We start from the raw sequence: 124,055 nt of genomic DNA on the forward strand, positions 1-124,055 counted from the left end.
CCCAGGACTCAAGAGGCAGAGGCAGGAGAATCACTGTGAATTGGAGACCAACCTGGTCTGCTAAGCAAGTGCAGGACAGCTGGGACTACACAGAGAAACACTGTCTCAAAGAACAACAAAACAAAACATTTTTGTTTCTTAGATCTGATATAAATCGCAAAACGTGTTTTTCACGGTGTTTTTCACGGTACACTAAACGTTCCACCCCATTCACGTGATGTACTTCCTTACCTTTGTTTTCTCCCTTTCATTGTATCTTTCTAACAATGTAGAACAGCCAGCGCTCTCCCACCTGCGAACCCTTTCTCTCTCCTATAAAAAGAACTTCAAGCCAGGCGGTGGTGGCCCACGCCTTTAATCCCAGCACTTGGGAGGCAGAGGCAGGCGGGGATGAAACCCAGGCCTCACACACAGTAGGCAAATGCTCCAACACACAGCTCTTACCAGTACTGCCCAATTTTGCACTACCAACATGATGTTATTAAACAAAGTCGGGGAAAGATGTAAAATAGCACACTGCTATATCATATCGCCCTCAAACAGTACCGGAGACTATCGCCAACAGACTGATGCCCGTAATCCCAGCACTCAGGAGGCAGAGGCAGAGGCAGGCGGATTTCTAAGTTCAAGGCCAGCCTGGTTTACAGAGTGAGTTCCAGGACAGCCAGGGCTATACAGAGAAACCCTGTGTCGAAAAACCAAAAAAGAAAAATAAAAAATAAATAAAGAAAGAAAGAAAGAAAGAAGAGAAGAGAAGAGAAGAGAAGAGAAGAGAAGAGAAGAGAAGAGAAGAGAAGAGAAGAGAAGAGAAGAGAAGAGAAGAGAAGAGAAGAGAAGAGAAAATAAAATTTTAGCTGCATGATTTAACCACTGTTACCCTGTAGGACAGCACGGAGCTAAGCAGTTTGCATTGTCAAGCGGGGATTGACTCCATTTGCTGGGCATTTGCTGCCACCTGCTGGTTAATTCTTTTCATTGCAAGCTTGGGAAATTGAGTCAATAAGTTAACCAGGCAGCTGCCTAAAAAGTTGCCAGGTTTGCTCTGGTTGCTGTGTTGCTCTGGATGCTTGCTTGCTGGATGCTGTGTTCAGCCTCCCAAGCTTAGACAGCACGACGGGCATACATACTGCCCCTGGGAAAAAATTTGGAGTTGTGGGCTGTTATAAGCATCCACTGCCGATTTCCCAGGGGCTCATTTTTGTTTGTTTAAGGACATCTACCTTTCTTCCCTCTAGAGGTCAGAACATAATTCTAATTTCTGATTGTGAGAATGTTTTTGAGAATCTCCTCAAACATCAAGATGGGATTTGACACATTTAGGATGCTTTAAACTGGGGATATTTTAAATTAAAGGCTTGTTTTGCTTGCTTGCTAGCTTTTGCTTTTAAAGCAAGATCTTTCTCTGTCACCCAAGTTGGCCTCAAACTTAAACTTAACAAGCTTAAACTTCTACATTATCATCTGGTGATTCAACAACATTTTTTTAAAAAAATTATTTCATGTGCCTTGGTGTTTTGCCTGCATGTATGTGTGAGGGTGTCGGATCCCCTAGAACCAAAGTTATAGACATTTGTGAGCTGCCATTTGGATGCTTGGAATTGAACCAGAGTCTTCTGGAAGAGCAGCCAGTGCTCTTAACCACTGAGCCATCTCTCCAGGCTCTTGACCACATTTCTTCACAGCAGGCATCAGAACATAATTTTTTTTTAAATTATTTTTGTTTTGTGCATGCTTGTGTGTGTGTGTGTGTGAGAGAGAGAGAGACAGAGATAGAGACAGAGACAGAGACAGAGAGACAGAGAGACAGAGAGAGAGAGTGAGGAATGCCATGCAGGAGGAACTGTGCGATGGGCAAGTGAGCTTCCTGGGGATGGTCCACCATAATACACAGCTGCAGTGGATGTACCTCGGGGAGGCATGGTCCCCCTTGGGGTTTGTCCCTGCATTGCTTCTTGATGGTGCTGTGGCTTCTCATGTTTGTCATTGCTGTGTTCCTCCTGTATCCAGCTAGCATGATACGAATGGGCATGGGGAGACCCTCACTGCCTCTAGTCTGGTGTGATTTCTTCATGGGGGACAGTCCACTCTATTGGGCAATTTTCCTGCAGATCAGTATGAAGATGAACTTGCATAGAATAATGCTGTTTAAGTGGATTCATGATGTTACAGAAGTCCACCTTTAATGTAAATACTGTTAAGAAGTCAGGGTAGGAAAACTCAGGAGATGGTGTAGATTGCCTTGCCAGAAAGATGTAACCAAGATAGAAATAATAGTGGAACATGCTTGCTCTTTGTAGAGTAGTGAGGGCTGGACCGGCTAGCTATGGAGCACAGAGAGCTCGCACGCAGGTCAGGCGTCGATGTGGACTTGTGGAGAGAAAAATGGGGTTGAGCAGGTTAATGATCAAAGAAAACATTGTCTCTGGGCTGGCTCTGAGTTCCTTGATTTTGTGATGTAAGGGTGTGGCCACAGGTTCCAGTGAGCACCAGGAAAGGGCAGGGCTTTGCGCAAAGCATAAATGATCTTATTGTGAGAGTAAGAGTAGCGAGGGGATGGTTATTCAGATTAACTAGATTCAAAAAAATAAGACGTAAGATAAATGACTCATTTCCTGATAAATACAAACTGTCCTCAGCTAGCATAGGGGAAAATTAGCTACAATAGACTTGGTTTGCTTAAACTTTGTTTATCGACAACAAAAGAATTATTACCTTGGGGTTCAGACAAACTTGTGGAAGGAAAGATAGATGGGAAATGTTCATTTAGGTGTGAGTTTCCAAAGAAGAATATAGAATCAGTAATCATGATGTAGTCTCCCTTTGCATAATGATGTTAATCTAGTTTCCAAGAATATGTTTTTGTGGTGATTCTTTTTTTGAGACTATGAACTTGTGCCTGTGAGTTAACTTTTTTTTCTTATGAAGAGAATTTTTGTCTGAGATGGTATAAAAAGCTAAGAGAAAAAAATAAAGTTGTTGGAGCCTTGATTTATCCATCAGTTATGTATGTAAGTGTATATATATGTGTTTATGTGTATGTATAGGTGTGTGTATGTGTGTGTACATGTAAGTATGTGTATGTATGTGTGTATACGTGCATATGTATGTACATGTATGTATATGTATGTATATGTGTATGTATGTGTGTATGTATATGTGTATGTATATGTGTATGTATGTGTGTATGTATGTGTATATATGTGCATGTGTATGTATGTGTGTATGTGTGTATGTGTGTATACGTATGTATGTGTGTGTATGTTTATGCATGTGTGTGTTTCCCCCCTTTTTTGCTGGCCCCAGAGAATTAAGTTTTGGGTTCTCAGAGAAAAAGTCCGCTGAGTGATTAGCCACCGACCCCACCCATCCCTCAGTACCTGACCTATGGCAGCTGGCCTTTGTCAAGGGGATGACTTTACGGAGTTAGTTTTCTCCTTCCGCCTTTATATGCGTTTTACCGACCAAACTCAAGCTGTCAGCCTTGCATAGCAAGCAGCACTGAGCCGTCTTTCCAGCCTGAATTTTTAAAAAGAAGTCTTTACTACAAATATTAAATTGCAAGGTATGGGCTTAAGAAAGGAATCAGACAGCACAGAATTAGTAAAGATCTGGATCTCGCTGGAAATAGGGATTTTCTTTGAAGAAAACCATTTGTTGTGGATCGGGTGGATTCATTTTGTTTTGTTTTGTTTTTTGTTTTTGCCAACTTAACACAATCTAGAGTTATCCGAGAAAAGAAACCCCAGTTAAGAAAATGCCTCCAGGGGCTGGAGAGACGACTCAGAGACTGTTTTTCCAGAGGTCCTGAGTTCAGTTCCCAGCAACCACATGGTGGATCACAACCATCTGTAATGGGATCCAACGCCCTCTTCTGGTGTGTCTGAAGATAGCTACAGTGTACTCATGTACTTAAATAAATAAATAAATAAATAAACCTTTAGGGAAAAAAAAAGGAAATGTCTCCCTTGGATTGGCCTGATCTATGTGGGAAGGCCCGACTACTGTGGAAGGTGGCATCTCTGGGTAGGTGGTCCTAGGTGGTTGTCTAAGAAAAGTAGCAGACTGTGACCCTGAGGGACAAGCCAGGCAGCAGTGTCCCCCACAGCCTGGGCTTCAGTTCTAACTCCAGGTCCCTGCCTTGGGTTCCTACCCTGGCTTCCCTCTGTGATGGAATGTGAACTGTTAGCTGAGATAAACCTTTTCCTCCCCAAATGGCGTTTTATCTCAGCAGTAGAGAGCAAACTAGAACACCACTTAAGGCGGGCGGTGGTGGCCCACGCCTTTAATCCTAGCACTTGGGAGGCAGAGGCAGGCGGATTTCTGAGTTCGAGGCCAGCCTGGTCTACCGAGTGAGTTCCAGGACAGCCAAGGCTATACAGAGAAACCCTGTCTCGAAAAACAAACAAACAAACAAAAGAACACCACTTAAAGACCATTAGATAATGGTAATAACAGGTGCTTTGTAACTTCCTGGTTACAAAAACACCTGGTTATAAAAACATCCTGGTATTTTTGGTTTGTTTATTTTTTTTTTGTTTGTTTGTTTTGGGGTTGGTTTTTTTATTTATTTTATTTTAGTTAGCATGTAAAACAGTGTAATAACCTCCTAGCTTGGCTTCTTGGGTCCAGGAATAATTTGATTTATATTGCCCTTACTTTTTACCTTAAAATAGGCAAGGAAGCAAGATCACCCAAGGGCATTCAGAAAGTCACAACCATGCTGGAAAATTCCAGCTCAAAACTGTTAGTGATGGTTATTAAGGCTCCAGTCAGGCAGGGGTTAATCCCTAGTTCTGGGTCTTCTACCAGGTGTGGCACCATTGGGGCTGGGGTCTAGCCTTGTCTCTATACTTCCTAGCCATACCCCTCTGTACCTAGAACAATGCTAGACACACACAGTAGAGTCTTTCTGTTTGTTTGGTTGATTGGTTTGATTTTTCTTTTTCTTTTTCTTTTTTTTTAAAGAATTTATTTATTTATTTTATGTAAGTACGCTGTAGCTGTCTTCAGACACCCATATGAGGGCATCAGATCTCATTACAGATGGTTGTGAGCCACCATGTGGTTGCTGGGATTTGAACTCATGACTTCTGGAAGAGCAGTCAATGCTCTTAACCACTGAGCCATCTCACCAGCCCCGGTTTTTGGTTTTTCAAGACAGGGTTTCTCTATGAGGCTCTGGCTGTCCGGGAACTAGCTCTGTAGATCAGGCTAGCCTGGAACTCAGAGATCTACCTGCTTCTGCCTCCCAAGTGCTGGGATTAAAGGCATGTGCCACCACCATCCAGCACGGTAGAACCTTATTAAACACATCTCCATGAGGACATGCATTGGTGGTAGAACTTCAGGAATGTAGGGGTGTGAGGAGTGTCAGGAGGCCCCCAAGTGGGAAGGAAAAGATGTATTGTTTTAATTTTATATTTATTTACTTATCTTTTCAGTCCTGGCAATTGAATCCAAAACCTCAAATATGCTAGATAAGTCTTTACCTTCGGGGACAAGGTCTCATTAAATTACCCAAGATGGCGTTGAACTCACTTTGTAGCCCAGGATGGTTCGTCTCCTTTTAACGCACTCAGAACAATGTAAATTCTAGTAATGATTCTCCGTACCCAGGGAGGAGCAGGAAGGTTTCCAGGGGAGAGCGATTGGCAAGCACAGACCAAGGATGTCCATACTCCACTCCTGTGGGCCCACAAGGTCTAAACCTACTATGGGGGCTTTTCCTAAGCTTAAAGAACACCAAGAAGGGAGGGACTGACCGTGGAGAAGGGATGGGGACCAGGAAACATGGAGTGGGACCTGGGAGAGTGGACTCTGTACTCCATGGACTCCGTGTTACAAGAGAGTGGGAGAGTTTCATTCCTCTTTTTAAAATTTATTTATTTGAGTTAAGGTAGCTCTGGCTGGTCTGGAACTTGCTTGTAGACCGGGCAGGCTAGCCAAGTTTAAGCACAGAGATCTGCGTGCTTTTGCCTTTGCCTCCGCCTCCAAGTGCTGGGATTAAAGGTGTGCATGGCCACTTCAGTTTAATTGTACTTTTATATACTTATTTTTGATCTGTGCTGGGCCCCAGACCCAAGCCTCACTCATGGAAGCAATGGAAGATGGTAGGCAACTGCTCTACAACCATCTTACACCTCAGCCTCTCTCCTCACCTCTCCTCGAGCCTCCTCCATCTTTAATGACTCAAGTCATAAATGCTCACGGCAGGAGATTCATAAATTATAGAAAAGAACTAAGACCATCTCCCGTCCATGGAGATCCCTAGCTAACATCAGGGTGCATTCATGGGGAGTATTTTGGGTATTATTAATTTTTAATTATGCAGAATACATGAATATATTCTTGTGAAAAATTATAACAGTTCAATCGGTCTCTACTTCTTGTAAGGAGCTGGCTCTAACCCCGGCTGCTACTTCCAGTCCTTGCCAGATAAGCACTTAGCATTCCTGCAGATCGTTTCTGTGCACTCAGAATTGTAGACAACTTTTCTTTTGCTCATTTCTCATTCTTTTTTTTCTGCTGTGCTGAGATAAGACCCAGGACCTCTCGAATAGAATAACTTAAAAAAATTAGTTAGAATTATATATAAAAAAAATTGGCTTTGTGTCTGTAGTTTTCCATCTCATAGGTGAATTCCTTTCTGTCTGGTTCTGTGGGCACCTATGGAGAATATAGCATTTATGTGGCTTTCTTTTTTGAAACATTTATGTATGTACTTATTTATATGTATGCGTGTGGGTGCATGAATGCCAGGACACATGTGCGGGTGCTAGAGGACAAAGAGCAAGTTTGTTCTTCCTTCTACCATGTGGGTCCTGGGGATCCAACTTAGGTCATGAGGCTTGGCATCGAACACCTTTATCTGCTGAGCCATCTGCTGGCCCAGGTTTGGTTGTTGTTGGTTTTTTGTTTTTGTTTTGTTGAGAAAAGGTAGTCCAGGCTGGTAGCGAACTCAAAGCAATCCATTCATCACAGTCTCCAAAGGACTGGGGTTATGTGTGTGAATCACCATGTCTGGCTTAACTTTAAAAAAAAATTTTTTTATTAATTCTTTGAGAATCTGGCTTAAGTTTTTGTTAATTTGTCTTGTTTTGTTTGTTTTTTTTGTTTGTTTGTTTGTTTGCTCTTCCAAGACAAGTGTAGCCTTGGCTGTCCTGGAACTTGCTCTGTAGACCAGGCTGGCCTCAAACTCCAGAGATCCACTTGTCTCTGCCACCAGAGAGCTGGGATTAAAGGCATGTGCCACTCTGCCTGGGGCTGGCTCCATTTTTTAATTTGTATGTGTATGTGTGTATGTTCATGTATGTGGAGGCCAGAGACGGACATATGTGTCTTCCTCAGTCACCTGCCAACTAAGTGTTTTGAGACAGGGTCCCTTACTGAATCTGGAGCCTGATGACCAGGAGACTGGCCGCTGGTAAGTTCCGAGGAGCTGCCTGTCTGTCTCTCTCCTCAGAGCTGGGATTACAGCATCTGGCTTTTTATGGGAATGCTGGAGATCTAAACTCCAGATGTGGCAAGTACTTTGCCAGCTCAGTCATCTATGGAAAGCCAATTTCTTGGTATTTAATATTTATTTTTAAAAACATATATATATATATATATATTTAAAAATACATATATGTTTTATGTACCTGAGTTAGCAGTTTGAGCATGTTTTGTTTTATTTAATGACAAAGTACAATTTCTAAGTATCATTAAATACTCTGTAACATTTTCTTCATCCATTTTTTTTTTTTAATGGGGGGGAGGGGCTCTCTATGTTGCTCAGGCTAAGCCAGAATACTTGGGCTCAATTGATTCTCCTGCCTCACCTTCCCAAGTAGCTGAACCCTGGCTGTTTTATCCATCTTTTAATATGATATTATGCAAAATTTTAAACTAAATACACAGAACAGAGAGACTTGTCTAATAAACCCAATACATCGGACCCCAAGATTCCTCAAAGGTCAGCATTTTTCCACACTTTGTATGGCACTGTCGGTGACAATGTCATGTAATGTGTTTTTCAGTGATTGGACACACACCATTCCCAAATTAGCATCCCTCTTTGCCCTGTGGTTATTGTCCCAAAATAAGAGCTTTTAGCTGCTTCTGCAGCACCAAGCCTGCCAGCCTGCTTCTCACAGTGATGGTCAGGGACTCACCCTTAGAAACTATGAACAAGCTCTCAATTAGTCTCTTTCTGTTCTAAGTCGCCTTGGTCGTAGAGCAAGGGAGCAAAGAGCCCTTTTTGCTGTTGCCAGCAAGTTTAACTATCCACTGGGCCAGTCCAGTTAAAGCCTAGTGCTCCGAGGTAAGGCAGGAGGAACCGGAGTTCATTGTGATCTCTTTTTTGACAGGATCTCGTCAAGCAGCCCATGCTGGCCTTAAACTTACTATCTAGCTCCAGGTTGCTCTTGAACTCGTGGACTCCTACCTCAGTTTCCCGATATCACAGCCTTCCGAGAGTGTGAGCCACAGCTTGTATACGGGCCAACTCTGACTCCACGGGTTCGAATCTGCCTGTGGTCAGAGTTTATCACTCGCCTCTCACAACCAGCGAGGTGGCAAAAGGTTTTGATGCTAGCAATGCCACAGCCGAGCTGAACTGACTGACCACCAGGAAGGGAGCCTACAGAAGAGCTGTACCTTCTAACACGGGGTGCCACACAGGCTTGTTGGTCCTGTTTGGCTCAAATGCCAGTTCCCTGTTCTGTTTTAAAGTCGGCCTCTGCCTTCAGTGCTGGTTGTAGTGTGGCTGCCTGGCGTTCCAAGGTCATGTGGGACGTCCTCCGCTAGCAGTCCTTGAGCACCCCCTAACGGACACAAAGCTAAACTGCCGCACTGCGGCCTTCAAGGGCTAAGTCTACAGGCAGCTGTGGACAGCGGCTATGTCCAGGGAAGCTTGTGGGATGCATGGCAGTTTTGTCCTAGTGAGTGAGGTGGGGAAGCTTCTTTTCCTACTCAGTTCTAGAGGTATGCAGAAATAGGCCTCAGGAGAAATGTTAGTCGTTTTTGACTAACATTTTTGAGCGCCTACTGTACAAGACTGTGGTTTAAGCCAGCTTGCCTACCTGCCTTCTTGCCTTCCTTCCTTCTTTCCTTCCTTCCTTCCTTCCTTCCTTCCTTCCTTCCTTCCTTCCTTCCTTCCTTCACTGGAACTTGAACCCAGGGCCTTGCACATACAAGCACTCTCTCAGCAAGCTGCACCCTCAGCACCCTATGTTGTTAACAGTTAACATGTATCAGCTGACTCAGTCCTGATAAGGCCCCTTCCCTGTAGTTTATGGCTATTCTTATAAGAATACCTACTGTGTGAGGAGCTAACTTTCTACTGACTACGATGGTGCATGGCTGTGATTTCAGAACTCAAGACAAGGAAAGAGGATTGCATGCAGACCAGATGGGGACAGTAAGACTGTCTCAAAAGAAAAAAACAAAACAAAACAAAATCAACACACACACACACACGCACACGCACACACACACACACACACACACAATCATGTTAGAATGGTTCTGTGTGGTGAAGCCAGGAGGATATCAACATTAGAAGAAGGAGGGGGGTTGTAGAGACATCTTAGAGGTTAGGAGAGCTTACTGTGTTTTGAGGACTGGAGTTAAGATCCCAGCATTTACCCATGTAACAAGCCAGGTGTCCTTAGTCAGTGTTCTATTGCTGTGAAGAGACACCATGACCAAGGCAATTATTATAAGAGAAAGCATTTAATTGGGGCTGGCTTACAGTGTCAGAGGCTTGGTCTGCTATTATCACAATAGGAAGCATGGCAGTGTGCAGGCTACTGGAGCAGTAGAGAAGTACACCCTGAGATAGAGAGGCTCTTGGCTTGGCATTGGAAGAAGCTCTGCTCTTTGCCTGCTTGCCCTGGCCTTGCTAGAGCATCCATTCCTTCCCGGGTAATGAGGCCTACTTCTTTAGGACTCTAGCACATACAGAAGACCAGCTGAGACATCCAGCCTTGTGGAACTGAGCAACTACTAGAATTTTAGACTTTTCTGTTTACAGCTAGACACTGTTGAATTAGGGGAATGCAGCCTGTAAGTCACTCCAATAAATCACACACACACACACACACACACACACACACACACACGCACAGGCACACGGATATATTCATTCATTTCATAAGTACTGTTCCTCTAGAGAACCCCGGCTAATACAGTTTGTTTTGTTTTGTTTTTGAGACAGGGTCTCTGTGGCCCAAGCTGGCATGGAACTCCTTATGTAGACCAGGTTGGATCCTCTGCCTCTGTCTCTTGAATGCCAGGATTAAAGGTTTATAAAACTACACCTTGCAGAAGCTTTTTTTCCTTCCTCTTCCTCTTCTTCCTTTTGCTCTTCTTCCTCTTCCTCCTCTTCCTCTTCTTCTTCTTCCTCTTCCTCTTCCTCCTCCTCCTCCTCCACCTTCCCTTTCTTCTTCAAGGCAAGGTCTATTGCTGCAGGCCTGGAATTCACAGATAGTCCCAGGCTGGCCCTGAACTCCTGTCAGTCCTCCTGCCTCAGCCTCCTAAATGCTAGAGTTACAGAATTAAGTTCTTTGATTTCTGAGTACAGTGATGACTACAGTCTGCTTCTGTTTTTTTCCCTTTCCTTCTTGGAAATGCTTTTCCTTTGTTTTTTTTTGTTTTTGTTTTGTTTTGTTTTTGTCTTGAAACATCAGCTGCAAATATATTTAATAGCGAACCACATCATAGCCCTTGACAGACGGCCTTAAAACAGATGGCTCCGTGGAAAGACGGCAATTGAAAATAGAGGGTAATTTGAGCCAATGAAGAAGACAGAGTCTCCAGGAGACAAAAGTTTCCACAAAATCCCAAACCACATCTCCCAAGCTCCCTTGGCCCATGTTTCACCCACAGATGAGCCTTCCTGACAGAGGAAACCATGTTTTTCTTTTTTTCAAATAACATCTGGAATACTGAAAAGTAAGAGAGAGAAGCTCCAGGCCTTGTCAATCCAATTCATGTTTCTTTTTGGCAGATTCAGCATCAGTGACAAATTGCCCAATCTGACATAAACAAAGTTGACAGATGTCAGCAAAGTGTCTCTACACAGCAGCAACGGAGACATGTGTGGGATTGTCGGGTTTCTCCCCCTCACCCATTTTTTTTTCTTTTCCACCCAACCGTCAATATATTTAATAACAAATAAAACAAGTAGATATTTGAAAAAAAACCCTACCCCTCACAGCACTGTCTGACTGTCAGCTGCCGCTGTGGTTAATGAATTTGTGGGCCCCTCTCCTGTTTCAATCACCGTTACCTGCAGAGTTTAAGGACTTCTCTGGAAGTCACCAAGGGTTCTAGGCTCACCTGTGAGGCTTGGTTGGCATAGAGAGTGTTGACTTTCATTGCAGAAGAGTGCCTAAACTGGCTTGCCACCACAGCCTACGTAACTCTGGGCGAGACATCCCTGAAGAGCTCAGGATGAGTGCAAACCTTCTTTGCGGTGTCAGAGCATAGCCCCATGGCCTTGGGCATGCCGGGAAGGCACACAACCCCTGAGCTACGGCCTCAGCTCAATTCTAAGCTGAACCGGATACCGAATTTTTTTTTTTAAGACTTATTTATTTTATTTACATGGGTACACTGTAGCTGTCTTCAGACACACTAGAAGAGGGCATTGGATCCCGTTACAGATGGTCGTGAGCCACCGTGTGGTTGCTGGGAATTGAACTCAGGACCTCTGGAAGAGTAGTCAGTGCCCTTAACCGCTGAGTCATCTCTCCAGCCCGCTGAACGGGATTTTACTGAGAAACAATTTCATGCCGTAAAATGCACGAATCCTACCACGCAGTTCAATAAAGTTTTGCACATGTGTACTGCTGTGCGCACCCGTGTTCATCATAAGTCTACCTTTATCACATCAATAGTTCTAAGAAAGATTACCCCCAACCCTTCCACCGCAGACCAGCTTCGTGTATTCTTGAACTTGATATAACTTGGGTCTCATTCCATTGCTCTTATGTGTCTGGCTCTGGGCCGACAGCAGTTTAGGAGACTCACCTGCGCATGTGCAGCAGGCAGCAGTCTGTACTAGACCGTTGTCCAGCCATGCCACCGTCCACCCATTCAGTTCTTGTTGATAGACAATGGAAAACTAGCTGTTTCCAGTTTCAAGTTGTTATGAATAAAGCTGCTATGCATATTTTGGTAGACTCATGTCTGTGCAAACATGGTTCCGTGTCTTAGGTAAGTACGTAGTGGCAGAGAGGTTGGGTCTTGCATGGTGGCTTGTTTGTTTGTTTGTTTTGAGGTTTCTAGTTTCCTGGAGCAGCGGTATAATTTTCTGTTCCCTCTAGAAAAGCATGAGAATGGTGGTTCTCTGGCTCATCATCCTTGTTGTCTGTAAACTGTGGCGACCTCTTTTATGCCGGTGGTATTACCGTTCATATTAGGTAAGAGTCGGTGTGTTGGGATTAATACAGGACACATGGCCCTGGTCTTGTTTGACTCATTCTTCTGCTCTGAGCTCAACATAGGCCTTGAGGATTCGTAATCCTCCTGCTTGTCAGCTTTAATGGCACTAGTGAAATGAGACTGTTACTGACACCTCTCCCCAAAAAGCCACCGTGAGGAAAATTTTTGTAGAGGCCTCTCATCCCAGAACATTGCACACAGTTCACAGTTCAATTGTTGATTTCTATGGTATTTATTTACTTACAGATTTTTTTGGGTCTGCTCTTTAACAGATCCCAGTTGGAGAGAACAGCTTTAGGTACTTACACGCCCAACAGGAAACCTGACTGACTCCAAAGAAGACAAGACTTGCATTACAGGGTAGGGACTGTCAACTTTATTCAACCAGAAATAGTCTTACTTCTTTAAGCAAAGTCCACACTAAGAATGGCAAAGTGTAGATACAGAAAGACCTCAGTCAATCGTCCTTAAACGCACCTTACTGCTGGCCCACTAATAGGCGAGCAAGCAAGATTCCTCATTGTTTCAACCAATTATCTGCAGTTCAAATGTCCTGGGCCTGCTCCTAGCAGTCTCCCACAGAGCCGGAACTTGCTCTTGGCACCCTCCACACCAGCTTCCAGGCATGCCTGCTGCAATGGCAGGAGCGGCTGCTCCAGCAGAAGCCAATTTGCCATCCTTGATAATGTCAAATCACCTTTTATGCAAGTTGAAATTAAACCCATGCAGAGGGCGAAGTTAAAGCCTTCCCTTTTAAGCTTTTAATGTCTCTGTGAATAAGGCTGATCGCTCAGCCACAGATCACAAAGCTTTATGTAATTTGCTGCCACCCACTATGAAATCATTTCTGGCAGCAGCAGCTTGAGATAGGAGAGCAATCAGTGTGGTGGGGGAGGTGTCTGTCTGTCCTTTACAAAATATTTCTTGCTTTGTACTCCATAAGGGGCATATGGGGGATAGCAAATCGGTAAATCAGAATTCCAGATTCTTGGGCTGGGCATGCAATATGAGTTCTGGGTCACCAAAACGATTTCAAACTCCATAAACTATTTTATTGAAGTGCAATGAATAATATATCCGTGGCAAAATGCACAGATCTTAAATGTGCAGCTTAATACATTTTTTAAAAAGTGAATACCCCCATGCGCTCAGCAGCCAGATTAAGAAACAGAACATTTTCAGATCTGAGAAGATTCCTTCTTTCCCTTCCCAGCCAACACCCCCTTTCCACTCCAAAATAGACACCATCCTGACATCCATCACCACAGATTAGCAATTAGCTTTGCCTGGTTTGAACTCTATGCTAATGGAATCTTCCTTTTGTGTCTTCGTTCTTTTCCTTCACATTCTGTGAGACTCTTGCGTGAGGTCCAGTCCAGTCTGGTCTGCATAGGGAGTTCCAAGCCAGCCAGGGCTCTACAGTGAGGTCATGTCTAAAGTAATAAAGATATTCTACTCTTAGAGACATTTGTAAAAGCTGGCTTCCAAGGACAAAGCGTTTTTTTTTTTTTTTTAAATAAAAAATTATTTGTGTTTCTGCTTATTTTCTAAGTTTTTTTGGGGGGGAATTGGAAAACTGTTGGGAGCCGACTTTAGTAGAAAGCGGCTAGATCAACTTTGCAGCCATCTGGAACCATATACCCTGATGAAAGACTTGGTTGTCAAAAGCCTATAACAGCTGAAGCACACTCTGATAAATATATTGTTTATCCCACATAGCTTGTTTTGCTGTTTAGTGACCTCAGCTGTATGGTGCACGTGGTAAAGTGTTTTCACCTGTGTTCTCCTGTTTGTGTATATAAATACCTCAGAATTCCCTTCAATAGGAGAGACATGAGAAAATAGAAGAGACTGAATCACACCCGGTCTTGTCTCCATTCTTTGCGTCTCTTGCCCCAAGAGCCACACTCTCTCTTGACCAGAGCACTTAGCCCCAAAAGTGTTGAGGAAAAGTGTTGAGGCAGAGTGTGGGCCTCAACAGAAAACAGTCTTTTTTGGGGGGGAAACAGTCCTAACAGGAGTAAGGGTTCACTTAAGTATCTGTTTATGTTAGGGTTTTGTTGTTGTTGTTTCGTTGTTTGCTTTTTGAAACAGAGTTTCACTGTGTAGGTCAGGCTGGCATGGAACTCCAGGAGCTTCACCTGTCTCTGCCTCCCAAGTACTGGGATTAAAGGCCTGGGCCACTCCAAGCAGCTTTATGTGAAGGTAATTTTGGTACAGTTAACACCCTATGTATCTGTAACTAAAGACTTAGGTGTCAAGCTGTGTATTTGAAGTCTAAATATTATGCAAAACTTTACACAGTTAAACCTTTTGGCATTCAAGTTTAATCAATACAAAATACTCTCTTTTATACAACATGCATTGCATTACAACTTACAATATGTCAAATAGTGAATAAAAGTATGATGTTTCTGTCATTTGTGATCAGGGTCATTCAGATGAAAAGTGGCCATTTTCGTAGTCCTTTTAAAACCTGGTTGTGGTAGTTTGAATAAAAATGGCCCCCATAGGCTTCTGGAGACTGAACCACCATCCATGGGCTGGACCTAGGCGCCCTGGCACATATGTAGCAGAAGTGCAGCTTAGTCTTCATGTGGGTCCCCCAACAGCTGGAGCAGGGGGCTATCTCTGAGTCTGTTGCCTGCCCGTGGATCCTATTCTCCTAACTGGGCTGCCTTGTCTGGACTCGGTGGGAGAGAATGTGCCCAGTCCTTCAGTGACTTCATGTGCCAGGGTGGGTTGGTACCCAGGGGAGCCTCCTCCTTCTCAGAGGAGAAGGGGGTGTAAGGAAGGGCTGTGTAAGGTGGGGACTGGGAAAAGAGGGGAGGCTGCCATTGGGATATAAGGTGAATAAATTAATTAATGAAAAAAAATGGCCCCATAGACTCATAGGGAGTGGCATTACTGGAGGTGTGGTATTGCTGAAGTGGGTGTGGCTAGTTGCTGAAGTGGGTGTGGGTAGTTGCTGAAGTGGGTGTGGCTAGTTGGAAGAAGGGTGTCACTGTGAGTGGGCTTTGGAGTTTCAGACACTCAAGTCCACTCCATTATTATTTTTTCTTCCTGCTGTCTGCCAATCCAGATGTAGAACTCTCAGTAGGCTTTCCAGTACCATGTCTGCCTGCAGGCTGCCATGTTCCCTGCCATGACTATAATGGAAATATATATTTCTCAACCTGTGGGTTGAGACCCCTTTGGGGCCACATATCAGATATTTATATTATAACTCATCATAGTAGCAAAATTATAGTCATAAAGTAGCAACAACGTACTTTTATGGTTGGGGGTCTCCACAACATGAGGAACTGTTTGAAAAGGTCACAGCATTAGGAAGGTTGAGAACCACTACCATAGAGTTTACTGAGCCAGAGGTTCTAGATTTTACTGGGAAAAATAGAAGCTGAGTTAATTTATAAAGAACTTACTGATGGGGGCAACTGGAGAGTTGGCTTAGTGGTAAAGAGTGCTTGTTGTTTTTGGAGAGGACCCAGGTTCTACTTCTAGCCCGCAGCCATATGTAATTCCAGTTTCAGGGGATTTAATTCCCTGTTCTGGCCTCTGTGGGCATCTGGCACAAATATGGAAGACATACACACATGCATGCAAAGCACTCATACCCATGAAGTTAAAACAAAAGAGAATTTCTGGGGCAAGCAAGGTGGTTCAGCAGATAAAGACACTGTTGCTAAGGCTAAGGACCTGAGTGTACACACACACACACCACACACACAAAAATACTCACACACGTGGCACATTAATTAATGTCATAAAAATAAAAACTTTTGGGTTGGCAAGAAGTCTTAGTCGGTAAAGTACTGAGCAAGCATGAGAACCCGAGTTCTGATCCCCAGTGCCCAAGTAAAAGCCAGTGTGGTGGGAAGCTCCTGTAACCCTAGGGCTAAGGGGAAGGGGCAGAGACAGGCAGATCCCTGGAGCTCACTGGCCAGTTATTTATGCCCATTGGTGAGCCCTGGGTTCAGTGAGAGACGCTGTTTCAAAAAAACAAGGCAGAGAGTGATAGAGGAAGCCATCCAACAGCAACCTTTGACCTCCAAGCACATGTGCACAGAGCTGTCCACACACTTAGGCACATACAGGAATATATACTACCAACAGGCAGAAAGAAGTTCTCTACAGCTACAATGGTAATCATTGTGGGCTTCTTTGTATGTTAATTGTACGTATGTTCCCTAAGCACGTAAGGCAAAGCTTACTAGAACACTTTATCAAGCAGGCATCCACCAAACTAGAATTATTAGTGGTGACAACTTTGCCTAGGCCTGTGTTCACATGTTCCTCATTATGTCAGGATGGTGACCTTCGTTGAAACATTAGATATGTCCGAAACTGTGCAATCCAAAAAAATCCATTGTTTGCCTCTTTAACAATGAAAAGCTATGGGCTGGAGAGATGGCTCAGTGGTTAAGAGCACTGGCTGCTCTTCCAGAGGTCCTGAGTTCAGTTCCCAGCAACCACATGGTGGCTCACAGCCATCTTTACTGGGGTCTAATGCCCTCTTCTGGCATGCAGGTGTACATGCAGATAGAGCACTCATAAACAAATAAGTAAATCTTTTTAAAAAACCAATTAAAACCTACCACGGGAGCTAAAGCAATGTCTTAGCACACTGATCTTGCAAAGGACTTTTTAGGTTTGGTTCCTGGTACCTATGTCTCACAACCACTTGTAATCTTATTCTGGGGGATCTGATGACCTCTTTTGGCCCCCTTGAGCACCAGGAACACACACACACACACACACACACACACACACACACACACACACGAGAGGTCCTTCTGTTCATGAAGTTGTTTACAGATTCTCCCAGTTATGCCCACTCCTCTTTTAAATTTAACTCAAAACCTCCTCTTATCCTGGTCTCTCCTCCCAGCAGTTGCTGAGATCTACAGCTTGCCTGTCCTGTTATTTTTCTCTCAAACTCCCAACAAAACTGCTTTCCTTCAGCGTTCTGTTTTCAAATTTCTTTTACCTACTAGACTAAGAGCCTCCAGAAGGCTTGCATATCCCAGTGACACACTTTGTTCCACTTCCCAACGTGGCCACACTGAAGTAATCTCTTATTTTTCCCCACTGTTCTTTTCTGTAACTGGCCTACTGGGGCCAGCCTAGCTTGCTTGTTCAGGCTGCCAAAAGACAGGCTTTTCAAAAAAAAAAAAAAAAAAAAAAAAAAAAAACCCTCCAAAACATGCTTTTATCTTTCACCTTTTAGTCGGAATGTCACCTGAGAGAAGCCTTCCCTGGCCATCCAACCATTTTTCTTCAATTAGTTTGTTTTTCGGTTCTTAGCTCTTGTAATTACTCCTACATTTATTCACTGTATTTTGTTGCCCTGGTCAAGCTGAGAACTGCTTGAGGTTAGGGATCTTGTCTGCTGAGGAGGTCACCGTGTCCCCTGCACCTAGAACGGGCCCAGGCACTTGGATGGCTGAGCTCCCTGAATTTGTCCAGCTGGAGGAACTGCGGAAGTGCTTCTACTAGTACTGTCAACTCCAACCACGTGGGTGGGAGCAGGGCGGAGCTCCCTTGACTTCCTCATAGCGACAGCTCCGCCTCCGGCTCCGCCCCAGCCCCGCCCAAGTCTGTGTCCTCTTGCGGGTCTCCATAAAGTTCATTTGGCGGCGCAACGCGCGGGGGCTTCTGGGAGCTTACCGCCTCAGCCAATCAGTAAGCTCGGGCGAGCGGCGCGAGAAGCGGCGGCGGCGTAGTGAAGTAGCCAGGAGCGGGCGGCGGGCAGGCGGCGGAGCCAGGTAAGGCGTGTGAGGTGTGGGCACCCACGCGGCCCTGATCCTGGGCCCGAGTTCGGGGCCTGGCCTCGAAGCAGAACCGCGAGCCTAGCTCAAACCCCATCCCGCGTTCGTAGCCACGAGGCTCGCGCTTCCTTTCTTGCGGTAGCTGGGCACGCCTGCCGGCTACAGCTCACCGAACGCGGTGACTAGGCTCTTCTGAGCGTGGTCCTCCCCACGGGTGCGCTATCGCCACGCCCACCCACGGCTGCCACGCGTCCCCGGGCCTGGCTGCCCTCTATGGGTCGTGGGGGGCGTTCTTCTAGAGAATGGCTCTTCCGGGTGAAGGGGGACGAGCCAGCGAAACCCCGTCAACTCTTGTCTCCTTTTACGGATAATCTAATAGGATGCTAATGGTTGCCACTGTGGTTGTCTCACCTGTTTCTGGGTACCCTGTATCTTGTCTTCTGTCGGGGATGCCCAGGTATATTGGGTCCCTTCTGAAAGAAAACCACAGCATGCCGGGCATGGTGTCGCTGTCAAAGCGAGTTGAAGCCAGCCTGGTGTACACATTAAACCCTGCACCACTACCTCCCTAGATGACTTTCAGCGCAAGCAAAGGTCAGCGCCTTAGCAATAATAACAGTAATAATAACAACAACAATAATATAAGCTTCTCGCAGTGAGCTGCAAGACTTTTAAATAATGTGACCCATACTCTCAGTGTATACTATACCCTCCCTCCCACCTCCACCCCCGCTGGACATGCTTTGACTTCAGGGCTTTGTTCTTGCGGTTGGATGTCTGTTTTGCCTGCTCTCTTTCTTGGGAGTCTTTACTAGAGAGGCATCTAGAGTGTCAGCCTTTCCTCATTCCTTGCCTTTACTGCTTTAATTGTTGTTTTAGCATTTAGGTTTTACTTGTCCGTTGTATTGTCTTACCCCCTGTTGAACATGAATGCCTACCTAGCACTTAGGTCTGGCACACAATAAAGTAGGTGCTCAATAAATATCAAATAAACGAATGTTACTGATATCATTATAGGCTTGTGAATGTGGTAGTGAATGAGACAGGCTTGTTTCTTGGGAAGACATCACACACATAAACAATAAACACAAATATAGAAACCATGAGATATGAAGTGTTGGAGCTGTGGTGAGCTTGGGCACTCTCTCTCCTCCTCCCTCCCTCTTGTATGTGTGTTCTTGTGTGCCATTTATGTATGTGGATATTTCTATGGAGGCCAGAAGAGTGTGTCTGATTCCCTGGAGCTAGAGTTATAGAAATCACTGATATGGGTGCTGGGAACTGAACTGGGGTCCTCTAAAGAGCTGTAATATTTTTAACTGCTGAGCCATCTCTCTAACCCCACTGAGCCTATAAGGTAGATAAGGTAGATGCATTTAGAGGTAGGTAGGTGTGTGTGTGTGTGTGTGTGTGTGTGTGTATGTGAGAGAGAGAGAGAGAGAGAGAGAGAGAGAGAGAGAGTGTGTGTGTGTGTGTGTGTGTGTGTGTGTGTGTAAAGATCAGGAAGAGGACCCAAATCTGTTATGGTTACTAGTCATTTTAATTAGCAAACATGTTTTTAGTTCTATTATGTGCCAGGCTTAGCTAGATGCTCAGGATTCAGAGTTAAATATCTGTGACCCTTCCCCTACAGGAAGACATGTTTGAGAAGAGATGGTCACAATTGCTCCACTAGGGAAGACGGTATAGAAGGTTCAGAATAATTAGGGAGGGCCTTCTCTGTGTCTGGTGGGAATGTGTGTGTACTTGACATGTACACATGAAGGGAGCATGAAGGGAGGACACTGCAAGGCTTCCTGAGGAGGAGAGAAGTGTCAGTGTAGAGCTGGGGAAGACGGTAAGAGCTGAAAGTGGTGCATGGCACTGCCTATTCTACAGAGCTCTTATGCAGCCATGTGACAACCTGAGGTTGAAGGTGCCCCCATGGGTCTAAAGTGGGAGGTATTTTAGAACGGCTAGTTTGGCCACAGGGAGAGTGGGTTAGAAGAAATGGGAAGTTTTAGGCTGTTGAGATAATTGTGAAGAAGGCATGAGGGTCATAGCAGAGGGGAAAGGTGAGGGTGTGGCTTGTCATGAGGTATGAGAAATAAACTTGGAGACAGGTTGGGCTCAGGGGACAGGGGAGCCAGATTTCTGGTTAAAATGACTGTGATGGGGACCCAAGGTGAGGAACTGGAATTGTTGCTGGCACCCACAGATCAGTCAGGAGTAGCTGTCAGACAAACAACTGGAAATAATTGGTTTGGAGAAAGAATTAGACAGACTTTAGAGATGCAGGAGTCCTCCCCCCTTATATTATGGCCTTTCATAGTTATCTCTCCTCTGTTTCAGATAACTGGAGCTTGAAATGTTTTGTAGCTTTACACTTCATGTGTGTTTGATGTGTGCATGTGTGTGTGTTGGGGGTGGTAAGATGCATGCCCATATGTGTTTGGATGTCAGAGATCAGGAGGCTTGAAGTTGATGTTGAGTGTTTTTGTCGGTTTTTGAGACAGCATCTCTCATTAAACCTGGAGCCTACCGATTGGCTAGACTGGCTTACCAATGAGTCACCCAAGATCTACCAGTCTCTGTTCGTCCCACCCTCAGTGCTGGTATCATATCGATGCCACCACATTCAGCTTTATACATGGGTGCTAGGGATTCAAACTCACCTCCTCATGCCTGTGCCACACACACTTTTCCCAGTCAGCCGTCTCCTGTTTGTAAGGTCTAAAGGCCACTTTACACCTACTCCACCAATACACTCAAATAGTAGCTTACTCTAACTCCAGTACGTAGTTGCTGACTACCAGAAAACCTCAAACACTGGGAAATTTCTTTTCTAAATTCCTGTGCTGGTCTGTAAGGTCCATTAAAGGAATAACCCCATTCCCTCCCTCCAGTAATTTTCAAGTGTCTTTGGTGTATTAATTACTTTTTGTTCATTGCACTAGAAATTCATGCTGTGAAATAAAAACACCACAAGCTTGCCAGACTCAAGAACACTGTTAGAAGACAGATGATCAGTTAATAAACAAGTAGCCATATGACTGTTTTTGACATGCACTTAGGGGATAAACTGTAGAAATAGTGGTACTCCTTTAGGTGGAGTGTCTTAGCATCTTCACAACGGAGACCCATGAGCAGGGACCTGAATTGATTAAGGGGATAGGCCTCGTCCACATTTAGGGACAAATGCTCTGTAGATGCAGAGGAAGTGGTTACTGCAGAAGCCAGTGGCAGCTCTGAGTTTAGCATATTTGAAGAACCAACAGGAGGCCATATGGCTGAAGAACGTAGTCATGGGGAAGAGCAGGAGCAGAAGGGCAGGGGTTGATTCATGGACAGATGATGGAGATCTCAGCACACACAGATCTCATCCGTGCTACAAGACCGTCTGCCTCAGCTTTCTGGGTACTTGGGACTACAGACAGGCAATTGGGCTGGACTTGAGTTTACAGATAATGGGAATTATTGAAGGCTTAGCCTTTATTCTCCCCTCCATATATATGTGTGTATATCTCTCTCTCTCTCTCTGTGTGTGTGTATATATATATATATATATATATATATATATATATATATATATAAAATATAAAATATATAAATAAAATATAAAATATAATCATATATATATATATATATATGATTATATTTTAGTTCTGAAAACTAAAGCTAGGCCCTTGAGCATACTAGGCAAGCATTGTACCACTGAACTGCATTTCTAGTCCTGGTTTTCATGGGCTAATTCCCACTATTAGGTAGAGAACACATGGGTAGAGAGGGGTCAATATAGGATCAGAGAAACCAGCCTAGAGGCTACTGTGATCTTGAATGAGGCATGTATAAGAGGCTTGGAGTGGGGCTATAGTGGCAGAATAAACAAAAGTGGATTTATATAGATATTTATGTATTTTAAGAATAAATTAACTCATAGCAGATGAGTTAATTTATTAACTCATTAATTAATTAATTAAATTAATAAATTAAATTAACCATTAATTTATTGGTCAGGTGCAGATGAAGAGGAAAAGCATGAGTTAGTACCTGAGAGGCGGAAACCTGGCCACACAAGAGTGGACAGGGTAGCTGGCAGTGGTGCTTAGAAAACTACACTCTGTCACATAGTAGGTTGACAGTGATGAGGGGATGTACACTGGCAGAATCTGAAACCCAGTCCAGGCTGGAGCTTGAGTGCAAGGGGCAGGCTTGGATATGAGGATCTTTAAGTCAGGGGCAATGAACAGGTCTAGGACAGCCAGAGCTACACAGAAAAAAAAAAAGTTGTCTCAAAAAAAAAATGCTGAGGATTAAAACCTGGACACTCTGCTTGTTAGTTAGAGAGTTACATCCCCAACCTTTCTCTTAATTTTTTCTGGGGAGCAGACATACTTGTTTGCTTGTAAGTTATGGCTGCTGTCAAACTCCAGTGACTATACTGAGTTGTGACAGAGTCTGGCCTAAAGCTTAAAATAGCATTGCCGTCCCTTGCTCCTAGGAGACAGGCCTGAGAGGGCTGCCTCCAAGGCCTTTCCTGCTTCCCTTTGATTCTCAGACTTGAGGCTCTGGAGACTCTAGTCTCTGGAAAGTTCTGGGAGTAACAGATTTGAAATAAGAGAACCACGGAGTTGTAGCCATGTCTGGGATGGCCCAGCGGTCTTTTTTGCTGTTGAGAAAGTGGGCCGTGCAGTTCAGGTTGGCCTCAGACTGTAGCTCTGTTAGTTATTGTTCTGGCTGTTGTGACAAAATACTGTGACAAAAGTAATGTACAGGGAGAAGGGGTATTTTGGCTCAAAGCTTGGCTAGTCCCATGGTGGGACGTCATGATGGAAGGGACCTGAGGGCCAGCCATTGCATCTGCTGTCAGGGAGAGTAATGAACGCTTGCACTACGTTGGTTTTCTCCTTTTTATTTAGTACAAGGTCTTAGCCTGTGGAGATGTACCACCCATATTTAGGTTGGGTCTTCCTACTTAATTAACCCAGTGCAGGTAGTTCTTTACTGCCATGCCCAGACACTAACCTAATCTAGACGATTCCTCAAGCTGTATCCAGAAACTTACATCCTAGATGACTATACATCCTTTCAAGTTGATAATCAGTAGCCAAGGGTGCTTTTGAATTCCTTATCCAGCTGTCTCCAGATGCTTGGATTATAGTCATCTGCCAACCATGCTCTAGGCAGTAGTCTTTAAAGAACTTAGTGAACCTCCAATTTGAAAGTTGTCACAAGGACTGTTAGTAAAAAGAATTCTACTTGTGGGGCTGGAGAGATGGTTCATAGGTTAAGAGCACTGACTATTCTTCCAGAGGTCCTGAGTTCAATTCCCAGCAACTACATGGTGGCTCACAACCATCTGTAATGGCATCTGATGCCCTCTTCTGGTGTGTTTGAAGACAGCAACAGTGTACTCTTATAAAATAAATAAATAAATCTTAAGAAAAAAAAAAAAAATTGTACTTGTGGTTGGTGCTTAAAAGCAAAAGGAGAGAAACCAATGAACTAGTAATACCAGGAACAGGTGAATACATTTTGATATAACAAGCAGGAAAATCGTAAGAGGCCACTTAGAGTACCGAAGAGGTCATTTTACGAAGACAGTGACTTAGAAAGGTTTAGACGTGCTCAGTAGTTGGAGTTTTTAGATATCTGTTATTTTCTGGCTTGATTCACTATTTAACATGGTTACTTTAAGAATGTGGAAATGGCCGGGCTGTGGTGGTGCACACCTTTAATCTCAGCACTTGGGAGGCAGAGGCAGGTGGATTTCTGAGTTCGAGGCCAGCCTGGTCTACAGAGTGAGTTCCAGGACAGCCAGGGCTATACAGAGAAACTCTATTTCGAAACAAAACAAAACAAGAATGTGGAAATGACCATGTTTTTTCATAATTAAAACGCATGTTTTAGCTCAGTGGTGGTGGTTGTGGTTGTGGTTGTTGTCATTGTCCTTGGCTTGCTCTGCTGTAGCTGTTTGTTGTCATGGAGAACTCCCCTAGCAACTCCTCCTCATGCCAAACCTTATGGCAAGTATCTTCTTCCTCTGCCTTGTGGCTCTTCTTTTCCTGGACCCTCAACTTCCTCAAGACGAACTCTTTGTACCTTGATCTTTCTACCTTGGTCTTCTCTCCCTAACTCCTGGCTGGATCGAACATCTATTTCCTCTGCCCAGTCATTGGCTATTCAACCTTTTATTAACCATATATAATTGGGGAGCGTTCTTTACATCACACTGATCTAGGAGATTCTTAAATATTCATGTATCCTGACTGTACCTAGATCTTGGATCACAGAAATCATCTGAATGTACAGTTCACAAGATCAACTCCCAATACAAGCCTTTAGTCCCAGCAGAGGTAGGTGGATCACTGAGTTCAAAGCCAACTTGGTCTCCAGAGTGAGTTTCAGGACAGCCAATACACAGAGAAACCCTATCTCAAAAAACCAAGAACAAAACCCCAAAAAACCCTTCACATTTTAGTAGCAGCTGAACTGAAATTATCTGATGTATTTTCACTATCTTTATAGTGAGTTAATTTTACTATATATGCAATTGTAGGGATGTTTTTAGTTAATTTTCTGGTGTTTTTTTTTTTTTTTTTTTTTGTGACAAAATAACCTGGCAAGAAACAGTTTAAAGGAGAAAGAGTTCATTCTGTGTCCTGGCTAGTTTTGTGTTAGTTTGCCACAAGCTAGAATCATCAGAGGGGAAGGAAATGCCTCCATAAGATCAAGCTATAAGGTGTTTTCTTAATTAGTGATTGATAGGAGAGGACCCATTCCATTGTGGGTGGTGCCATCCCTGGGCTGGTTGTCCTAGGTTCTGTAAGAAAGCAGGCTGAGTAAACTATAGAGAGCAAGCCAGTAAGTAGCACCGCTCCATGACCTCTACATCAGCTTCTGCCTCCTGGTTCCTGCTCTGTTTGAGATCGTGTCCTGGCTTCAGTGATTTACCATGATCTGGAAATTAAGCCAAACAAACCCCTTCCTCCCCAAGTTGGTTTTGGTATGGTATATCATCACAGCAATAGAGACCCCAACTAAGATATTGGCTCCCTTTGAAAGGATTGCATTCCATACTAGGGAAGGCATGGTTGCAGGAGCATTGCATTCATAGCCAGGAAATGAGTGAATAGAAGTGAGGCTGGATTATAAAACCTCAAGGCTTTGTCCTCAGTGAAGGTCTTCACCTTGGTTGTGTTAGAATAAAGAGACTGGGCTTAGTTAGAAGACACTTAGCGATTCGCTGATCTCAGTTCAGCTAGATCACTGTAGGGCATATGCTGGGCACATAACTGAGTTCTGTGGTCTAGAGTTACTATGAAAATCCTGATGGAAGGCCTTAGGCTGCAGCAGTGCGTTCATCTTCTTTTCTTTGGGATATGGCATATTTCAAGACAGGGTATCACTGTGTAACCTCGGCTGTCCTGGAACTCACTGTATTGACCAGGCTTACCTCAAACTTAAAAGAGATCCTCCTGCCTTTGCCTTGGGAATGCTGGAATTCAAGGCATGTACCATCATGGCCCCACAGCAATCCCTTCTTAATTGGGGGCATTCTTCAGGTGGAGTGGTGATGATGCCCTTTCTCTCAAGATAAATGTGGAAAGATTGGAGGTATAGAGGGATTGTTCTTTAGGTTTCCTGGAGCTTGCCACAAGGGCTTTCATTTCCTTATCTGTGTTGGGTCTGCTGGAAAAGGAAGGAATTCTAGCTTGTGGCTTAATATGCTTGCATTTGTTCTGGTGGTGAAATCAATCTTGGGACTTTCAATATTCACAGAAATGATCTGTTCACAGTCTGACTCATTCTCACTGTCAGGCCTGTTCTTGGGCTATATTCAGGAACAAATCATGCTTGTTGATGAACTGTTCCCCTTTCAGTTTGCAAAAGTCCTGGAGTTTTATTATCTTGTAACAGAATGAAGCACAGATGAAGCCTCTCTCCCCATTGACTTGGGTCCTTTTTTCTTTCATAAAGCATCTGCATCTCCAATGGATACCGAGGGGTTTGGTGAGCTCCTTCAGCAAGCTGAACAGCTTGCTGCTGAAACTGAAGGCATCTCTGAGCTTCCACATGTAGAACGAAATTTACAGGAGATCCAGCAAGCTGGTGAGCGCCTGCGTTCCCGTACCCTCACACGCACATCCCAGGAGACGGCAGATGTCAAGGCGTGAGTACTGGTGGGGAATGCTGTTGGACTGGGTAGTTGGGGGCAGATCAGTTTCTTCTATGACAGTCACAAGCCAGATAGTCAGGACCTCAGAGTTATAAGCACATCAGCAAATCTTGCTTTGTTTCTGTGCCTCTCTAGGTTGTTAGAGTTCCTATTTGTCTGACCAAGCTGAGGACCCATATCATAGGGTGGGGGAGCTCTGTTCTGTAGTTCCTATTTGGGTTTGTGGGCTGTTGAGTCATAAGTGTATTAGTAGATATGGGTCGTGCACATAAGTGCTACCCAAAGCCAGAAAGCACTCAGCAGTGAACAGGCTTTTTAAGGGTAATTGGAGAAAATTGATGAATGGTCAATAAGGAGAAGCCATCCAAGTGAGGAGTGATTCTGTCTGCTTATTGTCAGTGACCCTAGAGGCCGCCTCTGAAAAGCCTTGAAATACAGTGCTCTCTGGCTGAATGTAGAAACAGGAAGGTAGGTGAGCCCCAAGAGAACAAGGCTTTGTAGAAAAATGCTGTTTAACAGGGTCATACAGCTTTAGCAGGATCCTTACAGGTAAAACACAAACCCAACAAAAAAATCAAAACCAAACTGCTTTCTGTGAAAAATATAATTGAATGTTATTTACTGTGTATCAGAAACTTCCTTATACATTAAGTCTTTGCTTAGTCATCACAACTAGAATTTAGACAGTGATCTGAATATTCTAATTGAAGAACAAAGGTTCAGAGAGAGGCTGGTACCTTTCTCAGATGAATACAGCAGGCGAGTGCCGAGCCAAGATTCAAACCCAGTAAGGCTGTAATTTCTGGAAGGGTCCTTGAGAAAGAGGGTTGAAGGAAGTTCTACTACTGAGATTTATTGGGTCCAGAAAGTCACTAGAAATCTGTGTAATTCAGGAAAATGTCTATCTAATCTTCATTCTGTGAACTTGAGAAAGACTGGTATTAATTTGAGGCATTGTCTGTTTTAGGTCCTTGGTAAATGTCAAAGTAGTGGGAAGGCTGCATTCTGTTTCTAAGAGATTGTGAAAACTGAATGCTTAGTTGCTCCATGCAGTGAATAGTATGTTATGGACAACCCTTGGTTGTCTTGGAACTTGCTCTGTGGACCACGGTAGCCTTGAACTCGTAGAGATCAGCCTGCCTCTGCCTTTCAAGTGCTGAGATAAAAGGTGTTTGCTACACTGCCTGGCCCTTGTTTTTGTCTTTTTAAACTATCCAGCCTTGTAGCAAAATGCTGCCAATAGCCAACCTACACTGGTCCCCAACACCCTGTAGATATTTCTGTTAACTTGCCTCCTTTTTAGGCCCCAAACTTCTGTTTCTGGCTGCCTACAGTTTCCTTGATTTTAAGCAGACAGCTTCTGCTTGTGCAAGGATGCTGAAGGAGCAAAAACCCATGGATACCCGCTGAGTTGCTATAGTTATAATTTAATTGCATCAGCTTTACAGCCCATTAAGAGCAAAAGGGGAAGATGTTTTCTTGGTAACAATTATCAGTCATATTCTATTTCTTGTAAATTTCCATTCTTCCTCATCCCTTCTACCTTAAGTTCATTATTTTAGGGAGGCTGGGAATTGGAACATTGTAAGAATGGATGTAGGGTGGGGCAGGTGCTTAAAAAGAAACCAGAGGGCTGATGACTGTATTTTTCCATTTTCTTGATAGGCAGAAACACAAAGTATGATGTGGATATTTTAGTACATGCTGGATGAGGGCAGAGAAGAGAACTGAATAGGATTTTGTGAAATCTTTTCTTTTAATTTTCAAAAAGTTATTTTATGCATATAGGTGTTTTGCCTGTACCACATGTGCTTTTTTTTTTTTTCCGAGACAGAGTTTCTCTGTGTAGCCCTGGCTGTCCTGGAACTCACTCTGTAGACCAGGCTGGCCTCGAACTCAGAAATCCACTTGCCTCTGCCTCCCAAGTGCTGGGATTAAAGGCATGCGCCACCACTGCCCGGCCACATGTACTTTTATTTTTAAGAAAATAGATTTTTTAAAATGGAATCTTACTGTTCCTAGTTGGCCTAAAACATGATACTCTCCTGCCTTGACCTACTGAGTAGGGTTACAGGTGTGTGCCAATACTTCTAGCTGTAGGGAACAAATTTGATAGCGATTTTGCATATGTGTACTTGATCTTTCAAAATTTTGGATTTTTTTTCCACCACATATAAAAAGTATGCCTGACATATATAAAGCTCCTTCTGTGAGTAATAGAGAAAATGAACACTCGTGTATATTTCCATTAAAATACAGATTATCAGTGTCCGTGATTGTCCATCATCACTTGTCTGTCCACATTTCTCAGCAAAAGTAGGTCAATTGATTTTTCCATTAAAACAGAAGCCAAACAACCTAGAGATGTACAAAGAAAAAAGATAGTGACCACTCTCTTGCCCTAACTTTATCCTCTAAGGAAACTATTATTGATTTATGTAAATCTTTTATAGTTTTCTCCATATCATGCAAAGCATGTCAAACATAGTTTAGCTAAAGCTGCATAATAAATAATCATTTGCTTTGATAATTTTATTAAGCTGTCTTTTTGACCACTTTGTGTTCGTCTGGTACAGTGTCATCATTTAATGTGAAGTCAGCCCTGTGAAAGCAGCGTCGTCTCTCATACTAAGTAAGGAAGGTCAGGTAGTAAGTGGACAACTAGAGTCAAATTAAGCTTGGTTAATAAAAAACCCTTTTGGTGAGGATTGGAGAGCGGCTCGGCAGTTAAGAGCACTGGCTGTTCTTCAAGAGGACCCGAGTTCAATTCCTAGCACCCACGTGACACATTCAACTGTCTGTAACTCCAGTTGTAAGAGATCCAATACTCTCAGACACACATGCAGGCAAAACAACCAGAGCATATAAAACAAAAATAAATTTGCCATAAGGTACTTTCTGTTCTCAGAATTGTTATAGTCACTCTCCTGACTTTCTGTCAAAGCTTGAGAAGTGGGAGAGAGAGGGATTGATGTTCATGTTTGAAAGGTTATTTAAGATTTTTTTCATGAGTAAATTATAGATGAAGTTTGAATTCTTTTCCTTTTCTTCTTTTTTTTTCCCCCTAAACCTTGTATGTACTGGGAACAACTTTTGTGTCATCTACTCTTTTGGGTTTCTGGAATGTGACTCTAGCTTCTGTAGCTTTCTGATCATGGCAATTGTCTGTCTGTCTAGACTGTTAGGATTTAGGCTGATAGAAGGTAAGGGCCTTAAGTGCTGAATGTTGGTTTAGAGGTATAGCTTCATGGTAGAACTCCTGCCCATCATATGCGAAGTTTCTGGTATAACCATCCCTACCTAGGTCCTCACTTCTGCTAGAGATCTTTCTCTCTCCTCCCTTTTCTTCACCAGCATTTCTGCATAGCCGACATGTAAGCTATGTGATTTAGTTCTTGTAGATGCCTCTTAGATGGAATTAGATGGTCATGCTCCTCTAATTCCAATAGTTAACACTATTTATGTTGCCCAGGTTAGCCTGGAACGAAATATGTAATCCAAGCTTGCCAGACTTCTTGCTCCCATATCTTAGCCTCCCCAGTGCTAGGATTGCAAGTGTGAGCTGCCACCCCTAGCTCAAGAGCTGATTTTTCAATTCTGGAGTTCTTTATTCTAGCATATGTCAAAGTCATTTGGAAGCTGGTTGTACTTTCCTGTGTTACTGGTGAAGGTGCAGTGCTGTGAGACTTCAGTAGGAAATAGCTATCAAAATGGATCTAGTAATTGTTTCTAGGGATCCATCCCAAAGGCCTAGTAACAAACATGAAATGTCTGTGCATAAAGATTCATTGTGGCATTATTTGACATAGCAAAAGTAGGAAATCACAAGTGTCTGTCGTGAGGATACTAGCTGAATAGATGTGCCAGGTTTGTATACTTGGATACTTTCCAGAAGTACCAAGGAATAATCATATATACTGCCATGGAGTGACTCCAGGACAGGTTATTAAGTAAACATTTCAAAGTAGGGAAAAGTGTCTTAAGTACTGTACTGAAATGTAGTTCAGTAGTAGAGTGTGTGGCTAGCATATGGAAGGTCTTGCATTGGTCCCTAGTACAACAACATCAACAACAAAAGGGTCGGTGGGCAGGTGCATAGTGCTTTTCCTTCTATTTAAGAAAGCAGATAAAAGACAGCCTATGTTAGTGGCTTGAGAGAGTTAATATTAAGTTATCACCCCATGTTGATCTGTACATTCAACAAAAACTGTTCAAATACCAGTGGCCAAGCCTGGAGAGATGGTTCAGTGGTTAAGAGTACTGGCTGCTCTTTTGAGGACCTGGGTTCAATTCCCAACAGCCACATGGTAACTCACAACCATCTGTTAATTGCATTTCTAGATCTGTTGTCCTCTTTTCCTCCAAGGGCACCACACATGCACAAGGTACACAAACATATATGTAAACAAAATACCCATACACATTGAAAAAATAGATATTAAAAAAAAGTTAGAGAAAAAATTTAAAATTCAGCTTTCCAACTGGCCCTTTTTGTTGAAATTGAGGGATTGATCTAAAATATAAGAGCTCTTGCATAGCCAAATAATCTTTTTTTAAATTGAGTATGGGTGTTTTGTCTGCATGTATGTCTGTGTACCACATACATGCCTGATGCTCTTGGAATTGAGCCCATGTCCTCTAGAAGAGCAGCCAGGGCTCTTACCCATGGGGCCATCTCTTCAGTCCCCCAAATAATCTTTAAAAGAGAAAAACAGAAGACTGACACTCATTTCAAAACTTACTGGAAAGCCACAGCAATTCCCAGGGGTAGTCATCCATATCTATAGTGTCAGCACACAGTGTGAGGCAGGAGGATGGTGAGCTCATGGTCATCCATATCTATAGTGTCAGCACACAGTGTGAGGCAGGAGGATGGTGAGCTCATGGTCATCCATATCTATAGTGTCAGCAGGAAGGGTAAGGCAGGAGGATGGTCAGCTCATGGTCTGTCTAGCTTACAGAGTGAGTTCTGGGCTACATAATGTGAGCTGATATTTATAAACAGAAAGCCACACTAATCAAGATTGTGTGGCATGAGGATGAATTGCTAGAATAGAATTACAAGTCTAGATGGGGCTCAGTGTTTAAGAGCACAGGCTGTTCTTCAAGAAGACTTGGATTCAGTTCCTAGCACCCACATGGTGACTCCTAATTGTCCGTTACTCTAGCTCCAGGGGATCTGCCATCCTCTTTTGACCTCTGTGGGCACCAGGTACTCATGTGATGCACTTACGTATATACAAGCAGGCAAAACCTTCATACACATTAAATAAATCTTTTAAAAAAAGCAATAGTATGTAGTATCTGTAGTCTTAAAACAACTCTAAAAATATTGAGCTTTCCCTTTCCTCCTATTAAAATATAACAGCTATAATTCTAGAATTATGAGTCTAGCAAGCTTATTAGGTTATGATTTTCCCCCAATAAAGATAATCAGATCATTGAACATGGAAAGAGTAGTCTTTAACAAATGAGTAACTGGATGTCTATACACAAAAGAATAAACTTGGTCCCTATCTTATTCTGTACACAAACACAAACTCCAGCTGGACTCTAGGTGTAAATATAAGAACTAAAATTATAAAACTCTTTGAAGAAAATTTTTCTGACCTCAAGAGATAGGAACGTAGCTCACTTGGTAGAGTGTTTGCTTAGCATGCACAAGGCCCTGGGTTCAGTCCCTACCATCACATAAACTTTGGTGGCTACGGTGATTTAAATGAGAATGGCCTCCATGGGCTCATACATATTTGAATGCTTGGTCCTCAGTTGGTAGAACCCATACCATACTCTCTCTGCCTGCTGCCTGCAGATCTGGATGTAAGCTCCAGCACCATGCTTGCCGGTCTGCTGCCACATTCTTCACCATGATGGTCATTAGAGTAACCTGAAACTATAAGTAAGCTCCCAATTAAATGTTTCCTTTTATAACTTGGTCTTGGTGCCTCTTCACAGCACTAGAACTTAGTTACAACTAAGACAATGGCACATGCCTGGAACAGTACTCTAAAAGTGGTGGCATTAGAGTCAGAAATTCAAGGTTATTCTTGTCTGTACAGCAAGTTTAAGGCTAGTACGGGCTACCTGCATTTCAAAACAAATCAACAAATATTTCTGATCTTAGATTTGGCAGAGCTGTCTAGAATATTAGGCCAAAAGGATATATATTAAAAATGGATCAGTCGAACTTCATCTGCGTTAAGTATTTGTGCTTCAAAGGCAACTGTCAAGAAAGAAATATGTTTTAGGGAAAAATAATTGCCATTTATTTAAATGATAATGAACTTATTTTAAATTTTAAAAAATTACTATGTGTGTGTATATGTGGGTGTATGTATGTATGTCCACTTGTGTGGAAGTCAGGGAACAACTTGCCAGGGATCGACCAAACTTGGGAAAGTACTTCTAGTGGTTACACTGAACCATCTCACTGGCTCATGTTTTGTTTTACTTCTCTTTAGCCTTTTACAATTTATTCATAAAAAGACAACTTACTTTTAAAATGGCATAAGGATCACTGCTCAGTAAGTGGGAAAATGTTCAGTGTCATTAGCTATCAGAGAAATACAGTCACAGCCACATTGTGAGACCATTTCATACTTTCCAGGATTGCTCTAACCAAAAAGACATGTAAGAGTGTTGATGAGAATGTGCAAAAAGTTGAAATGAACCTGGGTGAGTCTTCTTTCATCTACTGTTGGTGGGAATGTAAAGTGGTTCTGCCTTTTTGCTACATAGTCCAGAGTTCTTCAAAAGGGTAAATAAATACAGTTACCATATAACCTAGTGATTTTGTTTTTAGGTATATATCCAAGAGATGCAAACACATGTTGCACAAAACTTATCCATGAGTTCAATGGCAGGTGTCCACCAGCTGATGAACATGGGCAGTAAGTGTGGCATAGACATGTAATGGAATGTTTCTTTGGCAAGAAAGGGCATTAAACATGACTTAACATATGTTCTCCATGGATAACCCAAAATTATATATAGGTAAAAGAAACTGGTTACAAAAGATCACATATTGTATGGTTCTTTTTATGAGTGATGCCCTGAATAGGCAAATCTGTAGAAAAAAATGGGGAAATGGGAGCTGATTACTGAAGAGTAGAGGTTTTCTTTGGGATGAAAATGTTCTAAAGTTGATTGTGGTGATGGCTGGATAACTCTTAGTGTACCTAAAAATCACCACAGAATATTACTCTTTGAATGGATAGATTGTTCAGTAAGAGAATTGAATCACAAACTTTTCTTTTTTTTGTTTTTTTTTTTGTTTTTTTTTTGTTTTGTTTTGTTTTTCTGAGACAGGGTTTCTCTGTGTAGCCTTGGCTGTCCTGGAACTCACTCGGTAGACCAGGCTGGTCTCGAACTCAGAAATCCGCCTGCCTCTGCCTCCCAAGTGCTGGGATTAAAGGCGTGCGCCACCACTGCCCGACAAACTTTTCTTAAAGAGCAAGTGATACAAGTATTTACTTGCTGATTTAAAAAAAAAAGGAAATGCTTTAAAATACGTAAGATTTGTCTTAATTGAGTATGGTTAAGGCAGACAGGGAAATGGCTATCATCAAGGCAGTTTTTATTCACAGATTGCCTAGATACAGGCTGATAAACCATGTAACCCACCCAAGTGAGTACTGGAACTGTCTGCGAGCCACCTGGGTGGTAATGTTGAAGGGCCTGATGCAAAATGCCATAGTTTTACATGTTGAAACCTTGAAATCCAAAGCTCTGCAAACTGTAATTCTGGTGGTCAGAAAGGCTGCTGCATGGGAGGGGTACCAAGCTGGGTTCTGCAGAAAGGATTGGTCATGCAGTACAGTGGTGATGGAGACGCCACCTACAGTCACTGCTCATCAGCATGCACATTCCTGCCAGCTGATGAGATTCCAGAAGGTTTTAATAAATGAATGACACATTTGCCTGAAGATCCCAGCAGCTACTAATTGCCTCAAAAATAATCACATGCATGGTATGATGAGAGGTGCTTAGACAGTGGTGCTAGTTTGATTGCTAGTATTATTTCTGCCAACTTTGTGGTTTATACAACTGTGGCACAGTTGGATTTATATCTGTGTACCCAAATCAATGCAGAAGTGTAGAAGACATAATAGGAGTGCTTATGTTGATATATATCATTTAAGGATACATTTAAAAAGCAAGCAGAAAAAGGTTATCCATCATGCTATTTTATATGGCTGCAGTTATAAAGCTGCAGTACATGGCTTTAATCCAGAGGTTTAATCTCTGAGTAGAGGCCAGCCTGGTCTACTGCATGAGTTTCAAGACAGCCAGAGCTACATAGAGAAACCCTGTCTTAAACAAAACAGCAAGCATAACTGGATATGCCAACTGCCAATTGTAATGATACATGAATAAAAGGCTTTTATTGGATATTTGTGGATTGAACTCAGGGCTTTATATTCTTACACATTTTGCCTTTTTTACTTATTTATGAACATGGTTTTCTCTTATAACTTTTGTTCTTAAGTTTGTCCTAGTCACTGTTTTATTGCTGTGAAGAGATGCCATGACCAAGGTAACCTTCTCTTCTCCCATCCCCAGGAGTTTCTCTGTGTAGCCCTGGTCATCTTGAAACTTCCTCTGTAGAGCAGGCTGGCCTTGAACTCTACTTGCCTCTGTCACTCAAGTGCTGGAACTTAAGGTGTGCACCACCACATGCGACCTGACAAAGCAGCTCTTTTATAAAAGAGAACATTTAACTGGAGACTGGCTTATAGTTGTAGAGGCTAAGTCCTTGTCATCACCATGGGAGCAGCACAGCACCAGAGAGAGAGAGCTGAGAGCTTTACAAAGGCAGGCAGAGGGAAAGACTGGGCCACCCGGAATGAGCTTCTGAAACCTCAAAGCCACCCTCAGTGACACACTTCCTCCACCAAGACCATACCTCCTAATCACCTCCTAATCCTTCTCAAATAGAGCCATCCTATAATTCATTCAGTATGAGCCAATGGGGACCGTTCTTATTCAAACCACCCACATAGTTGTAGTATATTTGTTTACACTTGTAAAACATTTGAATATAGCCTATCCATAATATTTTGTAAAGCCACTCATGAAATGTTATGTGTTTCTCAAAGGACTCTTTAAAAGACAAACTAGCTGGGTTTGATAGTGCGCCTTTAGTCTCAGCAGAGGCAGGCACATATCCTTGTTCTACACGGTGAGTTCCAGGGCAGCCTAAGCTGCAGACCAAAATTGTTACACATGCACACATACTCATGCACACACTCACACATGCATGCATGTGCAGGTGGGGGGTTAAGATGGGATTTGAAATATAGCTTGTGGGCAAAACACTTGCTTAATGTCAGCCAGGGCTACATAACAGAAAGACAAAGAAACAAAACAACAGTAGCAAAATCTGCTGGGTTCAATACATATACACATACCCTATAGACAAATAAATGCCTTTTGTGCTTGTTTTGAGACAGGGTCTCATGTAGCCTAGGCTGGCTAACCTCAGGCTCTATGAAGGGGGATGGTCTTGAACTTCTGATCCTCCTGTCTACCTCCCAAATGCTGGGATTATGGGTGTATACCTCTTTGTCATTATGTCTGACTCCAGTAAATATTCTTTAAATTTTTAAAATTAGTTTTTTCAGGATTATATTTTTTGTGTTTTGATCTTTTGAGATTTTGCCATTCAAGGTTATGGTTATATAGAATTGTGCTTTTTGGGATTATAGCCCAAACCCAATCAAGAGTCAGATAGAACAAGGGCAGGGGCTTTCATTGTGGTTTCTGTAGAAGGACGGTAAACATGGTTAGAATTAGTTGGAGTTGGGAATTCTAGTAGGCTCTGAGGTACAGGGGCTGTCTCTGGTTATCTGGTACCTGGCTTTGGCATGGTTGGGAAAGAAATATTGTGGCTTAGTCTGATCACATGTGAAAATCTGATGAAGGAGGTGATTGGAATGTGGGATGAGGATTGATTGGTGTCATAGGGTTACTAGTGCAGTGAGATGATACCATGATGATGGCAAAGTGTAGAAGAAGGAACCATTGAATTAGGGCAGGCATGGCGCAGGAGCTATCACAGAATTTACATCCAGATCAGGCAGCAAGCAGAAGGAGACTGGGCTTGGTGTGGGTTTTTGAAACCTTAAAGCCCACCCTGCATCAAGGCCACACCTTCTAATCCTTCCCAAATAGTCTCTGGGGAGCAAGCAATAGTTCCTGTGGGAACTATTCTCATTCAAACCACCACAATTGGTGTAGGTAGGAAAGATTTGTTTGCAATGGAGCTTTGATACCTTTTGGAAATTGAATTTCTTGAGAGGGACAGTCCTACAGTGTCAGCAGATCCCCACGTGTCAAAGCATTAAGAGAGGGGAATATGGTGAAGATGACAGGGGCCCTTTAATGGACTTGACTTCAGAGTGGTATGTAAATATTTAGCATATTTATCAAATAAAGTTTAAGTTGAAAAAATTCCTAAAATGGAAAATAAACAAAATGCTTATTGGTTGATGATAATATCTTTATTTTATATTTTAATATGTTATTTAATATTTAATATGTTGTTACTGGTAGAAGGCTATTACTGTTTTCTGGAGACTTATATACTGTGTAGGTTAAAATACATTATTAGTTGTGGTGGTGAGACTTTCGTAACGTGAAAAAGAGATACAATTAGAACATCTGAAGTAACCCCCGAAGTTCAATGTTCTTAAATTTGAATTGAAAGCAGTAATGTTAACTTCATGTTGTATTTGTCACAAGAAACCTAAGACAAAACGAAAAACTCCATTTCTAGCTCTGCTTTTGAAGAGGCCTAGGAACAGTACAGCAATCCTGGTTGCTCAGAGAATTATCTATAAGGATTTTTAAAGATATCTAGGGCTCTTTGGAAAGTTGGCTGATCCCTGATCTCTGTTTAAGACTGAAACTTGCCATGTCAGATAGCAGTTATAAATATGACTTCCTGGAGTCATTCAGAAAGAACTTGGAAGGCAATACTGATACATGTTGAATAGTGGTTTAATGTGTGTAAGGTCCCAGGTTTTATCTTTAACACCATAAGCCAAAGGCCAACACACACACACACACACACACCCTACATCAACACAAAAATGAAATGAACTTAAACTTTAAAACTTAGAAACAAACACAAAGAGGCTTCTACTGGCCAAAGATGAGATCATTTGAGCATCAGAAGGGTAAGAAATGTATAGGAGATTGGAGAGCTGGCTCAGCACTTTGGAGCACTGACTGCTCTTCCAGAGAACCTAACACCCACATGGCAGCAGCTCATTACCATCTGTAACTCTAGTTTCAGGGGATCCAGCACCTTGTGGCCTCCACAGCATCATGTACACATGTGGTACATAGACATACATGTAGGCAGACACCCATACACATAAACTAGAAATAAGTCTTAAAGGAATCCAGTAGGTTAAAATATCAAACATTTCAGTTTTTAATGTTTTTAATTGTTTTAAAATAACAATCAGTCACGTTGAAGAATACTGGAGAGCCAACTTACTGTTCAGGGTAATCACATGTTTGATCATAGGCTTTATAAAGATAGACATATAGTCCAGTGTGTAAGCCCACAAGGAACAGCCAAGTCTAAGCAGTGGACATCAGTGTCTGCAGACATTCCATACCTCTTGATAGAAGTGTGACTAGAACATAGCAACACAACAATGGCACCTACACCTAATCAGGCCTTAGCATTTGCTTTGAGTTTATCTCTGTTGCTTTGAGTGAACTCTTGGAAGGTATCAGTAACCCAAGTGTCAACCACAAGACTTTTTGAAGTGAAGAGTATCAGGTTCTATTGCAGAGCTGTTGAATCAAAACCAGCATTTTCCTAGGTCAGGTGACCCACATGATTAAATCTGAGTTACATTGTTTTACAGGCACGCCTAAACTAGAAGGGAATAAAATGAGATGGAGGGGAAAACCTATAAAGAAAAGATATTTAGAAAACGTTCCAGTCGCCCACAAGATCTTATCTGGCACTCATTCAGACAAACACAGATTTTCAAATTATGAAACAATTGGGAAATATCTTGATTTTACTATAATATACCTCAAAGTAATTGGGAGTGGTGGAGGAAAATAGGGTAGATTGGACAGGAGTGATCATGTCCTGGGAATTGTTGAAGCTGGGTGATAGGTGCGAAGAAATATAGTATTTTGATCTTGCATTTTAATCATTTTTTTATAACAATCAGAAAAAGGGAGACTGACAAGATAGTATAGTCATAAAGGTGAGGATGTGGGAATTGTATATTATTGATGGGATGTAAAATGGTGGGACTGCTTTGGAAAAAGGTCTGAGTTCCTCAAAAGACTTAACAGAATTCCGATTTAACCCAGCAGCTCTGCTCTGAGGTATATGCCCAAGAGAAATGTAAACATTCATGCGAAACTTGTGTGTAGATGTTTTTGCAACATTTTTTGTAACAGTGAAAACCTTGGAAGCAGCCCAAAAGCCCACTGATTGATTAATGGATACCTAAAATGAGGTATGGTATAAATGATAATGAAGCCCTAAATCTAACCCAGATAGATGAGCCTCAAAAGCATTGCACTAAGAGAAAGGAGCCAGTCACAAAAGACCATTGTCTTACTCCATTTGTATGCATTGTCAGGGTCTCATGAGGGAAATAGGGAAGTATTTCTCAAGATAGGGCTTACTTTGGGGGATGATGAAAATATTCTAAAATTGCTTGTGGTGATGGTTGTATACTTTTATATGTGAATATACTAAAATTACTGAATTGTGTGTATACTGTAACTGATGAATTTTGTGGAATGCAAATACGTATCAGTAGAGCCTCCCTGAAAGGAGGGAGAACATTACACTAATACTTGACTCCCCATTTTGTCCAGGAGAAGTCAGAATAGGTCTTTGTGTAGGGGATCCTGATATGGAGCCAGGGTTGAGAAGAAACACTATGGAAGGATAACTATTAAGGGTTGTTAGGAGAAAGGTAGGCTGTCTATCAGATATGTTAGCTTAGAAGGGAAACCCAGAGATGCTGACATAAGGAATTAAAAATTTACTGGGAGGAACTGTCAATATTTACCAGAATACACCTAGGTATAGGGGACCACTTTTTCTTCTCTGAGAGAGCTGTTAGATTGGGAGTGAAAATGTTGAATTATGCTCACAGGTGTTATGTGTGGTCCCAAATGTTGCTGCAGTAGCAGCAGCCCCCTTCTTCTTCCTCCTCCATCTCCATCGCCATCTGGGATCTCATTAGGCCTGACTTTCTAGCTTCTTACTCAAGGTAAAAGCATACTTTGTTAGTCACATTTTGGGAATACCAAATTATAATACAAAAATTTTATTCTAAAAAATAAAAAATAATGACTAGTTAGACATGGAGACACATTTTCTATATTTGGAGTTGAAAGCAAGACTTCTTATAACAAAACAAAACAAAACAAAACAAAACAAAACAAAACAAAACAAAACAAAAGGAGCTGCAGAGATGGCTTCGAGGTGGAAAGCCCTGGCTGTTCCTCTAGAAGACCTGCAGTTACTTCCCAAGCACTCATGTCAAGTGATCTATGAGTCTAGCCCCAAGGGATCTGGCGACTTTCATGGGCACTGGTGCACACTGTGTATATACACATACACACATCAGTACATAGAAATAAAAGCAAATCTTAACAAGAAAGCTGACCTAACTTACCCAGATTTCTTTCTTTCAAAGAACTTTAAGTATCAGTGGAGATCTGTTGTTTTTTTGTTTTGATTTTTGAAAGCTCCTGTAGCCCAAGCTAGCTTGGAGCTTGCAGTCTTCCTGGTTCAGCCTTTCTAACTGATGAACAGTGTTATACTGGACTGTTCATTCATTCATTCATTTGTTCATTCATTCATTCATTCATTTAAAATTTATTCATTGTTTAGCTGCCTAGATGAGGAGAAATGAAGTTGGCTATATTCCTATCTTATTGGCTGAACAAGAGAGAGGGAATTTGAAGGTGTAATATGAAGATAAGCCATGCAGAACTAGACCTTGATTCTGGTCTGACTGTTCCTGAGCAAGTTACCTGCTACCCTAGACACTTTCCTCAGTTAATGTTTGGACTTGGGTACTCCTGAAGTTAAAATGTGCATTTCTGCTTTTCCTTCCAGAAACAGTTAATCATAGAGTGGTGGTGGAGAGTTTGCATTCTAGTTCTAGGATAGATTGATTACCTACGTTCACTGTGTCCTGGCTGTGTAACTTTGAACAAGTTGGTTAATCTTTTCGCACCTGTCTTAATTAGGGTTTTCATTGCTGTAAAGAGACACTATAACCAAGGCAACTCTTACAAAAGACAACATTTAATTGGGGCTGGCTTACATGTTCAGAGGTTCAGACCATTATTACCAAGGTGGTAGCATAGCAGCTTCTAGGCAGGTATGGCACAGGAGGAGCTGAGAGTTCTACATCTTGTTCAGAAGGATGCCAGAAGCAGACTGATTGTCTCCCAGACATCTAGGAGGAGGGTGTCAAAGCCCACCCCCACAGTGACACACTTCCTTTAACAAGGCCATACCTATTCCAACAAGGCCACACTCCTAGTAGCGCCACTTCCTAGGACAAGCATATTCAAACTACCACAGCACCTTAGCTTCTCATCTGCAAAGCAGGGTTGATTAATTGCATCTATCTCATGGATTTCTTCAAAGTGTTTGGAGCTCACTAGCTTGGGGTATTGGTATTGTTTCATTCTGTAAAGAGATCCTCTCTCTAAGTCAGTCATTACTAGTTTGGATATCTTACTCCCACATGCAGTTTTATGTCTGTTGTTTAAGTTTGTGGACATTGATGGGAAGGTAAGAAAGCAGCCATATAAAAGCATTGGCCAGAAGAGGAAGGTTCTTCAGTCAGGTGTCTACCATTTGTTCTGGCCTCCTACTCCTACTCCAAGATAGGAGGTTTTGAATGAAAACAACTCTAGTATTTTTTTGGCATGTATTAGATACCCTAACACTACTTTTTTTCTCTTGTCTTCCTGTCCTACATCCCCATATAGATCAGTTCTTCTCGGGTCACGGGGACTTGACATATCCCATATCTCTCAGAGACTGGAGAGTCTGAGCGCAGCCACCACTTTTGAACCTCTGGAGCCTGTGAAGGACACGGACATTCAGGTAAGGGCTGCCAGCTGCAGACACAGTGGCGCTTGTACCCAGGCTGTAGGCTATGGCCCTTTCTTCACCAGTTATGAATGCCACTTTCTTCATTAATTTTCTTCTTACCCAGAAACTAAAAAAACAAGAGACTCAAGTTTGGAGATTAGGGGGGGAATCATTGGGTTGTTTTCAGAGTGCTCTTTGTGGTTAAATTTAAGAAAGCTATTCCAACCTGTTACTTTTTAGATAATGTTGGTTCTGTCAGATTTTACTTCTTTACTTGGGCTTAGTCCAGGGGTACAGAGATGGGAGTTGTTCAGTTTCTCTTACTTTTTTTTTTTTTTTTTTTTACTATCTCTCAGATAATTTTACTATTTATTGTTCACATTTCTTTTTGTATCTTGCTTATATTGGGACTTAAAATACTATTTACTGAAATCAACTTAGTGGTTTTCAGGAAGTATTTGGCTGCATTAGTGATACCAGGAAATGGCCTAATAGAGCACCGGAGTCTCGCAGAGCCAAACATACCACTAGCTGTTGCTTGTTATTTTAATCTAATCAGAAACTGCTATAAAACTGCTAAGAAGAAACCTCATGGTTTGATTAATTTTGTGTTGGAATGAAAGCATGTGCTGTTTGCATTGGTTTTCCTGTTCCTGTTCTTCTTTGTTTGCTTGAGATAGGACCTACTCTTGCATGGTCTGGATCAATTTCCTGGGCTCATGATCTCCAAACTCCTGAGTATTTGTGACTGTGCCACCACCTACCCCAATTTCCTTTGAAATTGAAAGGATTCAGGTCTCACAAAGGCAGGTCCAGGAAGAAATTGGGTCATAATTGTGTTCTCTATGAGCCAGACTTAAATTAATACTGTATGCCATTACCCTTTGAAGACCCAGTTACTTTGATGCTAGATTTCTGCATTTATTCTAATTTGGAAACCTGTAGTTTTGAATGGAGACTAGAAATTACTGATATTCATAATTTCCTCAATTATTGAATGTTCCCAAAATGTAAAAACCCAGAGGTTTTTATTTTTATTTTGCCTTTAAACAAATACTAGCTAATCTCAAGTGTAGCTGTTGGTGCTCTGTCATACTTCTAATATTGATCAGATGGCATGAACTGGACAGAACTCAAATACTTTGACAGGGAACTGACTCTGGCTGTAGGAATGAAAGTGATTATCTCTTCTAACCATTTGCTTAATGTGAGTGAGAGTAGCTCCTTCAGCACCCTGGAGGATGGTTTCCTAGCAATGTATGCTCAGTCACATCAGAAGGAATTTCTTAATTTGGGATGATTATTGGAATGAGTTTTAGACTTGTGTGGGAAAAGATTTGAACTTTAAGACTAAAGTTTCTTCTATTTCCGATTTTCCAGCTCTCACTTGGACTTTGCCAGAATACCTTTAAAATGCAAAATAATCCAAGACAGTTGTGTATATATTCCAGTGTGTTTGCCCACCTGTATTTGATTTTAGGGGACGGTACAGGGAGGCACGTGTGGAATGCTGAAGGCAACCTATTTTTAGGAATCTATTTTCGGGCACTTTTAACCTTTTGTTTAAAAAAGGGTCTATCATTAGCCTGGGATATTCACTACATAAGGCAGGCTGGCTGGCCTGTGAGCTTCTGGGAATCCAACATGTTTCTGACTCCCCTTTCTCTGCTGCTGGGATTACAGGCACATCCCACCCCATGAAGCTTTTCACGTGGGTTCTGGCGATCTGAACTCAGGTCCTCATTCTTGCTAGACAAGTGTTTTACTGCCTGGGTTTTCTTTTTTTCTTTTTCTTTCTTTCTTTTTTTTTTTGTTTGTTTGTTTGTTTTTGTTTGTTTTTTCGAGACAGGGTTTCTCTGTGTAGCCCTGGCTGTCCTGGAACTCACTCTGTAGACCAGGATGGCCTCGAACTCAGAAATCCGCCTGCCTCTGCCTCCTAAGTGCTGGGATTAAAGGCGTGCGCCACCACCGCCCGGCACCTGGGTCTTCTTCCTGCCCTATACCCACAAAGTAATTGGGAATTTATCATTTAGACCTGAAGAAAAGGTCTAGAATTGGTAGTATTAAGCTACTGTCAGCTTCATCTTCTTGCCAAGAAAGAGAAAATATAGCTTTGGCCTGAAGAGACTTTAAACTGGACTACTGACTCAAGTTTATCTGTAGGAATTGATTGTAGGTTTTAATTGTAGTGTGTAGCTCAGTTGATCTATGTCAGTGGTTCTTAACTTGTGGGTCATTCATTACCTCTTTGGGCGTCATATTAGATATCCTGCATAACAGATATTTACATTATGATCTATAACAATAAAAGTTACAGTTATGAAGTAGCAACAAAAATACTTTAATGGTTGGGGTTCATTACAGCATGAGGAACTGTATTAAAAGGCCACAGAATTAGGAAGGTTGAGAACCACTACTCTGTGGGTCTCACTTTATATTAACGTCGGACAATGTCATGTTCGAGCCTGATTAGCGTAGTGCCATTGTTGGTGTTGAGTGATCCTCCTTTTACTTTTCTTCTGGTGTATTTTGGATGTGGATAATAGTAAAATTGGACATTTCCAGTTGCTTGATTTTTAGAAGAATATCTGGTAGTCTATTTTCCATTCACCTGTTTTTTTAGTTAATGATTTTATTTTATATACATTGTTGTTTTGACAGCATGTATGTCTGTGTGAGGTTGTTGGATCACCTGGAACAGGAGTTATAGACAGTTGTGAGCTGCCATGTCGGTTCTGGGAATTGAACTCAGGTCCTTTGAGAAAGCAGTCAGTGCTCTTAACTGCTGAGCTATTTTTTTGAAACTTACTATAAGTAGCTTTTGAGGCCTTGCAGTGATTTTGTTGCCCCTGCCCTCAGAGTGCTAAGAATAATGTGAGTCACTACATCCTGCTTGATTGACTTTTGCTTTGGTACATGAACTTTCGTTTTTCAAATGTTGCATTTTTTTGGAGACAAGAATATACTATATGGTAACCCTGTATGCTAAGTATCAGAGTAGAACTGTCACATGTGTTTATAAGACACTGAATGCACTATCATAGAAGGATGGGCTGGCTACTCTGGCAGATGCTGCTCACCATTTGTCATCTTATAAGCTCATAGGGCATTTCCCATGTGTAGACTGTCTCTGTTTGGTAAACATTGATTATATTTCCTTCTGTTTCTAATGGAGCTTGAAATTAATATGAGTTTTGTTTTTACTGTTTTGTTTATCCTAATCAGTGATGTTGGCATGCATTGAGAATGCATTTTTAAAAAGTTGCTGTGACCAGCAATGGTAAATACGTCTTGGAAACCACTTAAATATACATATGAATGATACTTAATAGAATTTTTAAAATGTTTATTGATTTTATTTTTTGGAAACAATCATCAAGAAGGCCTATAAACCTGTGTAAGAGCAATAATGTAATAAGACATACTGCTGACTCTACTATATTGGACTAGTCAAAGTAGATTTATAGTTTTAGGTACAAGGCTTACAGAAATCCACTTACTCACTTCAGTCTTCACCAAAAAAAAAAAAAAAAAAAAAAATTATTAAGGACAGATTGCATGTTTTCACTATGATCTGAATAGACCTCATGTATCATTGACAGAAATGAATTATATAGTAATACAGTATGGTTTCACATATTCCTGAGGTTTTTTGCTTTTTTGTTTTTTTTGTACTACATTTCTTGTATATTTCAAAAGGCTATACATCAAAAAGACTACAAACACATATTTCAACAGCTATGGGTAGTCCATAAAAATGGGAGCTGTATTTTCCAGTATTAAGCTGTAATATTTCTAAATGGCATTAGAAAAAAGCAATATTGGAATAATTGCAATAACTGTACCTAGTTGCCAGAAACTAATATTAATAAGTACCATAAAACAATAGGGATTTTTTTTCTTTTACAGTATTGAGTTCAGAAATTTGAGTACCAGAAATGTTAAACCTTTCATTAAAAATCCTGAAACACCTTCATCTGAACCCATGGAGATTACTGGAGTAGGCACTTAGACAGCTGTCCTATGACTAGGCAAACGAGTGCAGTGCATCCTCCACTTTCTCTTGGGGCCCTTTAGGACGTGAGGCCGACTACACACCATCTTGATTCCAGAGTTCCCACCCATTCTGTCCAAACAAGTCACTGAACAGTAATGTGTTAGAGAGACTTCAGTCCAGGTCTTTTCAGTTACAGTCTGTTGCTTATAAAGCACTGAACACAGAAGGCTGCCCCCTCTTTCTTCCATAGAGTTTTCACTGTAGCCTTTGGTCTCCTGGAAGTATCATGTAGCCCATGCTGGCCTCCAACTTCATAATCTGCCTTAATTAGTAGATTAAACTGTTTTATAAGAGTAAAGAGAAAAAGAAGTATTAAATAAAGGATACATTATATGAGAAAATTGAGAGTCAGGAAAGCTGATCTGTAACATGCACAGCATTGGTGTTGAGATGCTTGTTAAGCTGTTTGCTTACCACACTGTATTTATGATAAAATATTCAGTGTTTTCTTTCTTTTTCTGTTCTTGGAAATGTAGAGTATGCTCAGACCACTTAGTTTATTTTTTAAACAGTGAGAAGAAAAACTAAATGTCTTTGTGAGTTTAAAAATGAATCAGTGTTGTAACCCCTTATCATCCAAATTGGTATTTTCAGTTTGTCTTTTGATTTTCTATCTTGAGAAAGAGACATTACCATTTAGACACAGCTATATAAAACATGAAAGAGTAAAGGAAGTTGTGTGCTCACTAATTGTGCATTTGGAACAGGTTGCAGAAATCCTGTGCAGTTTGCTGGAGAGAGGTTGGATTTGCCAGAGTGATTGGCACAGTGAGCAGCAGCTCTTTGGGAACATCACTGTTGGAATAGTAATTCTGTGATAGTACAGCTGGAGATGTCCTCTGGTACCAGTTAGTCAGAGTGGCAAGCAGCATCTTTACACTGAGACTTCTTGTGTGTGTGTGTGTGTGTGTGTGTGTGTGTGTGTGTGTGTGTGTGTGTATGTGTGTGTGTGTGGTGGTGTTATATTTGTTACTGTTGTTGTAGTAGATACAGACTGGCCTTATGATCTTCCTGAGGGGTGGGATTAAGTTATGAGCCATTATACCAGGCTCTAGGACTGTTTGTTTGTAACAGGGTCTCACTGGATACCCTTGGCTAGCCAGGAGCTTACTATGCAGAACAAGTTGACCTCTGCCTCTCGTGCTGGGATGTGCCCATTTTTAAAGAAGTTAGTTGCTTTGTTTTTCGTCTGATTCCAGAAGTTGAACTGCTAAGCATGTGTGCCTTGGAAAGGTCTAGCAGAGCTGTGGTAGGAAGCTTACATGAGTTCATTCATAAGGTTCGCCTCGTTTGCATGCCGACCATTTGTTCTCCTGTTCTGAGGGATGATTTGAGTAGGCCAAACAGACCTTCCTTCTGTCTTGTTCTGCTCTACTTCATATGCTTGGGTGAGTCTCTGTACCAGTCGGTAATCTAAACTGAGTTTCATGCAATAGGAAAACACGAGGCTATTACATGTACTCTGTGGTTGGAAGTTTTTAGTTAAGCATTTGTGTTTATTAATCTTTTTTATTGTATCTCTCTCAACCCTAAGAGAATCTATGGGAAGTTCATGGTAATGTTTTCTTTAAGGTTATAGAGGTTAAAAAAAAATTTGTGTGTGTCATATGTTTTTCCTGTGTGTATGTTTGTGCATTATGTACACACGAGCCAGAAGAGGAGTTAGGGACAGATCCCTTGGAACAGAAGTTAGAGACAGTTTTGAACTGTCATGTAGGTGCTGGCAACTGAATACTGGTCCTCTGCAAGAGCTCTTAATGCCCGAGCCACTTACCATCATCTCTGATCATAGAATAGAGGATTTTAATGGACCTTGTCTTTTCCCAGCTTGAAACAGCGTCTCTCCTGGTCCTAGTGCAGTCTATGGTTAGTGTACTTAAGACTCACCAGCAGATGAATCTGAGTGTGGCAGTATCCGAGGTCTGTTGGTTGAAGAGAAACCCTTTTCTGGAACAGAGGGTAAATTTTAGGCCAAGATTGGGCATGACAGTTGAGCTGCATTTAGTAAAGCTTACATCTTTCTGTGCTCAGCTCTACTTCGGAGGCACGAGTTATACCAAGCCTTATTCTCCATGTGAACACAGTGGTTTCCGTACTCACACTGTTCAAATATATTTGCTGTCCTTGACACTGAACCCTGATCCAGTATCAGTCTTACAATTGGCAAAACCCAGTAAACTTGTAAAAATTAAAAGTGTCTTCACAGGCTGGGTGGTGGTGGCGCAGGTCTTTAATCCTCACACTCAGGAGGCAGAGGCGGGTGATCTCTGTGAGTGCCAGGCCAGCCTGGTCTCTAGAGTTCCAAGACAGCTAACGCTACACAGAGAAACCTTGTCTTGAAAACAAACAAACAAACAAACAACAACAACAAAAAAACCACACACAGTGTCTTCACAGAGGCAGGCTATTGTGTGTCCTGTTTTGTGTTTATAGTTAAGTATACTAATACTACCATGGTGAGAACTGAAATAATTACGTTTTCCTGTCTACTTGTGATCAGAGAAAAGGCAGGCATTGTGGTTTGGTGGCAGAGTACAATTACATTATTCAGTGAATGGAAATAAAAACTGTAACCTTTGGAATCAAACAGGGTTTGTGGAAAATGTGAAACTGCTTTTCTGTAAGCCAGGGATATAAAATTTCAGTCCTTTTATTTATCCATTCACACTTGCTTCTGAATGCCAGGCTTTCAGAACAAGCAAGCAAATGGCTGCTGAATGCATTCTGAGCAAGCAGGAAATGACAGGCTGTTTGTCTTCCCAGGGCTTTCTTATATCCTGTAGTGAGCCGGAGAATATCAATTACTACCTTAAAGAAGAAAGAAGTTGGAATAGTTCTTTTTGAATATTTGGAACAAGCCCACAGCTAAAATATTTATGTAGCATTTGAATAGAGCAGGGCAGATAGATGTTGGCAGGGCTTTGCCTTTGAAGTGGCACTGAAGCATCCCTTCCTCCTTCATTAGCTCTCTTAACCTGCTGCTATCATCTCTTGATGCACCACCCTCTGGAGCTGCAGAACACAAGTTGTTATCTTCAGCATCTTTACAAGACTTTGTTCAGAAACCAGAAATGAGCGTGTCCTTTTATCTTCTCAACTATTTGACAGTGGAGTGGATACGATCTGAGTTAGAGCCTTGTCCAGCATTGACAGCACTTCCTATGGGCAGCCCTTGACCCTGTGTTCCATTCTGATCTGCTGCCACTGTGCCCAGTGACCCATCTTACTTCCATTTGGGGTTGCAGCCTGATGTGGCCCCTTTGTTTGACCAACAGTAGTTGCAAAATGTGGCTCCGTAGCTATGAAACCTGGGGCCTAGGTTACTGGTGTCTTCATCACCAGTGCCTCCTATGAGAAGAAATGGAGGGAAGGCTCAGACCGGAGAAGCTTTTACTCTTGTTTGGTGAGAGAAGGAAGCTAAAAATGGAATGCCAGCATTGTTTGCTACTTAGAACCAGTTGTATTGCTGCTGCTTAAAGCGTTTTCCTGCTTCACAAATGCCCACCTTCCATTTTGGGTTTGAAGTGTGGAAAATCTCAGCATTGTTAAGGCCATACTGCTGCAGTAATGCCAGCCTGAGGCCCTTCATTCTGACAGGCATGACCTGGCCTTCATTCTGACAGACATGGTCTGTACTGCTAGAAGAGCAGCACAGGCCCATTCGTTACTTTAGTTTTCCTAGAGGGTAAATGTAAGTAAGGCCTTGCTTCTCACTGTGGAGTGGTTGTGAGACCTAGGTGCAGTTTTAGAAGCCTGTGGTACTTTTCAAAAACTTGGGGCACTTAAGCTCACAAAACATTTTGAAGAAAGAACCTGTGTCTCCTAAAACACATTTATAGGCAGGTCTGGGCTGCTTGTGTAATTTCTAAAACAAGGGGAGGTTCAGGTCAACAGACTCTTAAGACTATGGATTTGTTGACTAAGTTTTATTACTGTTGCCTAATTTAGTTTATTTCTTGGAATGATATGAACAAGAAGATACGGAGGTACATTCCTCTATTGCTTTTAAAAATGCTGCTACTGTCTGAAAGCAGGCAGAACATCATAGGAGTTTATGATATACTTAATGTTCTCAGGGAAGCAGAATGCATGGGTGTGCTATTATTCCCTGGGCACTCTCTTCTCTTTTGGGCTCTTCCATACTCAGAATATGTCAGGCCGTCACAGTAGGGCTGGCCTCTAAATGAGCAGGGCCTGGTGGGTCTTTGAAGGTTTGAGTGTTTACAGTGACATCTGGTTCCATAATGAGGCCCCAAGCTGTCCTGGATGTCTTAGTGTTGAAGAAATGTGTGGTGGGTAATTAGTAATTCAAAAGCTGCTTTTTTGGGGGAAAGGGAGGGTTTTCGAGACAGGGTTTCACTGTATAGCTCTGGCTGTCCTGGAACTTGCTCTGTAGACCAGGCTGTACTCACAGAGATCCACCTGCTTCTTCTTCTCGAGTATTTGGGCTAAAGGCATGCGCCACCACCACCCAGGTCTGTTGTTCCTTTCTTAATAAGCTTTCTATTTATATTATCTTAAATATTTTGAGAATGATACGCGATTTTTTTAAAATTTAAATTGTATATGTATGTAGATACATACACCTCTGCATGCATGGAGCCAGAGGAGAACCCGGGTGTGCTCCTCTGTTCCTCCTAGCCTCATTTCCTTAAGACAGGGTCTCTGTGACCTGGGGCCAGGGTGGTGGCCAGTAAACCCCAGAGATCCACCTGTCTTTGTCCTATCAGTGGTGGGGGTGAGCTTACAGGTATGCACATGGCCAAACCCAGATTTTTGTGGTAGTGCTGGGGAACACAGTTCTAGCAAGCACTATTACCCACTGAGCCATCTTCTCAGGTCAGATGTGCTACCTTTTGAATGAACGTGGTAGGCGTTGCTCATTTTGGGGGAGACTTAAGGTAGAATAATGTTGAATGAGTAAAAAGCTGGACAACTAAACCTTGATGCAAAGCCCTGCTGGATTTGGGGAGAGAGGAGGAGTTGCAGGAGGACCAAATCTTTCCACTCACTGGCACTCCAGGTGCTGCTGCCTGGCTGCTGTTTTCTGCTTGCTGAGCTGTCAGTTTAATTTACTGTCCAAAGCACAGCCTGTTATTTCTCAGACTGCTGCCTATAGGTGCACTAAGACCTATGTGTAATCCAGGAGCAACTTTTGCTTCCAAATGCCAGGTTTTGTGTTTGTGCAGAATAGGTTGTGTACCTCTTCTTGTTTGACCATCTTTGTTTGTTTGTTTGTTTTTGAAGCTGAGCTTGAGTTAGAAGGATGATGAAAGAAATAATTTAAAGGGCACATCACATTTTTACTGTAATACTGGACTATTGATTGCTGACTTATTTGTAGGCTTAATGGAGACCCATTTCCTTACTTTGTGTCTAAGTGGCCATTAAGCTCTGGCAATGTGCCGGAATGTTGAAATCTTGTATCATAATATGATTTGCCTGCCTAAGGGTATTATATGTGTTTGAATTTTAAAGACACAGACAAAGCTCTCAACTTTGCATGTATTCTAGAATATAAGAGTCATCTACAGTAAGATCACTCATTTCTAGGAGGCAGGAGTTGAATTCATTAGAACATTAATGCCTGATGTTCGTGCCTGTCATGGTCCTCTGGACTAACTGCTTCTTATATTAGACACAAACACACACCACCAAATCACAGAAGAGAGAATACCCAACAGGGAATAGGAAAGTCTAGCAACCAGGGCTCATGGAGTGTTCACATTTAAACACTGTGATCAAATACTCTGACAAAACTAAGAGTAAAGAGTTTATTTGGTTCACAATTGGTTACAGACCATCCTGGCAAGGAATTTAAATCAGCAGGAGTGTGGGAGAACAGGTCCTTTTGTGACCATAATCAAGACTAGAGAGCAGAGAAGTGACACACGGATGCTAATGCTCAGAGGGTGTTCTCCATTCTTAAAACATCCTTACTAGGACATAGAGCCACCAACTGTGGGTACATTTCCATATCAATTAATGTAATCAAGATAATACCCCAGACATGCCCACAGGCCATCATAATCTGGACAGTTTCTCACTGAGCCTCTCCAGGTGATTTTACATTGCACATGTTGACTGTTAACATTTACCATTACAGTGAGACCTGCTTGATTCAAAACTAACCTGGGGAATGGATCTAGCACACTACCTTGACAGACATGATGTCTCATAAATTTGTTGGAACAGCTACCATTTGAAAATGTTTATTTGGACAAGATAACCAGATATCAGGGGTGTGAAAAATCCTATTGGGATATGACTAAGTCAGTAGAGAGTTTGCATTGCATATATGAAGCGCTGGGGGTTTGATTCTCAGCAAGACATAAACTGGATGTGGCAATGCACACCTATAATCCCAGCACTCCAGAGGCAGATGTTCAAGAGGAGGATCAGAACTTCAAGATTGTCCTCTGCTGCTTGAGGCCAGACAGGGCTATGTGAGACCCAGTCTTTAAAAAAAGGAAACCCAGGAAAGAGAAATTGGCATCTTTTTAAGAAAGGGGAGGAATTATTACATCAAGCATACATTAGAGATGGCCTGGAATGGCTGTTATTACTCAGAACTGTTAGGTGCCTATAAAACAGCATGTGGTGTTTTATTTTATTCTGTAATTGAGAAGCATTCCATTATTGAAAAGGGACACATAGATTTCATGAACAGTCATTGAATCATCTTATTAATCTTATTTGGAACTCTTGCTATTCTGAAAATCTGTGCCTTTGCCCTAGTTTGGAAGATTTGGGGAATAGAAACCAGTCAAGAGTGTTCTGTGAACTGTTAGTGGTATATCAGAATACTGCTATTTGTGTAATTCTTTTTCAGTGGGCTTTGCTCATTATTCAAGTATTCCTCACTGTAGTACTTGCTGATCCAATGATGTTGGCCTCACCTTTATTTAGAAATTATGATGGTTAATATTGTCAGCTTGACAGGATCTAGAGACACCTGGGAAAAGGGCCTCTGGGCATGCCTATAGCTATTATCATGATCGTGTTAATGTATGTGGGAAGACCTATCTTAGTTGTGGGCAGGAACATTTCTATGTGCACACATTCATTCCTCTCTGCCTTCTGATTGTGATGGAATAGTATTAGCTATTTCAAGCTCCTGCTCCCTTGTCTTCTCTGTGATGAACTATACTGTCTTAGTCAGTGTTCTTTTGCTGTGAGGAGATACCATGATCATGACAACTCTTAGAAAGAAAAACATTTAATTGGAGCTGGCTTACAGGCTCAGAGGTTAGTACATTATCATTGTGGGGAGCAAGGTGGAACTCAGGCAGGCATGGCGCTGGAGAGGTACCTGAAAGTTCTACATCTGGATCTGCAGGCAGCAGGAAGAGAGTGAAACTCTGGGCTTGGAACAGGCTTTTTGAAACCTCAAAGACCTGCTGGGCGGCGGCAGCCGTGGTGGTGGTGGTGGTGGTGGTGGTGGTGGTGGTGGTGGTGGTGGTGGTGGTGCACGCCTTTAATCCCAGCACTTGGGAGGCAAAGACAGGCGGATTTCTGAGTTCGAGGCCAGCCTGGTCTACAGAGTGAGTTCCAGGACAGCCAGGGCTACACAGAGAAACCCCGTCTCGAAAAACCAAAAAAAAAAAAAAAAAAAAAAAAAAAAAAAAAAAAGAAAGAAAGAAACCTCAAAGACCACTCCCATACACTTTTTCCAACCAGACCACACTTCCTAATCCTTTCAAATAGTGCCTCTCCCTATAGAACCATTCTCCTTCAAAACCACCATACCTACCTTAAACTCTGAGCTAAAACAAACGCTTTCTTCCTTAAGTTCTTTTTGTCACAGCAACAGCAGAAGAAAGTAAGACAGAAGTGGAAGGAATTGACAACAGAAGAGAGTAGCTACTGTAAGATGTGAGGTTTGAACCTACAGCGACCGCCATGCTGTTGTTGTCTACAGACACTGAGCTTGTTCTTTCTCACATTTGGCAGGCTTGGTTGTTTTGTTTTTAAAAGATGGTCCCATGTAGTCCAGGCTGGCCTTCAATTTATCTAGGTAGCTGAGGATAAACTTATACTGTTGTTCCTCCCATGTCTACCTTCCAAATGCTGGCATTACAAGTGTGGGCCACCATGACTGAGTTGGTTTTGTTGTATGTTTGTTTGCACATGTCGCATGTGTGTGGTTGTTTTTGGGTTTTTGTGGGGGGGCGGGGGTTGTTGTTTTGGTTTTTGTCTCTTGTTGTTACTTGTTGATATTGTGAGACAGAGTCTTTCTAGCTGAGACTAGCCTTATACTCACAAGCCTCCTGCTTCGGCCTCCTGGACACTGAGCTTACAAGTGTTTCTCAGCATGCTATACTAGTTTTTTTATTGGTGGCTTTTAAAATGTTGTTTCATTATATGTTTCTTCCTGGATATCTTGTCTGTTTTATTTGAAGTTATATTTCTATTTACTTTTTTCTATGCAAAAGATTTGGGGTCAACCATCTGGTGTATAAGGAGGTGTAAGGTACTACTTAGAAAAGTAACTTGTACTTAAGGCTCCACGGCTTTACAGTGAATAATGGTGAGCTTCACTTTTTCTTCCTAAGGAATACTTTGGAACAAACACACTGGTGTTTGTTGTTGCTGCTGACACAGCTCATTGCTGTGTGAAGGGCTTGACATGTTTTGACATTTGTCACACTAGAGCCCATCAGCTACATTTAGATTACATGAATCAGTCCTTGATGCTAAGTGTGCTGGCTAGTCTTACATCAACCTACACATAAACTAGTGTTAGCTGAAAGGAGGGAACCTCAATTGAGAAAATACCTCCATAAGATTCAGTTGAAAGGCATTTTCTTAGTGATTGATGGGGAAGACCCTGCCCATTGTGGGTGGTGCTGTACCTGTGCTGGTTGTCCTGGGTTCTATTAAGAAAACAGGCTAAGCAAACCATGGGGGGCAAGCCAGTAAGCAGCCCCCCTCCATGGCCTTTACATCAGCTCTTGCCTCCAGGTTCCTGCCTTGGTTGAGTTCCTGCTCTGACTTCCTTTGATGATGAACAGTGTTGTGGACATTTAAGCCAGTGACCCTTTCTTCCCCCTCCACTGCATCAGTAGAAACCCTAAGACACTAAAATGCAAAGTGGCATACAAGAATAAGCTTGGAACTTTAGGTGGACCAGAATGTCAAGGTTCAGGGCAGATGAGAAGAAAGTATTTTGTTTTTGCCTTTCCCCCTTTGTTTTATACTCGAGCCTTTTCTTCCTCCCATCTGTCCTTTGTATCCTTCTCTCTACTCTACCACCTTCTCTCCTTGCCTCAGAATTTTCAGACAGGCTGTCAACAGATGCTGCCACTGCTAATGGAAATGTACAAGACCAGACTCTCAGAGTGCCTGGGGCAAAAGTGAGGAGGAGAACATTGAATATGGTCAGTTCTTTCTGTCTGAGTATCTGCTGAGAAAGGTCTGCTGTTCCCAGGGCTTCCTTAGCCCTGCAGTGTGCACCTGCCACAGCTGACTGACGCATCAGGGGTTGGAGTGAGCTGGCCTGTGGAACTGGTGGCAAGTGCCCCTTGGAGTTCTGACCTTGCTGTCCCCACCTGGACCATTTTGTTTGCCTACTGCCATGTCTGCTCTCTCAATAGTAGTCTTTATTTTATTTTGCATTTGCATCCTTATTTTAAAAGTTGGAATTTAGCTTAGCCAGCACTTAACTATATTTTATTCTTTTCACTTTTCCTGTTGTTTTCTAAGATAGGACCCAGGATCCTATTGTCATAGCCTCCCAAAGTGCTGAGATTACAGGCATGTTCTGTTCTTTTAATAAGTATCCTGTATGTATTTCTCTACTTTCTTTCTTGGCTTCTGCCTAAATCCTCTGCTAATTTTCTAGTCTTGATTTTTAGTGTCTAACTCAGATCATGTTGAAGATCTATAAGAGTTTTCTGTTACAAATAGAGGTTTGGAGTGATACTGTTAGAACTATTCATTTTAAGGGATGAACTAATTACATGTAAAAGCAGACCACAAAGTAGAAGAAAGGATGGGGAGGAGCAGAGGAAACAAGACTGTTCTCGGGAACAAAGTTGTAAATTAATCTACCTTTGGCTTCATGCACCCCAGTTCTTAACTTTGCATGTTCCCATGTCTTCTGATTTTTCTGGAGGAGGTTACTAGAACACTGGATATATTGTAGACTGGAAGGGGTGGGCCATGTGGTTCAACTCTGTTGTATTAGCTTTCTACATGATCTTGGCTTTAATTCCCTTCTGTATGACTCTCCTGCCCTGTGCATATTTGGCAATTAGGAGCAGGCTTTTGGTTGGTTAGTGGTTAAAGTGTGGTACCCAGAACAGTAGCATTTATATCACTTTAGGACTTCTTAGAAATAGGCATGTCCAGCCTTCAGAGTGATTAGCCCTGGGATGAGGCCTGCACCATGTGTGTAAGTGTTCTTGTTTGAACCAACTGGGTTGTGTGAACACAAAAGTCTAGTGCAACTAACCCCCTCATTTTTAGATGTTCTTCTGCCTTTTGGGTTTAGTCTACCTGTGAATAACCCCAGAAAAGATTTTTCTACTCAATTTTTAACACCAACCCACAAAGCTGTTTATCTTTAAAAATTCTTGAGTCCACAGAAGATAATCATTTGTGGTGGGTTCTATGTGGTTGCTTTTTTGTTTTTTCTGTTGTTGTTACTGTTGTGTAATTGGGTTGTTTTTTGTTGTTGTTGTTGTTGTTGTTTTGTTTGAAACAGGGCCCCAAGTAAGCCAAACAGGTCTCAAAGTTACTGTGTTGCCACGGCTAGCCTAGAACTATTGGTCTTCCTGCCTCCACACCCAAGTGTTGAGATTATAGTTGCAGCCACCTATTCCTTTTTAGAACCATCATTGTTTTTTAGTTGTGTATCATCAAGGACACAGTGGTCAAGAAACTGTGCTGTTATGACTTAAGATTTATCAATTATGATTTTTTTGTTAGGGGAATATTGAATATAAATTGAAGCTTAGCTCAAAATATACTACCTAAAAACAGTCATATAAAGGGAAATGGAAGGGAGAGGGAGACATAGAGAAAGGGTGTGGGCTTAATAATCCCATTTTGGTTCATCATTATTGTCCTCTCTGATGCTGTGAGCGGATGCGCTATTGCTTCTGCAAGCATTAATAATTCATGGGTGGACTATGCCAAAAGGAAGCCTTAAATATGGTCTCTCAGCAGATTAAATACACCGTCTGCCATCAGTAGGAGCCAGAAGAGATGAAAGATGGACTTGTTTTTATTCATTAACTTGCTTCTCTCTGCCTTTTTCCCAGCCTCCTTTTCTCATTCTGTTTGCCTTTCCACCCCCACCTCAATTCAGTGAGCACTGGAGATCTTGGGTTTACTGTTAATGTCATTAGGTTTTACATTTCCTTAGCTGATACTGACAACAGATGCCAGGAGAGCAAGCAGAGGAGCAGTGTCTGGAAATATTGAAGTCAGACTGCAGTTTTGAAAAATGTATTAGATGTACAATCTATGGTTTAGAAATCATTTTAATTGACTTCTCTTTACTTTGAAGCATTTGAAGGTATATGTATTGTCCTTCATATAGGTCTGGGGGTAGTGGGAAGATACCACTTTACAGACAAGGGAACTGAGGCACAGAGCAAATGGCTTGTGTGTAGTTACATAGACCACGTTTGCTTTGGGGCTCCAACTTCAGCATGTGTTTCAGGAAACATCTCTGTCACTTGATTTCAGAGATCATATGTGGGTACCTTTAATGAGATATTTAAACAGATTAAATTTTAATAATTTGCTAAGGAGTACCTCAGTCTGAGAGATTGTGAGTATACAGTGTGGTGTTCACAGTTACATAGACACTTAAAGAACTTCCAGCTAAGAGCCTTCTACCCTTTACCACCCAGAGACTTACTGAAGCACACGTCCTGTGAAGTGGATGGGAAGTCCCCACGCTTGTTACATTTTCAGTGTTCTAGACTCTGTAACAGGATTTGGCTATTTGAAATGCCCAATAACTCAAAAGGGGTGTGAAGTGACACCTGGAGATATTTGGTCTTCTTGGTTGTGGACTGGTGTGAAGAAGCATGTTGATAAAAAGGCACCTGTTTCTAAAACCACTTGTCATGGTTTTAAGCTGGTGGAGAGAATGGTGTGGGGAAAACAGCTTCCAAATCAGTGTATTTAAAAAAGGTTTAGAATTGCAGATCCGAGTCCCTAATTTAGAGATGAGAACCTGTCAGTATTTTATAAGGTGGCATAAGCAAGCTTCTTGGACTAGACAGGTCGCCCTACAGTGCTAGGTGAGGACAGGCCAGGGTGCTTCTTCCATCCTTTATCTAGAGCTGCTCTTCTTCCCAGCAGCAGTTTTTATTCTGGTCTTTTCCTCCTCCTCCTCCTCCTCCTCCTCCTCCTCCTCCTCCTCCTCCTCCTCCTCCTCCTCCTCCTCCTCCTCCTCTTCCTCCTTCTTCTTCTTCTTCTCCTTCTCTCTCTCTCTCTCTCTCTCTCTCTCTCTCTTTCTCCTCACTCCCCCCTTTCTGTTTTGAGACAAAGTTTCTCTGTACAGCCCTGGCTGGCCTAGAACTCAGAGATGAGCCTGCCTCTGTCTTCCAAGATCTGGGATCAAAGGCACATGCCACCAGGCCCAGTTTCTGATTATTTTCTTAAGATTTATATTCTTGAACATAATTTTATCATATCTTGGTCCATTCCAAAGGCTTTAGGAATGACATTAAGTTTTATAATAGACATTTAGAATAGAAATAGTTATATGTTCTCTCTCTCTCTCTCTGGTATGCATATATGTGTCACAGTGCACATGTGGCTTGAAACATTTTCTCTTTCTACTTTGGATTCTGGGGATGGAGCTCATGTCTTGGCAACAAGTGCTTTTACCCATTGAGTCTTCTCACTGGTTGAGACAAAATATTAAGAATGTGTATTTGATACCAACCAACCAGAGCTCCCAAGGTCTAAACCACCAGCCTGGGAGCACATAGGAAGGGACCCATGGCTCCAGCTGTATATGTACAGGAGGATGGCCTTGTTAGGCATAGGTGGGAGAGGAGATTCTTGGTCCCATGAAGGCTGGACACCGAGTGTGGGAGAATTCATGGGTGGAGAGGTGGGAGTGGGCAAGTGGGTGGGGGCACATCCTCATAGAAACAGGAGGGGGGTTGAGTTAGGGGAGCTCCTGGGTGAAGGAGAATGGGAAAGGGGATCACATCTGAAATGTAAATAAAATATCCAATAAAAATTTTTTAAAAAGAATGTGTATTTGAGTGAATAAATATGAAATTCTGACCTAAAAATGAAATAAATAGTTTCTGTCACATTTTAAAATTGTTGAGGACTGGGTAAATGTAGTAATTCTGTTCTTTCATTAAAGAGTTCTTTGCATGTTCTTATGTATTTGTTTTTCAGACAGCATCCCACTGTGTATATTTCGCTGGCTTGGAACTCAAACTACCTCTGCCTCCCAAGGGCTGGGACTAAAGGTGTGTGCCACCATGCTCTGCGAAATAGTCCTTTGTTTTTAACTAGTAATCAAAAAGTAGAAATAATAAATAAAAAAATATGTGGAGCAAACAGCTTATGTAGAAATTAAGATCCATCTTCTCTCTAAGTAACATGCTCTGCCCTACATTCATAAGCAAATCTACACCCTGAATATGTGGATTTATAGGGACAAATTTTGGTATTTGTTCACATAACAGCTTCCCTACTAAATTCAAAATGGATTTTAAGCCGGGCGGTGGTGGCTCACGCCTTTAATGCCAGCACTTGGGAGGCAGAGGCAGGCGGATTTCTGAGTTCGAGGCCAGCCTGGTCTACAGAGTGAGTTCCAGGACAGCCAAGGCTACACAGAGAAACCCTGTCTCAAAAAACCAAAAAAAAAAAAAAAAAAAAAAAAAAAAACCCAAAAAATAAAAATGGATTTTAAGAGGATTCTGTTTGCAGTCAACCTGGTAAGAAATACATTTGTTGTGTAAAGTACATTGGTAACCAGAATTAGAAAGCTAGAGGCTGGTCTTTTGAAATCACTATTATCCCCCATGTGGTAATGTCATATTCCCTGAAACAAGCCTGGGGCTTAGGCATGTGCCTAGTAGTTTCTCTCAGTTGCCCTGTTCCTGGGCAGTGAGCTCAGCAAAGAGAAGTCTTGGGCTAAAGTCAGAACCCAGGCTGGGTGATTGCAGGACCCCGGCTTGAACTTTCATTAGTTTTTCTGCACTTCATTTCCTTAATGTGTTCCACAAAGGAAATGAGTATTCTCAAAAATTTTATAGTTATCTATTTCATGAGTCTTAATATAATTTTATTTATTTCATTACCTTTTATTGTTCCACACACATCCTTTTTGTTTGTTTTTGAGGTTTTTTTTTTGTATATATTGTTTTATTTTTGTTTTTTCAAGATAGAGTTTCTTTGTATACCCTTTGGCTGTCCTAGAATTTGCTTTGTAGACCAGACTGACCTCAAACTGAGAGGCCCATTCACCTGCCTCCCCTTCCAAGTGCTGTGCTGTGATTAAAGGTGTGTGCCACCACTGCCTGGCTTGTTCCATCTCTCACAGTCATGAAGTCTGTTAGTGTTAGAGTGGAGAGAGACAGAGGCAGTAGACAAAAAGAGAGACAAGACAGATGGATGACAAGCAGAGTTCTTAGTTTTCGTTTCTCAAAATCAGGAAACTCCTTGAAGCTGCAATAATGTCTACAATCCCAGTACCTAAGAGGCAGGAGGATCACCAGTTTGAGGGCAGTTTGGACTATGCAGTGAGTCTGTCACAAACTGCAGTGGATTATCCGAAGGAGTATTTGTGGAGGATATTTCCTCATCCTGTTTTAAGCACATTGATTACTGCCTTTACCAGGGAATAGCTCAAATTCCTCCCACCTAGTGTGTGAATATATTTTATGTATGTATGAATATATATTATGTATCACATCATATACCATACCATAGCTCATTCTAACACCCCATCCCACTGTGGCATATACTTGCCACAGAAGACAGGAAGAACCTTTCTTCCAGGTGGCAGAAGACCCCCTTCTCCAGGCAGGGTGTGTTTGTGTTTTCTTTTCATATGTTTTGGCCCCTGGTCCAAATGGCTGAATACAAACAAGAGACAATGAACCTTGACTTGTTTTACTACAAGGTAAAGACATAAACAAGTTGTCTTTTAAACCAACTGCTTCTATCTAGAAGTGTTCCTCATGCAGTGTTCTGGATAAAATGTGTGCCATGACTGTGGATTCTTTGTTGGTTTTCAGCAGATCTGTAAGGGCAGAGGAGCTGTGATTGCTTTACCATTGTTGTTGGTTGAGAGCCTTCTCGTTTCTCCCAAACCTCCTTGGCTCTGTGAGGGTTGCTGACTCTGGGAACTGAATTCTGCTGGGAACGATGCTTAGTCACAGGAAGGGTTTGTTTGGTGCCTTTCTGCATGTTGGCTGAGAACCATCTCAGCATCTGCCTCATCACCCAGGGCTGGGAATTGTCTCAGGAAGCTGAAGAATTTTGAAAGAGTCAACAACAATCAATAATATTTGCTTTCCTTTTCAACAATCATCTGCATCTTCTACTTAGGTGAGATAGTGTACAGGAGTGGTTTTGTTGCGTACTATTAACACCATATGGTAGCCACCAAAGAGAATTAGAGTAAATTTAAGTTCTAGGCACTGCCTTCCAGAGCCACCTTCCTGTCTTCCATCTAGAGAGTCAGGACTTTAATGGTGCTACAACAGGATCCAGCTACAAGCTGAATGGGAGTGCTGTGAAATTCTGAATGCCCTGGGAGTTTGAGGTGGAAGAGGCAACGGCGAGTTCTGGGAAGGCTGGAGAAGATTCTGTGGGGTAATTGGGACCTGAATGGGCTTTGAGAGATAAAATGGGTTCAGCTTGCAGAAAGTTAGAGAGGAGGAGAATAGAGTCATACGAAAGCCAGGAAGGGGAACTTAGAAGTGATGTGCTAAGTGATTCTTCTGGCCTGAACATGTGTCCAGGCATGAATGTGTAGTGTTATAGATGAAATGCCTGCCAAGCAGTGGAATGTAGGCAGCAGGTGCTATAAGTCTGAGAGCAGGTAAATATGAAGAAGAAATAAAGGAGAAAGAAATTACCTTATTGTAATCTCAGCTACCCAGAAACTTGAGGTAGGAAGACAGTGCTTATGGTCGGCTTAGGCTACATGATGAGGGAGACCTGCCATAAAAATCAAAATAGGATGTACCCACTAGCAATACTGCTTGATCTTCCCAGCAGCCCAGTGAATCTGGCAAAACAGAGTCCACCCAGTTTTGGGTAATCTGCATGTGGTCATTGTACTTGTAGAACTTCTTCACTTGTTTACATGAATATGATTTTATCTGGCGATGCTTACACTTCTGTATGAACTATAGAATTTCAGTGGCTTTCTTTTCTGTTCTACGATCTTATCATTTATATTATCTAATGTTAACAATTATTGACATATTCTTAATAATATGTTTCCCCTTTTCTTCATTTACTTGCTAGAGATAGTCATTTTAAAAAGATTTATTGATTTCTAAATGTACGTATGTTTGTGTGCCTGTATAGCTTTATGTTCATCACATGAATGCAGGTGCCCATGAAGGTGAGAGTGTGTCAGATCACTTGGGGTGGAGTTACAGACTGTTGTGAGCTGCCTGATGTGGGTATTCTGGAAGCGCATTAAGGGAGGGCTCTTAATGACATCTCCCCCACCCCTAAGATAAGGTTGCTATGTAGCTTAAACTGGCTTTGAGTGTATGCACGCACGCACACACACACACACACACACACACACATCTCAGGCTGTCTTTTGGATTTGAAATCCTTATACTTCTGCCTCCCAGTGCTGGGATTGTAAGTATGAATCAACATTCTCAGTTTTGCTTATTTTTAGTGTCTAGGACTAACTTTAAAATTCGATGATCTCTTAGACATTTAAGAGTGGGTTGGGGGCTGGAGAGATGGCTCAGCAGTTAAGAGCACTGACTGGTCTTCCAGAGTTCCCGAGTTCAATTCCCAGCAACCACATGGTGGCTCACAACCATCTGTAATGGGATCTGATGCCTTCTTCCGGTGTGTCTGAAGAAAGCAACAGTGTTCCCATACATAAAATAAATTTCAAAAAATGGGTTGGTTTGTGTTTGGCTAGTGACACACGTAGAGATCCTTCTTTTTTTGTAAGTGGCACCTTCCCAGTGTTTTTCTGATCTCCACATTCAGGCATTTAGTCTGAAGGCAAATTAGCTACACCTCTGTCTATTCTGCCTTGGAGGCCTTTTCTGCCAAAGTGTTCTGCAGTCCCGAGCCAAGCTTCCTGCCTGGTTTCCTTAAAAAATTTCATGGATTGAGGGGAAAAAGCTCTGACCTGGTTTAGAATTTATTTTGATACAAAGAAATATCCTCTTAATTTTAGGGGTGGGAATTAATAAAGAGTAAAAAGGCCTTACAGACTCAGTGCAGTGAGATCTTTTTTTTAAGTAAATGAAGAGTGTCATCTCACTTCCCCATGTGACCATCAGATTCTGTATCAGTGGGGAATTTTGACTTTTACCACACTTGGATATTTGGGATCTTTTTTCTTGCCCCTTCCATTTCCAGATAGAACCCTTATTGCTGCATGTTTGTTCTACTCAATACAGCATTTATTTGATAAAAGACAAATGAGTTTGCTTTTTTCCTGGTTCAGAGAGAAGTCCCCCAGGATTGATTGTCTTTTGTTCAGTAATTGGAGCCTAAGCTGAGCCTGGTTAATTTCAAAGCCACCTCCAACACATGCTCCTGTCTTCCTCCTTGTACAGTTCTGATCTGTTGGTGGTACCTTGTTTTGGGTCTGGAACAAAAACTTGAATTGTTGAATGTCAGTAACAACTATTGTGACATCTGCTGTGGCACTGAATAGCACTGTTGGTGCAGTTAATTTTAAGTTAGGATCAAAAAATCAGAAAGCTTTTCAGCTTTATAGCTCTTGTTAGCAACATGCACCTGAGTTAGGTATTTGCTGCTGTCACAGTCAAAGACGGGCATTCCTGGGCTTCTTTCTGTGGCAGTATCAAAGTTCTTTCCTTGTTTGACTTCGTGTTCTGACACCAGTTGTAGTGTGTTCCTGTGTTCATTCCTTTTGGTGAGGGCTTTAAGTTGTTTTTATGAGGTAGAAAAGGCAGAATCATCTCAATTCTGGGTATTTAATTGACAGAAATTTTGATGTAAGAAATATATGAATTATATTAATAGGGTTTCTTTTTTTTTTTGCACCAAAGTCTATGACTTGGTTCTCTGTTTCTAAAATACAAATGATGAATAAACAACCTTAAGTACCCAAACTCTGGATCCTAAGTGGCCAAATTAATATTTATGTAAAAGTGCATTATGAAATTGGCATGTATCCTATATCGCTCAGGTTCTGTAAGTGTAGGTGTGGGTTTGCAGCCAACAGATTACACTCGCAGGTTCTCTGATGAAGAGGGAATGGTCTTTTGGTTTTTCTTTCTAGTGTGTGCTCTCTCATTAACTGATTTGACTAACCATCTTGGTGCGGGTTCATCTTTGCTATTTTATAAAAACATTCTTGTAATTACACACTTATTTGCTGAATTGAGTTTTCTTTTGTTACAATGAAAAGCATTAGTATCTTGATCTTTAATTTTCAGAATATATGTTAAACATACGGAGAAAAAAAGTACCCCTTTCTGACAAGCACCTTAAAAATTGTTGCAGCAGAATGGGAACATTCATTACATATACATCATATGTTTTCCCCGAAATGTTGTACTAAGAAGTGACAGTTGAGCTGAGCATATGTTAATAAAAGGCCTGCATTTTCCTGTGTCACTGACAGTTTCATTGGCTGTATATTCCTGAAATGCAAATAACCTCTGTTCTGTTCAAAGATATAATTAACCCGAGTAGTTATTTAGTATCAAAATCTTTTAACTACTAAGAGACCAAGCATTTAAGATGGTGAATTTACTGTTCTCTGAAGGGCAGTGCAGTTGACAAGGGCATGGTGTCTGAGATAATCCTGCACGTTGGAGCTACATATTCTGTAGACTAAAATAGCAGAATCTGCCTGCTGCTGTATAAAGTCTTTTAACTACCATTTATTTTAGCATCATGACATGTGCAGATTTCTGCTGCTCAGTTAAGGGACCAGCTTTGCACAACTAGTGTAGCAATCTGTGTCCACAGCACTGCCTCACAATGCAGCAAATGCACTTACCACTTTAACTGAACATGACAGAGAAGTGATTATTAGCCATGCAAGATGTCGGAAATCATCAGAAATTCACATCCGAGGAATTGGAGTGGCTTGGGTTGAAGGAAAAAGTATCCTAGCATTCCTTGCCTACATGTTGTCTCTCCCCCTCTTTAGTCTTAACTTGGTACAGTCCGTTAACAATAAAATACCCTTCTGTAACCTATAAACTGTTACTCCCATCAGTTTGCGCTTGCAAACTGATAGCTGACTTTTCTGATTTTGTGTACAGCACTTCTGACAGCAGTCTCTGTGCAGGGGCTGCCATGCACCCCATGTAAGAGGATGCGACAGTCTCATTGTCTAATTGGACTCCAGTGCTTTAGTCATGTTAGCACTTGCAGAGAGCTTGGATTTTTCCTCTCTCTCTCTCTCTCTCTCTCTCTCTCTCTCTCTCTCTCTCTCTCTCTCTCTCTCTCTCTCTCTCTCCTCTCACTCTCTTCCTCCTCCCATTGGACTTTTCAATCCAGGCAGTTTAGGGTGGGAAGCCTGGAGCACTGGAGCCGGCAGCACTCGCCCACTAGAAGGGCAGGGAGAGCTCTAGTGACTGACAGATCGCCGGCTGCAACTCCTTGCATTTTTTGAGAGCGTCAGGTAGGATTTTTTTTCTCATAAAGAAATAAGATAAATGCGCCCTAGTGTTCGAGTGACAGACACTGCAGTATCTTTGAAAGGTAAGGTCTTGGTTTGTGTGGGATTTTGAGGTAAATTTGGTAGTGCTTAACTATTTGGTAGAAAAGTATTCAATTCTTCTGAGAATCACACAGATTTGTGCCTTACCATTTTAATGTTTTGCTTAAAAACAAAAAAATGGTTTGGGTGGGGCAAAGATCTGCCTGAAGATTTAAAGAATTGGTTTATTTTTATTTTTTTGGATTTCATCTTTAAGTAGCAAATAGTGTGACTTCAAGATATTTTTTAAAAGAGCTAGGTGAACCGCACAATTTATGTATGATGTGAAATATGAACTTAGAATTTCTTTCTTTTTTTTTTTTTTTTTTTTTTTTTTTTGATAAAACCAGTTCCTTCTTTAGAATTTAGGGGTGTGTGTGTGTGTGTGTGTGTTCATAGAATCCCATAACTTGGGTTATGTGTAAGGAAAAAAATTGCTGTTAGAGATTGGAATTGTCTCACAGGGAATGATTTAGTATAAGATTTTAAATAAGAAAAATTAAATATTAGTAGCTAACATAAATTCTTAATAATTATCAGTTATTGGCAATTTAAATTAAGAAAGTATTTTTAATTTTTTAAATTCCAACTGAGAAATGTATAGGTCTTTTACATATATTGTACACATATTTCAGATTTTTGTGATTTTTATAAGTAAAATAAAAACTTCCTAAGTCATATAAATAGTATTTGGAGAATAACAAGATAATAATGTTTTCTATAATACTTAGTAGCTTGATTAATATCAGAAATAACTGGTTTTAGTTCAACATTAAATCAATTCATTGTCATGCCTTAAAAAATGATAAAATAAAAAACATTATATATATCTTTTAATCTCAAGAATGTGTTTCTGTTGTGGGTCCTGTGGGGTTTGAAGCTGAGACTTGGAAATTGCTCACCTGATTGAGGGCTTTGGCCCCTTCAGAGGTGGGACTTTTTTTTTTTTTTTTTAACTAACAATAGGAAGCTGTCAAGTGGGGCATGGGGGAGGCATGTTCAGAAAGGGAAGGGAACTGTGAGAATTTGGCTTCTCTCAGTGTTGGGGGTGGGGAGTGGGAGTCTGGACTTACTCTTGCCTAAGATTCCTTTAAAACTCTGACCTGATGCAACACTGCATAGAATTGATTTCTGCGATGAGACAATGGCTGTGCTTTGCATTTTGTAGAAGACGGAGGAAACCTCTAACACTGACCCTGTATACAGGGAGATGACTCAGTTATCCATGCCTTGTACAGTTGCACATTATTTCCCTTTGTTTGAAGTGGGTGGATGTCAGTGCTTTCATCAGAGCTCCTTAGTGTAATGTATGGAAAACGTTTCATCCACCATTTTTAACAATTAGCTGTATCATGGGCGAGGTGAACAGGCTTCTGAAGGCAACTGCAGGTCCATCCACTTACATAGTTACATTAGCTGCGATGGCACAGGAGCTCAGTAGTTGGAGAACAACACTGATTTTCATTCTGTGTAGAAGACTTCTTTAGGGTTGGGGAGAATATTTCCAGAAAGAAAATGGAATCCTTTTGTCTACAGTAAGTATTTCTCGTGTAGCGATAAAGGTTAAAAATGTGTCTTTGGGTGAATGGGTAAAATAGACTTTAAGCTAATATTGCCAGTATGGAAAGTGTAGCAGAGATCCTTGGATTGTTTTTTCTAAGCTCTATGTCAAAACTCAGGTATATTCTTAAAATATGAAATTCATGAGTGATTTTAGCAAATGACCTTAATTAATTATTCATTAATAATGATAAATATGAATTTATCACTAGTCAAAGGTGGACATGATTTCTGAGGGAACAAAAGGAAGCCTAAGAGTATTAACTTTCAGAGTTTAGGTTCTTTTATTGTCTTTAAGAAGAATGTCTTTTATTCCTGAAAAGGATTGTTGAATTTTAGAGCTTTTTATTGCTTTTATTAAAAAAAAAAAAGGCTTTTATGTTAATGACCTATAAGTATGTGATTGAAAGGCATAAGGAAAAAATTGTTTTTAACAAAAGAAGATTTTGTTGTAAAAAAATAACAGCTTGAGTTTTGTCTCTCACTTATGGGGGCCATTTTTCGTGCCTTTGCTTAGTTAATACTTATGAACTCAAAGCTGCTCATATAAGACTCATTTTTGTAACTGTAAGCTTATGAACCTGGATTCTTAAATGTAGTTGGACTCGACTTGATTCAGATCTATGTTCTGTGCTGCTGTTGCTGAAACAAAACGTGTGGTTTTTAACTTTGACTTGTATGTTTATTTTTTAAAGGCTGAAGAATTTTTATCTTTTTAACCCTGAAGAGTGTTAAGTTTGGCAGTAAGCTGTGCGTCAAGAGCCGGCTCACCAGACTGAGTGGCTGCTTCAGTTCAGCCTTCACAGAATTGGGCTCGCAGAATTCTTTTGACTTGTAGCAGGTTTAGAAAGCCGCCTCCAGTAGGTTGTTGGGGTTACTGTTCATCCTGTCAGTAAGCACTGTCTCTGTTCAACACATGTTGGGTGCTTAGGAAAGAACAGTTTTCTCCACAGCAACTTCACATTGACATAGCTGAGTCAGCTGTACAAACCCTGACCTGAGTCCTAGAGAGATTCTGTAAATCTTCAGTGCTGATAGAACTTCTCACACGGAAGCCTGGCCTTCACCCCTCCCCGCCAGACTCTGCATTTGAATGCAGTAATTGTTCATATATGTGCTAGAAAGGAAAGGGAAGCTTTCCCTTTGATTTCCACAAGACTTATACCTTAAAATGAAAGTGTCTTCAGGCAGTGAATTAGAACTGCAACCATACATAGAATGTGGGGTGGATGGTTTTGGGAGCTTCACAAAGCCTTCCTTTGAAAATCTTTGAGTACTATTTGTTAGAAGGTTCTATGGGTTCTCCCCTCCTCCCTGTTACTGGCTTTGTAAAAAAAAGCTCTATGCCGAGTACCTTTTTGATCAGCTGGGAGGTAGTAGAAGTCTAGTGCTTTGTGTTTTCTTTGCTTCTGCCTGCTAGAAGAGGCTCTCCCTGATACTTGTAGAGTATTCTTGAGTTTCTGCAGTTTGGAAGCTTTTCCATTTTCACATAAAATTTTAGCCTTTTGAGAGTAAAGAATCAGGGGTTGGTTCTTTCCGTGACAGAAAATATATTCCTACCCCACCTTTGACTGCACTGGCTGTACAGAGTAGACAAACAGACATTCCAGCCAGCCTGCTAGGAAACATGCAGTGGCTCTAAGATGGCAGCGAGGAAGGAGTAAAATGGCGTCACCGGGGGCACCATGAGGAGAGCCGGACTGCAGTTATTTTTTAGAACAGTCTGAAGACCAGTTACTTGTTATCAGTAGGAGATAGAAGTTTTCAGATTTTCCTAAAAGAGTTGTTAGCACTCATATGAGATTGTATTAACACTTTGGAATGGTCTCCATTATGGGTTCTTTGGTGTAGAAACATGTTATATAGATAAATTTTTAGAAAATGCAGAACAGTGTTCTTAATGGCAAGGTGAAGTAGCATTCCTGTAAAAATATATTCTTTGTCTCATTCTGGTTCTTCACAGGCTTTTGTTATTATATATATGAAATAATGCCAGTGCTTTCAAAACGAATCTTGCAGTATTTCTTTTGTGACTCTGCATAGAGTATTCTGCAGATGCGATTGTGATCAGGGCAGTGATGGCGACGCTGTTTTCTCACATTCCTGTCTCTTAACAGGCTTGGGATTTTTGGAGCCAACCATGAAGTTTATCTGGCACAATCAGCTTATCTGGGTTAAGTAACACAATATTTATTGCCGTAAATAACTTTCTCAAGGTCAGGCATAAGAAAGTGATGTCTTATATCCACAGCACTGTATTCCTGACCTACATGCTGTCTGCATCTACTTCCTCTCTTTTGTGTGTGTGTGGGGTCTTCATTAGCTGCCTGGCAGATGGAGAGTCAGCATAGTCAGTCTGTCTATGCTGGAGCAACCTGACTCACGGACACGTTTGTTTTCAGCTGTCCCAGAAATGACTCCTGAGCTGTGCCGAGAATCTTCCTGGGTTTGTTTTGAAGATGATGTACACTTACCAACTTGTCCTTTATAATAAACACACACTTAAAAAAAAATAGGATCTCTCCTGCAAATGAGGCTTCTGGGCTCATGGCGATGGTTGAACATGAATAGTCTGTTAGCTGGGATGGAGCTGGGTTCTGAGGCATTTCTAGCAGACAAATTCTGTAGGACAAAGGAATGAGTGAAAGGATTTAGCTGCCTTTAATTTGGGGCAGTTTCTATTTGATAAATGCCCTTGCCCCGTATTCTCCACTGCTTATATTTTCCAGACCTGCAGCTGTGTCTATGGTGACAGTGGTGAGTGGTGCATTCTGCAGCATTCCTGAGCATTGGCTCAGACAGAGTAAAGTCTAAAGGTTTCTAGCCTTAATAAAGAGGCTTAGGAGAGAGCAAAACTCCAAGCACTGTTAACAAAGGAATGCTCTGACAAAGGACACTTAAAACAATGTGAAGTCAGAGAAAGTATCTTTAGTTGTTTCCAATTTTTTGAAAAATGAATTTTTGAGATGAAGGGACTGCAGAGAAACCCAACACTCTCTCTCTTCTGTGACACTCATCCTGGCTCGTGCTCAGACCCATCATAAGCACGGCTGCAGAGCAGGAGGGGCTGCAGAGCAGGGGAGCTGCCATTCTTGACTGCAGTGTGAATGACTGACACTGGGTACCAGCAGGGAATTAATATGAGTGTGGCTCCTAAACACTATCCTCACAGCGTTCCTTGTGCTTGCTAAGTAGAGCTCAGGCTTAATCCTAAGCTCCGTGGAAGGCAGGTTGCTAGCTCTCACTTGACTGACTGAGACACACTTTCTGCTAAACCCCTGCTCTCAACCCCTGCCTCAGTGTCCAAAGCTTGCTTTCATTTTTTTCCCAACAGGGTGGAAGGCACAGACAAGATCAGATGAAGCACAGGAATCTACTCCTAATCTTGTTTCTTGTTACGAGATTACTTTAGTGGGTTTTTTCAGAGTACATTTTAAGGGCCGTGGAAAGGCATGCTGCTTATAAGACAGGCTATTATTAATATATTCCCATTTATGCTGCAGGGCAGGTTAAGTGCCCAAAGTCCTAGGTGAATTTGAAATGGTTTTTGTTTTTTGTTTTTTTTTTCCCTAATGAACGCACCTTGTTCCTCCCCTAGAGTGAATGTGGGGTCCAGTTTTGAGATCCTATTCATATCTTTGGATGAGGAGAGGCCTCTGCTGCTGCTCTTTGAAGCCAAGCACACAGTGTCCTATTAATATTCGTTCCATTTGCAAAGGTGGATTGAAAAAATTCTTCCTGCAGAATCCTTCCCTTTCTAGTGTCTCCATAGTTTAGCCTTAGCAAGTGTGCTGAGGTTAGGGGACAACTGGATGAAGGAGGAGAAGAAGTGCTCACAATTGTGTTTTCTCTTTAGTGCTACCTCAGTGTCAGAGCCTCTGGCTAGCCCCCCTGTTCCCTTGATCGTCTACTACTGTGACAGCCACATTTCCCCAGCAAAGGAGGGAGTGAGGATGGCTAGCAGAGGCCCTGCTACCACAGTCTGGCACTCCATGCTACATCATGGTCTCTCTCCTTGGGTGTAGGCTTGTTTTTAAGGAGTGTTGTGTTGGCAGCACAGACACACAAGTTGTCACAGCAAGTTGTCCCCTCTCCAGTCCGCTTGTGGAAAGGCAGTGCTTTATACAGGCCCGAAGGGGAAAAGGGCCTTTTGGGATGTGGAGGAAAGCAGAATCTGTAGAAAAATATTTTTTTTCTATGTCACCAATGTCAAAGGAATCACTCATTTATATATCATCAATACTTGTACCCTCTGAGATGTGTGAATTGTTTATCATTCTTGAGTATCTAGAAATGGCTGGTGTGAGATGGGGTAGGCAGGTAATAAGAATGTCCCACTGCCCTTAAAAGGGACAGAAGAGGTGCAGCGGCGGCAGCAGCAGCAGCAGCAGCAGCAGCAGCAGCGGCAGCGGCAGCATAGGATCTAAATATCCTCACTTGGATGCAGCCTCTGTCATGGTCTTTCTCAAGTTAGCAACTCCGTGTGCTAATGAGTGTCAGTGTGATGCCTTGGTGCAGAGCTAGGAAGAGGCGTGCAGTATTTTTGTGCCCACATTATATTGATAGGGTGGGTGTTGTACACATCTCTGCAGCCCTTACCACCCGACCTTGCTGCTGCTTTGCTCACAGCTTTACCTGACTCTGAAGTCTTACAAGTTGGGCTTTTGTTGTAGAGTTTTGCTTGTTTTGGGGGTATGGAATATAGAGATGGGTAGTAAGGAGGAAATATGCACAAAGTGTAAGTGGGTGTACAGTAATGTCCCTCTTTAAGGCCCATGCTTTCTTAGAAGGCGGTGGTGCAGATGGACTAATACTGACATGATTTTGAAGAGACCAGGCGTGTCAGCACCCTAAGGTCAAAATGTTGCCCATGTGTCCTTTGTCGGTCTGGGAGGAGGTACCACCCATGCTGAGCATTCTTGTGTTTATTAGCATCTCCTCATGGACACTGTTTTCTTCTTCCTGGGGGAGAATTCAAAGACTGCCCCATAAGCCAGTTTGAACAATAATTTGATCTGCCTTAAAGGATCCAAATCAGCATGCAATTTTATGACCCTCTTTATAGCCTAATACTTGAAGCCCATTTTGTCAAAATTACAAAATGAGATTCCTCGTCATGACCTGTACAGCACCATGTCACATTGCCAGGGGCTGCCACTTCTGGCTCCAGACCTGTCTGAACATGCATCTGCTGCCACCTGCTGAGAGAGCTGCAAGGCTCAGCACAGGCTCACACAACAGCATCAGACTAAGTGATGTCATTCTTGTCTATCTGACACTACTTTCTTATGGAGAGTATATGTAATCTATCAACAGATAATTTGACATTTTTATAGAAAATAAGCAGTGGGACTTACTTTAAATCTGAGTTAGAAAATAAAGTTAGTGGAGATTCAGCCTCATTCTATATATTATCTTATCACAGTATTCTCTATCTGATAAAATGACCCTAAGTACTTTAAGACATTATGTAAATTCCCCAATTTAAAACTTGGGAACTACTCAAATGTAAAAGTATCTGCTCTTTGAGTTTCATCATTTGCACTTGAATGATTCCTGGGAGTGGGGGTGGGTGAGGACATCAAGGGACACCACTGAAGGGACTAATGAAGAACATGGCCACACCCAGAGGCCCAGCTCATTGTGTTTTTTGTTTCATCTTGGAATAAGAATTACTCTATTTATTTATCCACCTCCTTCATCCTCACCCCTCAAAAGACAAGGTTTCAATATATAGCCCTGGCTGTCTTTGAATTCTCTATGTAGACCAGGCTGGCCTCTGCATCCCAAGTTCTGGGATTAAAGGCATGTGCCACCACGCCCAGCCCTTTCTTGCTTATTTTATCTTTATACCCTTTGTTTGTGTCTTGGCAGTTCATTCCTAATACCACTGTTGATGTTGTGTTAGTATTTTGATTTGGGGGCTGGTTAGATGACTCAGCGAGTAAAAGCATTTGCTGCCAAATTCACCGACTTGAGCTCAGTCTCTGGAGGACATGTGATGGATGGGGAGAATCAGCTCCCACAGGTGGTGTCTGATCTCTACGTGTGCTCTGACCCGTGGCCTAAATAAGGAAATGCAAATTTTTAAATTTAAGTAGTTTGAATATTGTTTATTACAGATTTCCTGTTAATTTGTATCATATATATTAAATGGGAGGCAGCACCAAGATTCCATGGTGTCCACTGGCTGCAGTACCTGTCTCCATTTGACAGCATGGATTGCTGGTTGGTCTGTTGGAGGAAAGAGAATAAATAGTGTTTTGTGTTGTGAAGGCTGTATCTAATATGGCTGTTCTTTTGTGCAGCAGCCTCTAAATGTCTGTCTGCTCGTACAGCAGTGAGGAACTTTGTATGTTCGTCAGGTCAAGCTTATTGTATATGGGAGTGGAAACCTGTAAAAGAAGCAGTGTAAAATCTATCTTTCAATGGCTTTTCTTTTCTGACTAAACTGCACGTGGAAATTTTTCTCATTAGAAATTCTTTTTTAAAAGATTATGTTGCATGTATGTGTGTGTGCACGTGTGTATGTGCCTTTGTGAGTTCTGAGAATCTGAACTCAGATCCTCAGGGTTTCAAAGAGAAGAGCACGTTTACTTGCTGAACCAGCTCCTCACTGTTGGAAAGCAGATAAGCTAAGAAAATGTGTCCATTAGGCAAAACAGAGGTCTGTTTGCCTATGTCTCTTCTCTGGGGTATTCAGAATATATTGACTACAGTAAGGCTTATCTTCCTGGCCTATAGCTATTTAGGAACCACTTTGGCCACTGGGTCCCTGAAATACTACATTATTGATAGAGAAATGATGTAACCTTGAAGTTCTGGTCTGGGTTATTCTCCATCAGGTTCATCAGTACATAAGGCAGCCTAGTTCCTCTAGCAAAGATGGACTGGAGAGGTGGCTCAGCGGTTAAGAGCACCTGTTGTTCTTGCAGAAGACCTGGATTCAGTTCTCAGCACCCATATGGTGGCTGTGACTCCAGTTCCAGAGGAGCCCTCTTCTGGCCTTCACAGAAACTAGGCATGCATGTGTTAACACATATATGTAAACACTCAGGCCTCTGTGTGTGTGTCTGTCTGTCTCTGTCTGTGTTTCTGTGTGTACATATAAATGTGTAGTATGTATATATGCTATATACACTCACTGTTGGAAAGCAGATAAGCTAAGAAAATGTGTCCATTAGGCAAAACAGAGGTCTGTTTGCCTAATGTATATACCTAACCGTAACCCTATATATACGCGTGCTCTCTCTCTCTCTCTCTCTCTCTATATATATATATATATATATATATATATATATATATATATATATTATGAATGTATATATAAATATACATTCATAGTATATATATACTATGAATATATATTGCCTGATTCCTTCCTAAGTGGGAGCTATTGTGTATTCCAGAAAGCTGGAAACCAAAACCCATTCCAAGAGCCAGTGAAGTGTCTATTCCAGGGCCCTAGAAGGGAGGAGTAAATAGGAAAGTTGGGTATAGGCATATTAACCCCAAAGGCCTGCAGGCATCTCTGAGTAGGAGGGGAGCCACGTAGAGAGGCCTTCCCAGTAGTGGAGATCCAGCTCAGCCTTTACCTTTGTACCCTAACTTGATTTTCCAGAGTACCCACTTTTAGGTAAATGATAAAAATGCCTTTCCAGGATGAGGACAAGCTTTAAAGTCTTAAGAAGAGTCTCACAGAAACCAGAAAGGAAAGCACATAGACAAAGTTTATTAATCCTACCAGTAAGAATAAGATGACTACCATAGTTTTTGAGCCAAATTTGAAGCTAGCTTTATTTAATACTGGCCAGAATGATGGATACTGGATTCCCATAGTATGGCACTGAATTACATTAAACAGGGGCTTATAAAGGCCAGACCCACAAGGCTATGTTCTTACCACTTTTGCCCAATCAAGGGCAAACATATATCCTGCCTGCATACCTCCTGCCTATGTGTGATCAAGCACATCCTGTACAGTTGGGACAACCAAGGTTGTTCACAGAAGCAGAAACACGATTCTTCTCTTACATGAACAATAGCCACCAGCATTCCAGGATATTATCTGCTCTTGGGCAAGTGTGACTTACAGGGTAGGGGCATTTTTGTTTTACAAATCTCCTAAGCACAGTAATTTAAACTTAAAACATAACTTTAGCCATAACAAGTCAATGAAGAGGCTTGAGAAACCTGAGTGGAGACAGATTATGTTTCTGCCCAACTCTTCAGTTTATTCTTGTTATGATTTGGGTTTTAGTGTTTTGAGACAAGGTATTACTCTGAGGCTCAGGTTGGCTTTGAACTTGCATCCATCTTCCCAAGTACTCAGATTACAGTGGTAAGCCATCATACCTGGCCACATCCAGGCTCTGAGAAGGAAGAGGAAGAGGAAGAAGACAGGAGTCTTTTACCCATTTTGCTGTTCAATTTTGCTCTCTTTATTTTATATGGTAAAATGCATTATTGCCACCATCTTTAGTTGAACGGTTTTATTATAACCATGTATTACTGTTACCAGAGTTGTTAAGAGTCAAAGCCTAGACTTAGCTAGGGCTGCTCATCCTCTATAGACCAGTTAAAGAAAGATATAAGAGTGAAGAACAGAGCCAGGTGTGGTGGCTCGTGCTTTTAATCCCAGCACTTGGGAGGCAGAGTTAGGTGGATCTCTGAGTTTGAGGCTAGCCTGGTCTACAGAGAAAGTTACAGGACATCCAGGGCTACACGGAGAAACCCTGTCTGGGGTTGGTAGGGTGGGTAGGTGGTGGTGGTGGTGGTGGCAAAGAACAGAAACAGATTTTTTCAACATGGCCATACTGGGAGAGGAGCAAATGGTCTCCACTCCCTGCAAATCCAGCTTCAAGGTCCTGACATGAGGGTTAGGTTAAAACAGAGCAAGAAGTGTGCCTAGCCAAGCAGTGCTGCACTGACTGTGCTTCTTCCCATCGTCATCTGGACTCCAGTCTGGCCTGGAGAGTGCTCTGTCTGAGCAGTTGTCAGACCTGGGTTAAGTTTCTGTCTTGGGGACAAGTTGCCCCTCTGGCTGACGCTGTTTCAGCCCTTTTTCTCCCATCATGAGATACCTGGGGAAATTGGAATTTCTTGGGTGGTCTCAATAGTTTGATAACCAGTAGGAGAAAGACAGTGTCTTTAGAATATCTTCATTCATTACTTTTCCCCAAGGGTGTGTTCTTTAGAAGAAATTTATCACCACTAGATGGCACAAGATCCCATCACTAGTGTATTACCTCTTAATTCTCTTTAAAAGATAGGCCGCTAATGTATAGTTTAAAAAAAATGTAATATGTATGATCTATTCTAATGTTTTGTTGTAGAAAGGAATAAAAGATTAATATCAAAGATCAGAATAAATGTAATTGGCCCTATATATAACCAAACACAAACATTCTATATATACATTTTGTCTGACATGCACACTGTGGTAGCACAGATCTGTAATACCAGTGCTTGGGAGGCTATCCTAGGAGAATTGGGAGTTTAAAGCAGCCTTGGAGAGAGAAATGGCAAGACCTGTTGGAGAAGTATTGAGTATATAAAGATTTTCTTGTCATTAATGCCTAAATACTATGGTATATAAGCTCTTAACCCGGCATTCACATTATGTTAGTGATCTATGGCTTAAACTGTGCACAGGTCACATGCAAATACTGTGCTATCTGGGAAAGGGTCTGGACCTCTCTTCCAGGCATTCTGAGAAATGATTGTGCCATGGGTTGTGTGTACTACAGAGAACAGGTAGTTTTTAAGGTACATAATGGTATGGTCTTTGTTCATATGTGGATCATATCTGAAATCTGAGTCTCATGCACAAATGTTTCATTTAGTATGTTGAGATTTTCTAAAATATAGCTTTAAAAGATAAGGAACTTAGTCTTAGTCTGATCCTAATCATTTGTTATTTTCCTTTTTCTATGATAATCTTGGAAATTAGAATAATTATATCATTTACCCCCTTCCCTTACCTCCCTCCAGCCCCTCCCATGTAAACCCCCTGCCCCAATTTTCTTCAAATATATGGCCTTTTTTTTCTTTAATTGTTGGTACTGTTGGTTTGCATGAGTGAGTAGATTGTGTGTGTGTGGGGGGGATTCTTTTTAATTCAATTGAGGGCTCTGTTTCACGAGAATTATTTCACTTTTAAGCAAATGTGTCTGACTACTGCCTTTCATGCTAGCATGTATGTATGTATGTATGTATGTATGCATGCATGCATGCATGCATGTATGTGAAATACATAAATATAGGTTAGTCATAGTTAAAAGAAGTTAATGTGCTCATCATTTGACTTGGGAAGATCAGGAAAACATAGAAGGGAGATAAGATATGAGATTTAACATACTGCCCTCTGCATCAACCAAAACAGAAAAAAAAGTTAACCTAGGCCTTATCAAATAGTGGCTTCTCCCCCCACTCCCACCTTTGTTTGCACAGCTTCCTGAAGCAGCAGCACATGCTCCCTGCCTACCCATTGTTAAGCAGTATCAATCCACAGTGTAATCTATGTATTAGTTGATGCATAGTTTTGCTTATAAATGGTGAAACTGTAAGCCTTTAATTTAGCCTTAGTCATTGAAGCCCTTATAAGAAAGATAGTCAGTTGGATTCTACACAATTGAGACCCTGTCTCAAAAATAGAATTCATAATAAAAGTTTAATTGACTTTTTCTATGAAGGACAATGTATACAGTTTTATAATTACATCATTATCTCCCTTTCCTGTATGTGGGGACCATTATTAAAGAAGGACTGAGGCCTCTCCCTAATCCTCACCTCACTGCCCTGTTGTCTATGTAGATAACAGTCCAATTGAATGCTCAGAGCTGCCCTGGAGCCGTCTTCCTGAGGGCACTGTTTGCTGGCTGCTGACTGCCTGTCTCAGTGCAGCATGCGGTTTGAAGTATGAGATCAGGTGCAGGGGAGTCATGGACTAGTGTATAAGGGATCTTGGAAATCTAAGTATTATTAATGTCTTATCCAGATTATAATTCTGTATTGCCTTCCATCCATATCTGTTAACTAGCAGCCTAAGAACTAGGCTATTTGGATAGAGTGCAGCAAAGCTACAGTTGTTAAAATACAAGCATCCAAACTAACCATATCTGTAGGAAATCATTAGATACATCTTAAGCGAGTTTGCCATTTAAAAACATTTGCTTAATTCTTTCTATTACATTCCTCAAATTCTTTTTTTTAAAAATTGGATATTTTATTTATTTACAATACAGATGTCATCCCCTTTCCCCATTTCCCCTCCCTAGAACCCCCATCCTATACCCCGTCTTCCTTTATACTTTTATACCATTTTGATTACATGCGTGTATTAAGGTCAGTTCTAGGTTGAGGGTCTAGCAGTACAATAGATGCAAATAGTCGAGGAACAAGCAATAAAATAAACACAAATAGTCAAAGGAAAAGCAGGGCATTAAACCCAGTTACATGAACACTCCCATGAACACTGTTTCTAAAGGCTTATCAGGATGACCAAAGTATCTGAGCCTACTTCCCTATCCTAGCCCGAGGTCATTTTCCCAAATTCTTTTTAAAAAATCATAAAGAAAGCAGGTCATTAAAGTGTATAAATGTATGAATAGTGTGCTTGCCAACTGAGCTGTACAGAATGTAGGTGGATCTGGGGTGTAGCATAACTTGGAGTCTTTTCATGTTACAACCAAGACTTTGATCTCCATGCATGAATATAGAATACTAATCATAGCTTTCCTTGTTTCTACTTAGGCCCCTCAGCCCCAAGCTGTGGAAAAGAAGCTTTTTACCTTTGTATAAAAGATAGGGTGTTGACCCTGAGTCTGCCTGTGTACATCTGTGGCTATTGTCATAGTCTGTTGTATCCTCCCTCAACAGACCTCATCTCAGGCAAATAGAGATAGCAAACAAGAACAAGGGGTCATCCTGAGCTCCCTTTCCTTAATGTCTCCCACACATCTAGACAGCCAGTATTAATGATAGAGCTGTGTGTTGAGCCTTGGGTCCAAGAACTTGATGATATTATCTCATTATTATACATAAGTCAACTGACATTTAGAGTTAGGCTAATGTCCTGCCATTAGTCAATGGAGGCACTAGGCTTTGGCAGGGGCAGTGAGGACAGAACACATGAGTCTTCCATATCCCAGTCTAGCCTGCAGACTTCCTGTGTTACTGAAAATGGCCTTGAACTCCTAATACTCCTGTCTCCATCTTGGTGCCAGAAATTAAAGACATGTACTACTATGCCAGGCTCTTGGGATCATCTTCTGCTCAGCAGTGTACTCCTGGCTATTTGAAAGTAACCTTGGTTATGTGGCTTTACTTCATTTTCTAGGGCTTCCTGAAGAATGAGAAAGATAATGCCTTGTTATCTGCTATTGAAGAGTCCCGGAAGAGGGTAAGAAAACAGCCGACATGAGATGCATGAGTGATGGTGTACATCAGTGGATTGCAAGTCCTGCCTGCTTCCTTTATCTTACTGCATGATGGCAACACTTTTTTTTTAATAATTAAAATTTTGTTTTATACTGTCTTTTATTTCTAGTGGGAAGGGGTATGTGGAACCAGAGGACAACTTTTGTGGGTTGGTTATTTCCTTTTACCATGTGGGTTTGGGGCTCAAACCTGGGTTTTCAGGTTGGCAGCAAGCCCTATATCACCATACTAACATTTTCTCAAATGCTTCTAGAATATGTTTGGTATGCTATATGGTGGCAGGTACATCACCCAGAGTAGCCATTATACATTCTAGCCTATTTCCACCCCCTGCAAATGCTCTCAACCCAGAAATATCAGAACACATGGATTTACACAGGTGTTTCTGAATGGTTCCATTCTGAGAGTAAAGAATAATTGTTAGGTGTGACTCCCAAGACACAGCAGTATAGCATCCCATGTTGGATAAACATGCATATTTTGCAGAAGCATTCCTTCATGATGCTCATGGATAGTCTTCTTTACTAACATAAGTTAGCTCCTCTTGCTTCTGACAAGGGCTATAGCCTTCCAGTAGCATCCCAGTTCAGAGAAAGAGTTTTGAGGCTCCTGAGAGTCTTTGGGGAAGAGAGAGAAAAGGTTAGTTGTCAAGTTAGACCTGGCTCTGAGAAGGTGCCTTCTCCCAGAAGCACCTGCCAGTCTGCTTGCTGTGTCTCTCTGCAAAGGAATTGGAGGAAGGAATGCTGTTTCTGTTGCAATGTTTACTTAGCTTGGATATCAGATGAAATGTGTTTATGTATTATTTGTATAATCTGAAAAGTAATAAAGTGAGAAATGCCCCTGCTTGATGCACTGTGTTAGTTCAGTCTACAGGGTAAAATCCTCCATAGGAATGATAGCAGGTATGGCTGCCTTCTCTAGTGTGCAAGAAATGTTCCAAAGGCCTTACATGACCAATAAGGAAACTCCAGTTTCATTAATTACATTCTTGGCAGCAGTACTTAGTCCTGGAAATAGAGAAATTCATTTGATTTAGATTTGAAGATGTTTAGAAAGAATTTTTTTTGTTTACACTCTTAAATTTCTCACCAAAATAATTGTCCTGTTATAAAAGACCAATGAAATTAAATTAGGATTCTTGAATGCCTCCAAACCTTACTAATACATTTACCCTGTAGAATATGTTTCTGAAATTGGCAGTCTCTAAATATTGTGCCATACTGAGACTAAATGTGCAGCCAGCCAAAACATTTAGGTGCCATGCCACAGCACAAAATGTGTGCATATGTGTTTATGAGCAAGACATTCCAGTGTTGGGAGCCAGCCTGAGGGGATACCTCTCACTTGGCTGGACATTGGAAGGTTGCTGCTGAGCAAAAATAATTTCCAATAAAAAAATAATTAAAAAATCAGCAGCTTCCTGGCATTTCGGTTACAATTTTATGTCTGAGTGACTTGCCAATGTCCCGCTGAAATGCCGGGAAAACAGGCTAGAAAACCACAAATGTATCCCTGCTTTTCCCATTTAGTGCATCCCAGCAGAGACAAAACGACACTCTCAGAACATACCAAGTGTTTCTAAAAGCTGCAGCAGCTCAGTAATAATAGGATGTGAAGCCAAAGCATATTGCTCTCTTCATTTTGGTAAGATGGAGTTCAGGAGCTCCCAGCATGTTCTTAATTCAGTTGCCCAGTTTGCTCCCTGCCTTCCTTTCTTAACTGTTCTACAGGTAATGCTTTCCACACTTAACAATAGTTGTGATTCAGCTTCAATTGGTTAATTTTTTTCTGTGGTTGCTGTTGCCTTCCTTTTGAGTTTTAGGTCTCTACATTTCCTTTCAATGTTTCTTTACTCTTTCCATGTCCAGTTCCTATCTTGTCTCACCCCCCCCCCCAGGCCCCTGCCCTTTTCTCTAGCTTCTTTTTTGAGTAGCTTTGTTGATTGCTCCTCTTTAGTCACCATTACTTTTTGTGTCTTTAGTTCAGCACTGCAGACTCCACTGTAAACCCAACAGGCCACATCTGGGCTGATGGGTGGCTCCTCATTCCTGATTAGTCCACAAGTTAGACATTCCATTGTCTCTAAGATAAGCTGGGGGTGGTAGGGTTAAGACAAGAGAATTTTAATGTTGGGCCATTTATTTTTATTTTATATTCTTTATCACACCAATGATGAATAGAATGTCAGTGTTTAGGTTGCTGGCTGTTTGTAAATAAATAACCTGGCATACTTCTCAGGGACGTGTGAACACAGGAGCCCCAAAGCTTCTACTTTTCAATGCCGTTTGGTGTTTCTGGAAGTATCAGGATAGCCTAGTAAATGGAGTGAGCTTCGAGTGGGGGAGTTAATTCCCACTGTGGTTACTTTATCTTACCTGATGCTGGAATTCTGACCGACCCCACTGTCCTAATCCCTGTTTTCTGTAGTGGTGTCTTGTCTGTGTCTTCAGCTGCCTTTAGTATTTTGCTCTTGGTTATTAGCCAGAGAGCATGTCTTCAAGAGAAACCCTGCTGATGCTGCAGTGTCCTGGGCCAGTGCCACAGCTTTGCCTGTGTCTTACTTGCTCTTAAACTCTTTCCACCTGCCGTGGTCCTTCTGCCATTTGAACCCTATATTTTGCTGTAGGGAGAGGCTGGGGTTAAAAAGGCAGTGGCTTCCACTAAGAAGAACGTTAGAAAAGGTGTGGTGTCCATTGTGAGTCACAGCCAGGGAATCACCTCTTTTCGTTTCAACTCCACCTTTCTGATCTGTCAGGTGTCTGTAGTCAAAATGCACAGGCTTTGTGTTTATGTTTATACATATTAACAAGAGACAAAGGTTTTCTGTGTATGTTTCAACTCTGGCTAGCTGGCTGGCCTACCTCCATACCTGACACCCATGCTGTCTGATTCTCAGTACAAAGAACAAAATGGGAAGAGTTTTTAAGGTTTTGTTCATTTCTCCCATGAGTACATTGTAGAAAAGGGTATAAAACGTGCTGCCCTTCTTCCTAGTCATTGTGTGTGCATACGTATATTGTATCCCTTGTTCTTTTAGCCTGCATTTTAATACTGTTCAATACTCAGTGCATTTGTAGAAGAATATATTTGATTTTTCTAATAGTTCCCCACAGTTTGTATATATAACTATTATCAGTATAAATTATCTGCCTTGCCCAAAATAAAGCAGGCATTACTAATATGCTCTCAGTGCTGCCTAATTAGATGGCAATCTCATTGTAGGTGAGATAGCCTTCTGAAAAGTGGGCTTAATCTGGGGGAAACCTGATCTACCAATTAAAAACTTGCAGGCCCAGAACAGCCTCAATTCAGTGTAGCTGTAAACTGTGTTGGTTCTGTCTTCCTTTCTTCCTTTGCTTCTTGCTTTTTTTCCCGTCCACCCTTTCTTTCCCCTCCCCAATCCCCAGTGCCTTTGTTCTAATGTCTTCCTTCCTGTCTTATCTCTGCCAGTTGACAATAGTGTAGTCACTGGACTAGGATACTAGGAAATCAATCCCAGAAGACTTTTTTTTTTTTTTTTTAATTTTAGTGCTTTCTTCCTGTTACAAGAAAATTAGTGCTTTAAAATACATAAATAAGTAAAATCACTGGAAGAGCCCCCCCTTAAGTGTGTGTTAACTCTTAAGATACCAAGGATTCATCATTGTTTTATGTCTTACAAAGAAAAGGTACTACTGTGTCTTTTAATAGCCTAATTCCAAAAGGCTAGTGAAGATGTCTGTTGTAATAAGCATAGGGAGAAATGCACATCACTAATCATTAGGAAGATACAAATCAAAATGCCAGTGAGCTACTACCTGACGTTCGTATTAACAACAACAACAGCAAATAGTAAGTTGGCGAGAGTGTAGGAAAATGGAACCCTGATTCACTGTCAGTGGGAACTAAAGTGGTTTATCCTTTATGGAAACATGTAGCCTCAGAAAATCAAAAGGTTACCAACATGGTGTCAGCAATTCTTCATCTGCGCACATCCCCAGCATTGAAACCTGGGACTTGGAAAGATAGCTGCATACCCACATTCTTAGCAGTGTTATGTACAAATACAAGGATATTTGGCACATGCTTCAGCATGATGGACATTAGGGACTGCTAAATAAAGTAAGCCAGTTGTAAAAAGATAGCGTATGGTTCACTTCTGAGAGATAACTTTAGTAATCACATTCAGAGAGAGAGCTGGATAATGGTTGCCAGGGTCTGGGTAGAGAGAGGAACGGCCTGTTTTTAGTGAACACCTACAGAGTTTCAGTTTTCCTCAGCATTTTAAGAAAGAAGGTGGTGGCCATTGCACATGTACTTCATGCCACTCAGCTGTCCACGTAAAACTGGAAAGCTTGGGTTGGAGAAACAGCCCAGCAGGGAACAGCACTGGCTACTCCTCTTCCAGAAGATGTGGGTTCGATTCCCAGTGTTCAGCATGGTGACTCATAATCACTTGTAACTCCAGTCTCAAGGATCTGATATCCCCGTCTAGACTCCCTGGGCACTGGATATGCATGTGATGAGCAGACATCCATGCAGGTAAAACAGCTATGTACATAAAATAATAAAATAATTTTTAAATGGTATGTTTTGTGTATTTTTTCTCACAATTTAATGAGTCTTTAGAAATGTCTTTACATCAGTGAAATAGTATATTATAACCCATTGCTAACAAAGTTTTTAAATGATAAATTTTTAAATAGATTGTTTGGGTCTGCCTCTGGAAAAGGGGTCGGTGGATGAGGGTTCCTGTTTTGTAGTTCTGCATTGTTTTAAAGGAAACCAACATCACTGGGTCTGCTCTCTGTTCCTGTCTGGTAGACCTTTGCCATGGCTGAGGAGTATCATCGAGAATCAATGCTGGTCGAGTGGGAACAAGTGAAGCAAAGAATTCTGCATACATTGCTGGCATCAGGAGAGGATGCCCTTGACTTTACCCAAGAAAGTGAGGTAAGTTGAATCAGAGAAATCACCGTTAGTTAAAATACAAAGTCCCAGTGCTTGACTGCTTGTCTTAATTGCCAAAGTTTTTGGTAGTTATACTAAGTTGAGATTGTTCTTCTCTTTTAAAGATTTAATTAAAAAAATAAAGACAGTATAGGAACATGGTTCAAAACTTAAAATACCCTATCTTCTGATAGCCTTTTCCATTCCGCTTTGTAGTCTATAGGTCATCACTTCTTCCTTATATACGTTTCTAGCATTGCTTTTTTTATACAAGCGTACATGTCTGAGACCATATGCTAATTTGTGTAAAAAGTATTTGTGTGCTCCCTTCTGCATCTTTCTCCTATTTCATTGCATGTTAGAGATCTTTCCTGCAAGGAATATCTGGGGCTATATTTAAGTCTAACAGACCTGTCTCTTCCTTTTTCTCTTCTTCCTGTTCTTCCTTCTCTTTTCCTTCTTTTTCCCTCCCACCCCTAATCTGCCCCCCCCCCCTGCTTTTTTCTCAAGATAGGTTTTCTCTGTGTAGCCCTGGCTGTCCTAGACCAACCAGGCTGGCCTCGAACTCACAGAGATCCGCTTGCCTTTGTCTTCTGAGTACTGGGATTAAAGCCCTGTTGTCCTTTCTAAAGTAATTTAAGAGTTGGGCATGTAGCTCAGTTAGAACACCATGCACAAAGCCCTGGTCAATTCCCAGTACTCAGGAGAAGAACTAGTTTAGTATCAAAGCCAGCCTAGGATACATGGAATCCTATGTCAAGTTAAAAAAGAATAAACATCTAAAAGTAATCTCAGAAATAGCTATTAAAGTTTTTAGTGTTTTAAAAGTGATGATATTAATATTACCTGTGCTTCTTGTTCAGTCTTTTTGGTGAGGACTTAGGTTTTTTGTTTGTTTGGTTTTTGGGTTTTTTTGTTTGTTTGGTTGGTTGGTTGGTTGTTTTTGTTTTTTTTAATGAGACTTTACTATGTATCTGAAGCTATCCTCAGGTTTGCAAACTTCCTATCCTATCTTCCCAAGTAATGATTTACAGGTATATGCCCCACAGCCAGTGCAGGTACCTACACTCTTACTGTATATGGAGATAGGGAAGCTCAGGCTTAGAGCTAGAACATGCTGCAAAGCCCAGAACTTCCAGGTCTTGGCTGTATTGAAGTGTGGGCCAAGGATTCAGTGGATTTAAGATTGATTTAAGAGCCAATCTTTCTGTTCAGTCAAGTCCCCAGGTAAATAGCTGCTGGTGTCTGGTTATTTTGGGAAATTGCTCCTTAAGGATACTGTCCTAAATTTCTTAGATTCAAAGACTTCAGCTGAAAACAGTCTTTGAGAAGGAAGAACTAATACACAAGACCCTTGGCTAATCTAGTGTTTCTCTCTCAATTCTTCCTGAGTCTGAGCAAATAATTAGAACAACTCCTGGTTTTATAAACTTCATTTTTTTTTTTTTTTAAAAAAAATGGTGTTAATAGGTTGTGCTCTGTACAGGGATTTGAAAGTAATTATAAACTACAAATGAAATATTCTTCCTTGATTGCTCTTCTCTTAAAAATAGACCAGTCTATTCAGTAGGCTCTTCTTCCATGACCTCCAGGCCCCTTGGAGCATTACCCAGGTTTGTACTGTTCTCTGTTGGGAGTTTGGCAGAGTGAACAATTTTGCTGTGTAAGTTGGGAGGTGATACACACAAGTCTCTTCCATGTATCCAGAGATTGCCATTTTCTGAAAACTTGTGGGAAGGTTTTGTTTCTTTGTTTTGAGATAGGATTAGGGTTTTGATATATAACCCTGACTAGTCTGGTGTTCTCTGCATAGCATGATCTCATTCATGTGATCCTTCTGTCTAGTTCTTTTTAGTGTTGGAGTTAGAGGCCTGAGCTTACAAATGGTTTATTCTCAGCTTGCATATGGTTTCCATTGCCTTTGTTGTTTTGAACTTTCTCCATAAAGTATAAAGTTTATACAGCAAAGTATAAGAATTATAAGTACACAATTCAGTAAATTATTAAAAATGAACAAGTTACTAAAACAAACCCAGCCTCTCAGCAGTAGCCTCTGACCTCTGCCCCATTCCCCAAGGTCCTGTCTTCTCAAACTTTATATAACCAGAGCCATAAAATGTGCTTTTTGTGTGTGTGTAACCCTCTACTCATGTATATTATTTATAGTGGTAAGCCATTCATTTTATGGATGAACAGTATAACTAGTTTTGTTTGCCCATTCTAGTGTTGATAGACATTTGGATAGTTTCCAGTTCTTGTCTTTTATAAACAATGTTATTAAGAGCAATTCCCTTATTTTTTAGATGCAAATATATTTGTAACTCTTTGGGGGTACACCTGAGTGGAAATTGCTGGGTCAGAATATATGTGTGTGTTCAGCTTTGGGGCTAGAGTTAGGGTTAGTAAAAGGGCACTTTAGCATTCACCAGGCCCCAGGTTCAATTCTTAGCATCCACCTTTTCCCTGTGTCTGCGCACAAACACAGAAAGTTTAGCATTTTTGTTGTTATTTTGGGTTTTTGAGATAGGGTCTTACTGTATAGTCTAGGCTGGCCCAAAACTCACTCAGTAGTCTAAGCTGGCTTCAAACCCACAGTGATCCTCTTGTCTTAGCTTCTTTAAGGGGTTGGGATTAAGACATGAACCACCACTCCTGTGGAAGTTCAGCTTTACTAGACATTGCCCCAAATGGTTTCATTATATATCCTCCACCATCAGTATGTGAAAATTCCATTCGTTCATGTCTTTGCCACACTTGGTGTTATCTTTCAGAATTTAGCCATTCTTGGAGTATGTAGAGCCCTGAGTTTTCACAGGCTCTTTCCATGTAATTCCCTTCAAAATGATGGAAAGATAGATTATCTCCACTTCGTTCGTCCTGTGGGGGAGAGCACACAGTTTGAAGGACAGATGACATTTAAACCTGGCCTGGATTTCTCTTTGTGAAACATCTTTTCTTCTGTTGTAAGGACAGGGAACAGTGTCTGCCATGGAGTGCGTGCTCCAGGCCTGTGCAGTGTTACAGCCCCAGCAGCGTTCGGTGAGCTGCACATTGTTAAGATCAGTTGTTTTAATGTGGCTTTTTTTTTTCTCTTTTGATTTATGAAGTATTTCTAAGAATGAAAAAAATTGCTATAAATAGAAAAATAATAATTGAAGAAGTAGGATTTGGTGATTATAGCATTCTTTTCTGGGCACCTTATTATTAGCAATTGTTGGATCAAAATGTCGTCAGAGAGGAGACCTTGGATCATTCTGAGTTGACTTTATATTTGAAGGAAAATGTCCAGATTTGGATAATTTAATATAAAGCTGTTCCTGAGGCTTTTGGGGGAAAATTTTAAGGCATAAATGAACTGAAATATGGTAGTCTCTGGCATGTTTGTTTTTCCCAGGAGCCTTTCAATAACAGAAGAGCAGAGACACTGTTAATATCTATTCCTGGCAAGTTTTAATAAAGGAAGTGGCACTTTAATAGCATAAAGTTATTTGGAAAAGTAATATCCTTAGGATGCCTTTGAAGAAAGAGAGACAGCTTTTAAAGGAAGGTAGGAATTGAAAGATTGTTGTTAACTTTTCAAGTGTCGCCTAGAAAACAATAATATGTTCTAACATAAGTCTCTTGAGGCTATTGCCCTGCTATGGAGAGAATTTTTGTGGCCCAGTTCTTACATCTGGTCAGTGTGAGGAAGGACTCCAGTGTCTGTGGCTTGCATGGCAAGATGGAGTTGAGCAGTGTGGACATTCCTAGATATATTTTAACTGACATTTAAAATGTATTTTGGGGCTGGTAAGATGGCTCAGTGGGTAAAATGCTTGCTATGAATGCCTGCTGGCCTGAATTTGAACCCCAAAAGCCATGAAAAGATGGAAAAGGAGAGTTCAACCTATCTGTGTACACATGTGTTAATGTGTGCATACATATGTACATACATACATGTATTCTCTTTCTCTCTGAGACACTTAAAAAAAAAGCAGTATTTAAAGGTGGATTTAAGTTAGGTGGGTTGGATTTTGGCCATGGTCATTGAGCATATCCTCAGGCGAGTTGTCTGGAAAGAGACTCAGCAAGCAGCAGACTTGCTGGAGAAACTGAGCTGAGGTTTCATGACAGATGACACAGCTGCTGCTCTGCTCTGTAGTGTGTGAAGCTCGTGAATATTGAGCAGCCACTAATTTTGATAAGACACTTAATACCATATTTCAAGTGTCAATCATACAGTTTTCCCATATTTTAACATCTCTGAAATCACAACATCTTATTCAGTTATGGGTCATAGTTTGGCAGCATTTTTATTCTTCCCAACATATAGTTGCATGTATGACATGTCTTAAACGAATGATGTAATTGATTGGTAAAATACAGACTGACAGTTTGAATTTGAGAGCCTCATACTAGATGCTTCTAAGTTGTGCATTGTGCTCCCTGTCAGATTCCTAAGGGATGAGCCTAGTTCATATGTTGGGGTTTGAGAAAGTGCTCCACTGCTCTTTGCAAAAGATGTTTAAAACTGTTCAGTAGGCCCTTCATTTTACTGCTGTGATGTACCACAAAAAGTTCCTCATATGGTGCACCGTTAGGCACTCAGCCTGTCCAGACAACTTCTGTCAGCCCTATGCATCCTTCTGGTTCCCTGTTAGGGACTTCTGTGTATGGATATTATCTGTTTGTGCCATATTGTTTCCTTGTCAACTGTACAAGTTGCATCATTGTGTATTTGAGGTTCTACAGTTTTGCTTTGCCCTGTGGTTTACTCACATTAGAGGTTTTGTTTTTGGTAGTGGTGGTCCATGTAGGTAGTTTTCTTGTGGTGAATTCCTTCATAGGAATGGCTCAGGTACCCTGCTTGGTTTATATATTAGGTTATACCCAGTGGGTTGCATTTAGAGCTCTACTGTCTGGGTCCTGGTGTTTGTTGTTTGTTTTTTGTTTTGTTTGTTTGTTTGTTGTTTTTACTAATTAAACAGTACTGGGGTTCTATAACAATTTTGTAAATTAGTCAGTTTGATTACTCTTTGTGTTCATGAAGGCAAAATATTCTGTTTAGGAACTCATCTGTCTTTCCTTGTGTGTATCACTGGATTCAGTTTTCACCCTAGACTTGTTTTGTGCGAGCGCTATTACAGTTTCTTCTCCCCTGCCTAGAGTGAACCCTCACCTTGGGAAAGTTTTACACACCTCTGCATACACTTTGTACAATCTGGGTGCTAAAGTAAAAGTGTACCACTCCTTTCTGCAACATGCCTGTCCCAAAAAGGCTATTTTCTGAATGCTTTCTACTCTGAGAAGCCCATTCCCTCTGTGCGTGCGTGCGTGCGTGCGTGCGTGCGTGCGTGCGTGCGTGTGTGCGTGTGTTGGGGGGTATGATCGCATTTGTGCATGTGCGCATTTCAGGCTCACACTGCTCACTGCTTTCTCCTCACATACCTCCAGGCTCCCAGTGAGCCCTTCTCTTCTCTAGCCTTGTTTGCCTGGCTTCCTTGCCTTTCTGGTCTCTGGTTCCCTGGCCCTGTTATGCATTCTTTTATTGTGTCCTGACTTGTCATAGCCAGCATGGCTTAATATATAGGCTATTTTTTTTCCAGTGCAGAGAGACCTGGTTGGAGATAGGAAGTGTTGGGAACATTCTCCCATGTGGTGTGCTGGCATCCATGTTCCCAGGTCTTAGGCAGCTCTGACTGTGGAGTTCCAGCTGAACGTTTGCCAGCCACTTCTTTCTATTCAGGAGTTACTGTGCACACATCCTGTTGATGGATAATTGACTTTATGTGTGGTAAAATAGTGGCTTGGCCAAGGACAGCTGAAGGAGAGGTGCTTTTGAAAACAGGAGCATTAGGCAAAAGTCATTTAAATGGAAATTCAGAGGCTGCAACCAAGTACTCTTTAAATGAATAATTTTTAGAATTAGGTTTTTAGTACTGGAAACTATTTCCTGGGGCTGTTAGAGGATAGCTGAGCCTCTGTCTTTGTAGCAGAGCCTTGCCTACTGTTCTCTATTGCTTTCCCTGTTCAGGTTACAGACATGATGTGTTTATGCAATCAAGTACTGTTCTTAACTAATGTTGCTGTGTCTTTACCTATAGTCAAGTTACATCAGTGATGTGAGTCCCCCTGGTCGAAGCTCTCTGGATAGCATTGAGATGGCCTATGCCCGGCAGGTGAGTATGCCTTTTAGGAAGATTTAATCCTGGAGCAGGAATGCTGTGATCCTTGGAGAGTCACGGGGAGTAGTGATTTCACAACAGAGTCAGCCCTGAAAGCAAGGGGGCTTCTTGCTCATGGATTAGTTAATATTTCACCATGAATGCAACTATTCTCCATTCTGTTAAATAGGGTAATCTCATGACTCATAGTGCAGGGAAATTGAAATTTCCTCTCTCTACTGACCAGGTGTTTCTTTTGGCATTGTTGGGAATAGCTTTTGGGGGAATGAAGCAAATGGGGTTCTGTATTAACTGAATTTCTTACTTGGCTGGCTAAGTCAGATCCTTTTACCCTTATTGAGTAGCATTTTCTTTCAAAAGGCTGCTCCCTTGATAAGCACAGTGTGCCGACCCCATAGCGCACAGTGGAGGTAAGATGTGCTGGAGCTGTGCTCCTGCTTGCTGATCGTGAGCCCACATCAGTAAGCACAGATCAAGATGGAGGTCTGTGCGGACCCGTGTGCAAGACTTACCTGGAGCTGACTCTCAGAATAAAGGAATGCAACTCAAGCTTGTGCTTTACTGTAGTCGCTCTTCCCTCCACAGAGTCTCCAGATCTGCATCATTTAGCTGTGTCCCTGAGAGGACACATGGATATATTCCTCCGCTTGCTACTCTGGAATACGGGAGTTAGGGGTAGAAACAGAGGGTGACTACAAAAGGAAGCAGGACCCATGAGGAGCTTAGACCTTGTGCTCTGTACTAGAGGACTCACTTCAGCTACTAGTTAATTAATCAATGGAGTTCTACATTAACTATCACATATCAGAAATCTTGATTAACACTTGTTGAGATAAATATCCTAAATGCTTTTTTAGTGTAAATGTATATTCATGTTAAGCGATAGTAAAACCAGAGAATACACTCCACAGGATGGTAGCAGATTTAAGGTTAAAGTCTCTTCCATCAGACATTGCTGCTTCAAACTCCAGGCAGCTGAAGGCCACCTTGTCCTCCAGAGGTGACATTCCCTTTATTCACTTCCTATTTCACCAGTAGACTTCATTTCCTTCTCCAGCTTTTAGATCACTTGCCCTCTTTCCTATACTCACTCCACATCAGCATCCAGTAGGTTTCACTTGGCCGAGTCCCTTGGTTGCTGTGGCTACCACCAGCTCAGACCCAACAAAATTACAAATGCATGGAGAAACAGTGTAGCTTCTTCATCTGAAAAGCTAAACTCTGTAGAACCTAAGCCTGCAGCACCTGGGATCCAGTAGGTGGGTCTCCAGCAGATAATGAATGTCTGTGTGCTCTGTAGTACAGCCTTCCAGAGGGAGGCTCCTAGGACATGCTCATTGAGTGAGTCAGTACTGCTTATGGTTCAGAACCTGTTAAATCTGTGTGACAGCCCTGGAAGCTAAGTGACATCAGCAGCAGCCACTAGAGGAGAACTTGGTTTGTAACCATGATTATTTTATTATTTTATAAGCCAAACCCAAAGTACAATGTTATCATCTTACACCTTAAGCATGACATTAAATCATCGTTGTGGTTTTGTTTGGTTTGTTTTTTGTTGTTTTGTTTGTTTCTTTCTTGAGAGAGATTTTACCTGAAGAGCAGAGATTCTTTCTTTTACATTTATGTACTTTTTTATTCATTGTGGGGTCAGTAGTCGGAATCAGCTTTCCTTCTACCATGTAAGTCTCAGAAATTTAATTTAGGTTGTCAGGCCTGGCAGCAAACACTGAGTTCTCAGTCTGGGCCCAGAGATGCTTTCTAGGAGTAATATTCCAAATGTGTAGCAAACACTGTCCTGACAAAGGAGAAGGCAGCTGCACCCTACCCCTTAAAAGGAAATGAAAGTAGCTCATGCTTTTTTACTTTGTTTCCTTATTTCAGATTTATATCTATAATGAGAAGATTGTAAGTGGACACCTACAACCTAACCTAGTAGACCTGTGCACCTCTGTCGCAGAGCTGGATGACAAGGTAGTTCCCAGACCTAAACTGGGTAGAAACCCACATTCAGAGTTCGGATGGGGTCAACACCTTACTGACTAGGCTGCAGTATGCTAAGAGACTGTTTTAAGAGAGAACATTCTTGTTTTCCAGTGTTTTATATACATTTGGAGTGATTGTTTTTGTGGTGGCTTTTTAAAAATACATCCTCCAAAGGTCTAACTGGGATTAGTCAGTGTAAGAGGTCCTGAGCTCTGCTTGGCTTCTTACCCATTTTCTCTCCTCAGGTACCAGCACACTCTTTAAGGACAGCCGAATAGCAGAGGGCATAGTTTGTGCCATCTCTCTCCTTGAACTTAACTTACCCATTTTCTTTTTGATCCCTCCCCCCAATTTTTATTATCCTCACTATGCTCTTAACTGGCCAGCTTTCTCCTTTAGAACAGCAGTGGGTGGATGGGGTGGGGTGCATTAGAAGGTGCTAGAGGGAAGGCAGAAGGAAAGGAAGGCCAATACAGAAAGAAGCAAAAGCACCCATACACGGGTTGTTTCTCAAAATTGTGCTTTTTTTTCCAGTAGTAAGATAAAAGGCAATACAAACAGATTTGAAGACAAAAGTGAGAATTCACTATCACATTTGCTTGGTATTCATTCTTCAGCTCTCTCATGTTTGAGAGAAGTGCCATGAGAACCAACTTTTTCCTACTGCGATGCATTTCTCTAGTTCTATCTTTAGAGTGTTGCCAAGGGGCCAGAAAACACGTTTTTGAAGAAGAAATTCAGAGCCTGGGGAGAGGAACACAAAGAAAACCCTCTTTCCTGGAGGCGCTCTTGAGGCTGAATGGGAGGGAGAATAGGAGGCTGTGGCAGTTACTGATAAAGTGGGCTACCTGGCAGCCAGGGAGCCTCTGGGAGGGCAAAACCTTGTTATGTAGGTTAACCTTTTATTTTAAGCCTTAAGAAACTTAAATAACCTTGTAAGGACTTGTGTTTAAATTCCTAGAGCTCTGGATAATTAGAAACCAAATTCATTCCCTCTTAATGGGTGACCCACTGAGGTTTAGCTCTTCCTACTTTCATGTGCCTGTAATGATGGAGGTGCTTCTGTCAGGCAGGCCTGGCATGGTAATTGGTCTGAAAGCCAGCTCCAAGCAGGGCAGGGATATTCATCAGTGATCAGAGCTCTTATGATTAGCAAGGCAGAGGCCCATCTTCTGCATGGAGTTCTGAGCTAGGGCCATCTCAGACATAAAAGCTCAACCTTTCCTCATCTGCCTGCCATTGCAGTCATAGCCAGGTGACTCCTCCACCTTACAGCGTTGTCACACACAACCTCATTTATATACAGAGCATTTCTGACATGTGGGCCATGGTAAAACAAATGACAGATGTGGTACTGACACCAGCATCTGACGCCCTGAAGAGCCGGAGCAGCGTGGAAGTGCGCATGGACTTTGTCAAGCAGGCCCTGGGATACCTTGAACAGAGGTAATGTAGTGTATTCTCGTGTTCTCTTTCTCTGTCTGTCTCTGTCTCTCTCTGTCTCTGTCTCTCTCTGTGTGTGTTTGTGTGTGTGTGTGTGTGTGTGTGTGTGTGTGTGTGTGTGTCTAGTAGGGGTAGGCTTTTACCTTCCCCAAAGTCACTTGTTTCTCCATCTTACATAGTTCTGGGATTGACTGTGTTATAACTGGAGTACTTTAAATGGACTAGAGCTGAGCTAATTCTGTTGTCAGAACACTTATCTACTCAGACTGTTTCTGCATTTGATAAACTCATACGTGGGGAGGGTAGTAAGAGGGAGCACTGTTCATAGCTCTTTATTTCTCTGCTCTCCATAATTTAACGTAGAGACATGTTGATTAGATCATAATGACTTGGGTTATAATTCTGATTTCCTAATATGGTTCAGCATTCACTCCTCAGGTTCCTTTGTTTTCTTATAGCTTTTTAACTCTTGCAATATGGCTTGGAAACCTTAGCCCCTATAACTTTACCCTCCCTGGCCCTACTCAATTAACCCGAATCAGGGCTCCACATAGCTGCCGAGGCCAGTGCTTTGTGCCTGGGCTTTCTTTTCACCTCCTCACTAATCAGAGTTGGTTGCTTAGAGGTTGGTGGCTGGTTCCTCATACACTTTTGTCCACTTTATTATTAGGGCCAGCGCCATTCATTTTCTTTGTGAAAGTCTGTGGAATTCCATCCCCAGCAGGGATGGTCAGGAGTGTGCAACAGACTCTAAATAGAGACAGGGTGCTAGGTGTCACCCTGCGGCTTGAGAGGAGGAAGCTTAGTTGAATATATTAGCCAAAATGCAGCCTCTGCCAGAGTCTGCATCTGCCAGCGCCTTGCAGTGTGGTTGCTCTTTGTCAACAAAATAATACTTGATTAGGAAGTTCCCTGAGGGAAATCAGACTTGATGCTGCAGGGAACTGGGTTTCATATCAAATATCATACTAATTACACCTTAGCGACATGAAACGCACAGCCTCACTAGTCTCCATTCCTGTTACAAGAAATCTGAAGCTGTAAAAAAGGGTTGTTTAGTTTCTCTAATCTCTCCCTATGTAAAGGTTTTATAAGTAATTCTTCAGACTTTGTCTAGACTGTTTTCACTTTAGTTCACATTATTATTTTTATGGTTGGTTTTGTCTGCATGTATGCCTGTGTACCACAAGGGCACATTGTCCACAGGGGCAAGATGAGGGTGTTGGATCCCCTAGGACTGGAGTTACAGCCATCATGTGGGTGCTGACATTGAACTAAAGTCCTCTGGAAGAACAGTCAGCACTCTCAACTGATAAGCCATCTCTCCAGTCCCACTGGCTAAAACTTTTGTGATGGAAGTTTGGCTATATTGATTGTCAGATATAAGAACCCTAATAAAGTAACATTTGTTCATTTTTAGCTATAAAACTATGAGCCAGATAATCTTATACCATGTAAAATTTTTAAGAAATTAAAAATTAAAATATTAACAAAATTAAAAATGCTTTTTCTGATAAACCTCATCATTAAACTAGTGTTTGAGCTACCAGGCTGCATTCTGTTGTTTATGCATCCCAGTTTATTATTTATTCCATGTAGTTTTTAACTTTTTAAATGTATTTATTTTATGTGTATGAGTGTTCTTCCTGCAAGTACATATGTACACCACATGTATGTTTGGAACCAGTGAGGTTGGTACAGTGAAGTTGGTACAGTGAGGTTGTAATTGTATGGCGTTACAGATGGTTGTAAGCCACCATGTGGGTGCTGGGAACCCAACCCAGGTCCTCTGTATGAACAAGTTCTCTTAACAGCTGATCCTTTTCTCCATCCCAGAGTTCAGTTATTTTTTTTCATTGGCTATTCTCTAACTAGACTTTTAGAGCACTCTTGAAGCACCTGTCCAGTTTTATAAAGCCTTTTCTCTGTCTCTTGAGTAGCATTACTCTCTGACAGCATCTTTTCCAACACTTCCTTATTACCTATTTAGACTAGCTATCTCAGGGTTACAGTTCTGCAGATGCTTTTCTGCTGACAGTATACACGTAATGTTTCAAGTTGCATAATTCACCAGATGGTAAAGTAGACATGGTTCCAACTGTGTTTTTAGATATCAGGCCAAAAATGTTGAGAAAATACAGGCTTGGTCTGTCCCTTCCATGTTCCAAGGCTTGAGATAAGATATATTTGTCTTGGTTCTCAAAAGTTTAGGAGTCTTTAATTTAGGATCTTGCCAGCACAAATGTCTTATTGCAAATTGGAAGAGGTAGTAGTGGACATCTGTTTGTTCTGGCTACTACATAGAACTCTGTCTTCTCGTCTTGTGCGTTTAAATACTTGGAATGGTGGGGACAATGCATTTATTAAATTACCTTGTGCTTCTTTTCCATTATACATGCTTTCTATAGAAATTTTGGAAAGTGCTGAAAAGAAGACCTGCAAAAAAGAAGAGAGGTCCTCATTTCTCAAACCCAGAGGCTCCTTTTGCCTCCTTTTAAGCATCCTTCCTCCTTAGTCATGAATATTTAGTTTAATTTTATTTTTTGTACAGTTACAATCTAGATATATGATACATAGTTTTGTATAGTTCATTTTTAATTCTTAAACACCATTATTACTAATGGATCAAACTTTACCATTTGTTCTCTGAAATTAGCCTTTGAGTTTATTCTCCATCTTTTCCCCGTCTCTCACCTCACTTGCTCACAGCATCTAACTTGACATTGCAGTCTTTGTGCTCATGAGATACCTGGCCTTTTGAGGCAGTCAGAACATGTTTAAAAGATTCTGATTATAATATGGACTAATATTGGAGTAGTAGCACTTATAAAAAACATGGTATGAAGTAGGGAAGTGACACTAGAATTTGTAGTCACCACTGTAATAATAGTTCAGCACATACGCCAATGGGAGCTAAAAGTGTTAGGTAAAACAAAATGTTGACAGTGAACAGACTAGCCACAGAGACACAATCTTGAGTACTCAGAGAAGAGTCTTACGTTAAAGTGGACTGTTATAATAGAAAGATCTGGTCAGTGCTTGGTAGCCAAGAGAACTGTTTGCAGTAGCTGCCAGTAGCAGACTCTGTAAGACCCTCATTGTGTACGAAGAGTTAGTTACCAGGTGACAAAATCTAAGCCTGAGCTGAGTCACATAGACATGATGTAGCTTGTGAGGCATTCTGTCGGACAGCTCTTCTTGGTTCTCTAAAGAGGTGGGTGTCATGAAAGGCAGAAAGGTGGAAGAGCTCCCTGGATTAAAGAGGAGTGGAAGTGGGGCAGTTTCTCGCCTTGGATTTTATAAATTGAGTCTGGGATTTAGAAAGAAAACAAACTATTGAGTCTGTAATTTTAGCACTCAGGACTGAGGCAGAAGGATCACTATGAGTACAAAGTGTCCTCCCTTCTCCCCAGTTTCAGAACTGCCAGGACCACAGAGTAAGACCCTGTCTTAAACAAACAGAAGTGGGGTCTGGTGGATTGTGAATATGAGCAAAGGAATTAGGTCAAATCCATTATTATAAAACTTGACAATGGTTTGTGCTTTAGATAGTAGTTTGTTAATATTCAATTTCTGGTTGTCATAATGGCATTTGGGGTAGGAAAATGGCCTGGCTCTTAGGAGGTACATGGATGAAATGTTGGTAAGTCAGGTAACTTAATTATCTTTTTATAACATTTTTAAATGCTTCTGGGAATAAACAAAATCACGTTCCTATGTGTGTTTGGGTGTGGGATAGGAAGTGTAGAGATAGGAAATGCATACAAATGTCAGAACCTGGTAATCTACGTAAAGGGTAGGATGCAATTCACTGGACAATTCTGACTTTTCATGGAATTGATTTCAAATTCTTTAAAATAAGAAGTTTGGGAGTTTTTTGTTTGTTTGTTTTTGTTTTTGTTTTTTTAAAGCAAACCCATTAGAGCATTAGGCTCCACTCTTAAAGTATTTGAATCCTCAGCTGTATTCCTCTAGGGATTATCTGGGGTATTTGTAATAAAAATCTATACAATGATAAGAATGGAGTTACTTCATTGCATAGTTGTTTCCTTTTCTGTATGAAATTTAAAATCAGCCCTTACCTGTAGAATTCAGTCTGGTGTTCTGGACATGGACATAGATGTGTGTAATACACTTTGTCAACCTTTACCAATTTTTTCTTTTAAAATTTTTCCAGTTATAAGAATTACACCCTTGTGACTGTCTTTGGAAATCTGCATCAGGCCCAGCTGGGTGGTGTGCCTGGGACTTACCAGCTGGTTCGAAGTTTTCTAAACATTAAACTGCCAGCTCCCTCACCAGGACTCCAGGTACTAGAAACTTCTGCATGGTCAGATACATTCTGGAGCCAATAGTTGATCTTACACATTCTTAGTTGAAAGGAGTTCTATGTGGAAAGAGGCCAGGGATGAGGGGGTGGTGCTGTTTCACAGGGACCCTTTGGAAACCAGTCATGCAGGAATCCTAAGTAGAGGCAGGAGCTGTGCCAGCATCAGGTCTCAGATGAGTTTTAAAAGTTAAGGTAAAAGGACTCTCAGAAACTTACATGTGGGTGTAAAGCACAAAGTCTGAAGTTTAAAGCAAGACAGCTGAAAGAGTGGCATTGGGTATGATTTAGTCCCTCTGCCTGCTTGCCTTACAGGCGGGGAATTATTTTACAGTGTCTTACAGAATGTACAAGCTAAACTGGAGCTTATGCCAAAAGTTTTGGGTTATAAAAGATGCTAGCTTCATAAAAGGTCATACTTACTCTTAAAGAGCAGGGATTCATCCTCAGTAGGACTCTGGAAGGCTGTCCTGGGAGGGGAGAACAGTGTGGACAAACAACAGAGAAAGCAAAGTAACTGTAGTGGTAGGCATGTGGTAGGCTTGCTACATGGACAAGTAACAAGTGGGTGGGTGGTCACATTGTTGGGAGGGTAAGACAGTCACCTCGCAGCTCTTGATATCCAGTCAGACATTTGGAGGGACAAGGGATGGTCAATAGCAGTTTGTTCTGTAAGTTCAAGTAGATGAGTGGCCCTCATTGGCCCTTGTTTTGTCAAAATCAAAAAAGGTGATCGCATCATTGCTGGCTAAGAGAGAAAGCACAGGTGGGCTCTGTTGGCATCACAGTAACTCCAGGTCCATACTACATTGCCACTCCCAGTTGTCCCTGGACAACTCTGTGTTCGAAAAATACAGGGAGTAGAATACAGTCAGTGGCTCTTAATTCATGGGATGATGGTGGGAATTAAGTGCCTTAGCTTGGTGTCCACACATCAGAAAGTTGTTAATTGGCTTTTGTTTGACTGTGCTTTTGTCTTTTAGGACGGAGAGGTAGAAGGCCATCCTGTCTGGGCATTAATTTATTACTGCATGCGCTGTGGAGACCTGCTTGCTGCATCACAAGTCGTCAGTCGAGCCCAGCACCAGCTGGGGGAATTTAAAACCTGGTTCCAGGAGTACATGAACAGCAAGGATAGAAGGTACAGTGAGCCCTGTGCTTCACTGCAGCTGTAGACTGCATTTAGTGAGTTTCCTGTCAGTGGAGGACTGCATGGAACACACTCTAGGTTAAGATTGATTGCTTTATAAAATACAACTTTTGACCAAGAGTGTTGGCATGTGTTTATAATCCCAGCAGTCAGGAGTCTGAGACATCAGGTTGTGAGTTCAAAGGCACCCTAGACTACATTTTGATGCCTTGTCTCCAAAACTAACTAAATAATAACTGAAATAAAATGAGACTTTTTGTGTTAGTCACTTTGTTAAATACAAATATTTTTTGTTTGGTCCATGTGGATGTGTATGCTATATACTTTATGACTTAAGTTAGAGCTAGAATTTACTCAGTCAGGAGTCTGAAATTACCATTGAGATGTTTACCACAGCCTTGAGAAGCTTTCCTGAACTAAGGGACTGATAAGCAGCTGTTGGGATTGTGCTTATGTCATTGGACACGTGTTCATATTAAAACCCAGTTTGAATATATGCACATGTATAGAGGAAATTCGGTGTTCACTCCAGTGGTTCCTGTGGAAAGCAAATGCTCAAGGGGCCACTTTAAGAGGTTGTCTTAGATTGCAAGCCTCTGAATTTGCTCACATAGCTTTAGTAGGGTTAGGGCTGAAGATTAGCCCAGAAGTAGAGCATCTGTTTGCCCAGCATGCATAGAGCCCTGTGTTTGATCACCGATGGGGTGGAGGCAGCCCTGAGCCAAAGACTGGGGTGCAAGTCTATTATTTGGGGGGTGAGCCCATGTGAATAAGGGATGTGGAGGCCCAAGGGTTTACGACAGTTGAAGGATGAAGTTGGAAAGCAATCTCAGTAGGTAAAAGTGCTTGCTGTTGCAAACCTGAGTTCAATTCCAGAATCCTTGTTAATCATGGTAGTGTGAGCTTGTAACCTCAGCACTGGTGAGGCAAGGAAAGAAGGATTTCTGGGGCTCTGGCAAGTCAGCCTAACCTAATTGGCAAGCTCCAGACTGGTAAGAGATACTATATCAAAAAACACTACCTGAAGAGTGGCATGAAAGGTTGACCTCTACCCTCTACTGCATACACATTTGCATTCAGATAAACATCAACAACAAGATGATTAGGGAAGGACATGTTCTGTCAGTGCTTGAGAGAAGCTGGAGGAGGGTAGACTACTGATCCCTAGAATTCCCCATCTTCTCAAGGAGGTCTCAGGACTGAAGAAGGCTGATGGGCAAAAGGATGTGGTGCCAGTAGTTAAAATTCAGGTGAAAGTGGTAGATGAGGCAGACAGGATGAAGGAGTTTCCAGACTGTTCTGGGCAGGCTTGCGCTTCACTTTTGAGGATCTTTGCTGAGTCGGTCTCTGTGTGTGTGTCTGCAGATTGTCTCCAGCTACTGAGAACAAACTCCGGCTTCATTACCGCCGAGCCCTCAGGAACAACACAGACCCCTACAAGCGAGCTGTGTACTGTATCATTGGGAGATGTGACATCACTGACAACCAGAGTGAAGTAGCAGACAAGACTGAGGACTACCTGTGGTTAAAAGTAGGTACAGCATCCTTTGCCTGCCCAATTTCTCTACACTCTTCCCTTGTAATGCATGAAGTTTGTGTAGTGCTCAGGACAGGGCCAGTGGGTTTTCTATCTGATCGACCCTATTTTTTAATTGTGTAATTCCCAACTATAACTACACAGTTAGCTTTCTTTTTCTTCTTTCCTTTGCTCCTCTCCCTCCACTTCCCTTCCCCTTTGCATTGCTAGGGATGGAATTTAGGACCTCAGTCATGCTCTACTAAAATACAGCCCAGCCCTAGGAGCCACAGTGTGTTCTGTGTGAGCCACAGTGTGAGCCTCCAGCTCACAGCATCCAGCTTAGCTGCTGAGCAGCTATAGCTCTACATGTGGTTGAGGATGTAGTGTGTACCAATGTATTTGTTTCCTTTGGGGATTTAGTTGAACCAGGTGTGTTTTGATGATGATGGCACCAGCTCACCACAAGACAGGCTCACTCTCTCACAGTTCCAGAAACAGCTGCTAGAAGACTATGGTAAGATTCTGGGCAATTGCTATCTCCTTTGGGGGCATATGGCTTACCGTTTTCAATCAGGTACAGACCATTATGCATTAAGAAATATGTATCACAGCTGGGCGGTGGTGGCACATGCCTTTAATCCCAGCACTTGGGAGGCAGAGGCAGGTGGATTTCTGAGTTCGAAGCCAGCCTGGTCTACAGAGTGAGTTCCAGGACAGCCAGGGCTATACAGAGAAATTGTGTCTCGAAAAACCAAACCAAACAGAAAGAAAGAAAGAAAGAAAGAAAGAAAGAAAGAAAGAAAGAAAGAAAGAAAGAAAGAAAGAAAGAAAGAAAGAAAGAAAGAAAGAAAGAAAAATATACATCACTCGGATACTTGAGAGACTAAGGCAGGAATATCCTGAGTTCAAGGCCAGCCTAGGCAACTTAGTGAGATTTTTGTCTAAGAATAAGAATAAAAGGGTCTGGGGCTGTAGCTCAGTACTGAAGTACTTGCCTGACATTCCAGAGACCTTGAGTTTGATCGATCTCTGGTACCACCAAAAGAAAAAAGAAAGCTGTGGCTTCCATGGTCATAGACCATAAACATTTTTCTAGTTTTTGCTTGGGAGAGATGTGAATGAGGCCTTAGTTGCTCCCTTGTAGATCTTGCTGGTGGTCACATCTGATTACAAAGGAGAGACACAGCTTTTCCCTTTGACCTCCTCTTTGTTGAACAGGAAATGTAGGGTCTGTGACTACAGCTGCTGTTGCTGAGCTCAGGAGTCTGTGAATCCAGCTGTGCTTCAGCTTTGTCCCTTCTCTCTCCATGTATATTGAAGATAACTGTCACTTCAACACATTTAACTGCTTCTCTCCTCTCTAATGCAAACAGCTTAGATTTTATAACAGGACCTTACTTGCCAACCATGAGTGAGGCCTAGAGAAGGTAGAGAAGCTGGGTCTTTTGTTTTTGTTTTTGTTTTTGTTTTTTTTTTTAAGCCAAGGTTTCTCTCTGGCTGTTATGGAACTCAGTTTGTAGGCCAGAATGGCCTTGAATCCCCAAAGATCCACCTATCTCTGTCTTTCTGAGGCTGTGACAAAAGTATTAGAGACCTGCACCACTGTGCCTGGCTTCGGTCATATTTCGGGTAGCTTACAGTTACCCAGGGTCCCTTCAGTTACTTCAGACTCATGTTGCTGCTCTCTTTCCACCCAACATGGCCAGTAGATAACCAGGGTCAGACAGCTGCTGACAGCTTCCTCCTGAGTAGGTTTTACCTCCTCTCCTGCAGGCGAGTCCCACTTCACGGTGAACCAGCAGCCCTTCCTCTACTTCCAAGTGCTGTTCCTGACTGCACAGTTCGAAGCTGCCATTGCCTTTCTCTTCCGCATGGAGCGGCTGCGCTGCCATGCTGTCCATGTGGCCCTGGTGCTGTTTGAGCTAAAACTGCTTTTAAAGTCCTCTGGGCAGAGTGCTCAGCTCCGTGAGTATTTAGGTCTTAGCTGGCATGAATGTAACCACAGCACACCATCCCCATTGGTCATAGTGGTGAAATGGCAGACACTCCGGATTTTGGTCATTTTAGAGCATTGTAGGTACTGGAGCTTTTCTATTAGTGTTAGAATGCTTGTTTTAACCCCTGGGCATTTCCTGGAATATTAAAGAGTGATGCCAGACACTAGCTTGGTGGCCAGGCAAAGCCATTCCATGAGTCATGAGTATGACGTTCATTAGGGATCTGGCTTTAAAGACCTTGGAGACACCGGCTAGCCACCTATCTACTTGCCTACTCAGGTGGGAGAGCCAGGTAGAGAGCCAGGTAAAGGTGAGTAACTGGTCAGCACATTTTCCCCAGTACATGAGCCATGATGGTCAGGTGTATAGTCATTCCTGTAACGGCCATCATGCTGGCCATTCACCATAGAGACATTCTCTGCTGTCTACAAAGGAAAGTGAAGCCAGTGGTGAGGTCACACTGGGAAATGGGGACCACGCTACAGCAGTCACACTTCTTGGCCTATACTTTCGATTCCCATGGGTCCTGGGTTGCGTGTGTCTGAGGAGCCCTTCTGTTCCCATGTACAGTCAGCCACGAGCCTGGTGACCCTCCCTGCATGCGACGGCTGAACTTTGTGCGTCTGCTCATGCTCTACACCCGAAAGTTTGAGTCCACAGACCCAAGAGAAGCCCTGCAGTACTTTTACTTCCTCAGGTGAAGCCTGCTTTTGCTTTTTCACTTGGCTAGCTTTTATTTCTTCCATCTGACAATGACTGTTAGAGACTCTGCATCCAAACCACAAACCACCCAAGCTGCTCCTGTGCTTTTGTAGGGACGAGAAAGACAGTCAAGGAGAAAACATGTTTCTGCGCTGTGTGAGCGAGCTTGTGATAGAAAGTCGAGAGGTAGGTCAGCTTTCTTATCACCCTGGCTGGAATTTTCAGTGTGTTCTCGTTCTACTCTGTGTGAGTATGTTATACATGGCCTATATCTAGAGGGAGAGGGAGACGGTGGGGCTTGCTTTGGTTTCTTACAGTGACAATATTGATCTCAGTCTCGCTGAGTGCTAGCTCTGAGAGACCTCTCTTATGTCCTTTTCCCTAAGGAATTGTATGTCATGCTTATGTTCTTGACCAGTAAGCTGAGTAAACCTTTTCCCCCACAGTTTGATATGATTCTTGGGAAACTAGAGAACGACGGAAGTAGAAAGGTAAGTTAAATGTGTCCTTGATTGTCAGAATATAGTTATCCTGTACTGGATACAGGAATTGTAACAAATAGAAGGATGAAATTATAAGCCCAACTGATAGCCTTAGTTTTACACACATTTTTCTTTCTTTAAAATTTATAAATTTGTAATTACTGTTTTCATATGTTCAAATGTGCCTGCCATTTTCCTTAAAGCTAAGATAGCTATATTTTTGACTCAGAAAACATGAAGAAAAAAATCAGTGCTTACTCTGCCTACTCCCTCCAGATGGAGGAATTAGAAATGCATGTCACCTCTCTCAAAAGGCCATCCCTGAGTACTCAGAACTCCCCACCAACTCCAAAATGCCATCTCCCAGGAGCCTTAGTGGTTCCTCTAGGACTTGCCATGCTATGGGGCACCGGAAGAGAAGGGCAGAAGCCCTGTGTCGGGGGCCTGGTTCTGACCCTGGCTCCCCTGTGTGCCCACAGCTACTCACTTTCCTTTGTAAACTGCATGGTTTGGCCTCGAAGCCCAGATGAGGGCCTGATAGTACTGATAACGGTAGCCCATCTTCTTGGGCACTGCGCCAAGTGCTTTGTGTGCAGTGTCTGACTCAGGACAACCACAACAGAGTAAGAACCATTATATTTTGTTTCACAAATGAAGAAGCAGAAGTAAAAGTGGCTAATTATTTTCTTCAAGACCACACAACAGGAATCTGAACATACATTTCATTGATTGAGGGGCAAGTCACTGGAATTTGGTCCAGCCCTGAAGGAGCATTAGCATGGCTAAGCAGAGTGTTTCGAAGTCCATTTTCCCTCCCTATATATCCTGGGGCCTGTCAGACTCTCCTGATAATGTGCCTACTACTAAGTGGTGATGGGGACTTTTTTCAAAGTCCCCACCACCACTTTCTGCATATTTGGTCAGCATCTGTCTTAGAAAGCAAATGTAAAGTCCTGAAAGTATTTTGTCATAACATCCTGCTTGCCAGAAAATTTAAACTAATAGTTTTACCTACTCTTAGTCATTTTGGAAACTCCCAGAAACCACTCAGGTGCCATAGCTGACTCTGCCCTTAACTTCCATTAATACGCCCTGTCTTTTTTTTTTTTTTTTTTTCGTGGTTATGGTGTCGGGCCTTGTGTCTTTAAGAGAGCCCAAGTCTGGCAGATGAAAAACGTGTTGACTAGAGCAAGCGTTTCCAATTCAAGTGCTCTGTGACATAGTTGCTACTGCATGTTGAGTCTTTCCCTTCCCCTTGATATTTGTCTTGTCAGCCTGGAGTCATAGATAAGTTTACCAGTGACACAAAGCCTATTATCAACAAAGTTGCTTCCGTGGCAGAAAATAAAGGGCTATTTGAAGAAGCAGCCAAGCTTTATGACCTCGCCAAGGTAAATGTGCCCTTTTCCCCATTCTTCTCTGTGCTCGAGAGCTCTGCTGGCCTTTTCCCATAAATGCTCAGGCTTTGCAGCACTGTCTTGTTATCACTGTCCCTGCTGAAGCATTGTCTGCAGCATGTTAATGGTTCAGTCAGGGTGAAGTTCCCATTTTACAGAATTCTAACTATCCAAAAAGCATCTATGGCCAAATAACAACATAATGAAAGTCTTTCCTGTTGACACTATCAAAGCCACTGTGGTTCCCTGTGGTAGCCTTCTACATTGGCCAACAGTATGTAGTCCAAGAGCCTGGGTCAAATGCATCTCCCTAAGAATATGGGATAAGTACTGATAAAAAGAAAGGTGTCCTGGGACTGGAGAGCTGCCTCATGCTTGTCTTCCTAAGAATCTGGGTTTGGTTTCCAGCACACACATGGTGGCTAACAGTCCTCCATAACTGCAGTTCCAGAGGGTCTGATACCTTTTCTGGTCTCTGCAGGCACCAGGCATATACATGGTGCACATCTATACGTGCAGGCAAAAACATTCACACAAAAAGATAAAAATATTTTTTTTTTTTAAATAAAGAAAGATTTCCTAGGGCTGGAGAGATGGCTCAGGGTTAAGAGCACTGACTGCCCTTCCAGAGGTCCTGAGTTCAGTTCCCAGCAACCACATGGTGGCTCAAAACCTCTGTAATGGGATCTGATGCCCTCTTCTGGTGTGTCTGAAGACAAATGATAGTGTACTCACATACATAAAATAAATAGATCTTTGAAAAAGAAAAAAAAGACAGATTGATTGATTGATTGATTGATTGACTTCTTAAACTTAAAAATGTGTTGGTCTAATTAGGACATAGGAAAATATGAGAGTGGTGAACATACATTGGGTGACCTGTCCATGGCTGTGTCCATACAGTCCTCGTCTCAGGAGATAGAGCAGTTCCATTCATCACTTCAGAAAGTTGCCGGTTTTACTTTGCTTAATTAGTTTGTCCTTTTGTTGATTGTTTTCTTAATTTTAAAAACGTGAACAGAACGCTGACAAGGTGCTGGAGCTGATGAACAAGCTGCTGAGTCCTGTCGTCCCACAGATCAGCGCCCCCCAGTCTAACAAGGAACGGCTGAAGAACATGGCCCTCTCCATTGCAGAGCGGTAAGACCCAGGCCTGCTCAGGTCACTTTGTCTGCCCTACTGTGTGTTCAGCTTCACTGGGCACTAGCAGACAGCACCCCAGAGGTTACACTAATTCACCTTCTTTCAGAATGTCCTTCAGTGATGGTGATGGGGGGGGTTCTCAGGTTTTGTGGGCACTGTTATAGAATCCACTTTGCTCGCCAGTAAAGTTCCTGAGTTCGCTGACCAACCAGCTTGACTCCAGAAGAGACTGGGTTTGAGATGCTTTCCTGCAGCAACACAAGACACCCTTTACCAAGTGAGGCCTTTGACTTAGTCAGGGTCCCCAGCATTAGCCTCCAGGCTCTCTAGCCCATGGGGTCCTCTTCTCCTTCCTAAAGACTTGGCTGCACATTTGATGGCCGGTGCTAGAGAAGTGTACTTTACTTTTTGTATGTGTGGGTAGACTATTGCCAGATCACAGTAGTCAGCCTTTCACAATGTCAAAATGAACACTGTTCGCCACTCTCCCTCGTGCCCATCCAGAGAGCTCAGGAGGTTGATGTATTTAGGTTAGGATTCTGTGGAAATCCATCTCTTCTCTTGCTCCCCTCAGCATCCCTCTTTTTTGTCTTTCAGGTACAGGGCTCAAGGAATAAGTGCAAATAAGTTTGTGGACTCTACGTTCTATCTCCTCTTGGACTTGATTACCTTTTTTGACGAGTATCACAGTGGTCATATTGACAGGGCCTTTGATGTAAGTTTCTGCAAGAGTGTTTGAAGTACAGGTTATGACCAACATGCCTGTTAAATGACGAAGACAAGTGTGATCCTGGGAATCTAAGACTTCTGTTCCCCCACCCCACCCCTGCACACTTTTTTTTTCTCTCCCCTTTAATATAGAAACAGGCTTCTGAAAGGAATCTCTGAATTTTAGAATTGGGTCTGGAAATTATAAAAATCAAGTTAGTAAATTAGGGTCAAAACTATTGTTTTGGGTTTTTTGTTTTTGGGGGGTTTTGTTTTTTCTTGTTGGTGTTTTTTTGAGACAGGGTTTCTCTATGTAGCCCTGTCTGTCCTGAAACTCGTTCTGTAGACCAGGCTGGCCTTGAACTCACAGGGATCCACCTGCCTCTGCCTCCCTCATGCTGGAGCTAAAGGCATGCACCACTGTCGGGATCAAAGCTTTTATGTACAGGAAGATCAGCATTTTCTGTCATTTTGAATAAGCTGACTGCTTTTCTTTGAAGAGGGGGTAATGTATCTATAATGCTGTGTCATGTGGCTGGTGATGTCTTGTCTGAAACAGATTATTGACCGACTGAAGTTGGTGCCTCTAAATCAGGAAAGTGTGGAAGAAAGGGTGGCTGCCTTCAGAAACTTCAGTGATGAAGTAAGTCTTTTTCTTTGTTCATTACAGAATTCTGTTTCCATCCCTTCCAAAACTGAAGGCTTTATTTTTTTAATTGTATCTATGCATGTGTGATGTATATTTTTATATGTTCCATGTGTATGGGCACATGGGTGTGGGTATGTGTAGAAGCTCACAGAAGATGATGTGTCTTCCTCAGTTGCTCTCCACTTTATATACTGAGGCAGACCTTGGGGGAAGTGGGATGTATCTCATGCACCCTGTAGAAATACTTACTTAAGTGTTAAAATATCCTCTGGTATACATAGACAGTGAGAGAATTAACCCAGACTCATAGGTCAGCCAGAACCCTCTTCTCTAAGAATCCATTGTATGAACTCACAGACCACCAGGAGAGCTGAAATTGGACCCATTCTAGGAAAATCCAGTCTAGGTGGCTACCATAGCTAGAACTCTCAGAGCTATTGGGTACATTAAAGTAAAAGGCTGGAACTGGGAAGGCGGCTCACTGGGTAAGACGTGATGGCAGGTAGAAGGACCTAAGTTTGGATGCCCACTGCCTGCCTGATAGTAGGGAATATAAAAGTTAGGCATAGCAGCACATCTCTGTGGCCCTAGCACCGGGGGTGGGAGTGTGGGGTTGCTAGCCAAAGAGCTAACCATCACTTCACACTAGGGGAGGAGTCTGTTATTAGTCATTGTTATTGTGTTGTTTCTTACCTCCCCCTAGATACAAGGCGTATTGCATCATTGGCTAAAGTAGTATACCAAGCTCTGTCCCTGTACACTTCCCAGTGAAGGACCAGTGGAGACGGGGCAATGGACAGTTGCAGGGACCTGGGGAGCCAAAATAGTAAATGCAGATACTCTTTAGTCTTACTGTGCTGGCAGCAGAGCCCCCGTACTTACAGGTGCTGCCTATGCTTTTGGCATGCTGCCCCCACCAGAGTACCATAAGGGAGCAGGGAGAATGGCCAGTGAGCAGCAATTCCAGGAATGTGCCGACACTCTGGACATGGTGATGCCACCAGTTCCCTAGTGGTGACTGTAGTTCTCCATTGACAGCTGTGGGGTGAAGCATGACCAGGCAGAGGCCATGCTCCCTCCACTTGGTCCCTTTCCCTTATTGTGGGTGTTTTTCTTTGTAGATCAGGCACAACCTCTCAGAAGTTCTTCTCGCCACCATGAACATCCTGTTCACACAATTTAAGAGGCTCAAGGGAACAAGTCCATCTTCAGGAACCAGGCCCCAGCGAGTGATCGAAGATCGTGACTCTGTAAGATCCCAGCATTCCTGAGAAACATTGCTGAGAATCCCTTGCTGGTTTGGAATCCCATTTGCTAGTCCTCATTGACCACATGATCCCAACCACTCTTTACTTGGGAACCTACCACTAGTGTGAATCTTATACAGGAAGCTCCTGGGAGAAATCAAGCTGATTGCTGCTGTTCTCAAACTAGGGTTAGGGATGGGGTGGAAATCAAACAGAATGCGTATTCGTAATTGCTTCCATAGGATATCTGTTCATTTTAACATACCAGGTTACTTTGGACTTGCTCAGGAATGAACACTTTCAGCAATACCGTATTCTTTCTTGATTAGTAGTACATTTTTTATTGCAAACTTTGTTTCTCCTCTCTTAGCTTCAGAGTATACCTTAAAAAGCAACTAGACAGCATTATGATCCCCATCTTAACGACTGAGGAGACTGAGACCTGACACAGGGAACACTTGTTTGGGCGGGCTGGTTCCTCAAAGAGTTGGGAGAGGGTGGATATGACTTCCTGTGGGGCTTCCATCAGTACCTAAGCTAAATAGTTTACTGGTTTGGATCTTGGGACTCAACAGCGTATACTCCATTGGTTTGTTCCATTTAAGCCAAGAGGCAAAGCAGTCACTGGCTTTTTGTTTTCATTGTTTAGGGGCACAGTTTGTTTACATTGCCTTTCCCTTAACCACAATAGCTGTGTCTCATAGTTTTTGCAGACAGGTCTTAGTCACCCTGGCTGGTCGTGAACTCCTGATTCTGTTGCCTTAGACTTCCTGCATGTTAGGATTACATGTTTGTGCCAGTAGAACCAACTGCCTAATCTAGTATTTTTACGGGACTTTATGAGCATTCTCTTGTTTGAGGGAATTGAACATGTTAAACAATCATGCCTCCTCCCTCTGAAGTTGTGTGTTGTCCATTTCTCCTCTTAGGCACTGTCCCTGTTAGAACTGGTGACTGCGAGTAGGGGCAGGAATGCTCCCTTTGAGGGAACAGTGTCTGGGAATGCGTGGAGTAATCAGCTGGTCCAGTGGTTCCCAACCTTAGTGCTGCAGCCCTGACACCCAACCATAAAATAGTTTTTGCTGCTACTTCACAACTGTAATTTTTCTAGTTATGAACCATAATGTAAATATCTGATATGCAGAATATCTGATATGCAACCCCTGTGAAAGTTGAAAGCCATTGTGCTGGTCCATTTGGACACCAGATGCACTACCCCTGGGGAGTTTAGAGCCTCTGTTCTCAATATACCATTGGTAGCTCACTCACTGGACCTGCCCCTTGGCAGGACCCCTCTGTGGCAAAAGAGCAATTGTGTGTTTTTATAGGTCAGTAAGATCCTGCAGGATGTGATCTGGCCAGCCACTTCCCTCACCTGGAGGAAACCCTTTTAGCAGACCTTCCAAGCGTAGACCCACTTGCATAGTGTGCATGACTTCTTACATCCCATCCCAGCACTGCAAGAAAGAAAAGTTTTTACATAGCCTACCATTCTGTACTTTTCTTTCTTTCTTTTTTTTTTCCAAGATTTATTTATTTGTTTTATGTAAGTACAAACACACCAGAAGGGGGCATCTCATTACAGATGGTTGTGAACCACCATGTGGTTGCTGGGAATTGAACTCCGGACCTCTGGAAGAGCAGTCAGTGTTCTTAACCGATAAGCCATCTCTCCAGCCCTCTTTTCTTTTTTGCTTTCTTGATTCCTCTTCCTCCTCCTTCTCCTCTTCTTTATCATCTTCCTCCTTCTCTTCTTCTTCTTCCTCCTCCTTCTCTTCTTCCTTTCTCTTCTTCCTCTTCCTTCTTCTCTTCTTCTTCCTTCTCTTCCTCTTCCTCCTCCTCTTCCTCCTCTTTCTCCTTCCCCTTTTCTCCTCCTCTTCTCTTCCTCCTCTTTCTCATCTTTCTCCTCTTCTTCCTTCTCCTCCTCCTCCTCCTCCTCCTCCTCCTCCTCCTCCTCCTCCTCCTCCTCCTCCTCCTCCTCCTCCTTCTCCTTCTTGTTGCTGTGTCTCTCTACATAGTCCTGGCTGTTCTGACACTCATTCTGTAGACCAGGCTGACCTTGAACTCACAGAGAGCTACATACCACTGCCTCCCAAGTGCTGGGATTAAAGGCATGTGCCTCTATGCCTGGTCTGTTCTGTATTTCTTATTTTACTTTCTCTGAGAGATAGAGATGTGACACTGTGTAGAAATGTATTTATCAAAGCTGCCTGCTCAATTTAAAGTGTGAAGTGCTGCCAAGTCCTTTTGCCTAACCTTCTCCAGAACTCATTTAAAGAAGCTGAATCAGCACAGTAGTCTAGGTGTTTTTTGTTTATCTTGAAGGGAATACCATGAGAGTTCTCATCACAAAGTAAGATTTGTTTTTGTTAGGACATTAAGGACTCTATACACTTGACAGTTTATTTCACACTTCAGGACATAGATACCCTGGAGTTTGCCCTAAAGTTTCAATCCTGGCTGGCCTTTCCTCTGTATGATCTGGATTGCTTCCTTGCTTGCTAGTATGAGAAGGTTTATCTTATCTCAGTATGGGCAACCTGCGTCCCCAGAGCCCAGTGTCTCTCGAAGCCACCTGACAGGACCCTAAATCTAATCTAGTGTACACCCCCTCTTAAATTTCTCTATTCTGTGTTGAATAATTTATCACTTAGAAATCAGGTTTTCTTTTTTTCTTTTTTTTTTTTTTTCAGTTACTAGAAAGATCTGGTTTTAAATTTGTAGGACCCTCTTTTTACTCCCTACAACAGTCCAGAAATTTGATAAAATACTGTGTTTTCAGAAAAGTGCCCTGTGTCCTGGAGGGAGAAAAGGAGGAAATGGGAGAAAGAGGTGGGAAGAATGGTTCGGATTGCAGGGACACAGCCTGCAAGGTGGCACTGCCAGGGCTCCGTGGGTCACTAGACACTCAGGTCCCTGCGGAGATGATAAACAGAAGCCAGCTAAGAGAGAGGAAGAGTCAGGGAACTGGAGCAGGCGTTCTGAAGCTTCAGCCATGTAGAAGCCAGCCAGGTGTGTTGAGGTGAGGCAGCTTTCTGTCAGTCTCCAGCCTTTGTTCAGTCAAAAGTTTTGACACCTGTGAAATTGGGCCCCAGTGGACAAGCTTTGTTAAAGGGACATGAAGCTGGAATAATGTGACAGTGGAGGCTGAGGTGTTCCTGACACTATGTGCAACATAGAAGAGCCAGGTGAGTGCCTCACTCTGACCTGACAGTTAACCAGTTTTCTTGTCTTGACCCCTTTTCTCTCAGCAACTCCGAAGTCAAGCCAGAGCCCTGATTACCTTTGCTGGGATGATACCGTACCGGACGTCTGGGGACACTAATGCCAGGCTGGTGCAGATGGAGGTCCTCATGAACTAGCGCTGTGTTTGATGGGGTCTGGGGCTGCACACTGTCAGTATATTAGGCATGTGGGCCAGCTGGGGTGGGTTTCCAGTTTTGTTTCTGTTGTGTTGTGTTTTGTTTTTTGTATTATGTATTTTTGTTAATATCAATAAATTTCTTTGATTTGTATTTCTTTTAAACATTTTTTTCCTTTTTTTTTTCCTTTAAAATTTTAGGTTGTTTTCTTGTTTTGGGTGTGTGTGTGTGTGTGTGTGTGTGTGTGTATTTACTTGGGAAATGTTGTCAACAGTTTTGGGGCTAGAGAATGAGAGGCTACATAGGTGTATGAATTTGGCCAATGTGACTTTAAATGATTAAACTATTACCCACCATAAACAAGGAATCAAACCTTTTGAACTCCCATTCACTAAGATACCATAGTCCTGAGTGGTGTCAAATCTTGGGTGGTGTAAGATCTGTGGGTAGAATACCACGTGCTGCTGTTTTCTTGAGTAACCTTTGAGGTTATTCAGCCAGCCCCACAGCACCCCTCATTCCTCAGCCAGGATTCCAGGTGATTAGTCTGCTGGCATATAGTTCCATTAGTGAATCAGAGCATGGGCTTGGGACTGCTGCAATAAAAAGAGGGACAAGTACCCAGCTCATGGTGCAGAGTGGGTGAGCCCATCCACTCTGCTCTGCTGAGAGCTGACTTCACACTCCGCTCTCATAAAGAAATTTTAAACTTCTCTCCTTTGGCACTTAGTTGATCTATTTAGATACCTTCAAGACTCATGAAAGCAAGCTCATGGGTTCATTCTGGATGTCGCACATACAGAAAGCAATTGGCATCTGCATTCTGGGCATTTGGTCCCTGAGCAGTAGTTGTCGTCTGTTGTGACCCTACTTCTCCCACAGGACCAACAGCCCTGAACTAAACTAAAAATGAGCAGTTGCTCCTCAGTCAGCCAGTTGAGCAAGGTCTGCTCTTCAGGAACACGTTTTCCCACAGGCTGTCCAGAAAGAATTGTGTTCCTAAGAAGAAATCTCTTATCACAGGATAGTCACTTCTATATCTTGTCCTTTGAAAAAGGGCTAATGGATCAATAATAGACACAGATTTCATGATCCATAAAGGGAATTACCTGAGGGTCCTCCAGGTTGTATTCCGTTTTCCTTCTTCGGTCAGATCTTGTTGGTAGAACCCAAACCTGAGCTTTTCTGTGAAGTCACAGAAAGCAGGTCCTGTAGGTGTATCTGAGCAAGGAGTATCTCACTTACATGCCCCAAGAGCAGACTTTTGTAGCATGCAACTGACTTTATTTTTTAACTTGCCTTCTTTATCACAATGCAAGAAGACTGGAGTTGGTTGTGGCCTCTGTGGCTTGTCTCTTTTTCACTTCATAAAAGTCAATTGTGAATTTGTCTTTGTTTTATGCAGTCTGGCTGCATATAGAACTGCATACGTGTCTTGCCAGAAACCAAAAGCCAATAGGAAAGAAAAGCAGCTGCTTAGATAGTAGTGTAGTCAGTGGCCAGCAGGTTAGGATTTGATTTGGGGAGACCTTTGTGGGAAGAATGAGGTACTATTCCGGAAGAGTCAAACCTCCCACAAGCTAATTACAGCACTTGTTCTATAAGCTGATTCTGTTACTGCATTCGGCATGCTGGGCCTGTGTAGAGCAAAACCAACTTGAGTCTGCAAGGCAGACAAGGTTCCCTTGTTCCCAGAAGTTATACATGTCCATTGACTGAATGACTCCGTGGCAGATTGTTAGCTTAAGCCATCTCTGCACTCGTTTGTTCAGAGAACTAAATCCTTTCCTGATGCATTATTTGTGATTTCATTGTTTACCTGGAGAAATGAGGAGAAAATGGCTTCTGGAGTCTCTTGTTTTCCAGACCCAGCAAAATCAAGAATGTTTTGAGACAGATAGGGTTAGACACTGCCTTGGGATCTCATAATAATTAACTCTTGGGGACATCACAGGGGAAGTAAGAGTTAAGAGACCCAGTACCTTTTTGGGGCCCGGAGATTTGATTTTTACCTTTTTTCCCCCTTAGTTTCTTTCCTCCTGCTCTTAAATAACTCCTAAGTAAAGTTGGGTAACTTCAAGTAAACAGTGAGGTGGAACTGGGGGACCCTCATAGAGCAAGTCAGCTAGTTTTGCAGCTCCTAAGCTAGGAGGTTCATTGAAAGGCTGGAAGCTTCACACTGGAGGCAGAAAGCAGATCCCACTCCTGTAACCATGTAAACTTACACTGGAGCCTGAAGGAGTTTTGTGGTTACTGCTTATGGTGCTTTAGCCCTGTCATTTTAAGTCCTAAGGTTTAGGATATTTTAAGCAAAGAATTGTGGGTCTTCCTACAGTACCCAGCATTGCCTGATTTAAATAACAAAACAAAGGTGTGTTTGTTCTTGCTTTGAATTTCAGAACTGCCTATTCTAGTTGAGTAAATGCTCCTGGCCCAGACCCTCAAGGCTGATTTAGCTTAATGTGCCAGCTCCTGGTGCCCTAATCTTCACACCCATGCTTTTCTTTGGGCATCAGAGCCTCTGTCTGTAGTTCATTGGGTATTTCATGTATCTTGCCAGATTTCCGTAATTGCCATTTTACAGATTGCCATCCATGCCTGGAGCTTGCTGAAAACTATGCTACAAATAGCCCCCAGACTGGCATGTTGCCCTGAGCATGCTAAAGTGGTATTGACTGACTGGCTACAGGCTGAGCTGAGTAAAGACCCCCAGACTGAGTACTGCTGCATACTTAGGGGTAGTGTGGTCAGAGACCCAACGTTTCTCTGGCATACATTGGTCCTGGCTGCCTGTGCCTTTGGGCATGAGGCAGATAAAAACACTGGCTATTGACATTCACTGGCTTGTTGCAGTAGGAAGGGGTTGTTGCAACTCTGGAAGGGGTATCTAGCGTCAAAGTAAATGTATTGTAGCCTTCTGGGGATCCCAGAAGACCTGACCTAACCTATTAGTGGCAAAAGGTTGTATGACCTCCTTCACTGGGGACAGATATAGCAAATGAACACAGAGTCACCTCTGGGTGCAAATCACAGCATCAGTTGCAGTTTGTCTGGTGTACCTTTGGCTCTGCATCTGCTGGCACTCAGTACCTGGAGGCTGAGGGCCTGGCACAGGCTGCCAGGAGCTCTGCAGCTACTTGGATAATCCTCCTTTGCTGCCATTCACATTTGCAAAGTAGCAAAAAAAAAAAAAAAAAAAAAAAAAAAAGGCAGGGCAAGATGAGAAGGCAGTAACTGGCCTTCAGGCAGGTTGACTGACTGGGACAACTGGGGATCCCAGAGGGCCTTTCTCCTGCCACCTGCCAGATGTTTGTCCATCAGGGACTTCAAATGCTGTGTGTGCTAGAAGGGGAAAAGAGGCAAGACACAGTTAATCCTCACTTGATGAATAACTTCTGTTGGGAATGTGGTGGGCAGATTGTCTACTTTCCTCTTAGCCTTTCTGATGTCACTCTTGTGTTTGTGGGGAGGGAATGGTGGGAGAGTCAGTGTGTGTTCCCTGAGTTCTTTTCCGTGCAGTAACTTGTGTGTTTGCTCTGTTCAGGACACTTCCTTCACTCCACCCCTGTCTATCCAGTAAATGTTCTCCCAATGCACCATATGCTCCCTTTGTTCTGTTCTTCAGTGCAATGGGAACTCTGAGGCTGAGGCTCCCGGAAGGTAACAGAGAGGAGAGGAGGCCTCTCCTCGCCTCTGGTAAGGGGGCTCCTCTGTTCTCCTGTATGGAAGGCTCCTCAGGCCTACCTGGCCCCTAGACTCTGGGTCTCTCCAGTCACAGCCACCTCCTTTTGTAAGTAGAGGACTTCTGTCCCAGCTTGGAAGCTCTGAAGTCATTAATGGCCTTTGGTATCTGGGGAACATCAGATTCAAACTGTGGTAGACAATAAACAGCATTTTGATGACAAAGCCAGCAAGTTGCATCCTGGGGGAGGAACCCTTTATCTGGGACCCTCATCAGGAAGCACTGGGGACTCAATAGTGAGGGCTGGCTGTGTCTGACCTGGGGACAGGTGTTTCTTGACAGCACCTGCTATGTTTTTAACCAAGAATACTGTAGAGGTCTGAGCTTTGGTGGGATAGATGAATGGCCAGCAGTACAGGTTGGCCATGGCTCTTGCTGGGGCCCTCAACTGAGCAGGTCCTTTGGAGGCAGGCTGCCGATCTCAGAGTCTTACCCTGTATCTGTGTCCTCATACCCCTTACAAGGTTTCATGCTGTCCTCTGGACTCGGCACCTCCTGCATCCAGGCTGGCAAGGCAGTGTGTGGCCTTGGAAGGGACACTGGTGAGTGGGTGGAATCAGACAGAGAGGGACTACTGGAGCTGTTTCTTGAAGCATCTACCTTTTTCATTGAGAAGTTCTGAGTCTACCTGTGGTTCCATCTACTTGGGAAGCAGACACAGGAAGATTATTTCAGTTTAGTCTAAGGCCAACTAAGACCTTGTCTTTATTAAAAAAAAAAAAAAAGATAGGGATTGTTGTTGGACCACCATGAATGTCACCTCAGCTCTTCCTTGGAAATGACCTGGTTTCACTATAGAAGCCCTTGGAAACAAACAGACTGGTGCTGGGAGGGCGGCCCAGAGCCTGGGAGCGTCACAGCAGCACTGTTGAGAGCTGTCCCCACTGCTCTGGAGACTGTCAGGAGGTTCCTTCTCAGTTGTCCTATGTGTCTCTTTCTCCAGCATTGCCACGGTAGAGCATGCATCCTCCTCACTGCCTCCACCGCTCACACTCAGAATGGGATCCTGCCGTGAGCTCTTGAGCCAATAGGCTGGGTTTGAAAGCAAACAGTTTTCTATAAGATGGATGGATGTTTGGCACGTGGCCCCTTTGGTAACTGCAGCCATCCACATTTGAAAGTGTAAACTGCCCATGAGGGGTGTGAGAGTCAAGTGGGGCACTCTGGAGAGTGGAGCCCTGGACACAGAGCACAGGCTGGGAGGGTACATCCTACGCTACAGAGCTACAGTGCGGCACAGATCTGGGAAGGGCTGGGAACTCAGTCCCTCTCCCATCCTGAGACGCCTTGCCACAGGGAAAGCAGGGGTACCAGCTCCCTCGCCCTCAGATCCTAGGAGGTCAGTTCATCCAAGCGACTTGCCTACCATCACTTGGGAGGCCCTCAGCAGGTAAAAGTCACCTTGCGTCCCTCTTTTCCCTGCCTTATGTAGTTAACAGGGTTTCACATGGGCTCAGGCTGAGTAGCCCACAAGAAGGTTGCCCTTTTCCTTTGTTTCTTCTTTTATTTCAATACACAAACTTAGGTCACAGCCAGTAGGCCAACATTTTGCTCTTGGAGGACACGTTCAGCTGGTAGTTCTATGTTTCCAGGGACTGATGCTTGGAGATTGTAATTCAGCAAATGTTTGAGGGCCTTCCCAAGGCCAGACAATTGACTCAGCTTACACTGTGTTTCCCAGGACATGGTCCTAAAACAAAGTCACTGCCGTCTTTGGGGGCAAGCAGCAGGGAAGGGGTCTCCTGCAAGTGAGTCTTCTACAAGTGGGTCTCCTGATTGATTTCAAGCCTTCTCTGGCCTCTCTGAGCACTAACCAGGAGCCCCGAGGCTACATATCCTGGGGCAATTTGTGAGGACAGCCCTGTTCTCTGAGGACCTAGATGTATATACATGAACGGTAATAAAACAGGCCCAAGAGGTGCCATAAGGGGGATACAGAAGGATGAAGATGGGCATGGTATCCACACCTATAATCTCAGCTATGTAGGCTGAGGCAGGAGGGTTGTAAGCTGGAGGTCAATCTGGGCAACTAAGTGACAGGACCCTGTCTCAAAACATAAAAAGACTGGGGTCGGGTATTTCAGTGGTGAATGCCTGTCTGCCTCCTACAGGGCCATGGGTTCAATCCCAGCACTACCTTCCAAAATGGGAGCAAGATGGAAGGTAGGATTTCCAGAACTGGGGGTGGAGGAGCTATCTGTATGTGACATGGCTTCAGACCCACAGAGGCAAGCAGAAGATGTGTGTGGCACCAGGTCAGTTCTGGCCTGCTCCCACTTCTCATGCTCCAGTGTTGCGGCCCATGTGTTCACGTTTCCTGTGGCTCAAAGCAGCAGATGCCAAGGAGAACCTGCCGGAGGTCGCAAGCCTCATGTCCATCCATTCCCTGGCTAGCCTGGATCATAGGGTACCCGCTTTGTTCAAGAGGTATGTGGGGACCAGGAGGGGAGCTGGGAGGGTGACCCATGAAGCAGAGAGAGATGATGGGTGACACCTATCAGTGCAAGGCAGCAATTACCATGCTGAGGCAGTGAGTCTAGCATAAAGGCCTGCGGGCCAGCTTCTATCGTCAGTAGCTAACCAGAAGAAAAGAGATCTTCAGAAGGCACCTGCAGCATAAAGGATATTTTTGAAAACTTCCAAGTCAGCATTCCTTTAGCCAGAAAAGCCAACTCTGGGCTGCACTGCCATACCTCCTGTCAGCTCCAGCCCAGTAGTCCCCAGCCCTGGTGACATGGGAGGCTCTAACTGTTGCTCTTGTAGTCTTGCTGCCATCTGACTGGAGGGGCTAAACACTGGCTGGTGTTTTTCAGAAGTTTCTCGGGTGATTTTTCCTCCCCTAGCAGGATCAGAAAGCATCCCTTTGACTTGACCAGGGGGTGGTCTAACCCCCTTTCTCCTACTCTAGCCCTTTTTCCTACTGCAGCACAGCAGTTCAGAAAAACCTCTGAGCTGTGATGAAGAGGTGAAAATAAATTCAGCCTGGCTAGGAAAAAGGTCACCATGCCTAGACCCATTGGGTCACCTTGCTCAGGGTCCCCACCATGGTCAAAGGCTTTCTTTCTTTCTTTCTTTCTTTCTTTCTTTCTTTCTTTCTTTCTTTCTTTATTTATTTACTATATAAGAGTACACTGTTGCTGTCCTCAGAGACACCAGAAGAGGGCATCAGATGCCATTACAGATGGTTGTGAGCCACCATGCAGTTGCTGGGAATTGAACTCAGAACCTCTGGAAGAGCAGTCAGTGCTCTTAAACCACTGAGCCACCTCTCCAGCCCCAATATGTCTTTTAAAAATGGCATCAGATGTAAAAAGTTGTCACCTGGGGAACAAAGTAGTCAAGGTCATATTTTAAAGATATCCCAGGTTAATGACATCTGTTAACTTGAGCTGAATCCCTAGGCCCAAACCCAAGATTTCACCTGTCCCTGCTTTCTTGTGTCTTGACTGAGGACTGGGGCCTTCAAGAGCCTTTCAGTGCCTGGAGTATGAAGTCCAAGCTCTGGGCCAACACCCCACGCTCATTTCCTGAAATCTTAAGCAGTTTCTATTGGGACTACAAACGCTGTGGGACTTGCCTCCGCCATCATGGACCCAGTACAGATCCAGTGCCCAGCTCTGCAGCCTGAGCTCAGATGTCCTCAGCAGCTGTCCCAGGTACTAGAGGTCACTGGTAGGAGAGCTTCAGGAACCTGGAGATCTAGAGGAGAGAGGCAGATCATTCAAGCACCATACGCTGCACTCCTAGAATTCTCTGAGTGTTTCCTGGTTTTGTATCCAGCCTCTCACCTGCAGACACAGCCAACTGTTTTTATTTTTTGTTTTTTGTTTTCCTTGCTTGGAATCTGAGCCACCTTGTCCTGCCTGCTCTTGGCCACAGTCTACCATCAAAGCAGAGGCTCACCAGAAAGCATGCCTTCAACTAATCAGATTAGTCAAGGGGCTTATTTTCTCACACCTGTTTTTCATGGTAACTGAAGAGCTGAGCCCAGAAATACACAAAACCTTTCTGTTTGCAGAACACTGTGAATGTCCTTCAATGTCCCTGCTCGCTGGTCAGCCCACAGAGGGAGATTTCTCTCTATTTGTCAGGTGGTGAGACTGACACCTGGGTCTCAAAGTATGACCAGATCCCTTTTCCTATTCCCTCTGCAGCTCCAGGACCAGGCTTGGCATAGAGCTAACCAGGTACTAGGCTTTTAAAAGCAACTCTTTTATGTTAGGTTATGTTTCCAATGTTCCTGTTGCAGGAGCAGGACATGAGCTTCTGGGTTCCAAAATCTCGAGACCATTAAGCCTATAATCCCAGTGTTTGTGGGGTTGAGGCAGGAGAATTGCTACAGCATTGAGTCTAGCCTGGGCTACATAGCTACATATCAGACCAGCCATGGTTATATTGCAAGACTGCCTCAAAAAATAAGAAAAACAAAAGGTTTGAACCTGGTGGTGCACATCTGTAATTCCAGCACTTGGAAGGTGAATGCAGAAAGATCACTAGTTCAAGACCACCCTGTCTTAAAATTTAAAGGCCATCATGAGCTATATAGTAAAATCCCATGTTTTTTGTTTTGTTGGGGGGACATGTGGTCTAGGCTAACCTGAACATAGTGTGTAGCTGAGAATAGTCTTGAGTTCTGGAATTACAGGCATGGGCAGCCACACCCATGGTTGAAACTGTTAAACGGCTTTAACTGCTTTTGAAACGGTTTTAACAAAACAACAAAAAGCTTGTTTTAAAAAAAAAAAAAAAATGTACCTTTGGAATTTAAAATGAGACAGAATGGCCATGTCTTCCTCCACACCTCCCCTCCGGTTCCAGGGAAGAGTTTCCCAGAAAGTTAGAAGGGTAAAGGAACTTTTATAATGCAAGTCTAGTCACAAGAGACGCAAACCACTGAATCACTGGTTTCACTGGGATGGAAGAATTTACCTGTTACTGGAACCTGAGTTCTCTAGGTTTGCTACTTCAGTTGTGTAGCTGCAGCAGCACAGAGCTCAGACCAGCCCTGCACTGAAAATGCAGCTAAGCCTGCATGCAGGGCTTACAGCCATATGAGACAAGAAATAGAAGGAAAGTCAACTCTCAGCAAACAGTGATCAGTATTAGGATTCTACTGTTTACCTTGGCTGCCAAGGAGCTCCAAGCTTAAATTACTGTTTCTCTCTCTTTTCTTTGAATATTACAAACACCTTATAGCATCCTTGCCCCAGACCAAGGAAGCCACCCCTTTTATATTTCTGTAGTATTTTATCCAAAGATTTTATGCTTCGGTTATGATTCGTGGTTTTGGGTCCTGAATTGCATGCATCTGAGGGCACTGATGTACTTAGTTCTGCTTATGCTCCAAAACAGTTGCATGAAGTCTAATGCATTGCTCATACCCATGGAGCCCTGTGGGGTGAATGGTGGCTAAACAGGTGATCTATCCATGAAGGAAAAGAAGGCTGGAGTCCTTCCTCCCCTTAATCTTAGCCAGAAGGCCGAGAAGCAGTCAGGAGTCCTTTCTTTAAGCATGCGGATGTCTTAGTGTCTGCACATTTGCCTTTTGCATCAGCTGGTCATGGCTTCAAGGCATGCTGTGGTCTCGCTACTCTAATGCTGTCCAGGGAGCACATGCACACTCACATGCTCTTCAAGGCTCCATGGGAATCCCAGCAGTTCAGTTCTATTTCGGGAATTCCAGGGCTGCCGTAGACCTGATATCTCTGTGCCTTCTCTGTCCCTACACTGAGTAGGATTTGGATCTGTCTCTTCCGTGGAGTCATCAAGTCTGTGAGCCCCTAGTGGGCAGGGATCTGGCTCAATGTTTGGCAACCCTAGACCTCTGCACGGTTCTGGCCCAGGGTAGCTCCTGGCCAGGGAAGATGTCTGCATGGGCTTTCCACAGTCGTCGAACTGGAGGAGCCACGCCCCCAGGAAGAACACACAATTCTGGTACGGTTGCTGCAGCTGGTGTTGTGAATCAGGCCGACGAGCAGCGCATCCTCTTACCCGGCTATTTCACGACACCAGGGTTGCACCCTACCCATCCTCTCCAGGCAAGCGTCGCGGGACCACAGGGCACGGGAACTTGGGGACAGGGTGGGTTGGGACAACTGACTGTGAAGGATGATGTTCAGCATCTCTCCCATACATCTTACAATTGCCTGGGAAGCTTTAGACAAATGCCGGTGTCTGTCCTCCCCCTACTCTGCCTAAGCCCATGAAGCTCAGAGGTATGATCTCAGAGTCAGCATTCCAGAGAGGTTCTAATCCACGTGCAGCAAGAAGGAGGCAGGTGGGCCCCGGGCTCAGAACTGAACCACTCCCCAAGTTCTTCTCTGATCATGCCGTGACACCTGCTGGCCCTCCCCAGCCCCGCTCCTTTAGATTTGTCGTAAACCACTCAACTGCTGCTCCTGGCACCAAAACACCCGGGACAAAAGCAGCTCCTAAGCCTAGTATCCAAGTCTCTTCCTGTCAAGGACCCTTACTCATAAACACTTTCACCCATGGGGTTCTCCCACCCCACCCTCCAAAACAAACCGTGCCTTCATACAAAATGCTAGTGCATCATCTCTGTCTTCAGGACGCTCTACCGTCTTGCCACTTGTAAGTCGGTCTATGAGGCCCCGGGTTCCCTCTTTCGTGTGCACACCCTGCCTGCTTGGTCCTAACACACAGGCCCCTCCTGCTCTGTTGGAAGCCCAAGCCACATTTTGTCCAGGGCTTTGTTCTCTTCCTGCCTATCTCCACCACCCTCAATCCCCACCTTGCAGTTCCTGCTCACATATGGGTGGCCAAGCTCACGATTTGCATCCTCAGACAGACCTAGTGGTCCTACCTAAGAAAATCTCTCTTTTCTTCATAATGCACATCACTAAGTGTGTTCGCTTGATCGCTTGTCTGTTTATTACTGCCTGTCTCTCCCTCTAGAATGTGAGCCCCCAGAGGACAGAGACTTGTTTTAGGGAGGATTGGGGGGGGGGGGTTGCTTAGCACAGAAAATTGTATGTGTTAATTACCTAGTAAGTGTGGTAGAATGGATAGACAACCCCTTCAGCCTGCTAGCCCACCCACCTCCTCCTCTGTCCCTGCCTACCTTTCCTCTCAGCCCCCATCTCCTGTGTGGTCCCCTCCTCTGCTGGTACTTCATGCTCTGAGCTTCCAGGTTCAGGGCCCTGTATATACAAGGAACTTTTGGAGGGGCCTCTGTGGCCATGAAGATTGCAGGCCTAGCATTGGGAGGATGCGACCTGCCCTCCTGTCCTTGTGGCTCAGCCAGTGGATTTTTTTTCCTAATCTCTGAGTCTGTCTGGTCCTTGGCTGGCCCTGGTACAAGTGTGACTCCTGCCTTGCTGCTGTGGTAGCTGAGGCTCACCCAGTGGGGAGAGTTGCTCAGAGAGACAACCCTCCCAAACAAACAGAATGGAAGCTCCTTGAGCTTCAATCCCAGGACTGTACTGAGAGTAGGAGTCCTGTGTCTGGTCCTCTCAGAAGCTGGATCCAGGATGTACGGCATTCGTCAGGCACAAGCGGTCCCCTTACAGGGTCTGTGCTTGTGGCACAAGGTCTCAAACAGTCACCAACTGTCCTATCAATCAGCCCCTCAAGGGATCCCGCCTAAACCTCATTCTACTCCAGAGAGCACAGTGGGGCATCAGGTTTGGGGAAGCAGCTTTATGCTCCTTCCCTCAGACACAAGTGCTTTGG

The 124,055-nt window shown here is 42.5% G+C and overlaps 1 protein-coding gene across 2 annotated transcripts; it reads left to right on the forward strand.

Moving 5' to 3' along the window:
- Positions 1-18,067: 18,067 nt before the first annotated feature.
- Nup93 (nucleoporin 93) lies at positions 18,068-112,785 on the forward strand. 2 transcript variants are annotated; one of them, XM_034522967.2, is made up of 22 exons: positions 18,068-18,197; positions 26,160-26,352; positions 41,365-41,482; positions 79,319-79,381; positions 84,223-84,351; positions 90,432-90,506; positions 92,394-92,483; positions 93,802-93,941; positions 98,116-98,248; positions 99,249-99,406; positions 100,781-100,946; positions 101,355-101,448; positions 102,708-102,899; positions 103,502-103,628; positions 103,747-103,819; positions 104,080-104,124; positions 105,390-105,506; positions 106,534-106,652; positions 107,253-107,370; positions 107,923-108,006; positions 109,134-109,262; positions 112,511-112,785. In XM_034522967.2, exons 2-22 carry the CDS (start codon positions 26,174-26,176, stop codon positions 112,619-112,621), a joined length of 2,460 nt encoding a protein of 819 aa, XP_034378858.1. In that variant the 5' UTR covers positions 18,068-18,197; positions 26,160-26,173; the 3' UTR covers positions 112,622-112,785. The 2 variants fall into 2 exon arrangements, with proteins under 2 accessions (XP_034378858.1, XP_076771767.1); XM_076915652.1 differs by lacking the exons at positions 18,068-18,197; positions 26,160-26,352; positions 41,365-41,482 and adding an exon at positions 65,274-65,340.
- The last annotated feature ends 11,270 nt before the right edge of the window (positions 112,786-124,055 follow it).

This window comes from Arvicanthis niloticus, chromosome 18 (assembly GCF_011762505.2).
Source record: "Arvicanthis niloticus isolate mArvNil1 chromosome 18, mArvNil1.pat.X, whole genome shotgun sequence".
In the NCBI taxonomy this organism is placed as follows: Eukaryota; Metazoa; Chordata; class Mammalia; order Rodentia; family Muridae; genus Arvicanthis; species Arvicanthis niloticus.

Bases quoted from the DNA above. Each gene is read 5' to 3' on its own strand.
- Nup93 (XM_034522967.2), top strand. From the start codon at position 26,174: ATGGATACCGAGGGGTTTGGTGAGCTCCTTCAGCAAGCTGAACAGCTT. The intron at 41,483-79,318 runs GTAAGGGCTGCC...TTCATTTTCTAG, and splicing joins TGAAGGACACGGACATTCAG to GGCTTCCTGAAGAATGAGAA. The intron at 84,352-90,431 runs GTAAGTTGAATC...CTTTACCTATAG, and splicing joins ACTTTACCCAAGAAAGTGAG to TCAAGTTACATCAGTGATGT.